The 134,208-nt window shown below is 47.8% G+C and overlaps 5 protein-coding genes and 1 long non-coding RNA gene across 12 annotated transcripts; 3 read left to right on the top strand and 3 right to left on the bottom strand.

Moving 5' to 3' along the window:
* The first annotated feature begins 17,773 nt into the window (after positions 1-17,773).
* Positions 17,774-20,182, top strand: LOC119086470. Its single transcript, XR_005089755.1, has 2 exons — positions 17,774-18,065; positions 19,979-20,182. It is a non-coding gene; the product is annotated as an uncharacterized LOC119086470 (long non-coding RNA).
* A 17,887-nt stretch (positions 20,183-38,069) lies between these two features.
* On the bottom strand, positions 38,070-62,427 carry Gckr (glucokinase regulator). 3 transcript variants are annotated; one of them, XM_037198099.1, is made up of 20 exons: positions 61,345-62,427; positions 60,725-60,880; positions 60,265-60,333; positions 59,150-59,218; positions 58,706-58,779; positions 58,295-58,361; positions 58,017-58,070; positions 56,540-56,634; positions 53,089-53,194; positions 51,408-51,526; positions 50,887-50,985; positions 50,629-50,726; positions 50,231-50,307; positions 49,795-49,891; positions 49,142-49,239; positions 48,971-49,054; positions 40,178-40,327; positions 40,002-40,051; positions 38,859-38,993; positions 38,070-38,470 (listed from the first exon to the last, which is right to left on the bottom strand). In XM_037198099.1, exons 1-20 carry the CDS (start codon positions 61,402-61,404, stop codon positions 38,467-38,469), a joined length of 1,761 nt encoding a protein of 586 aa, XP_037053994.1. In that variant the 5' UTR covers positions 61,405-62,427; the 3' UTR covers positions 38,070-38,466. The 3 variants fall into 3 exon arrangements, with proteins under 3 accessions (XP_037053994.1, XP_028730739.1, XP_028730735.1); XM_028874906.2 differs by lacking the exon at positions 40,002-40,051 and having other exon boundaries at positions 49,205-49,239; positions 61,345-62,426; XM_028874902.2 differs by lacking the exon at positions 40,002-40,051 and having other exon boundaries at positions 61,345-62,424.
* Positions 62,428-63,341: 914 nt separating this feature from the next.
* On the top strand, positions 63,342-66,746 carry Fndc4 (fibronectin type III domain containing 4). Its single transcript, XM_028874924.2, has 7 exons — positions 63,342-63,442; positions 63,621-63,765; positions 63,862-63,977; positions 64,147-64,351; positions 64,795-64,884; positions 65,159-65,283; positions 65,471-66,746. The coding sequence occupies exons 2-7, from the start codon at positions 63,645-63,647 to the stop codon at positions 65,504-65,506; spliced, it is 693 nt and encodes a 230-aa protein (XP_028730757.1). The 5' UTR covers positions 63,342-63,442; positions 63,621-63,644; the 3' UTR covers positions 65,507-66,746.
* A 1,133-nt stretch (positions 66,747-67,879) lies between these two features.
* Positions 67,880-107,568, top strand: Ift172 (intraflagellar transport 172). 2 transcript variants are annotated; one of them, XM_028874858.2, is made up of 49 exons: positions 67,880-68,028; positions 72,744-72,887; positions 73,084-73,196; positions 73,602-73,641; positions 73,907-73,972; positions 74,148-74,227; positions 74,417-74,504; positions 75,531-75,745; positions 76,844-76,967; positions 77,684-77,779; positions 78,719-78,880; positions 79,228-79,281; positions 79,471-79,574; positions 79,920-80,005; positions 83,817-83,929; positions 84,659-84,826; positions 88,588-88,724; positions 88,956-89,063; positions 91,262-91,346; positions 91,586-91,678; positions 92,463-92,540; positions 92,742-92,990; positions 93,167-93,245; positions 93,479-93,599; positions 93,774-93,918; positions 94,708-94,797; positions 95,322-95,419; positions 95,513-95,648; positions 95,724-95,840; positions 96,161-96,303; positions 97,360-97,453; positions 97,569-97,633; positions 98,001-98,181; positions 98,401-98,510; positions 98,676-98,805; positions 101,109-101,207; positions 101,398-101,507; positions 101,622-101,685; positions 101,867-101,953; positions 102,165-102,281; positions 103,007-103,117; positions 103,247-103,366; positions 104,265-104,360; positions 104,557-104,616; positions 104,704-104,802; positions 105,046-105,199; positions 105,672-105,763; positions 107,208-107,338; positions 107,477-107,568. In XM_028874858.2, the coding sequence occupies exons 1-48, from the start codon at positions 67,990-67,992 to the stop codon at positions 107,295-107,297; spliced, it is 5,250 nt and encodes a 1,749-aa protein (XP_028730691.1). In that variant the 5' UTR covers positions 67,880-67,989; the 3' UTR covers positions 107,298-107,338; positions 107,477-107,568. The 2 variants fall into 2 exon arrangements, with proteins under 2 accessions (XP_028730691.1, XP_028730683.1); XM_028874850.2 differs by lacking the exon at positions 107,477-107,568 and having other exon boundaries at positions 107,208-107,350.
* Positions 107,428-108,952, bottom strand: Krtcap3 (keratinocyte associated protein 3). Of its 3 annotated transcripts, none has more exons than XM_037198106.1 (7): positions 108,830-108,952; positions 108,542-108,726; positions 108,400-108,459; positions 108,083-108,289; positions 107,846-107,980; positions 107,631-107,743; positions 107,428-107,556 (listed from the first exon to the last, which is right to left on the bottom strand). In XM_037198106.1, exons 1-6 carry the CDS (start codon positions 108,855-108,857, stop codon positions 107,636-107,638), a joined length of 723 nt encoding a protein of 240 aa, XP_037054001.1. In that variant the 5' UTR covers positions 108,858-108,952; the 3' UTR covers positions 107,428-107,556; positions 107,631-107,635. The 3 variants fall into 3 exon arrangements, with proteins under 3 accessions (XP_037054001.1, XP_028730725.1, XP_037054000.1); XM_028874892.2 differs by having other exon boundaries at positions 107,428-107,532; positions 108,830-108,951; XM_037198105.1 differs by having other exon boundaries at positions 107,428-107,743.
* Positions 108,953-109,049: 97 nt separating this feature from the next.
* Positions 109,050-119,600, bottom strand: Nrbp1 (nuclear receptor binding protein 1). 2 transcript variants are annotated; one of them, XM_028874872.2, is made up of 19 exons: positions 119,513-119,600; positions 116,550-116,778; positions 116,254-116,376; positions 115,981-116,082; positions 115,342-115,431; positions 115,106-115,146; positions 114,654-114,748; positions 114,157-114,180; positions 113,119-113,202; positions 112,870-112,928; positions 112,653-112,751; positions 111,000-111,132; positions 110,684-110,789; positions 110,541-110,591; positions 110,317-110,452; positions 110,107-110,160; positions 109,948-110,011; positions 109,727-109,782; positions 109,050-109,617 (listed from the first exon to the last, which is right to left on the bottom strand). In XM_028874872.2, exons 2-19 carry the CDS (start codon positions 116,757-116,759, stop codon positions 109,513-109,515), a joined length of 1,632 nt encoding a protein of 543 aa, XP_028730705.1. In that variant the 5' UTR covers positions 116,760-116,778; positions 119,513-119,600; the 3' UTR covers positions 109,050-109,512. The 2 variants fall into 2 exon arrangements, with proteins under 2 accessions (XP_028730705.1, XP_028730712.1); XM_028874879.2 differs by lacking the exon at positions 114,157-114,180.
* Between the last annotated feature and the right edge of the window lie 14,608 nt (positions 119,601-134,208).

Genomic DNA, 134,208 nt, shown 5'->3' with positions numbered 1-134,208 from the left:
TCTGATCTCAAAGGGACTGTAGTGAGTTCTCTCAGAATGACTGCGGTGGAGTCTGGAAGAAGATCTGTAGAGCCTGGACTCTGAGGGAGGGTGGTGGACTCTCCCGGAAGAATTATGCCTTTTCCTGCCAGAGGGACTGAAAGGGGTTCTCTCAGAGAGACTACCATGGCTCCTTTCTGAAGGACTGCACCGTGTCCTCTGGAGGGGACTGAGATGGCACCTTTTTGAGGGACTGTGTCCTCTTCTCTCTCGTCCTCTTCTCTCTCGAGGACTAAGAGACCGCCTAGAGGGACTCCGAGGGCGTCTCCCAGGACTGGTTCGGCTCCTCCCTGAGGGACTGCGACCTACCCCTTAAAGAGACTGTAAAGGCTCCAGTCAGAGATACTTTGAAGGGTTCTCACAGAGGGACTACTATCCTGTCTCTGGGAGGGACTGCAATGACTCCTCTCAGAGAGATGTCTAAGCATTCTGTCAGAGGGACTGCTATGCCTTCTCTGAGGAGGACTGCGGTATCTCCTCTCAGAGAGACTTTCATGAATTCTCTCCAAAAGGATGCGATTGGTCCTTTCAAAAGGCTTATTATGGAGGTCCCTCTCCCTGAAGAAGCCATGTTGTTCTTCCTTGGGTGTGTGTGTCTCTTTAAAGTGACTCTGCAGGGATCTCTTCAAATGAGAGTCAGGTTCCATTCTCTCTTGGGCCTGACAATTGGCTCCTACTTGAGAACAGTGCTTAGACTCCAGACAGGAGATTTCATCATCACCACAGTTGTTCTTTGCTCTGCCGTTGACATTTTCAACTATACTCAAAGGTTGGATGACTGAAGTAACTTGGAAAGTGGCATCTCTTTCAGAAAGTATGGTCTCCAATTGCAAAGGTCTGGGTTGGAGAGAGCTCACTTGTTTTGGCTGTTGAGTTTGTCTACATTGGTCACCTGTTCCCTGCAATCTGTCCTCTTGCTTAGGGTTCACACCTGCTGACCTTTGCTGGGCAACTGGTGTGCTGGCTCCTTTGCCATCCCCTGCTAAACAATACTTCTTGGGTTTTTGTTTGGGGTGCAAGTATTGGGTTGACCACAAATTGTCTGGCCTTGTCCTGTCCGCAGGCTTCTGTCCAGTATAAGCCACAATTCTATGTGCTATTTGGAATGCCTGCCTTAGGCCCTGGAAAAGCAGATGGTAGAACTTGGGCTGAGAGGATTTCTTAGGTTGTGTCTTCGAAGAAGCAGTGCTTGTTTGAATGGTTTCAACACTCTTGCTTCTTGATGGACACATTATTCTAAAAGGACTCTCTTCTGGGGTTCCACTATTCTTGTAGAGCTCTGTGTTTTGTGTTTTAAGTCCCTTGATGGTTTCCTTCATTGGATATTTGAAGCCAAAGGTCTTTTTGAGGCTTGATTTCGACCATTTTTCTTCCTGATTACTTTCAAAGCCACTCTCGGATACAGAGTGAACCTGACAGAACTCACGGTGCTCAGAGACTTCGGCATCTGTCTTGCCGACTACACCATGGCTTCCCCGTTGCTTTTTTCTAATGTGCACTTGTACAGAAGCCAGAGCCTGGGAAGATCGGGCCTGGAAATCTCTTGGAGTGGTTGGACTCTTGGAAGCTGGAGGATAGATTTTAGTTTTCCTTCGTGATGGTGATGTAGTGCTCTTCCATGTATCTGCTCTTTTTCTTCCATGATGCTTTGAGACTTGAGGTCTTTTCCCAGTTCTCAGTCTAAAGCCAAGATGCAGCCGAATCTCACCATGGCCTTCAGGGGTGCTTAAAAGGTGGATCTGTGGGTAGATGAGAAGATATGGACCAAAAGCAGACTGTAACTTATGACAGCAAGTAATTCCTGAACATCGGCCACACTGCAAGCAGACGGGATATTTCAGGACAAGACCTGATGAGAAAGGAGGAGGGACATTGTGGGGTACTTGACTCTCTAAGAGTTTTGCTGCTATTTTTAGCTGTAGATCTTTTAGCAGATGGAGCTGTTCTGAGATATCCCTCTTGGCCTGGGAAAGACAACTTGCTTTGAGGAAATGGTGAGAGTCAGAAGTCCTTGTTTGTGAATCACTCTGTGAGTCTTGACTCTGATCACTGGAAACAGGGTCTTCCCTATTGTAAAGTATCTTGAGAGAAGACTCCGGCTTCATTAAGGCAGGAAACTGGGCCCTTGTACACGAGACAGACAGGTTCTGAGTGACTTCCTGGAATATATCACTGAGTTTTGAGTTTGTTTTCTTTATTCCCAATCTAGTACCGGAGTATTGCTGTATTATGGAAGATGTGGATCCACGTGTCCACATCTTTAAGGGCATTCTTTTCTCGTGACCATGGCATAAAATATGTCTCTGAATATAGTTTCTGACCACTGAAGTCTGTGAAATCGTCCTAGGACCCCTCTCTAGTGGGCTCTGGGAAAATGCCATCAGTTCAGCTGGAACCCCAAATAAACTCTGAATAAATTGACAGATATCCATTGTGGCTCCTTCTGTTAAAAACGGCTGAGAACAAAGCTTCCTTTCCATAGTGGTTCCCAGGACATTTCCCAGCATCAGCATATTGGAGAGATATTTCCTAGGGAGTCGCTGCCTACAGACATGACTTTCCCAGACATTCTGTTGTCTACCCAGGAAAGAACGGATAGAATTTCTTCGAGCCCCTAATCCTGCCTGAAACTCCGAGGGTAGTAATCTCAGTGGATATGGAGAATAGCTCTGGAATGAATTCCCAAATTCCTCCATTTGCTTCTTTTCAGTTGCTTCCTTGGATAGGACATCCACTTCCCAGATGTCAGGATATAGGGTTCCCACAGTGTTCCCAATATCAGAGGGAAGAACCAAGGGAAGGGCTGATGAACGGAACATAATAGTGTCTGTATAGGACTCTGGAGACGGCAAAATACCAACAGCCAAGTTCTTCATAGCCAAGGCTCTTGATACCTCCGGCATTCCAGAACCATAAAGGGGTCCTAACTTAGTTGTTTTGACAGAACTTGAAATAAGTGGGATTGAAGGGCTGGGTATGAACCTAGAGAAGTAATTCTGTGCTTGTAACTTTTCTGATGTCATTTCTGAGTCTCTATCCTCACACACCTGTCTTTGATTCAAATCTTCAATTTCCATCACTTTAGGAGATTCTGTTCTGATCCCTAGAGATTTTTCAGCCTGAAGCCTTTGCTCGTGAGTTAATACTGGAGGTTCCTCAAGTGGAGATGTTTGTTGTAAGATTAATTCTGCAAAATTCTCTTGAATATTTGCCCTTGGAGTTCGTTCCATAGGTTTTACCATGTCTTGAAGATGTGGTCTTGGGAGTAAATTCAAACCATCCGTTACTTTAATGCTAGATTTTGTGGCAGCTCCTATTGGTTCCATAGCCTGAGGATTTGGTCCTGGAGCCAGCTCTTCAGATTTTACAATCAGAAGCAGTGGTTTGGGAACCAATATAGTCTTTATAACTTGAAAGCCTGACAACTGTATTGTTTCTAAAATTTGATGTGTTGGTGCTGAGATTAATTTCTTTGATTGAACATTTTGTAACCAAAGGCTTGAAGCAAATTCTGACATAATCACATCGTGCAGTTTGGGAGTCAAATCAGCATGTTTTGAACCTTGAGAAGCTGGCTCTGGTATCATCACAGACTCTATAACTTGAAACGGCGGTCCAGGGATAACTTCCACAGATTCGGAAACCTTGGGGAGAGCAGCTGACTGAGAAACATGAAGCCGTGTCTTTGCGGATTCTGTCACTTGACCTAGCTGCTTTGGACTGATCGTTATAAAGTTTATCATTTGATCCAGTGATTCTATTGGAGTTATGTTTAAAGTTCCCATGCCTGCACCCTGGGCCTTTGTTTGCCTACTTGCTAGCTCCCCTGGTCGCCATGACTCAAAAGTGAGCTCCTCACAGTCTGTATCTTCCACAACTTGACTGGTTTGCTGGGTTGACAACTCTAACGATTCTTCTATTTGCAGCCAAGGCTTAGAGGTCAAACTTACAGATTCAGGAATCTGAGGTCCATGCCCTGGTGTTATCCCTGAAACAGAATCTGGAACGTGATACGATGGCCTTGGTGGCGATGCTACAGATTGTTCCCTTTGGGCTCTTTTCCCAGAGATCAACACCACAGGTCCTAAGTCTTGAGGACACGGCCTTGGAGATTTTTCTACATGTACAGGCTCTCTATTTACTGGCTTTGAAGTCACACTAAAAAATTCTTTCCCCGGTCTTACCTCACAAGTTAGCATCCTTACTTCTGCAACATGATGCTTGAGGTCCTGGGTCATTCTATCAGATCCTGTGGCTTGTTCTGTTGGTAAATCCTTGTAATCTTTAAATTGGGGCCACAAACAAGACAGCAACTGCAGAGTTTCTGGGCTCCAGTAGCTTTTCTGTGGGGTTAGTTGTAAGGACTTTGAATCTGGATCACTTAGTGTTGGAATCAGATCAACAGATTCTGGTCCTTGAAAATCTAGCTGCTGAGGCATCCCTAATGATTCTATGTCTTGATCTGTTGGTTTGGGGGTCAACCTCATAGATTTCTCTGTTGTTTCTGGGCTTTTATGTCCCAACCCTTTTGTCATTTCTGAAGACCCCGCATCTTGAGAAACTGGTAGGGAAATAAAATCCACCAATTTAGAGACTTGGTACCTCATCTTCTCAGCACAGTCCGCTAATTGGTGCCCTGGTATATATATCACTTGAGAGGATTCTATGATTTGATCACGTGTTTGGGAATTTTGGTTCCCAGGTGTCACATTTTGAAGGAATGGTCTTCGTGATGACCCCACAGAGGTTCCAGTTTGTGGCAGAGACACCGATGACAATTTCACATGGTTTACACTTTGCCACTTCGGCTCTGAAGTAAATTCCATTGATTTCATGCATTGTTGCTGTGATTCCGGAATCAAATTTGAAAATTTGACACTAGACAGTGCTGGTCCTGCTAAGAAGTTCCCCGTGAACTCTGGTGTTGATACCATTGATTCCTTATTTAAAGGAAACTGTTGGCAATCCATGCTTTGCTGTTGGGAGCCTAGTCTCAGCTGCATAGACTCTCTTTCATGAACACATGGCTTCGGTGCAAAGGAAGTCTTAGTACGTTGAGAACAGTGGCATGGAGCAAACTCTAAAGGGTTCACACTTGGAGTCGGTGAGCCTGGTTTCAACTTCACAGATTTAACTTTTTGAAAACAAGGTTCTGGTGAAAATTCCTTACTTCTCAAGTCCTGCAGACTGCAGCCAGGTGTCACTTTTACAGAATTTGTCAAACAAAGCAATGGCTGTTTGCTCATCTCTGGAGACATTCTATCTTCAGGCAGTGGGGTTGGTGAAACTCCCACAGATTTCACACCATTTGACGGAGGCCTCAAAGTAAATTTGGGTTCTGTAGTTTCCTGCCACGACCCAAGTTGATCCTTCAAAAATGGGATCTCTGGAAACTTTGCCCCTACCATTAAGTGAGATGACCCTGGAGTTGATTCAAGCTTCAAATCTTGCATGTGTCGTCCTTGGTTAACTATTATAGGCATATCTCTTTGAATTCCTGTCCCTGAGTTTAACTCAGAAAACGTCATATCTTGAAGTTTTGGAGCTTGTAAATGTGGCCCAGGGTTGTATCCGGTAGAATTTACAGACTGTGACTCTTGTCTTTCAGTACAGGAAGAAGAATCCACATCTTGCCAATGTGTTTTGGTATTGCCCCAAACAGAACTTACACACATAATTTGTGGTGCTGGAAATGTTGTACCAGGATTCATACCAAGAAAAAGTGGGTCAAGACTACACCTATTATTAGAATGTCCACACTGAGGGTTTGGCCCTGGAGTGTGTGAGGATAGATTCACACCTTGATAATGTGATTTAGGATTGCGCCCTGTAGAACCTACACACTGAATGTGTGGCCTTAGAATTGATGCCCATTGATTCACACCTTGCAAATGTGCTTCAGGATGGCACTCAGTGGAATTCACACATGGAGGACTTGACCCTGGGGTGCATGCAGATGAATTTCCACACTGAGGACTTGGGCCTGGGTTGCATACAGAATTCACACACTGAGGAGTTGGCCCTGGGTTACATACAGATGAATTCACACACTGAGGACTTGGGCCTGGGGTGCATACAGAAGAATTCACACACTGAGGACTTCGTCTTAGGGTCCATGCAGAAGAATTCACACACTGAGGACTTGGCCCTGGGGTGCATACAGAAGAACTCATACACTGAGGACTTGGCCCTGGGGTGCATGCAGAATTCACACACTGAGGACTTGGTCCTGGGGTGCATGCAGAATTCACACACTGAGGACTTGGTCCTGGGGTGCATGCAGAATTCACACACTGAGGACTTGGTCCTGGGGTGCATGCAGAATTCACACACTGAGGACTTGGCCCTGGGGTGCATACAGAAGAATTCATACACTGAGGACTTGGCCCTGGGGTACATACAGAAGAATTTACATCTTGCCAGTTTGGCTCATGGATGCATCCAGTAGAATCTACACATTGTAATTTTGGTCCTAAAATGCATGCAGAAGAACTCATTCCATGCAAATGTGGCCCAGGATTGCACACAGACTTTGTACATTGAGGGTCTGGCTCTGGAATGTATGCAGAGGAATTCATATCTTGTAAATATGGCCCAGATTTACACCCAATGGAGTTTATATATTGAGAATTTGCATTAGGAGTGCATGCAGAATTCACATCTTCCAAGTGCTGCCCCAGGCAGAACACCTTAGATTTTATACCTTGAAGGTCTGGACCAGGGTGCAACTCAGACAATTCTATATTTTGTGTTCTGGTGTTGGATGCCATAACATTTTTACTGTGAATCTCTGGTCCTGTACTCGGGTCACAGGATGCCCTACCTTGCAGTCTAGGCTTATGTTTGAATTCTGGATATGGCTCATCTGGCAGTTTGGTTTCTGTGAGCCCCTCAAAAGGTTTTATATCTTGCAAATATGGCCCAGGGTTGATGTCTAAAGACTGAGGACTTATTCCCAGGCCCAACTCAGAGGACATCACATCTTGCAACTGTTGCTCTGAATTGAATTCCATAGATTTCAGGTCTTGAAGCTTTGTACATAATTCTGATGACTTGATATGTTGCAAGTGTGGCTCATCCCTGAACGCTATTTGTTTTATTTTTTGAAGTTGTTGCTTTTGACTTAATTTGTGAGACTTCCGATCTCGCTTCTGGCTTCTGGCATTGAGTTCAGAAGGCACCACTCTATAAACCTTCGAGTCTGAGGCCTGCTTAGAGAATCCCACAAACTGTGATTCAGCACCATGATTGATCCCTGTATCCTTTACTGTCTGGACATATGTGGGCTCAGACATCACACCTTTCAACTTTGATCCACAGTTGACCGACTCAGGTTTCATACCTTGAAGATGTAATTCTGGTGTTAACATAGTTAATTTCCTGTCCTGTAAATGAGCGGTTTCCAACTGCAAAGGTTCCCTGTCAAGTGCCTTACTGAATATCCATTTTAAAGATTTTACATCTTGCCACAGTGGCTGATACACAAAGCCTATGGGTTTCTCTTTTTGAAGTTTGTCCTCTGAAATCACTTCGGAAGACTTCAGACCCTGTGAGCATAGGCCAGGACTGACCTCCATAGATCTTCCATATTGATGCTTTGTCCCCAGAACTGACTGAGAATATTTCTCATCTTGTAACTGAGGGCCTGAGTTTAACTTCCCAGATTCCCCATTTGGGGGCTTGGACTCCACTGTCACACCTTGTAACTTTGGGCCTTGATTAAACTCTACAGACTCCTTAGCTGGGAGCCTTTGCCCTTGAGCCAACTCAGACGGCTTTTTATTTTGTGTCTGTGGTCCAGAATTGAGGTCCACCGCTGTCACACCTTGGGGTTTTATCTGTGTTACCACCTCAGAAGATTTTATACTTGTAACCTGTTGTCCCATAGAGTTCACACCTTGAAGTTTCATACCCATGATCAGCTCAGGATATTTCAAATCTTTCACAGGGGGGCCTGAGTCCAGCTCTACAGATTTTGTACCTAAGAACATCTTCCTCGGTGTGAAATCATGTTTCTTACCTTGTAACTTTGAACTTGGTTTGATTTCTACGGATTTCATTCCATGAGCCCTCTTCCCTGTAATGACTTCAGATGTCATACCTTGTAAGTGTAGTCCAGGACCAAAGTCCACAGACATGACATCATAGACCTTTATACCCATGATTGTCCTTGAAGATTTCAGATCTTGTAACTGCGGGCCTGATTCCCAGTCTTCCATTTCCATTTCTTGAGGCTTTGTCCTCAGAAATGAGTTAGATTTCGTATCTTGCCACTGTGGCCCAGGTTTACAGCCTAGTTTGACAGGTCGAGTTTTGGTACCCGTAACTAACTCAGTACATGGTTTACCTTTCAGCTGTGAGCTGAGACTTAACTTAGGACATTTCATATTTGGGGACTCTGCTTCAGGTGTCAAGTCAGAACAGTTTGCAGGTTGCCACTGGGGCCCAGAGCTGTTCTCAGATTTCATGCCTCGAGGCTTTGTCTGAAGTGCCAACTCAGAAGATTTTCCACATTTCAACTCTACATTGTTTTGTGATTGTGGCATTTGGCTTATTGCTCCATATTTCACTTCTGAGGACTGTGACTCTTGTTTCAACACTGAAGGTGTCACAGATTGAGGCTGTGTTCCTGAGGATGACCCTAAGGGATTCACTTCTTGAGACTGTATCCCAGGGTTCAATCGAAGAGAGCTCCTGTCTTCTAAGCAAAACCTGGGTTTGAATGTCAATTTTATATTATTGATCTTTGACCTTAAGGTTGGGTCACATGCTTTCGTATTTCTAAACTGTTTCTCAGATTTAAAATCAGTAGTTTTGGACCTCTGAGACTGATGTTCCTGGGTTGACCCTGAAGGTTGTTTACCTTGTGACTTCGGCCTTGTAGTCAACTCATCGGATGTCTTCACATCTAGTTGTATTGAGGGTTTTAACTCTTTAGCTGTGACATCTTGAGGTGGTAACCTAAGATTCAGTGTAGGTTTATTAACTTGACAGTCAGCCAGTGGTATCCAAAGAACAGATTTTGTATTTTCAAGCAGTGGTCCCTGATGTAAGGCCACACTTTTCCCACACTGAGACTGTAGCTCTGAGGTTGATGTGATGTTTTCCCCTTCTTGTAGCTCTGGTCCTGGGGACAACTCAGAGGTCTTCACACACTGTACTTGTGGCCCAAGGTTAAAATCCATGGATTTTTTCCCTTGAGGTTTTGGCCCTAGAGCCATCTCTGATGTCTTCCCACCTTCCAGTTGTATGGATGGTTTCCGTTCTGTAGATTTGACATCTGGATATGGTGACCCACTATTTAATCTTAAAAATGTCACACCGTGGAATTCAGGTCCTGGTATCCACTGGATGGATCTTACACTTTCTACCTGTGTCTCTTTGTTTAGCTGACCAGTTTTGATCCCTTGAGGCTGAGGCTCAGAAGTTAAGTTAAAAGTTTTGGTTTTCTGCAGCCCTAGTGCTAACGGAGAGGTTTTTATTTGCTGTAACTGTGACTCATGATGAGACTCTCCAGATTTTTCTCCTTTAATTTTTGACCTGACAGTCAAATCAGATGACCTCACACCTCTCCGTTGTGTAGATGGCTTCAATTCTGTAGGGCTGGCACTTTGAGACTGTAACCTAAAGTTTGACCCTATACATTTCTCCCTTTGAAACTCAGATACTGGTATCCACTGCACAGATTTTGTACTTGCACTTTGTGGTTCTGTATTTAGTGCCACAGTTCTCGCATCCTGAAGCGGTGGCTCTAACATTGGCTCCAAGGCTTTCACTTGGTACACCTGTGATTCTGGAGTCAATGGACAAGGTTTCATACTTAGTGCCTGTGGCCCATATTGGACCTCTTGAGCTTTTACATTATGAACAACTGGTTCAGGAGCCAATTCAAATGAGGGTGCATCTTTACATTGTAGTTTAGAAGTGAGCTCTATGGGTTTTCTACCTGCAGGTTTGGGTTCCTGATCTGACCCCAGAGACAACATGTCTTCTGTCTCCAACTGTTTGTTCAGTTGGTCGAACACCCCACCTTTCCACTCTGCTGAGCTCATATGGTCATCCTGTCCAGGCTCAAGGGTTAAATCCATGGGTGCCCTCCCTTGATACTGTTGTGTGGAGACTAAATCCATGAATCTTACTCCTTGGATCCCTTGTATTTTGGCTTTCTTCACAGGTTTTAGACTTTGCTGCTTCAGACATGAGACAATCACACGTTTGCTATCTTGTGTTTGTGGCCGTGAAGTCAGTTCCTTGGGTTTTACATTGTGTTGATGAGACTCTTGCAACACCTCCATAGGCTTATCTTGAAACAGCATCCCTGGTGCAAAAGTCCCGGGACTCTCCCCTTGCTTCTTTGGTTCAACCAACCCCACAGTTTTCAATTCCTGAATTCTTGAACCTGGGATCAACTTCACAGATTTCATACCATCTGACTGGGAACTACTTGGGGATATCACTGTAGATTTTATCCTCTCTAGACATTGTCCTAGAGTTAAAACTGCAGATTTCCTGTCTTCTAACTGTGGTCCTGAAGGTGGTAACTCAGATTTTAAACCTTTCAAGGTGGAGCCCGGAGGCAGCTCTTCACGTTCCTTATCTCCTGCTTGTATCCCCAGGGTTGCCAGCATAGATATGATTTTCCCCAGCTCTGACTTTGACCTCAACTCCATAGATTTGACATCTTTCAAATGTGGCCCAGACCTTAACTCTCCTTGCTTTGAGGCTGTGATCTTCTCTGCAGGTTTTATATGTCCCAAATGCTGTCTCTGGATCAATGTAGAAGATTCTACACCTTGTGCCTGTGCTCTTCTGATCAACCCAGAATGATCTGCACTTGCTAAGTGTTTCCCAGGAGTCAATTTCTTTGATTCTGCATTTGGTATCTGTGGTTCAGACGCTAGTTGATAAGACATTTTGCTTTCAAAGTTTGGTACTAGATTCCTTGTGACATATTTTATATCTTTAAAGTGTGGCTCTTGTACTATTAACTCTGGCTTCATCCCTTGCCTCTCTGGCTGTGTGGTCAACTCAAACATTTTTACACACTCTAACTGTGGCCCTGAGTTTAACTCTGAAGTTTTCACACCTTGAGGTTGAGTCCCTGGAATTACATCAAAAAATTGGACATCTTGCAGCCATGGCCCTGAGTTAAAACTCACCTGCCTTGTATTTTGTAGGCCTGGAGTCACCTTTGCTGATTTGGGATCATGTATCCCTAACTCTGGAGCCATAGGACTCATACCATGAGACAATGATCCTGGGGTTTGCTCCCCAAATTTGACTCTTTGATATTTCCACCTAGAAGCCAACTCAGAAAATTTGGTATCGTGGTGCCACAGTCCTGGATTGACCTGCTTAGCTGTCACTCTTGGATGTTGCAGTTCAGAGGCTGGGATTGGGCGTTTCATGCTGCAAAACTCTGATACTTCCGGAGGCAACACAAGCTTCTTATCTTCAACCTGTGTCTCTTGGCTTAATGGCAAAAACGATTCTGGCATCAATCCCTGAGGCTTCCTATCTTGAGGCTGAACTCCTGGCATGAACTGTGCACATTTGAAACCTTGGTGCTTGACCTCTGGGATCGCATCAGAGAATCTCACATGATGCAAGCATGGTCTTACGTTTATGTCTACCAAATTCCCAGGTTGTGGTTGTGGTTGTTGCTGTGGTTCTCGAAGCTTTGGCCCAAGGTTAAAATCTGATGATCTGGTTTCTGGCCCCAGAGAACATGGTATTTCATCATGAGATTTCACACCATAATGTGGGGGGCCTGACATGAAATTTACTGGGTTTTCCCCTTGAAGAAGTAGTCCTTGATATAACATTGGAAACTGGACAGTTTGCAATTTTGGCCCTGGAATCAACTTCGATTTGACACTTAGCTGCTGTGGGCCTAGATTTAAATCCACAGATTTCACATTTGGGGACTGTGTCCCCTCAATCTGTTCCTTCAGTGATAAACTTTGTAGACGTGGCTCTAGTTTTGTCTTTTCAGGATCTACCTCTCCTGCAGATGAAGGTTGTATTACATTTACAGAGTTCTCATTTTGCAACTGTGATTCTCTATCCACTTGCCTAGACTTTACTTCGTGGAGCTGTGCCTTTGGGATCACATCTTTAATATGTTTTTTGGGTCCTGCCGTTAGTCCTGCAGGTTCTACAACTTGTACAGGTGGTTCGGTGATTACTTCTGCAGACTTCAAATTCTGGGCAAAGGACTCTGATTTCTCACCTTGCACTCCTGGTTCTAGACTAAACTCCAGAGATCTCACTTCTGAATATAGGTCTATGATGGTTCCCTGGGTATCATCAGCTTTAGAGAATGTCAACCTGAAGGTCTCTGTGTCTTCACCTTCTGGTTTCAGAGTTCGTTCTGATGGGTTAGTAACTTCTGAACCCGGTTCTAGAGTCACCTGAACAAACTTCACATCTGGGGGCTGTGGCTCTGGGGCCATCACTCCTGAGCTCATAGTTTGCACTTCTGAATCTAGTAGCAAATCCAGAGTATCTTTAATTGCACTTCCTGATTCTGGAGTCTCTTCCATCTCTTTTACAACTTGGGTCCCAGGTTCAAGAGTCTCTTGGAGTGGTGGTAAGCTCACCTCCACAGATTCTGAGGTCTGGCTCAATGGTGCTGGACTCATCCCTAATGATGATTGTGGCAACGGAGCAGATTCTTCCACCTGCCGGCAAGGTTCAGAGGTCACCCTTGCTTCTGAGGCTGGATGCTGTAGGGTCAGTCCTTCAGGTTCTAGGAAATGATAACTTGGTTTGGGGGTCGCTTCTAAAGATTTTGTTGCATAAAAGTGTGTGCTTGGGATCAGTTCACCAACTTCCATAATCTCCACCTGTGCCTCAGGAAGTAGACTCCTACCTTCTACAAATGGAGTCTTTGTATCCTCAAGCAATGGTACAGGGGCTATCTTATCAGAGCCGGTGCTTTGCGAACATGGTCCTGCCGCCAAGTTCACAGATTTTATATCTTCAAGTGATGGTCTTGGAGTCAACTCCACCATTTTTATATCTCCTTGTATCTCCTGTGATAGGGCTGAAAGAGCTTCTTCCATACCTTGAGACTGAGGATTGGAAATCAAATGCACTGATACATTACTGTGCAACTGTGGACAAGGAGTCAGCTCATCAGACTTTTTATTTTGGAGTTGTGGTTCAACTGTCAGTTGGCCAGATTTCACATCTTGAAACTGAGACTCAGGGGCCGATGGCACAGATGTCTCACTTTGCAGTTGTGGTATGGGGATTAATTCCTCATATTGCATATTCTGCTGATGCAGTTCTGGGGCCAAATCTATACATACCACTGTTGAGGTTGGTGGTCCATATTTTTCCATTTCTGGGACTAAATCTGTGGTTATGTCCACAGATTTCATACTTTGCAATCTTGGATCTGGCATTAGTAGCTCAGATTTTACACTCGGTAGTTCTGGGGGTGAGTCCACTGAATCCCTAACCTTAGGCTGTGGGATTGTGCTCCCCCCCAAATATTCCATTTCCTGACGCAGTGGTGTGACTGGCCCTACTTCAGCTTCTGGAACTTGATGCTTTTGGCCCCTTCCTATAGGTACTGCACCTTGATCTGGTGGTGCTGGGATTGTTCTCGTGGATTCCATTCTTTGATGATGTGGCTGTGGTGTCTCCATAGGATCCTTCACTTGTGGCCAGTTCAACCCCATAGTTTCTGTCATGTTGTGACTTTGCCTTGGGCTCACCTCTGAACAGTTTAAGTCTTGGTGCCATGGGGTGAACTCCAAAGGGTCTGTGACCTGATGAGACAGTCCTGGAGTCAGTGACACACACTCTGTGCCTCGAGATTGTGGCATAGTCCCCACGGAGACTCCAACTTGACCCTGTAACCCAGAAGGCAATTCCAGAGACTCTTTGAATTGAGGTTCTACAATTTGTAGTGGTGTGATCATTCCTGTCAGAGATGCCTGGACTAGCGGGGTCACCTTTAGAGCATGCAGGGACTGACCTGACGGTAGTAGGTCATCAGTCATTTCTGGTGGTTCCAGGACTTTAGATGGTGGTTGTGGAGGTACGCTTCTAGATTCTACAGTTCCTACTGGGACAGCAGTAGTCGGAACATCTGGTTGAGCTGACACTGGGGTCAAATTTTCAGCTGGAGGCTGTGAGCCTCGGATCAAAGCCCTAGATTTAGTAATGTTTGGCTGTCCTAGTGGAATCATCTGCATGAAATCCATGACTTGTTTTGCCATTGGAGACACTTTTGTATCTTCAGTGGCTTCAGGCAGTGCACTTGAGCTAATTTCCATTGCATTTTGATGTATTGGACTGGGAGTAATCCTGATGTGTTTTGTGGCTTGATTCTGTGACCCCAAGGTCATGGTCAGTGTTCCCATGTCTTTATGTTGAGGCTGGGGAATCATTTCCACAGCTTCCACAACTGTCTGCTGTGGCCCTAGACTTACACTTCCTATGTTATGCAATGTATCCATCTTCCGTGATTCCATGACTTGGTATTGTGGCTTTGGGGCTATTCCTACTGGTTCTATGCCATGTGGACTTAATTTGTCAATCATCCTCATGGAATCTGTGACATGAAACAATGCCACAGGAGTTACCTTCATGTCATCTGTGACTTGACTCAGTCTTGAGGCCATGCTCTTTAATTCCGTGGTTTGATGCTGATGATGGGTTACTTCTATTGGTTCAATTACTTGATCCAATGGCTGAGGAGTTATACTCACTGTTTCTGCTTGATTTGGTGGCTGTGGGGAAAACCCCACAGAGTCCATCACCTCCGACTGTGGTTCTGGGATTATTCCCATTAAGTCCATAACCTGAAGCAATGCCAGTGGAGTGACCTTTATGCTGTCAGTGGCTGAAGGTGGTATCTTGGATGTCAGCTCCACATTAGTTAGTTGTGCCTTTTGTGTCTGTAACCTTTTTTCTGGAAGACCTATGACCCTCTGCTCTTTATTCAGCTCTAACACATGCTTTGAATCCTTTTTCACTAAAGCTTGTTCTTCCTGAATTATGTTAACCCCTAAACTTCTGGGAGATGGAGTGCCTGTTGATATAACTAAAGGATTATGTCTAAGTTCTTGGCGGTCATCCTGGGGTTGTGACTGCCTGTTTGAGGGAAATGGCTGTGAAATGATTGCTTCCGTCCTATGGACTTCCGAATTCACCCCAGTGTTCATGTGGAGATGAAATGATGGAGGATCTGGAGATGTGTTGGTATTTTCCTCAGCACTCTGAGGAATGAGTGTAGGTAACCGAGTTTTCGGGAGCTCTTCTTCAGGGACTCCTTGTACATCCATCAAATGATTGAGTATGTTCCAGGATTTCTTCACAGGCAGAGGCACCACTTCTTGCTGCAAAGTAGAAACCTTCTGAGACATATGTCCTTCCAGTTGTCCTCTGATCAAAGGAGAGAGCTGGAGTGGAGCCCATACCAGGGGTCCTGGACTCTCATCCAAATCAGAATCTGGCCCATGATTTGATTGAAAATGAGTCTTTCCCTTATCTTTTGTTTTCTCTTGCTCACAAGGATCTAAGGATTCTAAAAATAGAGCTAATGAAGGAAGTTTGAGCTTGTAAGGGAGGAAGAACTGCCAAATTCGGAGAAAGAGCTGATTTCTCAGGATCTGTCAGCCGAGAAGTAGGCAGGGGTGTGCCAGGGCTCCTGGGCATAGATGGTTCCTTCTGGGAGGAAACAGGTCCACTATCGCTCTGCAATTGCCAAGCTGTTCCTTCATGAAACATTGGAAGATAAGACAGGCTCGAGCTGTTGTTGGATGATGCAGAGGACATGCTGTAGTCAGTAGAAGGCTTTCCCTTTTTACAGTAACAGCTGGGTGGGACAGCCTCCTGAAGCACAACGTCAGAGACGGAGGAAGAAGTCACATCTCGGGATTCTGAAACATTCAGCTCCATAAGCGTTGATCTGAGAAACAAAGAGAAATGTTTTCATTTTCTTTGGAATCAGGAGGGAAATTAGAGAGAAGGAAGGGAGCGGCTATTTCAAATCCAACATATTTCTGGTCTAAGGGAGGATGAGGGAAAAGAGGGGTTGCATTCACAAACATCAATTATTTATGTAAAGAATTCCTCCACCAAGAGCAAAGGAGAAGAGTCCGTCAGTAGAGTACATGCTATACCAATAGAGAAGCTGAGTTCCCTCCCTAGAGCCCACAGGAAAAGAAAAGAACACAGTGCCCCAGTGCCGGGCAAGCAGAGACAAGTAGATGCCCTGGGCCTCACTGGACAGCCAAGAATAATCAGTGAGTCCCCGGAGTGACTCTACCTCACAACACAAGGTGGATGGCTCCCAGAAATGACACCCAAGTTTTACATAAAACACACACACACACCTGTACTTGGCTTGGCCTGAGTTTGATCCCTAAGACTCATATGTTGGAAGGAGAGAACTGACTCCTGTGGCTTGTCCTCTGACTGCCACATACATGATGTGGCACCCATGCACAAAAATACAAATGAATTATGTATATATATATATATATATATATATATATATATATATATATATATATATATATACAGTGAGGCCTAGAGAAATAGCTCAGCATTTAAGAGCAGTGACTGAGTGTCTGCTCTTCCAGGGGACCCAAGTTTGAATTCCAACACCCACATTGTAGGCCACAAACATCTGTAACTGCAGTACCAGGGGATCTTATACCCTCTTCTGCTCTCTGTGGGCACCAGGCATGCACGTGGTGCACATACTTATAAATAAAACATAAAATAAATAAAGCTCACAAAATAGTTCTCCACTGCTCATCAAACTAACTTTTTCCTTTACCTCCTTCCTTTACTCTTTCTTCTCTCTCTCCCCCCCCCACCCGTCCCCTGCCTAGTAACTCTGTTTCCTGACCTTGCATTATCCAGATGTTGGAAGATCTGTCGCAGACTCCTGTCTATTGACCAGAATACATATTCCTGGGTCCAGTTGGTAGGAAGTCCTGAAATACTGGACACAGCAGAGGATGTCAGTGGGATTGAAGTGACATTACAGGAGGAATAAAAGGATAATTTAGGAAGGAGGCAATTGCTCTCAGAGTAATCAAGTCAGAGTGCCAGGTGTTTTATGAAGATGGTGTCACGGGTTGGAATTCTATTCCTGTGGTGAACCCCAATGAATATAACGTTTGGGGGGGGGACAGGGTTTGTTTCAGCTTACAACACCCAGGTCATACTCCATTGCTGATGGAAGTCAGGGTAGGAACTCAGGGCAAGATGGATTCAAGAGGCAGGAGCTGATGCAGAGGCCATGGAGCTGCTTACTGGCTTGCTTTCATGGTTTGCTCACCCTGCCTTCTTTTACCCCCTTAGACCACTAGCTCATGCGTGGTTACCCACAGTGAGCTGGACCTACCCACATCAATCATCAATTACGAAAATCCAGCCAGGCATGGTGGCACATGTCTTTAATCCCAGCACTCTGGAGGCAGAGGCAGATGGATCTCTGAGTTCAAGGCCAGCCTGGTCTACAGAGCGAGTTCCAGGACAGCCAGGGGAAAATGTACCACAGGCTTGCCCACAGGGCAATCTGGGGGGGGGCAATTAAGGTTCCCTCTTCCAAAATGATGGCAGCTTGTATCAAGTTGACAGGAAACTAGTCAGCACGGGTATCTGTCACAGGACAGTCTGTAGACAGACTCAGCTTACCATGTCAGATCAGCTGCACTGACGTTCATCTCTGTTTCTTCCAACTGTGAGACTGTAACAGGAGCAAAGAAACTGTTAGCATAGTGACTGCTGACGTCATCTAACAGAACCCCCTTCATTTAACAATTAGGGGAGCAAAGATGAAGTCACACCCATCGTGAAGCTGAGGAGTGTACAGCACACCTATCGAGGTTTGTTTTGCTTTTTAAGCATACTATCCTGTCTTTATCGTGTCCTAGAAGTGACCCATGAGAAGCCCGGAATGGGAACACAGCACCCGGGGACACAGAGATCCTGATACGTCTTCCCTTCAAAGATGGCCATCCCACATCCACATCCGTGGTAGAGGAGTAAAGGTAATGGACCTCCTGCACCAAACTCTTGGTTGTTCATCTTTGTCCATTCTCCTCTCCCATACTTTGGGCTCTACATGAAGATGTAGGGACAGAGAAGCCCGAGGAAAGGAAACAATGGAGGATGGAGCTGTTTGACTGACTTTGGAAGGAAAGATGTCAGAGAGATGGGCACACCCTCTTTTTCAACTTTCTTCCCCTTCAAGTGGAAAGAGTCCTAAAGCAGGTCCACAGTTGATCAGTCATCAGCATTGAGCTGACCCATAAGGATAGAACCCTTCTGACCTGTGAGTTTCCGGATCTGTTTTAGAGATGTGTTTTGTTGCTTAGGAGCCTAGAGAAACACACAAAGAGAAACCCAGTCAGGTTTACGTCCTGGTTTGGGGATCTTATTGACAACACATCTCATCTTACATAGGGGATAGCGATATGTTTTATCAGTTGTCATCTGCAACCATATCATTAGTTACCATCTCATTTATTTCTTTGTGAATAATGGATTAAATATCCTAAGGGACCAGCAAGATGGCTCTGTGGGCACAGGTGTTTGACACCAATTCTGATGACTCGAGTCCCATCTCTGGAGCCCTCATAGTAAAAGGAGAAAAGCAATTTGCACAAGTTGTGCTCACCTCCACGTGCATGCCATCTGTCCATGCATGCACCCACATGCAAATTAGTAAGTGTTTAAACAAACCTAAGTCCTAGATGATTGTGTGTAGACCTGAGACTCTAGAGGTAAATATGAGTCCTGTGCTCTAGAGACTTGCATTAGTAAGGAAAACAGCCAACTAAACAGGTAAGATGCCATGTGGGAGCCAGCAACATGGCTCAGTGGCTGAAGGCACCTGTTGCCAAGCGTTGGCAACCTATGTTCAATCCCTGTGGCCAGTACGGCAGATGAAAAGAACTGACTTGTTTAAAATAACCCTGGACTTGAATTATAACCTGTTTTTATGCTCAAGTGTATTATTTCTCCTGCAGTTGTACATAAAATGGCTTTACATTCAAAAAAAGGGACAAATGCTATAGAATTGTATTACATGAAATATATAGAATATACAAATTCATAGAGACAGAAAGATTAGACGATATCTCAAGATGGAGAAGAAAGGAATATAGAGCAATGATTTCCTAAGTACAGAATCTCTGTTTTGTGTGATGAAAAAGGCCCATAAATGGACAGTAGTATCAGGACATAATATCATGAATGTAATAAATCAATACAATTTATATAATTAATGAATATCATAAATACAGTTATTGAATCAATACTGCGAATGTAATCAATGAATACCACAAATGTAATTAATATCATGAGTGTAATTAATGAATACCATGAATATAAATAAATAAACAAACAAATAAATAAAAAGAAAGGTCTGCTAATTGCCAAAAGTAACCACAAAAAGAAGTGTAAGGGAGCAATTTACTGGACCAAAAATTAAGACATACCATAAAACAAGTTCATAAGAACAGGAGCAGGCAGGTGGGATTTAAAAACAAAAACGTTCTGAAATAATCAGGAGGCAGAGGCAGAAGGATTTTTCTGCGTCAATAGTGAGTTCCAAGACAGCCAGGGCTATATAGAGAAACCTGTCTCAAAACAAACAAAGAAAAAACCCTAAACCCAGCTCTGAAATAAATTCACTTACATAGGTCAGCTTAATTGAAGAGAGCTCCACATAGTGACAAGAAATGATTCCATAGCTGTGATAAGTGATGTCAACTTGCCAAAATCTAGAATCTTGTGGACCTGTGCCTCCGAGCATGCCCATGGGGAACCGTCTTGATAACCATACCTGGGGCGCCACTGTGGTGGCACCATTCTCTGACTGGGATCCTAGACTGTCAGTGGGGAAAGAGAAGTGAGCTACAGTTTGGACTCATCACTCCTCTCCGCTTCTTTACTGCAGATGCAACGTTGACTCGCTAGCCTAAGCCCCTGCAGCTGTGACCTCCTCTACCACCATGGACCAATGAACCATAACCTTGGGTGATGGTGAGCTGAAGTGAGCCCCCGCCCCAGGCTCTTTTGTTAGGGCATTCTGTCACAGCGACAGAACAGAAACTAAGACAGTGGCAAACAGTGAGAAAAATAAAAGTGGATCATTTCTCAATACGGGATTCAGAGATGGGCTCTAAGTGGGTTGAGAATTTAAATGTTGAGGGGCTGGAGAGACGGTTCAACCGCTAAGAGCAGGAACTACACTTACAGAGGACCCAGGTTCGGTTCCCAGCACCCACATGGTGGCTTGTAACTTTAACTCCAGGTTCAGAGGATCTGATCTCTTATGACCCCTGGAAGTACCAGGCAACATGTGGTGCACATGTACACTTACTTGCAGGCAAAATCCTCATATACATAAAATACAAAAAAAAAATCTCAATTTTTATAAGAGAATTCAAGTGTGGAAAATAATGTGAATTTTTGGTTTGTGCATGTACACGTAGGTACACAAGTGTGCAGGGGTGTGCCTGCTTATGTGGCATGTGCCTGTGGAGGTCAGAGGTTAGCCTCAGGCATCATTCCTCAGGTGCCACCCACCTTGACTTTTGAGACACGGTCTCTCATTGGCCTGGAGCTTGTCAAGATCTGAACTGTCTGGACAGGGATCCCCAAGGATACGCCTGTCTCTACCCCCACGTCAGTGCTGGTGTTACAAGTGTGTGCCACTGAGCACAGATCTCTTACACAATTCTAGGGATGGAAGTCAGGACCGCACGCTTGCAAAGCAAGTACTTTACTGACTGACGGATCTCCTCATCCCTAAAAACTGCTTCAAAGCAGTCTGTTCTTTGACTTAAAAACTAGAAACTCGTGAGAACTGAGAAGCACTGATATGTAAGTGTTAGGACAGCAGAAGCCGAAGAACAGCTGAATTAAGTAGATTCAAAAATGCTGAAAACGGAAGAGGAAGATTCTTGATACTTGGCCCCAAATAAAAGAGTTACCATATCCGCATGAGCAGTAAGGGGAAGAGCTGCCGTGTTCTTAGAAATACAGGGCACGAGAAAACAACAGCATAAATTCTTGAATGTGCTATAAGAAAACAAATGCCTATCTAGACTTGTACTTAGTGGAACTACTCAAAAATGTAAGATAGAAAGCTGGGCGGTGGTGGCGCATGCCTTTAATCCCAGCACTCGGGAGGCAGAGCCAGGCGAATCTCTATGAGTTTGAGGCCAGCCTGGGCTACCAATTGAGTTCCAGGAAAGGCGCAAAGCTACACAGAGAAACCCTGTCTCGAAAAGCAAAAAAAAAAAAAAAAAAAAAAAAAAAAAAAAAAAAAAAAAAAATGTAAGATAGAGTGGAAAAATTTGTCAACAAACATAAACTCAGTACACCTACTGGGCTGGCCTGAACTTACAGAATGATGATGAATCTGAGTGTTTGGAATTTATCCAAAGAATGTATGGAGGTTAATGTGACAGAGACATGTGCCCATCAGCGTTTCCTGCAGCACTATAAATAATAACTGAGTTATGGAACCAAGCTATGTGTGCAGCAATGGAGGAGTGGATGTTAAATGTGTGTGTCTACACAATGGACTTTTTCTGTCACCAAGAACAAGGTTACATAGTTTTCTCAGGAAAAGGGATGCAACTGGAACTCCTATAAAGCAGCTAAGCCAGCCTCAGAAAGACCAACATCAAATGATTCTTCTCCTTTGTGGGTCCTAATTTCATAGAGTACATAACCTCACAGATGTAAACATGCCATGAAAGTAGAAATGACTGGAAGAGTTAAGGACACTGTGGGGAGACAGTGAAGGAGAGTGGGGAGGGAGGGGACTGTGTGCAGTGTGACAGTACCAGATACAGTAGATACACACAGTGAAACGATGTTTAAATAATGCAGGACTGTTTCAGCATAGCACAGTGGTCAACACACTATTCCATACTAATAACACAAAGTGGGGGGTGCCATGGTCATAGCAGTGGTGCAGAAAAACCAAACATGTACTCATGCGGTTTGTTTGTTTTTAAGACACTCAACAAAGTAGAAATACCTGGGAAATTCCCCCAGCATACATTGGGTCCAATATTATCCCCCAACTTGATATGTTGAAATCCTAACCCCCAAGGTAATGGTATTAGTAGATGGGGTGTTTGGGAGGTGGCTATGTCATGAGATGGAAAAACTACAAAACATTGTTGTAGAGAGTAAATAGTAAATAACACATCCTTTGTTCATGATCGGAAGGTTTGATGGTAAAATGGCATTACCAACACAATCTATAGATTCTTTGGGGATGCTGTGTTTGGGCTTGGGACAATGACATTAACTCTTACTCAAGTTTGTCTATGAATTTCAGAGGCGCTATGAGAGCCTATTTCTTAACCTTAGTATATCCTCCTTTGGAGAGTGTGTTTATTTGTGTGTGTGTGTGTGTGTGTGTGTGTGTGTGTGTGTGTGTGTGTGTGTGATAAAGAACAATCTGGTCTTTATTCCAGATTCTTGGTACAGAACTCCAAAAACCCTTGCAATTCCATGAGTATTGTGGCATCTGTTACATTAATGAGATGGAAATTCGGATTTGCTTCTATTTTTAATTGAGGAAGCTGGAACAATCACCATTCTAAAATCTAATTAAGACCTGACCAGTCAATATATTTATGCATAGATGCATAAATCCCAAACAAAATATCAGCAAACTGAATCTAATGAATCTAATTAAAGTATTGGAACCAACATACAAATGTGTTATACGTATCCTAGGAATTCACAGCTGGTTTATTATCTTACATTCTCATGCAACTCAGTACATTGATTGAACGAACAAGAAAAAATATATGACCATCTAAACAGAGGCAGGAAATATACTTAATATTTAGCACCCAGTATAAAGAGATTTAATTTAAAATTTTAGATTTTTTTAAATTAACACCAATTCTTGCTAAAACTTCCTTAACTTGGGAAAGAATATATGAAAAACCACAGAAAACATTATACATAACTGGTGAATTACTGAAAAATGTCCTTGACTTAATATAGAGACAGATGCCCGCAACACATTGCTACTGAATATTGTACCTGAAGTCATAATCATAAATGAAGGCAAGGAGAACCAAGATATAAGGTTGGAAAAGAGGTAATAAAACTGTTGTTATTTACACATGGTATAATTTAGAGAATATTCCTACAGGAGAATAAAGTCAAAGTGATACACTTAGCAGGGTTCTCTAAGCAGCTCAATATGGAAAGATCTGTTGTATTCTTGGGTTTCAGCATCATTTGTATAAAATGGTATTTACAAGGGGTGGTGGTAGTGCACATCTTTAATCCTAGCATTTCGGAGGCAGAGGCAAGTGGATCTCTGTGAGTTCAAGGCCAGCCTTGTCTGCAAAGTGAATTCCAGGGCAGCCAGGGCTACACAGGAAAACCCTATCTTGAAAAGCAAACAAATAAAAAAGAAATTATAATATTATACCAGGCCTGTGGATGTAGTTCAGTGGTGGACTGCTTGCAGAGAGCACGAGACTCTGGATTTGATCCTTAGCAATAAATAAGTAAATAGATATAGAAGATAGATAGATAGATAGATAGATAGATAGATAGATAGATAGATAGATAGAGATAGATAGATGATAGAAAGATAGATATAGATGATGATAATAATAGATAAAAGTAAAATGCCATGCCAAATCACATATTATGTGCCTCTTGATGATTATCATTACCTACTAACTACGTCACCTCTTCCTACCAGAAAACAAATTCTGATAAATCTTAGAACCAACTTCCTCATGGTTCTAGTTCATGTTGAGCTGCTGAAATAGAATACTTGTGATCAGCTCATTTATGAAGGAGAGAGGTTTAGTTGGCTTCATGGTTCTGGATGTCTAAGAGCCTAGTGCTAGCATGTCCTTCCCTTCACCTGAGGATGTCTAAGATCCTAGTGCTAACATGTCCTTAGCTTCACATGAGGATGTCTAAGAGCCTAGAGCTAGCATGTCCTTAGCTTCACCTGAGGTCTTTGTGTAGCTTCAACTCACAGCAGACAGAGGCAGAGGAGCAAGTGGATGTGTGTGGAAGACAAAAGGGGTCCTGAGTCCTGTGGCAGCGAACCCAGTCCTCAGAGAGTGAGGAGCCATGCCTGTGAGACCTTACTCAGTCTAGAAAGAATGGCATTAAACCCGCTTGAAGGTCGCACTTTCCAACCCTGCTGCCCTGGCAAATGCATTTCTGCAGGAGTTCTGGATAAACCTCAACTCACTCACATGAAGTACCAGAGGCAGCAGTGTGCCAACTGACAACATGGAGGGAGGCATTATAATTTTTCCTAATTTCAGAATATTTTATACATGTGAACAATAAAATATAATCATACCTACCCTCCCCACTCCAACTTCCTCCATATATACCCCACAATATATATACCTCCTAACTTCATTTTTTTTTTATAACCCACTAAGTGAAATTAGTATTGCCTATATATGTATGGCTGCACAGCATGGGTATTTGATCAACAAAATGTTGATTGTGAAATCTAGAGAAATGACCCTTTTATCCAATACATGAATGAAACTAATAAAAGGAAAGAGAGACTCTGTAGATTAGAATAAAGAAACATAGTGTTCAATCTCAACATTCAATTTTAAGTTTGGCTAAATAATAATTTATGCCATTAAGTGACTGTGTGACTATTGGAATTTAAATGCTGGTGGGTATGTGAGGTATTAAGGAATTATTCAGATTTTATTGTTACATTTTTAGGTGTAATAATGATACTGTGATTGATTTGTTTTTCTTTTCTTTTTTTTTTTCTTTGTGAAGAGGGGCATTATCTCAAAATATACATACTAAAACATTTACCATGAAATTATTTCTGATTTGCTTCAGAATGATTGAGCGACTGGTCTATGAAGATTCATCAGACCACCTTTAATTTTTTTTTCTTATACTAAGGATTAAATGTAGTGCCTTGTTCAGACTAGGCTCGTTTACCAATTCTGTGTGCCTTTGATTTGCCTGAAATTATCCTTAATAAAAATCAAGGAAAGCCGGGTCGTGGTGGCGCATGCCTTTTAATCTCAGGACTTGGGAGACAGAGGCAGGCAGGTCTCTGTGTGTTTGAGGCCAGCCTGGGCTACAGAGTAAGTTCCAGGAAAAGCACAAAACTACACAGAGAAACCCTGTCTTGAAAAAACAAAAACAAGGGAAAAAAAATGGACCCGAGATGTAGCTCAGTGGTAGAGTGCTTTGCCTAGCATGAGCAATGACCTGAATTTGATCCTTACTAACACACACCTAACACACACACACACACACACACACACACACACACACACACACACACACACACATACTGCACAAATGACTTGAATAGGCAGTTTACAAGAGAGAATTTCCAAATGGCTAATAAACCTGAGACATTGCTCAGTGTTTAGTTATGGGGGTTGCACACGAAATCACAATGCGATAACAACCACTCACTGGAATCACTAAAATAAGAGGTGGATGTGCCAAGTCTGGGCAAGATAGCAGGACTGTGGGGGAGCCAGTCACTCATGGTCTGCTCACATGATCGAAAACTCAGAAGAGGCATGACCAACTAACATTAAACACGCGTACCACGAACTCAAAACAATTCTGCTGGAAATAAAAATCCCACAGCAAAGTGTCACTTGATTTTCTTTGTCTCGTCATATGATTATAAATCTTTCTTTATAAAACAAACTCACTCTACCGTCTGCCTCCCATGCCGTGATGGACAATACCTACAGCACCCTTACCACATTCTTTTTCCCAAAGTTATGTCATCTGAATGTCTCAGTTCAGCTCAAGCTCCTAGACAGCACTTTCTCAGTATCTAGAACATTCTGCCTCAGTGTCTATTCGATAATAGATCCTAAAGCTACCGTTACTACTACTTCCTTCTTTTCTTCTCCTCCTCCTCTTCCTTCTTCTCCTCTGCTTCCTTCTTCTCCTCCTCCTACTCCTTCTCCTTCTCCTCTTCCTTCTCTTCCTCCTCCTCCTCTTCTTGGTTTTTTGAGACAGACTCTCCCTGTGTAGTCCTGACTATAATGGAACACACTATGTAGACCAGGCTGACCTCGAACTCAGAGAGATACTCCTGCACCATGCCCATCCTAAGGCTTCTTGAAGTGAATTAAGAGAAAGGCAAGGTGGGCAGTGGTGGCTCATGCCCTTAATCCCAGCACTTGGAAGGCAGAAGCAGACAGAACTCTTGAGTTCAAGGCCAGCTTGGTATACAGAGTGAGTCAGGAGAGCCAGGGATACACAGAGGAACCTTGTCTCAGAAAACCAAAATAAGGAAGGAAAAATAAAAGAGGAAGCCGTCTATCAATGCTGTCTCAACCCCCCTCTCCCCTCCATCTGGTTCTTCCTAAGGCCCAGAGGATGGGCATTTAGACAAACCTATAGGGTTTCAGCATGGAGAGAGTGAGTTTCCAGAGAGAGTGGCTATCACGTACCTCTGTCTTAGCTGCCACCTGTTTCTGCCTCTGATACCTAGAAAACAGCACCCATATTCCACAAACCAAGAAACCAAGTAGCATAAGGCTGAGATGTGTCGGCAGTGGGAAAGCGAGCCCCCATATTAGGGACATTTCTCAAGCCTATGCCCCTCTCCACTACAGAGTTTCTGTCTCCAGACTGAGATTTCATGACATCACAATAGGCAGTGCCAGGTAAAGCAGTGCACACTCAGGTCCTAGCTGATTCCCTTTCTGTGGCTGACCTTGCTCTGAGCTCTAATAGCCAAAGCTCAGGGGAGAATCCATCTATGAATCTTCTAGGGTCCAGCTAGACAAACTCGTCACTAAGGAAGGAGTGGCGAGGTAAAGTTTCAAAGGTCTTCCAAAATGACTTGTTCTGACTCACATTTTCTTTGGAGCCGGTCACTGTCATAAATTGGGGTTGGGTCTATGGCCATAAATTTCAAACTGCAGGTTAGAACACAGAGTCAAGTGGAATCTAAGAGAGTTGGGATAGTTGAAGTGGGAACTCTCAGGGACTTTAAGGTACCTGGTTTTCTAAGTTCCCAGGTCTCCATATTTCCTAGTTGCTGTTGACCTGACACACACCACACTAAGCAGTGACCTTACAGGATCTATAATCTCACTGCCAAGGTTAGAGTAGTCATGTGTCACCACACCATCTTATCAAGTCAACACAGGGAAAACAATATTGATGTGATGAATTCATGTGATCAAAATTATTCTTTTCATATAGGAACACTAATGAACCACTGACTGGTAGGCACCATTTCAGAAGACAAAGTCTTTCCCCCCCCACACAGTATTTTCTGTCTATAGGGGCAGTACAATTAATATTCTTGGGAAGCCCACTAAAAAAGAAATAGTTAGATAGACAGGCCTGGGGTGGAGACAAGCAGACGCAGGTAGGCCTGCAGCAGCGGCCCGCAGAGGTAGATGGGCCCGGCGGCGGCCGACAGGGACATACAGGCTCGGCGGCAGCCGGCAGAGGCAAACGTCCAGGAAATTTGGGACACCATGAAAAGACCAAACCTAAGAATAATAGGGATAGAAGAAGGAGAAGAATACCAACTCAAAGGCACAGAAAATATATTCAACAAAATCATAGAAGAAAACTTTCCTAACCTAAAGAAAGAAATACCTATGAAGATACAAGAAGCTTACCAAACACCAAATAGGCTGGATCCAAAAAAAAAGTCCTCTCGCCACATAATAATCAAAACACTAAACACACAGAACAAAGAAAAAATATTAAGAGCCGCAAAGGAAAAAGACCAAGTAACATATAAAGGCAAACTCATCAGAATAACACCAGACTTCTCAATAGAGACTATGAAAGCTAGATGATCATGGACAAATCTTATGCAGACACTAAGAGACCACGGATGCCAACCCAGACTATTATACCCAGCAAAACTCTCAATCACCATAGGCGAAGTAAACAAAATATTCCAGGATAAAACCAGATTTAATCAATACCTGTCCACAAACCCAGCCCAACAGAAAGCACTAGAAGGGAAAATCCAACCCAAAGAAGCTAAACATATCCATGAAAAATCAAGCAATAGATAATTCCACACCAACTTACACCACAAAAGGACAACACAACACAACCACAAAAAATAACAGGAATTAACAATCACTGGTCATTAATATCCATCAATATCAACGGTCTCAACTCACCTATAAAAAGACACAGGCTAACAGAATGGATAAGAAAACAGGACCCATCCATCTGCTGTATACAAGAAACACACCTTAACTTCAAAGATAGACATTACCTCCAAGTAAAGGGCTGGGAAAAGGCTTTCCAAGCAAATGGACCTAAGAAACAAGCTGGTGTAGCTATCCTAATATCTAATAAAATAGACTTCAAACTAAAATCAATCAAAAGAGACCAGGATGGACATAACATATTTATCACGGGAAAAATCCACCAAGATGAAGTCTCGATTCTAAACATGTATGCTCCAAATACAAAAGCACCCACATTCATAAAAGAAACACTACTAAAGTTTAAAACACACATCAAACCCCACACATTAGTAGTGGGAGATTTTAACACACCACTCTCACCAAAAGACAGATCTACCAGACTGAAACTTAACAAAGAAATAAAGGACCTAACAGATGTTATGGCTCAAATGGACTTAATAGATATCTACAAAACATTCCATCCTAACACAAAAGAATATTCCTTCTTCTTAGCACCCCATGGAACCTTCTCAAAAATTGACCACATGCTTGGACACAAAACAAATTTCAACAGATACAAAAAAATTGGAATAACCTCCTGTATTTTATCAGACCACCATGCCTTAAAGTTAGACCTCAACAACAACAAAAATTATAGAAAACCCACAAACTCATGGAAACTGAATAATGCCCACCTGAAACATCAATGGGTCAAGGAAGAAAGAAAGAAAGAAATTAAAGATTTCCTAGAATTCAATGAAAATGAAAGTACAACATACCCAAACTTATGGGACACTATGAAAGCAGTGCTAAGAGGAAAATTCATAGCTCTAAATGCACACATAAAGAAGATGGAGCAATCCCACACCAATGAATTAACAGCACAACTGAAAGCTCTAGAGCAAAAAGAAACAAACTCACCCAGGAGAAATAGATGCCAGGAAATAATCAAATTGAGGGCTGAAATGAACGAAATAGAAAACAAGAGAACAATACAAAAAATCAATGAAACAAAAAGTTGGTTCTTTGAAAAAATCAACAAGATACACAAGCCCCTAGCCAAATTAATCAAAAGGCAAAGAGAGAGCACCCAAATTCACAAAACCAGAACTGAAAAGGGAGACATAACAACAGACAACGAGGAAATCCAGAGAATCATCAGATCATACTTCAAAAACCTGTACTCCACAAAAATGGAAAACCAGGAAGAAATGGACAATTTTCTGGATAAATACCACATACCAAAATTAAATCAAGACCAGATAAACCATTTAAATAGACCAATAACCCCTAAAGAAATAGAAACAGTCATCAAAAGTCTCCCAACCAAAAAAAGCCCAGGACCAGATGGTTTCAGTGCAGAATTCTACCAGACTTTCAAAGAAGAACTAATACCAATACTCTTCAAAGTGTTCCACACAATAGAAACAGAAGGAACACTACCAAACTCTTTTTATGAGGCTACAATTACCCTGATACCCAAACCACACAAAGATGCAACAGAGAGAGAACTACAGACCAATCTCCCTCATGAATATTGATGCAAAAATACTCAACAAAATATTGGCAAACTGAATCCAAGAATACATCAAAACAATTATCCCTGTGCTTTATCCAACCTTGGTCTCAACAATTCTCGCTCATATAAACCCTCCTCTTTCTCGCTAATTAGACTCCCAGCGCTCCACCTGGGGCCTAGCCTTAGATTTCTGTATCCAGATTCCTCAGTACTTGGATGGGGTTTCTGGCACAACTGTTAGGGTGTTTGGCCATCCCATCACCAGAGTAGGTCAGTCCCGGCTGTCTCTCGGCCATTGCCAGCAGTCTTTTGTGGGGGTATCTTTGTGCATTTCTGTGGGCCTCTTTAGCACTTTGTTTCTTCCTTTTCTCATGTGGTCTTCATTTACCATGGTCTCCTATTCCTTGTTCTCCCTCTCTGTTCTTGATCCAGGTGGGATCTCCCGCTCTCTTTCCCTCGACCCTCGCCGTTCATTGCTCCCACTCATGTCCAGGCTATTCATGTAGATCTCATCCATTTCTCCGTCATTGGGTGATCCCCATGTCTTTCTTGGGTCCTGTTTTCCAGGTAGCCTCACTGGTGATGTGAGTAGCAGTCCAGTCATCCTTGTTCTACATCTAGTATCCTCCTATGAGTAAGTACATACCATATTTGTCTTTCTGAGTCTGGGTTACCTCACTCAGGATGATTTTTTCTAGATCCATCCATTTGCCTGCAAAACCCATGATGTCATTGTTTTTCTCTGCTGAGTAATATTCCATTGTGTATATGTGCCACAATTTATTTATCCATTCTTCAGTTGAAGGGCATCTAGGTTGTTTCCAGGTTTTGGCTATTACAAACAATGCTGATATAAACATAGCTGAGCAAGTGCTCTTGTGGTATGATTGAGCATTTCTTGGGTATATGCCCAAGAGTGGTATAGCTGGATCTTGGGGGAGATTGATTCCCAATTTTCTAAGAAAGTGCCATATTGATTTCCAAAGTGGTTGTACAAGCTTGCATTCCCACCAGCAGTGGAGGAGAGTTCCCCGAGTTCCACATCCTCTCCAGCATAAAGTGTCCTCAGTGTTTTTGATCTTAGTCATTCTGACAGGCATAAGGTGGTATCTCAGAGTTGTTTTGATTTGCATTTCCCTGATGATTAGGGATGTTGAGCAATTCCTTAAATGTCTTTCAGCTATTTGAGTTTTCTCTGTTGAGAATTCTCTGTTTAGTTCTATAGCCCATTTCTTAATTGGACTGTTGGTCGAGCCAAACAAATGGAAACACATGAACTATGAACCAAAGGCTGAGGGGCCCCCAACTGGATCAGGCCCTCTGAATAGGTGAGACAGTTGATTGGCTTGATCGGTTTGGGAGGCTTCTAGGCAGTGGTACCAGGTCCTGGGCTATGAGATAGCTGTTTGAAACCTGGGACTTATACAGGGACGCTTGGCTCAATCTGGGAGGAGGGGACTGGACCTGCCTGGACTGAGTCTATCAGGTCGATCTCAGTCCTCGAGGGTGGCCTTGATCTGGAGGTGGTGGGAATGGGGGGTGGGCTGGGGGGAAGGGGAGGGGGGCAGGAAGTGAGAGAACAAGGGAATCTATGGCTGTTATGTAGAACTGAATAGTATTGTAAAATAAAATAAAATAAAAAAAAGAAAGAAAGTGAAAAAAACAAACAAACAATTATCCATCACGACCAAGTAGGATTCATCCCAGGGATGCAAGGATGGTTCAACATACGAAAATCAGTCAATGTAATACACCATATAAACAAACTGAAAGAAAAAAACCACATGATCATCTCCTTAGATGCTGAAAAAGCCTTTGACAAAATCCAACACCCCTTCATGATAAAGGTCTTAGAAAGATCAGGAATACAAGGAACATTTCTAAACATAATAAAAGCAATTTATAGCAAGCCAACAGCAAACATCAAATTAAATGGAGAGAAACTCAAAGCGATACCACTGAATTCAGGAACAAGACAAGGCTGTCCACTCTCCCCATATTTATTCAATATAGTACTAGAAGTTCTAGCTAGAGCAATAAGACAACAAAAGGAGATCAAAGGATACAAATTGGCAAGGAAGAAGTCAAACTTTCACTATTTGCAGATGATATGATAGTATACATAAGTGACCCCAAAAACTCTACCAGGGAACTCCTACAGCTGATAAACTCCTTAAGTAAAGTGGCAAGATACAAGATCAACTCAAAAAAATCAGTAGCCCTCCTATACACAAATGATAAAAGGGCTGAGAAAGAAGTCAGAGAAACATCACCCTTTACAATAGCCACAAATAATATAAAATACCTTGGGATAACACTAACTAAACAAGTGAAGGACCTTTTTGATAAGAACTTTAAATCTCTAAAGAAAGAAACTGAAGAAGATATCAGAAAATGGAAGGATCTCCCATGCTCATGGATAGGTAGGATTAACATAGTAAAAATGGCAATCTTACCAAAAGCAATCTACAGATTCAATGCAATCCCCATCAAAATCCCAACACAATTCTTCACAGACTTGGAAAGAAAAATACTCAACTTCATATGGAAAAACAAAAGACCCAGGATAGCTAAAAGAATCCTATACGATAAAGCAACCTTTGGAGGCATCCCCATCCCTGACCTCAAACTCTACTATAGAGCTATAGTAATAAAAACAGCTTGGTACTGGTATAAAAACCAACATATGGACCAATGGAATCGAATTGAAGACCCTGATATTAATCCATGCACATATGAACACCTGCTTTTTGACAAAGGAGCCAAAACTATACAATGGAAAAAAGAAAGTATCTTCAACAAATGGTGCTGGCATAACTGGATGTCAATATGTAAAAGATTACAAATAGATCCATATCTGTCACCATGCACAAAACTCAAGTCCAAGTGGATCAAAGACCTGAACATAAATCCAGTTACGCTAAACTTAATAGAAAAGAAAGTAGGAAGCACTCTTGAACGCATTGGCACCGGAGACCATTTCCTAAATAAAACACCAACAGCACAGACCCTGAGCACAACAATTAATAAATGGGACCTCTCAAAATTGAGAAGCTTCTGCAGGGCAAAAGACACAGTCAATAAGACAAAAAGACAGCCAACAGAATGGGAAAAAAATCTTCACCAACCCCACATCTGACAGAGGATTGATCTCCACAGTATATAAAGAACTCAAGAAACTAGACATCAAAATACTGAACAGTCCAATTAAAAAATGGGCTAAAGAGCTAAACAGAGAATTCACAAAACAAGAATCACAAATGGCTAAAAGACATTTAAAGAAATGCTCAACATCCTTAATCATCAGAGAAATGCAAATCAAAATGACTCTGAGATACCACCTTACACCTGTCAGAATGGCTACAATCAAAAACACCAATGACAGTCAATGTTGGAGAGGATGTGGAGCAAAGGGAATACTCCTCGACTGTTGGTGGGAATGTAAACTTGTACAACCACTGTGGAAATCAGTATGGCAGTTTCTCAGAAAATTAGGAATCGAACTACCTCAAGACCCAGCCATCCCACTCTTGGGCATATACCCAAGGAATGCTGATTCATACCATAAAGATACATGCTCAGCTATGTTCATAGCAGCACTATTTGTAATAGCCAGAACCTGGAAACAACCTAGATGCCCATCAACAGAAGAATGGATGGAAAAAATGTGGTACATATATACAATGGAGTACTACTCGGCAGAGAAAAACAATGAAAGCATGAAATTTGCAGGCAAATGGATGGAACTAGAAAAAATCATCCTGAGTGAGGTAACCCAAACCCAGAAAGACAGTCATGGTATGTACTCACTCATAAGTGGATTCTAGATATAAAATAAAGATCAGACCACAACCCATAGAACCATGGAGGCTATATATATAGCATGGAGGTCCCTAGGACGACTGTGGCTTATAATAAATTTCAGTTTTACTCAATTATTGAAAATAAAATAGCCAAATGAATGGAAACACATGAACTATGAACCAAAGGCTGAGGGGCCCCCAGCTGGATCAGGCCCTTGAATAGGTGAGACAGTTGATTGGCTTGATCTGTTTGGGAGGCAACTAGGCAGTGGGACCAAGTCCTGTGCTCATTGCATGAGTTAGCTGTTTGAAACCTGGAGCTTATGCAGGGACACTTGGCTCAGTCTGGGAGGAAGGGACTGGACCTGCCTGGACTGAATCTACCAGGTTGATCTCAGTCCTCGAGGGTGGCCTTGATCTGGAGGTGGTGGGAATGGGGGGTGGACTGGGGGTAAGGGAAGGGTGTGGGAGGGGGGAGAATAGGGGAACCCGTGGCTGATATGTAGAACTGAATGGAATTGTAAAATAAAATAAAATAAAAATAAAAAAGAAATAGTTAAATAAATATAGTGTGTGTGCTTCATGAAGCACTATGCAATTTCTACAAGGATTTTAATTATAAAGAGCTCTGGCTTGTACATTGAGCACATACTATGTGGCAGGTGCTAGCTGTAGACCAGCCTGGAGTCCTGGTGAAGAATTGGGGACGAGATATCCCTTCGGTTTCCTAAAACATTTATGTGCACTTTAACACGAACCTTTCAAGATTTGTTTTTATTACTATTTTAAATGATGTGAATGTGTGTATGAGTGCAGGTTCCACAGTGAGGTGCTAGAGGGGATCTGCCGTTAACAGATGTTTGTGAACCACACAATATGGGTGCTGGGTACTGAACTCAGTACCTCACCAATGTGCTGCCTCCAGCCCTGACAAGGACCTTTATAGGCCCTGTCATTTAAATATGATGTCAGTGTGTCCCTTAAAGGTTCGTGGGGTGAAATTTCATCCCATGGTGAAGCATCAGGAGAGTCGGAATTTAATTAATTAAAATGTTTATCATTTTATTTATTTCATATTTTCGAGGCAGGTCTCATGTAGCCCTAGTCTAGTCTGGCCTTAAATTTGCTATGTAGCCAAAGCTGGTCTTGATCTTCTGAATCCTACTGCCTCCACCAACCAAATGCTGGGAGAGCACGTGAGCACCACTAGCCCGACTCCAACTATGGTGTTTAAAAGTGGGGCCTTTCAGGGGCGCACAGGCAGAAAATTATGCAAGAGGAGCCCGTGGTTGAAGACTGGTAGCCTCAGAAGCGGGAAGAGGTAAAAATGGAAATCCATACACATAAACTCCCTGTCTCTTGCCATGTGACATCCTCCCTGTTCCACATCTGGACTCTACCAGCAAAAGGTCTGTCACCAGATGTGACCTGTCAACACTGCTTCAACTCAGAGCCAAAATAAAGTTCTTTTCTTGATCAAGTGGCCTGGTATGTCCAGAAAAGATATTCTTTGTGTCTTAAATATTTAACCACCATGCTAGGGATGCCTACAGCTCATTGGTAGTGCAGGTCCCTAGCATGCATGCAGTTGAGTTTAATCCATAGCATTACCTAGAAAAATCGATTAAAACAGTCCGCATGTGCGCAAAAACAAGGCATTCTGTACAAGTGATATAAATACAGTCTCCGTATGTCCATTCGGTCCACTTGCCTAGTGTCTATGGTTGCTTTCATGTCACTGTGTCACAATGAAGTGGCCCTGCTGAAGGAAGAGATGGCAGCATAGTAAACCATATATATGTCTTTATATCTTTCCCCCAGTGCTGAGAGTGTCAAGCCCAGGGCCTCACACATGCTGGCCAAGCATCCTACTATTAAGCTACACCTGCTAAATGCCTTTCTACAAATTATATTTGTTTATTGTTTGTTATGTACAGTGTTCTGCCTGCATGTATGCCTGCAGGCTAGAAGACGGCATCAGATTCCATTATAGATGGTTGTGAGCCACCATGTGGATTGAACTCCGGACCTCTGGAAGAACAGCCAGTGCTCTTAACCTATGAGCCATCTCTCTAGCCTTGTTTGTCTGTTTCTTGTATGTATCTTTGTGATGTGATGTGATGTGATGTGATGTGTGTATTTGTGTGTGTGTGTGTGTGTGTGTGTGTGTGTGTGTGTGTGTGTGTGTGTACTTGCACTGTGGCCTACATGGAAGTCAAGGACAACTTGATAGTCAGCTCTCTTTAGTATATTTTTAGATTTAGCTCTTTCTATGTGTACAAGTGTTTTGTCTGCCTGTATGTGTGTGTACCACACGCCTGCCTGGTGCCAACGGAGGTCAGCACAGGGCATCGGATCCCTGGAACTGGAGTTAGAGATGGTGAGCTGCCGTGTGGGTGCTGGGAACTGAACCTGGGTCCTCTGCAAGAACAGCAAGAGCTCTTGACCACGGATCCAGCTCTCCATGCCTGTGCTCTCTCCTGGGATTCAAACTCAGGTCACTGGCTTGGCAGCGAGCGCCTTTACCTGCTGAGCCATCTCACCAGCCCTGGGTGTCTTCTAGAATGCACTAAACACACTGCTCAGAGTGTTAGGTCAATCGAACACTTATCCTCTTACGGATAATCCAGGGCCTTTAGAATATTTAAATTCATTTAGCCTTCCCACATATGACATGCTATTATAATTGGGAATTCTGCTTTTGTTTCATTTTTTCAAAACAAAGTTTTTCTACATAGCCCTGGCCATCCTGGAACTCACTCTGTAGACCAGGCTGACTTTGAACTCAGTGATCCACCTGCCTCTGCATCCCAAGTGCTGGAATTAAAAGCATGCACCACCACTGCCTGGCAGGAATTCTATTTTTTAATAGACTTTTTATTTCATAGTGCTCATAAAAGCTGTAATAGTAGTAACTAAACCCCATTTACCCTTTCTCCCATATCCTTAGCATCTTTTTTTAAAATTTATTTTATGTGTATAGATATTTTGTCTGCATGAATGTCTGTGTACCACATGTGTGCCCAAGAGAGTCAGAAGAGGGCATCAGATCCCCTGGAACTGGAGTTACAGGCAGTTGTGAGCCACCATGTGGGTGCTGGTACTCAGCCCAGGTCCTCTGCAAGAGCAGCCAGTGATCTTAACCACTGAGCCATCTCCCAAACCCTACTCTTTTTGCTTTGATTGTTGTTGTTGTTGTTTGAGGCAGGGTTTCTCTGTGTAACATCTCTGGCTGTTCTGTAACTCTCTCTGTAGACCAGGCTGGCCTCGAACTCACTGAGATCTGCCTGACTCTGCCTCTCAAGTGCTGGGATTAAAGGCGTGTGCCACCACTGTCCAGCTCTTACAGGCTCCGTGGTTAGGAGCTCTTGTCCTTGCAGAGGACCCAGCTCTTTAACAGATTCAAGACCCATGCTAGCCTGTCTAAACCCAGTTCCACCTAAGTTGTGAAAATAACAACTAGCTGACCGGAAGAATGGTCATGAGTTCCATTTTCAATATATTAGACTTCCAGTGTGTTCAGTATCCAACTGTCGCCTACCCTAAATCCTCCTGGTTTTGATGCAGCAAATGGGTACCCAAGAGATCACGTGCCTTTATCTTCTTCAACCCAATGGTCAGCCCCACCCACCCACCACCCACCCCCATCAACATTTAAGCATCATGGCTGCCTGTTCTAGTTGTTTTCATCTCCTCGGATGTCTGATTTCTCCAGAGTGCTAGCTGTGTGGAGGCTGGTTGTAGACCATATGTCTCTGGATAATTCTTTGGAAGAGAGAGAGTTCTTGACATGTAGCCTCCAATTCACAATCTCCTACTGCATCCTCGAAAATGAAGGGATTACAGTCATGTACTGCCGTGCTTTACCCAATTCTAAGGAATTTCTGAACTATTTTAGCTCTGCCTAGAGCCCAGAATCCCCTAACAAGGACCTAACTCCCTGTTGTTCACTCCACAGAACCACTGTAAGCCTTCAAAACATTCTCAGGTTTTATTTGCCTCATTTTAACCTCATTTGTTCCAAAACTTTCCTTGATTCTTGACTTCCCCTCTAATATCTCAAAATAATTCTAGCAATGAACTCTCTCCATAGGGAGGTCCTGGGTATCTCATAATCGGCTGTTTCTCTGCCACAAGGGGGAGCCAGATCTCTACCGTAAGAGTCTTGGCTGCAGGTACTAAAGACTGACTGCACCTGGGATGAATCCAGGTGCCTTTATTTATCAAAACCCATGGTAGATGAAGTCTAAAGCTGTGCAGACAAGTTTCTAGTGTTCTTTGGATCCCACCACCAAAGGGTCCCCAGCACATCCAGAGTTCCTTTGCTCTTTCTTCAAACACAGGGAGAGGGTGCAGTCAAAGCCCTCTGCTCACTGGTCTCTAAGTAGATGTGTCATTCATTCTAGTCAGAAGGAATTTGTCTCATTGGGATTGTCTTTCTCTAGTGAATAGTACCTTCTCTCTTGCCCGAAATTACCTGGTGCCCCCATTTTCCTTGTTTGTGATAACTGACTTTTTGCAAGGTTAGTTTCCAAAGCAAGACATTTAGTTTTATTTCTGAGATCAGAAGATGCCAGTAAAAGTGGAAATGATCCGGCTGAGAGCGGGACTCTTCCCCGATCCTGGGTTGTTAGTGCTCCCCCCACCCCACTTCCCGAAACTGGATTTGTCCCACCACCACGCGTATTGTTGGCACAAGTCCTCGTGGGAGTGGACCACGGCTCTGCCCCTTCGAGGTCCCAGAATCATCAATTCAGTGCACTACAGGATGTCGGGTCTCCAAGGGCTCGGGTGGTGCGTTTCCGACCCGGCCCAGAGAGGGCGCTCCTGACAGCCTCGCAGACGGAAGGAGCTGCAGCCAGGCGTGCCTTAGCCTCGGCGATGGAGCACCGGAGGAGCAGACTCAGCAAGGCTGTAGGGATCACCTGTGGGAAGGGGCAGGGCGAGCTGGAGAAAAGGTTATGTGAGAAAGACCCTGGGAGAGGCAGAGAATTGGGCACAGGAGGTAAGGTGGGTGCAGGAATAGGAAGCTGTTACCAAGACTAGAAAGAAGTCCTGTGCAAAAGCCTCTCAGTCCTTCTTGATGCCCCTCCAAAACAGAAGCCCCTTTGTTGGTATCTTTTTTTGCCTCTGTAGTTTCTGTCACAGTCACTCCTCCCACCCCACCCCTACCCCCATCCACCTACCCTCCAAATGGGAGCTCTATGTGGCACAGATCTCTGAGCTGTGTAAATCCAGTGTCACACCAAGTTCCATAGATGTTTAAGATCCTCAGAAAGTTTTGGTTGAATGGCCGGCAAGGGGGAAGGATACCTTTTCCTTCTCGTGGGCAACCTGGACATGGCTGGAGATGGGAGCAGCCCGGACATCATCTGACAGTGGTTGGGGAAAATGGATTGCTTGGAGGAGGCTCTCGATGCAGCAAGCCTTGGACTGTCCAGAGAACCGCTGCAGAAGAAGTAAGGTCCGTGTCCGGGCAGATGCCAAGGAGAATTGAGAACAGTGTCACAGGAGAAGGAAGGGATTTGAGAAGGTGGGTAGGGTGGGAGGGTGAGGGTAGGGGTGTTGGGCTCCTGAGGATTGGCAGAAGACGCCGGAGAATTTGTCCCCTCTGACAATCCCATAATCACGAGGTATAACGAAAAACTGAGTTAAAGGAGTTGGTGGTGGACCATGGCTGGCCCATGAGGAGTGGGAAATTGGTGAGATTTACAGCTGCGATCCAAGGGTAGCAACCTTCCAGGCCACCCATCATGTTCTCCGGTCAGCATCTATTGGCTCTCCTTTCTGGCATTGGCCCCTTTCTTTTCCTGGATAACTGTTGGTCCCCATTCTGAGGCCGCAATCAAGCTCATCTCCCATCCCGCCCCACCTGCGTCTGGGAAGTACACAGAGCAGATGAGCAGGGAGCCATTTCTCGCTGGAGGACAGCGATTGGTTCAAAGTTGTGCACATGACCCAAGACAAGCCAATAAGGGCCCTCCACCAGGCACTGGTTGGAGTCGCAAGGAACAGAAAGACTCCTTCCCAATGATTGTCAGGATGTTAGACTAGCACTAATTGTGGCCCCTAAGGAAGAGAATGGACCCGAGATTGAGAACAACTCAGAGGAGAAACAGAGCTAGAGACCGAAGTTTCTAGGTCCGGTCACAAGAGCATTCATCTGTCCTGGAACTGTTCAGTTCCACGGAAACTCACTGGCTTTGGCTTAGAGCAACACGAGTTTGTTTGTTAGTTCTTTTCTGAGACAGGGTTTCTCTGTGTAGCCCTGGTTGTCCTGGAACTCGCCGTGTAGCCCAGGCTGGCCTCGAACTCACAGAGATCCGCCCGCCTCTGCCTCCCGAGTGCTGGGATTAAAGGCGTGTGCCACCGCTGCTTGGGTAGAGTTGGGTTTCTATTGCATCCTTGAAACTTAAAGAATGTCGCCTGGTAGTTACAGGTTTCACTCTTATGTACCTTTGTGCGCATGCGATACAGACAGGAGGATATGCCCGAGAAAGATACACCTGTGGAAAAACTAGCTCTTAACCCTATACCCCTCTCCAACCTTGCAAACAAACAAACAACAACAACAAAAAAAAAAACACCTTATGTGGCAATCAAGGTTGGGGGCCCTCGCATTAAGCTCCCACCTGCAACATGGCCAGCGCCCTCCAAAAGAGCTTGGAATTGGCGATGCGGAGGTCCAGCATGTGGTTCTGTAGGATCTTCCCCAGCAACACGTGAGCCCCGGTACTCACTGTATTCAACACCCACTTGGTGCTGAGCTCACGCTGGAACTTCTAAAATGCAAGCACATGGGAACGCTGGAAGTTAAGAGGCTGGGAGAGCAGCAGGGTGAGAGAGCCATAGGATAACACAGAAAACCCATGCTAAGAGACCAGACACCGAGACGCAGATCCTTTGTTTGACGAGAACAAGCTCTAACAATCTTCTTTCCTTTTTATTCTAGGATCTTGAGGACTAAAGTCAACCTGTCAGCTCCACTTGCCCCAGGACAGATAACTTCCTGGAATGCTGGGGGCTGTTGTTCACGTCTGATAACAAGCCAAGTGTTTCCAGTAAACAAAATTGGTTGCCCCAACTACACAAGATGTGCTTGATCACAAGGTAGGCAGGAGGTACATGGGCAGGACGTACTCAGGATGTATGCTTGCCCCTGATTGGATGAAGGCACCATACTCTGGGAATCCCGGGTATGGACCTGGCCAGTGTCCATCTTTCTTGTCGATATTTATTAAAGTTTGCTTTTAATAAGGCAGTTGTGAATTTGGCCTTTCTTCTCTCAATTTTCATGTGTAACATTCCACTTTATTTTTAGAAGGATTTATTTACATGTATTTGTTAACATGTATGGGTGTTTTGCTGGCATGTGTGTCTGTGTACCACATGTGTTCAGTGAACTAGGAGGCCAGCAGGGGGCATCTGGAACTGGAGTTACTGACCATTATTAGCTGCTGTGTGGGTGCTGCGAATTGAACCTGGGTCCTCTGGAAGAGCAGCCGGTGCTCTTTGAAAGAGATCCAACAGCGGGGCTTCCTCCAGAACCCCCATTAGGCACAAACCACACCCAAACATCTTTTTTCACAGAGAGATTCTTTTTTTTTGGGGGGGGGGAGGTTGAGACAGAGTTTCTCTGTGTAGCTTTGGTGCCTGTTCTGGGTCTTGCTCTGTACACCAGGCTGGCCTCGAACTCACAGAGATCCGCCTGCCTCTGCTTCCCGAGTGCTGGGATCAAAGGCGTGCACCACCACCGCCCAACCTGAGAGATTCTTTATTAAGTGTGGTGGGGGGTTGGTAAAGTGGCTGCTTTCTGACTCAGACAGAAACCAGCAGCAAATGACCTTGCAGGTGTCCTTTTTAAGAAGAGGAAAAGGGGGTCTGGAGAGATGGCTCAGAGGTTAAGAGCACTGGCTGCTCTTCCAGAGGTCCTGAGTTCAATTCCCAGCAACCACATGGTGGCTCACAACCATCTGTAATGAGATCTGGTGCCCTCTTCTGGCCTGCAGGTGTATATGCAGACAAAACACTGTATACATAATAAATAAATAAATAAATAAATAAATAAATAAATAAATAAATAAATAGGAGGAAAAGGGGAGGTCTGTGTTAGAATGGGCTAGGAGGTAGTGGGATATTTTGATTGGGCATGTTAATTAGGTGAACCCAAGAGAGCTTTTGATCACTGGACTTTGGTACTCATCCTCAGGGAGTCTGGCATAGGAAAATGTCCAAATAAAGAAAAGGCCTTCCTGGTTTTGCTTTAGGACTGTAATCTAACAGTTTTTAGCAAGGCAGAGGGAATGGGGGAGAAGGGCAAGGCCTGCTGGAGCCAAATGCTCGAGTAGGCTGGTGTCCCTTCACTCTGAACTGCTAGGGTATCTCTCCAGCCTCCAGATTCTTTATTTGACCCTTGAAGGATCCCTAAATCCATAGATGCCATAAATGTAGGAGGAGCTAAGTACTGGGACTTAGCCATAGTCTCACTAAGGCAGTGTCTAATTCTGCTCCAGGGTCTCTGTCCTTGTGGCCGTATGAGACTGTCACACAAACCCTTGGAAGAGCGTGTACTAGAAACTTTTGTGTTCACTTTTTAAAGATGTCCTGTTTGTCGTTATTGCGTGAATGATGGGGGTTGAAAGCAAGCTGAGCAGGCCAGTGATCAGCAAGCAAGCTGAGCAGGCCAGTGAGCAGGCCAGTGATCAGCAAGCAAGCTGAGCAGGCCATGAGAGCAGGCCAGTGTGCAGCGAGCAAGCTGAGCAGGCCAGTGAGCAGGCCAGTGAGCAGCGAGCAAGCTGAGCAGGCCAGTGAGCAGGCCAGTGTGCAGCGAGCAAGCTGAGCAGGCCAGTGAGCAGGCCAGTGAGCAGCGAGCAAGCTGAGCAGGCCATGAGAGCAGGCCAGTGAGCAGCGCCTCTGTGGCTTCTGTTTCTGCTTTAGCTTTGCCCTGATGTCCCTCAGCGATGGCGGTGTTTGACCTGAGAGTTACGAGATAGGATAAAGCCTTCTCTTCCCATGTTACTTTTGGTCGTGGTGTTTTATACCATGCTATATACCATTTAGGACACTGCCTGTGGGAAAGAAGCCAGTTAAATCTGAGTTATATTATTAGCCATGTATGCCATTAAGTATCACTAACAAAGTTGTTTTAAAATTTACATGATTGACTTTAAAGCTCAAATGGAAAAAATAAACCTGCAATTATAGCTAGGAAAGTCCTTAATATTTAATAAGGGAGGGATAATACTTACACATATTAAACATGCCACAAATCCTCTATCATTAAGCTCATGGTACCAGTGCATCATCAGATGGGCCAGTGGAACAACTAGAAAATCCAGAATGCTTCTAACATTGCAAAAATGCATGCAAACTCACTGTATTGTTATTGGACCAGGGCACATGGAACATCCTGCATCACTCAAGAGCAGCTGGACTTAACAATTAAACTGAGACAGTTGGTGTGGTAGTTTGGACGAGAAGGACCCCAATAGGCTCATATTTGAATGCTTCTCCCACAGTTACTTTGAGGTTTCAAAAGCCCACGACATTCCCAGTTAACACTCTGTGTTTCCTGGTTGGTGTCTCAAGATGTAAGCTCTCAGCCACTGCTCCAGCGCCATGCCCGCCTGCCTGCTGCCCTGCTCCCTGTTCTGATGGCCACGGACTCACCCTCTGAAACTGGAAGCGGGGCCTCCAATTAAATGCTTTCTCTTATAAGTCGCCTTGGTCATGGTGTTTAGTCACAGCAACAGAAAAGTAACTAAGACAATTAGGTAATTGCTTGGAAAGATATAAATGAGTTCATGCCTTACTGCTTCCACAAGAATAAACAAAAGTCCTAAGAACTGCAAGAAGAAACACAGAGGTACCATACCAGCCCGGGTGTGGGAGGAGCTTCCTGGGCTCCAAGCCCCACATGGTAATAGTGAGATTGACAAATTCAACCTTGGAAAAACTGAAGCAGACTCTTTGCAGACTACAGCCAAGAGAAAATATTTACAACATGTATCAGAAATAGAACACTAATGGCTTTATAAAGAACTCAAGGCCAAGGGAGTCAGAAAAGTTTTAAAAGCCTGTTAGAAAAAAAGAAGCAAAGGCTGGTCCCAGTGGTGGACCTCTGTAATCCCAGCACGCTGGAAGCAGGCAGGGAGGGATTATCATGGACTTGAGGCAAGATGATTTACATAAGGGGGTCTCAGGACCCCCTGAGTTCAGTTACACAGGACAACTGAAAAACGGGGTAAGAGAGCAAAAGAGAGCGGGGAGCGGGTGGAGGAGAATAAAGGGGAGCAGAGGGAAGATGCTCCACCTCTGACGTCCTAGAGATACGGGCAGGGGTGTGGCTCCGTTGCAGAGCACTGGCCTAGCATGTGTGAGGCCCTGGGTACCATCCCACTACTTTAAAATGTCAATAAATAATACGTAAAAAATGAAAATTACACAGAAATTGAATGAAGCCAGACAGAACTCTCTGGGAGGCTGTATGGAGCCAGCATTAATATAAACTCCAGCTGCTAAAAGCGAGCGGTAGAAAGGCAATGGAATAAAAGCTCACGACCTCCAACAAAATTCTATTTGTATGTAACCTTTGACAAATATCTGACGTTTCTAGGCATTTATCTCAAAGACACGCTTAGATGCGTGCACAATCATTGCTTCGTTATTGGCAATAGCAAAATGTTGAAAACAAGCTGATGCCCCAAATAAGGGATCGGTCAGGTCAATTATCATACGTGTACATACTCAGCTATAAGTGAAGAAGAGATCTGTACACTGCCGCTGAGTAACATTCAGAAAAGTTAAGCAAAGCACATGACATGTAAAATGTATGTCACCCTTTGCCCAGAAATAAGGGTGTGTGTTTTTTTTTTTTTAATTTTGGTTTGTTTTCCATTTTGTTTTTTCAAAAAGAAACATGCAAAGTATGTTTAAATATGGCTATGAATAGGCCTGAGGAAGCCATCTTGAACAAACTTTCATTCTGAGGATTAAAATGAAAAACAAGTATTAAGAGAATATAGTAAGGGAAGCCAGGCATGGTGCACACCTTTAATCCCAGTGCTCAGGAGGCAGAGGCAGGCAGAGTTCTGTGAGTTCGAAGCCAGCCTGGTCTACAAAGTGAGTTCCAGGACAGCCGAGGCTGTTACACAGAGAGACCCTGTCTCAGAAAATGAGAGAGACAGAGACTGAGAGAGATACACATACACAGAGAGAGACAGAGACAGAGAGACTGAGAGAGACACACACACACAGAGACAGAGAGGCAGAGTGCTAAGGGGCTGTGGAGATGACCCATATGAAGAGCACTTGTTACTCTTGCTTTGGATTGAGCTCTATTCCCAGCACCCACACTGAGAAGTTCACGGTCTCCTGTAACTTCGGTTCCAGGAGATCTGATGCCCTCTTCTGTCCCATGGCATTGCACACACATGGCGTACATACAGACAAGCAGGCACAGACACATACGTATGAAAAAAAAAAGAAAATAGAATATATTAAAATACATCCAAGTCATGCATGGTGGTGGATGTCTATCATCCCAGTAGTCAGGAGGTTGAGGGAGGAGGGTCATGAGTTCAAGACCAGTCTAGGATATATAATGAGTTCTAGTCTAGCTTTGGCTACATTGAAAGCCTGTCTTTAAAAAAATCTAAACATTTAACAACAGCAGAAAATTCATGAGTCCATAATGACATTAAACAATTACAGATGGGGTGGGGCATGAACAGGAAGTTCCTTGGAGAAGGAAGCCAATTAATGAATATAGATAAGAGGAAGAGCTAGAAATAGAAAATCACCAGTTGAGAGTCACCACGGGAATAACTGAGTCAAGGAGAAATCAGCAGCAGATGCGAGCGCAGTGGGTAAGGACAGCTGGGTGACAGGATGCAAAGCAACAGAGCAGCCATCGCCGCCACTGAATAAGTCACCACAGCCTCGCCAAGGAAGAGACAGATGCCAGCTCCTGATGTGACATTCTAGTCTCCTCCAAGAGAAAAAGAAAAAACAAAAACAAAAACAAAACATAAACCTGAATGTGATGAAGAAACAATACAGAAGTTGTTTGTACATCATGGAAATGTGAGGTACATTCTGGAAACAGATTTGCCTAGACTTCTAAAAATAGCAACGTCAATGAGAGACAAGAAAGAAAAAAAAACAAAACAAAAGACTAAAGACTGCTAAGGGAAGGCAGAGAGACCTACTGATTAAAGTCAGTAGATTATCCTTGATCGGATTCCAGATCTGGAGAATAACAACTTCCCAGGGATATCTCAGGAAATCTGAATTTAGGTAATGGTATCAGATTAACTGTCATTCCCAGAGTAGGTAATTATATCATACTTAGAGGAGCAAATGTCCTTGCCCGGAATAGATGTATTCTGAAGTGATTGATGTGAAGTTTTGGGTTTTTTGTTTTGTTTTGTTTTGGTTTGTTTTTTTGGGGGGGACAGGGTGTAACTCAGGGTGACCTCAAACCTCTTATGTAGCTGGGGATGGCCTTGAACTCTTCCTGATTCTGCTTTTGCCCCCCAAACGCTAGGGTTACAGGTGTGTGCCACTCTGCCTGGCACACTGTGAAGTATAAGATGGCTTCGCTTATCTTTCAGATGAGCTAGGGAAAAGAAATGGATGAAGTAGATGTGGCGAAGTGTTGGTGAGTAGAGCAAAATGTTTCAAATTAAAAATGAAGACCAGCCAGGTGGCGCACACCTTTGATGCCAGCACTTGGGAGGCAGAGGCAGGCAGATCTCTGTAGTTCGAGGCCAGCCTGGTCTATAGAGTGAGATCCAGGACAGGCAACAAAACTACACAGAGAAACCCTGTCTCGACAAAAAAAAAAGGGGGCGGGCTGGAGAGATGGCTCATCAGTTAAGAGCACTGACTGCTCTTCCAGGGGACCCAGGTTCAACTCCCAGTACCCACATGGCAGCTAACAACTCTCTGTAACTCCAAGATCTCACACAGACATACATTCAGGCAAAACACCAATGCACATAAAATAAAAATAAATTATTTTTTAAAAAGTGAAGACCGGGCTGGAGAGATGGCTCAGTGGTTAAGAACACTGATTTTTCTTCCGGAGGTCCTGAGTTCAATTCCCAGCAACCACATGGTGGCTCACAACCATCTGTAATGAGATCTGGTGCACTCTTCTGACCTGCAAACATACATGCAGACAGAATACTGTATACATAATAAATAAATCTTAAAAAAAAAAAGTGAAGACCATTACACTATCAAAAATATTCCTACAACCAAAGGTCAGCAAGTGCTGGGTTTTGTCAATTTGACACACACTAGAGTCACCCAGGAAGATGAGACCTCAAATGAGGAACTGCCGCCATCAGACTGGCCCGTGGGCATGTCTATATGGCATTTTCCTGGTTGATGACTGATGGGGGAGGGCCCAGCCCACTCTGGTGAGTGGTGCCACCCCTGGGCAAGTGGTTGTGGGTTGTATGGGAAAGCAGGCTGAGGGCTGGTGGGGTTGCCCAGTGGGTAGAGGTGCCTGCTGACAACCTAAGTTCCATCCCCTGGATCCACAAGGTAGAAGAAGGGAGTCAGTTCCTTCTCTCTCTCTCTCTCTCTCTCTCTCTCTCTCTCTCACACACACACACACACACACACACACACACACACACACACACACACAAATAGTAAAATGTAATAGAAAATTTAAGAAGAAAGAAAACTGAGCAAGCCAGGACGCAGTTTTCCCCCATGGCCCCGCCTCTGCTCCTGCTTCCTGTCTGAGCTCCTGCCCTGACTCCCCGCAATGATAGACTGTGCCATATAAGATGAAAGTCTTAACCTTCCCAAGTTGCCTTCAGTCAGTGTTTTATCATAGCAACCACAAGCAAAGAACAATAAAGTCCCAATGGAAACCTTTTCTTCAGACAATTCCATATAAAGAGAAGAAGCCAGCACCAAGTGAAAGATTGGAAACCACAAGGAAAAAAAACAAAACTAATAGATCTGAATAAGACAAACTTTAAATAAAATGTCACTACATTAGGAGCAGAAATAGCCAGGGGGTAGTGGTGCACACCTTTAATCCTAGCACTTAAGTAGCGGAAGCAGGCAGATCTCTGTGAGTTCAAGGCCAGCCTGGTCTACAGAGCTGGACTACAGAGTTCCTGGACAGCTAGGGCTACACAGAGAAACCCTGTCTCAAAAAACAAAAACCGTCCGCCGGGCGTGGTGGCGCACGCCTTTAATCCCAGCACTTGGGAGGCAGAGGCAGGCGGATCTATGTGAGTTCGAGGCCAGCCTGGGCTACCAAGTGAGCTCCAGGAAAGGCGCAAAGCTACACAGAGAAACCCTGTCTCGAAAAAACCAAAAAAAAAAAAAAAAAATCAAAAACCAAAAACCAAAAGAGGAGGAGGAGGAGGAAGAGAAGAAGAAGAAGAAGAAGAAGAAGAAGAAGAAGAAGAAGAAGAAGAAGAAGAAGAAGAAGAAGAAGAAGAAGAAAAGGGGCTGGAGAGATGGCGAAACTGAACACACATGCCTTAGGAGATTGCTGTAAGAACTGAGATAATATATATGAATATTCATTAGGCTATAATTTGTATTTGTATTAAGCATCATGATTGTGTAAGTGTGAAGAAGAATATAAGAATGTACAGTTATTCAGAGAAGACGTCTTCAAAAACAGGCAATGTTGGAGGAGAATGTGAACATGGGAAGCATGCCAAGAAGAAGGGATACGACACAGGAACACCATTTAGAACAAAAGACTAAGGGGAGTGGATTTCCCACTAAGGAGAGACAGTTATGTAAGAACTCTGGGTTCAGTGAGGCTGTGTGCTGGCTCTGTCCCGTCAAGTCTGGAAGTAGTTTGAATAATGATGAAAGATCATAACCCAGCACTTCTTCTGGACCCTGGTTCTGTCCCATGAAGGGTAGGCAGATTGACTGTAAGAAAAGTCAGGCCCAGAGATACAAGTTTTCTTTCTTGGGACACACAGCAGAGCTGGATTGACACCCAGATTTCCCGGTGTCCGCTCCAAGCCAAACTGCTCAGTATTCCCACGATTCCTCTCTGGGTGTCTCCTGAATTGTCATTTCCACTGCACAAGGACTCCATCGGGGTCACATTTGCGTTATGTCCCACATAGTGTGCCGTGCAAAAGAAACGCTTTTCTGGTGGTGGTAATGACCTCAACATCAACAATTAACCTGTCCCAGAGAACAAATGTGCCTGTGGTGAATGGTGGCCTGTCTGGCCCTTTCTGTACACTCCTAGAAAGGACCGAACCCTGTTGCCTTGGCAACTCTGTTTAGAGACCTGATCATTTGAGAATTTGCCCGGCTTGGGGAGGAAAGAAGACAAACAGGTATGGGGCCTCTTTGCCATCTAGCCTTGGGGGTTTTCTGGACCCCGCTCCTGCTGGCATTGCGGTCTCATCCCCACCTACCTGGATGTAGGTCCCTTCATAATCAAAGAAAAGAAGCGGCCACGTGATGCTGATGATGGAGGGAAAGAGCCTCTTTAGAGGGGCCTGAGGAGGAAGAGATAAACGGGTGGTGTGCTCCAGAAGGCCTGGCTGGACCACTCCCAGATCTTTTCCCCATTGCTGGACACTCACTGGCCAGGACTGCCCCACAGTGCTGTGCACCAGGGCCTGGATGTTCGTGGTCTTCTCTCTCACCTGCTCCACCAACGCCTGGACCTCTGTGAGGTTATCTGCATGGGACAGGAGGCACCTGAGTTAAAAGGCCGGGCTAGGAAGCTGTTCTTCCTGCCACCCTGGGGACCTGCCGGGACGCTCACTCTGTCCCTATGTGTTGGGTAGTTTTGTGTCAACCTGACCCAAGCCAGAATCATGTGGGAAAAGGGAACTTCTGTTGAGAAAATGTTCCCACCAGATTGCCCTGTGGGAAAGTCTGTGGCCCATTTTCTTGATTATTGATGGGCCCAGCTCCCTATGGACGGTGCTAACCCTAGGCTGGTGGTCCTGAGTGCCATAAGAAAGCAGACTGGGCAAGTTATGAGGAGCAAGACAGAAAGTAGCGTTCGTCCATGGCTTCTGCTCTGGTTCCCGCCCTGAAGTCCCTCGGTGATAGACTTATAAACTGTAAGGTTAAAAAAAGAAAAAGGAAAAAACCCTTCCCTACCCAAGCTGCTTTTGGTCACGGTGTTTTGAGACGATCTCCTCTGATGAGGCACCCTGAGACTCAAAACGGCAGCTCCTCTAAACCCCGCTGCTTCCAACCCCATGATTCCCATCTTCCCTCTCACCATCCAGGGTGAAAATGAAGACCACAGTGTCAATTTCCACGAGGGATGGCAAGATGGAAGTCAGGAAGTCATCCTGGGAGAAGGTGAACTGGGGACCCTGGGACAGAAGAAGATAGGCGAGTTCCTCCCAGCAGGACACTCAAGAGCACAGACTTGACTGAGGGGGACCTTAGGGGACATCTAATACAGCCCTTCTGACTTCACTTGGAAAAAAAATCAGTGTTCAAAATGTTAGCATTTTACCAAAGGTGAACGAAAGCCAAGTGTTGGAGGGTCAATCCAGAGCCTTCCGTACGCACTGCTTTGAGGTTCAGTGGCCTCTGACCTACATTGACTGTTTATCCCCTCATCCTCCCTCACCCCCAGGCTCCACTCCCCCACTAGCCTCTGAACACCAGTGAGTCCCAAAACTTCCCAAGGCCTGTCCTCTTCCAACCTGGTTGGTGAGCTCTGCCTTCTGGTTAAACATGCCATTGTGATCACCAATGAGAAAGCCACGGACGTCTTGGAAATCTGGGACGTTTAAGATCAGAGAGAAAAGAATGGCGGGCTTTAGAAGATAGGACTGAGGCTCTGCTGTAGGGGCTGTCATGGGGTTGGAAAGTGGGACATGGGGTGAGCCGTAATCTGGGGGGGAAGCTATAGTCCAAGCACTGAGGGGCGAGCCGAGAGGTCAAGGGCGAGGTGGAATTTGGTGCTTCAAATGGAAAAAGCATTTGATTGACATGCCTCTTTATGGAGGGCACTGGAGAACCTCGGGGTCTGCAGGAAAACGCTTTGATAGGGGACCAATTGGCTGGGATACTTGGAAAGAGCATCAGGACTAGGGCCTACCAGCACCAAAGGTGTGGATGCACTCCACTCCATCCATGATGGCAATGATGCCGAGGGTCTGCCAGCCAACTAGGTACACTCGGCCTTTCTTCTCCAGGCTGAGAGTGAGTCAGAGGCCAGGACACACATGATCACCATGAACAACCCAAGAGGAAACACCCAAGGCCTTCCAGCACATGGACCCATCACTCTTGTTAACCCATCCCGCAGACCGTGCCCTGCCCTCAAGATGTCCCCTACGGACACACAGCCACACACCTGGTGCTGACTTGTTTCATCAGGGTGGCAATTTTGGAATTCTGACTGTAGGTCACCTGATGAGCCCGCTCAAATGTCCTCAGGATTTCCAGAAGGCATCTGGAAGAAAATTCATTAGCTCCCAAAGAGGGCCTGGTATCCCCCCAAAAAGACCTAGGTATCCCTACCCACACCTAAGGGAAGACACAATTCCCATTTTTCAAAGAAGTTTTGCTAGTCCCTGATGGAGGGAAGCGGGGGGGGGGGGGGAGAAGGAGGGAGAAAGAGCCCCTTTGATAAGAGCAGAAAGGGTCCTATTTAAAAAGAGGGCTGAAGTGGGAAAAACAAAAGCCAAGAAGAGGGTGGGCTTGAGCATTCTGAAGCTGGGCCAGAGACTCTGGTAAGGGAAAGATGTCAAAGCAGAGCGGCCTCTAGCCTGCATGCATCTTGGAAGCTAGCCTCTGGATTCTGAACCTCCCACCTCCTCCCCCACGTCACCACTGCATGGATCTGATCCCCCAACTTGTCTGTTTCCTCCATACCTTTGAGAGACCGCAACGCCCTGGTCCACAGTCTTATGGGCCGCGAGAAGTAGAGTTTCCAGCAGGATCTTGGTGGCGCTCCCACCTTTCATCCGGGAGGAGCCACTGAGGCCCTCGGGCTAAGGAGGCAAAGATACTAAGAGGAACTGGAAGAAAGAGAACAACCCAGGAGTCTACCAGTTCAACAGTTCACGACCCCTGAGCACGGAGTGGTGTCTGTGACCACCGACATGGAATGTGATTGGTGACTCCCGGGCGTGAGTGTGGTTGGTGGTCCCCACAGGATGTGCACTCTCATCAGTGACCCCCGGGCCCATCTTTTCCTGGTGGCCTTGACTGTTTTATGAGAACCGGTGCTGGAGCGTGCTTAACGGGAGGAGACCAGAAGAGAAGGGCCACCTCTGGCGGTCTCTATGGTGGATCCAAGACTCAGGAGGAAGCCACAGTGAGTGTGTCTCTGGGTCCAGCGTTTTCAGAGAGTACTCTTCTTTCTGAGAACCTTCCCCACCCTGTTTTATGGCAGTTTGCCATTCTTCAGTGCCAAGTTCCCCATGCTTTGTACAGACACATGGAGCAGGCACTCGGGTGATTTGTAACACTGCACATCACAGAGATCACAGCAGAGGGAACGGTGTGGCCAGTGATTAAGAGCAGAAGACTGGGGTTGGGGACTGAGCTCAGTGGTAGATCAAGAGGAAGGTCTCAGGGGTGCCCACCACTGACAAAGGGAGGTAGGGAGCAAAAGTTTTAGTTAAGAAAAAAGTCAGGGGCTGGAGAGAAGGCTCAGTGGTTAAGAGCATTGACTGCTCTTCCAGGGGACCCGAGTTCAATTCCCAGCACCCACATGGCAGCTCACAACTGTTTGTAGCTATAGTTCCAGGAGACCCCAACACCCGTAGCAAAAATACCAATGCACACAAAGAGGTAAAAATAAACAAATTTTAAAAAAGAAGAAGAAAAAAGAAAAAAGCCAGGCGATGGGCGGTGGTGGTGCACACCTTTAATCCCAGCACCTGGGAGGCAGAGGCAGGTGAATCTCTGTGAGTTTGAGGCCAGCCTGATCTACAGAGCGAGATCCAGGACAGCCAGAGCTACACAGAGAAATCCCATCTGGAAAAACAAAACAAAACAAAACAAAACAAACAAAAGAATGAAACTGCATGCAGGTTTTTAAAGCCATATTTGACATTTGAAACTGTAAAAGAGACTGAATGAGACTTAACAGTGGTTGGTTAGTGAAGGCTGCTGTCTATGCATAGATGGCAAAGGGCTCTTCTCGACTGTTCTAGACTCTACATTATCCTAGCTCTTCTAGATTGTTCTAGACTCTAAACTGTTCTAGACTCTCTAAACTGTTCTAGCTCTTCTAGACTGTTGGACTCTCTAAAATGTTCTAGCTCTTCTAGACTGTTCTAAACCCTCTAAACTGTTCTAGCTTTTCTAGGCTGTTCTAGACCCTAGAAGTACCTACTGATTACTGATAAGTAGGGTTGAAATAAAGATTTTTTAAAAAGCATTTTGAGGTAAAGAGAAAATAGGACTTCGTTGAAACCATGTGCATTGACGTGAAATGCCTTGGGGATTTATGAACAGGGACTATAAGATCAAAGGTCCCCAGTAAGTAGCAAGCAATTCCCACATGCCTGAAGAGGTGCATAAAGGAAAGAAAGTTGGGCCCTACCCCAATGGCAGGATTGAGCACAAAAGCTTCCTTTTTCTCTTGCATCTTCTGCATCCGCTCAGCTACTTGCCGGAATGTCGATCTCCAGTCTTCAATGGGGTCATTTCTGAGGTCCAGAAAAACACGTAAGAAAAAAGACTTCCTGTGAGACTCTGAAGGAAAGGCCTCAGCTAGTAGTGAGGATCAGTGAGAGAGTGGGGTCAGAGGTCAACTACTTCACAGGGAAATATGCTTTGGAGCATTTGGGGTGGTGTGTCCCTGAACCCCAAGGATTGGGTTAACAACAACAACCAAAAGCCAGCAACAAAACCAACATTCAAGTTTCAAGTTCTAGCTGGAAGCCAAATTCAAAACTACCACCTTGGGCTGGAGAGATGGCTCAGTGCTAAGAGCACTGTCTGCTCTTCCAGAGGACCTGGGTTCAATTCTCAGCATCCACATGGTGGCTCACAACCATCTGTAATGAGATTTGGTGCCCTCTTCTAGCCTGTAGCCATACATGCAGGCAGAACACTGTATTCACAATAAATAAATCAATCTTAAAAAAAATTACCACCTCATATTCCATCCTAGACTCCTTTGAGACCCTTCCCTTTCTTGGAAATACATCTAAAAATCTCATCCAAGGAATGAACCCTTACTACCTGAGGGAGATTGTTGGTCCCTAACGAGGTATGAAGTTATGCTGTTAACTGCAGCATCTGTTGGTGAATATTCTACAATCGATGAATCAGGAACGAAGCAATGCATTAATGAGACAAGAGAGCTGGTGCAGTCTATGTGCTTAGCTACAAACTGGAATGTCAAAAAAATTAGGGTCTTCTGAAGTGGGAGATAATTTGTGAATTCATCAGTGTGCCAGGACCTTAAAGACTACTGAGCTACCCCTGCACATGACATCCCTAACTGTCCCTTATCATCACATCCCCGACAAGATTTCATAATTTTTTAACTATTTCTTTTACTCTTTGTGTGTGTGTATGTGGTGTGTGTGTTCATGTGTGTGTGTGTGTGTGTGTGTGTATGCACATGTGTGCAGCTCCATATGCACTTGTGTGTGGAGGTCAGAGGCCAACCCCAGCTATCTTCTCTTAATTACTCTCCATCTTATTTTTTGAGATACTAAACCTAGACTGACTGGCCAGCACGCCCAGGAATCCTCCTGCCTCTGCTTCCCCAGCACTGGGATTACAGGCCCACATCAGCCCCTTCTTGAACTCTTTTTTGGTTTTTCGAGACAGGGTTTCTCTGTGTAGCTTTGGAGCCTGTCCTAGAACTCACTCTGTAGACCAGGCTGGTCTTGAACTCACAGAGATCTGCCTGCCTCTGCTTCCCTAGACCCAAGGAGGGAACAGACAAAGCACCAACATTGTGCAGTAAAAATTAGGATTCCCAGACTTCGCTGAACATCAATACCCACTGCTGTGGGATGTTCCGTATGTCCTGTGGGAGCCCGTTCTTGGGTTCCTCGTGGCTTTACCCAGCAGGTCCGCATAGAGGATGATCAGGACCACAGGCTGAGTGTAGGTGTCTGAGATGGTCTGCACTTGGCTGTGCTGGGGGATGGTATGTATGTCAAGTTGCTCTGATTGGTCAATAAATAAAACCTGATCGGGGCCAGGCAGTGGTGGCGCACGCCTTTAATCCCAGCACTCGGGAGGCAGAGCCAGGCAGATCTCTGTGAGTTCGAGGCCAGCCTGGGCTACCAAGTGAGTTCCAGGAAAGGCACAAAGCTACACAGAGAAACCCTGTTTTGAAAAACAAAACAAAACAAAAGCCTAATTGGCCTGTGGCTAGGCAGGAAGTATAGGCGGGACTAACAGAGAGGAGAAATAAAAGAACAGGAAGGCAGGAGTCACTGTCAGCCGCCACCCTGACAAACAGCATGTGAAGTACCAGTAAGCCACGAGCCACGTGGCAAGGTATAGATTTATGGAAATGGATTAATTTAAGCTATAAGAACAGTTAGTAAGAAGCCTGCCACAGCCATACAGTTTGTAAGCAAAATAAGTCTCTGTGTTTACTTGGTTGGGTCTGAGCGGCTGTGGGACTGGCGGGTGACAAAGATTTGTCCTGACTGTGGGCAAGGCAGGAAAACTCTAGCTACAAACCCCCCCCCGGGGGGGGAGGGGCTCTGTTTCGCAGTAACCATCCAGTTCTGGATACCACATCTCCCCTGAGGTTGGCCTCAGCAGGCGTGCACAGAGCCCTAAACTGTATTTTTATAGAGCTTCCGAGACAGTTCTGAAGATGAGCCAAGACAGGGAGCCACCGCTTTAAGGAACAACTGGAAGGTCTCCACGCCTACATTGTTTGAAATTCTTCATTTCACTTAGTCACAGGGCCTGAAATTAGCACCCGCTGCTGCAGATATATTTTGGGTGAAGAAGCGTCCTCCACGAAAAGGATCAGGGTTAAGAGTATCACAGATTCATTTACACCTTAGTATGAGTTACACTACAAGCCTGGAATCTGGGACTTGGAGGAGAACTTCCAAAAGAACCAGGCTCTCTCACTGCAGTCCCTCATGGACAGGAAGCCCTCAGTGCCATAGGGTTCCCCCAACGTGGCTCTGCATTAGAATCGCCAAGGATGCTTTAACAAAATAGACATTTCATGGCCTTACCCCAAATCGATAAAGAACGATACCTGCACAGTATTAGCCAGCGACATGGAGTGTTAGATCAGAACAAGTGGCCATTTGGATGGGGCAGCTTGGGCTACATAGCAAGACCTTGTCCCTCTCCTCCCAAGAAGGTGTGGTTCCGTAGCACAGGGCTTCAAGAGGGAGGAGGGGCAGATGTGAGCAGCCCAAGAGGAGCCAAAGGGCTCTTGGGATAATGAAAGAAAGAGCAAGAAAGGAGATGGAAAGAGGAGTGGGTGGCCACTTGGGACCCCTGCTACTCTGAGAAGACGCTTGGGGGTCACCCCAGATAAAAGCATAGACCTTTGGGGTATACCCTTTCCTGATCCTGCTTTTTCCTTCTAGTTCTTATCTTTTTACTTCCCTTCCTGCTTTGAATTTGTTTTATGTACCTTTTGTTTTTGTTTGCTTGTTTTTTTCGATACATGAGTTTCTCTGTGTAGCCCTGGCTGTCCTGGAACTGTCCTGGCTGTCCTCTGTAAACCAGGCCGGCCTCGAGCTCACAGATCCGCCGGCCTCTGCCTCCCGAGTGCTGGGATTAAAGGTGTGCGCCACCACCACCTGGTTTATGTGGCTTTTGTAAACTGCCTTCCACCCTTCCTGAAACAAGGAGGGACCACTGGAAATGAAGCGACCAATAAAAACTTCAGAAGCTTCGGGGCCAGCCCCTATTTACTTTGACAATCTGAGGCTTGGCAAGCAAGACTGTAGATCCATCTGCCGCCTCCCGCCGATCATACTGTGGACTTTGACATGTCCCTTTCCCGGGCTCCCCCAAGGCCCAGCCAGTCCCAACGGAAGCCTCACCTGGCCATGCTCACCGGGTTGAAGCCAACCAGGACTGGCAAGAAGACGGCTGTGTTATCCATGCAGAAGTCCATCTGGCCTGCCACAAAGGGGGCCTGGCGGGAGCAAGAGAGGAAGACACATTAAAGAGGCCACTCCATCTTTCCCAAGGTCCGCATGGCACCTGCCCCGGCACGCTTGCTAGAAGTACAGATGCCGCAGCCAAGTTAAGACTTGAGCCCAAATTTTATGTAGGGGAGCCTACTTCTTACAAGGACCCCAAAAGTAGCAGATCTACTTTTTCTTTCTTCCTTTCTTTCTTTCTTTCTTTCTTTTTCTTTCTTTCTTTCTTTCTTTCTTTCTTTCTTTCTTCCTTCCTTTCTTTCTTTCTTTCTTTCTTTCTCTCTTTCTTTTTTTTTTTTGTTTTTGTTGTTTTTTTTTGGTTTTGGTTTTGTTTTTCGAGACAAGGTTTCTCTGTGTAGCTTTGGTACCTGTCCTGGATCTGGCTCTGTAGACCAGGCTGGCCTCGAACTCACAGAGATCTGCCTGGCTCTGCCTCCCGAGTGCTGGGGTTAAAGGTATGCACCACCACTGCCCGGCCAGATCTACTTTTTCTCTGAGCTATGATTTCCTTGTATAGTTGATGCTGGCCTTGAACACACAGCCAACCTTCTGCCTCTTTCTCCTGAGTGCTTGGATTACAGGCAAGAGTCACCCAGCTAGCGCTGCATGTTTCTTATGTTCCTTCTCGGAAATCCTCCAAATGATGAAGCTGGGAAAGTGCCGATCACAATTGTCACTGAAATGACCTCCTTGAGGCCAATGGCCTCCTCTTCCTCATCATACAGCTGCTGAGATCTAATGCTCTGCACCCTGAACTCTTAGAATCAAAACTGTTGTGGGGTTGACAGGAAACCTCATCCCGTGGTTCTCATACAAACATCCTGAGAATCTTGTTAAAACGCAGACTGACCCGCTGGAGCCTGAGATCCAGTGTTCCTAACCAGTCCCCATGGATGCTGATGTTGCCGGTGGGGATGGACGCCAGGGGCCAGACTCTTCTGTGAAGAGCCAGAGATTAATTCTGCAGCCTTTGTGGGCCCTGTGATCTCTGTCCAACAACTTAAGCCTAGCACAAAAGAGGCCATGAAGTCTAAGTAAACACTAAGACTGCACGCCAGTAAAATGGTCCACAAGTTCAAGCAGCTAGCTGGCTACACGGACTGCTGGCATAGCTTGCTGACCCCTGGACTAGTCGGTCCATCTTGGCTGGTGATGAATCAATGCACAGTTATTCTGAGATGGAATTGCCTCCCCCTCTTTTCATATCCATGAAAAAAAAAAAAAAAACAGATCGAAGTTGGTGAAAATTAAAATAAAATTCCTTGTGTTGGTTTTCTATTTCCTAGCACCCGGCCCATCAATCCACCTTGCGTGCCGTTCTAGCCCCACCCCTTCCTCTTGTCAAATGGTCCCATCAGCCCGTCCTCACACTTACAGAGAGTCCCACAGAAATGCCTATGACAATCACTCTCTTCTTCCCAGCAGCCACCTAGGAATGGAGGAGGTGTGAGTTAGGGTGCCCTGGAGCAGGGCGGTCTCCTGGAGGAGGAGGGTTGGTCAGGGTGATAGGGAGGTCACCAGGGTACACATCTACTGTATGAGAAAATCAGGACCAGAGTAGGGGCCAGGCCTTGGCTGGGGTTGGCGCTTTTCTAGCCCTATGAAAAGGGACCTACAGGTGTCTCTAGTTGAGTAGTATTGGAAAACACAGACCTTCTTCAGCTCCTCGATCCCGTGAAGGGCGCTATCTTCTGTTCGTTCCCGAGAGGCCACGACAGACCTAAGGGTGCACACTCAATCAGGTTGTTGGCACTGGCTAAGAAGCAGAACCTATAGTTTATTAGGAAAGGGCACATTGAAAGAACGGAATGGGGGGAAGCTGTCATTGAATGGGCACCTCCTGTTTAGCATGGACCAAGGTAGATACACCACAGAGTTTTTAAAAACAAAACAAAACTCAAATACCTACAAGGCCAGGTAGGCAATAAAAGTCTGTGAAGGACCAGATAGAAGACTATGCAGAATGGTGGAGACTGAGGTTCAATATAATCTTTGACTAAAGTCATTCAAATTCAGTTTCAAAAAAAAAAGTTCGGGCCACATGCACAGGTCAAGGTAACTTACCTGTCACCTCCTGCAATGAGGTATGTGTACAGAGGCTTTTGTCCAAGTCCTTTCATCAACTGGTTGAAAGAGACCTGTCCAGGAGGAAAGGGTACGAAGAGGGACCAATAAAAATGATGTCATGTGGATTCTCAATTTCTAGAGGATTGAGGATGCAGAATGGTCTTTTAGACCAATAGTTAACCCTAACTTCTTTGTCATCTCCCACTTAAAGATGCAACTTGGGGATGATCGGTTAGCGATGCTTGAGGTGGCGGAGGGTTAACAAGAGGAAGGTATCACTCTAGTGGGGTCAGAAACATCAGACTCTCTCCTGGGCTCCTATCCTTTGGAAAGGAGGTGGGGAGAGAATGTGTCTATTGAGAGAATTTACCTCTGGCGAGCTTTGTGGTTCTGGGTGACACCCCAGAAGGAAGAGAGAAAACAGGGAATGAGCATACTCACAGACATGAGGAATGCCATCCGGCCAGAGGTTCCTCCCCCACTCAGCACGACCAGGCCTCCATCGGGCTCCTGGGGAAGGAGAGAAACCCGGGTCACCAGGGTCCAGCTCGGGGGAGAAGCATACTTGTTTTTTTCCTTTGTCAGCCATGGAGGAAGACTTAGAACTACTTATTCTTCCCGTCATCATAAAATTGAGTAGAACATAGGCTGTGTGGGGTAGCAAACAAGAACAATGATTTGGAGAAAGAAATCCTCCTGGCTGTCCTCCCTGACTAAGCTATTCATTAAAATTCCTACTTATTCCAGCAGGGACTTGGGAGCAGCTTTGTCAATTAAATACAAATAAATACTCAAAGCAGAAGCAGCCAGCAATTATCAGCTGGGTACATGCAAGCAAGCTACTGGGATCCCCCTTTCTTTGTTTCTTTGGTCTGGAAAGAGAAAAAAAAAAAAAGACAATAATACCAACTTCACAGGTTTCTGTGAAGGTAGTGAGTGTGAAGGTTCATGGCTGGGGCCAGAGAGATGGCTCAGCGACTGAGACACTGGCTGCCCTTCGAGAGGAACCAGGTTTGATTGTCCACACCCACATGGCAGCTCACAACCATGTGTAAATCCAGATCCAACACCTTTTTCTGCTCTCCGTGGGGACTAAGTACTCACATAGTACACAGACATACACGCAGGCAAAACAACCATACATGCTAAAAATAATAATAATTTTTAAAAGAAAATGTTAAGTTGGGCAGTGGTAGTGCATGTCTTTAATCCCAGCACTCGGGAGGCAGAGGCAATCAGATCTCTGTGAGTTCGAGGCCAGCCTGAGCTACTGAGTGAGTTCCAGAACAGCCAGAGCTACACAGAGAAACTCTGTCTTGAAAAACCAAACCAAAACAAACAAAACAAAATTAGAAAATGTACTGCTGATGATAGAGTATTATTTATCTAGTAATTATCATAAGTATTATGATGACCAAGATAACAATAAATATCCAAAGGGAAGAGCAAGTTAATAAAGAGTTGAGATTTATAAAAATGAGAGCTGGAGACCCAAGAAAGAAGGACATTATAGGGAACAAACATGTTTGGATGAGAAGCAGGTGGAGAGCTCGCACCTTCAAGACTTCCTGGACTTTCCCAGCTACTTGCAACATGGTGCTCAGAACAGCCTCGCTGTACAGCCGCTGTAGAGAGTGGACAGGAATCAGTAGGAAGAAACAGAGGATAGGAGGAGGCATTGGGATGGCTCATTGGGTAAGGGGATTGCCGCCAAGCTTGATGATCTGAGTTCGATCCCTGGAACCCTCATGATGAAAGAACAGACTGATTCCCAAAAGTTGTCCTCTGACCTCCATACATTTCCCCATGGAATAAATCTCCCCACCATATACATAAATACACGGGAAAAGGGGGGGGGGATGAGGAGAAAAGCGAAGAAACGGAGGATGGTGGATTGGGATGGAGGAGAGGGCTCAGGATTTCCAAAATCAGGAGTCATAGTCTGGGAGGGTAGAGGTTGAGATGTGGTTGGCTTGGCATCTCTTCTGCAGTGTCCGAGGCTTGACTCTGGGTCACCTGGTAGGTGGGCATGATCTGCCCCTCCTCCTGGAAGATCTCAGCATCACACTGCCCCAGCAGTTGAACGATTTTCTCTGCATCTGCTTTGTCCAAGTTCCGGGTCAGTGGGTTGGACTTCTCTGTGATTGGCACAGCTGCTTCATACCCTGACAACTAGACAGAAGGGGGACAAGGGCAGGAACAGGAAGCCAAAGTCTGTTTTCTGCCTGCTGGACTGGAGGTGGGAGTGGAAGCAGGCACACACACACACACACACACACACACACACACACACACACACACAGAGTCATATATCAAGAACTTAGTCTTCATGTGATGTTCTGAGTCTATTAGGGACGGAGGATCACAAGGGAAGACAAGGAGAAAGAATGCCTATGATGGGTGTGTGCCTTCCATCCCAGCATTTGGAACATGGCAGCCGGGGGATCAGGAGTTCAAGGCTTTCCTCAGATAGGCAGCACGTTTGAGGCCAGCCTGGGCTAGACCCTGTCTCAAAAGCCAAAAGAAGAAGAGGAGGAAGAAGAGGCAGGAAACAGAAGCTTAGGACTGAGGCTAGTCCAAATTTAAAACTATTCAAGGAATCAGGGTAGAGGGCTGAAATTGAGAAAGGTCCTCACCTCCCATTCGCCAGGCTCAGGGGTCTCGATCACATGCTGATATCGTTTTGTGCCTGGCATGGTCCCACACTGCGGACACACTGTCCTGCCTGCCTCTGCAGTCACACAAACTCCCCTGGTGACAATAACTTTGCTTCCAGCTGGCAGGGTCTTATCTGAGAGCCATGGAGATGATTAACCCTGTGTCTCTAAGGCCTGCCCCCTACACCCCTCTCTTCCCCACCCTTTCCTGTCCCTAGCTTCCCAGCCCTCCATGGGTGCGCCTGAGGGTGTTCTTCGAAACAGCCTCTGTCTCCACAGCCTCTGCTTTGCTCTCGAAGAAGAGGAGAGGGTCATTGCTCTTGCCCTTCAGGCACAGTGCCCTCTGGAAGGCTGGGAGCCTGGATATGCAGAACAACACCCAGGCCAGAAAGAATCCCTGATCAAGAGAGCTCCGGGGCCCAAATGCCTCTGAAGGCCAGAGATCAGGGTCAGAGGAGTCGGAGGACCTGGGCCATGGCTTGATCACGTGTCAGCCTGCAGTCTTTCCCTGCCCCACTGGCCCATTTTATCCTCTCCTCTCAGAAAGAAAAGCATCAGAAGCTGCTGGGCCCCGGGTGTACCTACACCGAACTGGATATCACAGAGGAAAAGTCACAGAAATAGAAATACCGTCAGAAGAATGAGGGCCGAAGAGGAACCTGCCCTAAATACAGCCAGTATCTTTCTCCCGTAGATGGTAGGTGTCGCTGGATCCCCGGACACTTAGAAGTCATGGTTGACAGCCTGGCTTTTAGACGAGAAAACAGGCTCAGAGAAGTGGTCTGTTATTTCATATCACACAGATTTCATACTCAACTAAAATATGGAATCATTTAAGGACTTCCATGTTCCCTGAATGAATTTTGCAACAACTATCAAGTTGGTGCAAATTAATAACACTCTTCCTTCCATACAGTAGCGGAAGGTTTCTAAAGAACCTTGTCCAGTGTGTTCCATTTGACAGTCTAACAAACTGTTCGAGGTTCCTATGCTTCACAGGTGGGAAACCTGAGGCGCAGGTTAATGGATTTCTCTAAAACAAATGAGTTACACACACACACACACACACACACACACACACACACACACACGAGAGAGAGAGAGAGAGAGAGAGAGAGAGAGAGAGAGAGAGAGAGAGAGAGAGATGCTTTTTAATTGCTCCTATCCTCCCAGCATTCTTTCGAAGTCGTCTCCAGCTCTTATAAAGCCAGGCACACAGAAGATGATCAGTAAATATTTGCTGAATAAATGAAAGAATGAATGAAAAAGAGAACGGAATCAAATCAGATCATGAATGGGAAAGAGACTTAAAAGGCTGACGCAGTCTCCAAGAGACTGTTAAAACAATTATCATCTCCACCTCTCGGTCTCCTCTCCTCTTAGCCCCCCTCCTGCATTCGGAGATGGAATGCCTCCTCCCAACTTGGCTAATTTCATGCCGGGAAGGAGGGGCTCTCTCAGGTGCCCAAGACCCTGGCACCTGCGCCTGTCCGGGTACCCTAGTCTGTTCATCTACTAGGGCAGGGAGGATGAAGGGATAGGGGCCCTGCAGGCCGCCATTGGGAGGGTCGTGGGAGGAGCCCCGGGAGAACCGGGCTGTGGGGAGGGGGGGGGGGAGGATGACGGCGGCAAGAACCCCGGCGGGGCGGGGCGGGCCCGCGCGTCCCAGCCGGGCTGCAGCGGAGCGCGCGGGGCCAGCTCTGCAGAAGGCGGCGGCTGGCTGGGCTGGCTGGCTGGCTGGCCCGGACGATCACATCCCGCTGCAGGGGGCCAGATTCGGCCGCCGCACTGTCCTCTGCACCGGGGACGCAGGCCAGCTGCCAGGCCTCGCCGCCGGCAACGCCCCCTGCTCCGAGACAGACGTCGCGCGCGCGGCCCTTGGGAACGCTGGGGGCCCCGCAGACCCGCGGCCCGCGGCCACTCCGCCTCTGCCCTCTCTGCCCGCAGCTCGGCTGGCGCTGCCCGCCTCGGCGGGCCCGCGTCGGGATGGGGTAGGGCCAGCGCCAGTTCGGCGATGGGCCGGCCCCTGGGCACCGAACAGCCCCCCGAGGCCTGACGGACCACGAGGAGCCGGGAGGTGGGTGTGGGCTGATCCGACTGCGCGGGTGGGGGCTGGGGTGGGCACCGGGGTTATGCGGAGGCGGGAAAGCCGCGGGGCAAGTGGGCTGTGGGCTGTGGGCAGCCTGGGAGAGCTGCTGCCTCCCGCTTGCGTTCTGGGGCCAGCTCCTGACCCCCTCAACTCGTGCCTCCTCCAGGATCCCCGCCTGGATGTCAAGCGGATGCCTCCGGGCCCCTCGGCGAACTCGGTGGAAACCATGGCTTCTTTGATGCCCCTTTCCCCATATCTGAGTCCCACGGTCCTCCTGCTGGTCAGCTGTGACCTGGGCTTTGTACGAGCAGGTGAGTCAAGAGGACGGCCGCAGTGGGGGTCCGTCAGAGCTAGTGTGGAGGTGAAACCTCTTAACCTGTCAACACCCTGGCACCCCCCCCCCCCAGACCGACCTCCCTCTCCTGTGAATGTGACGGTCACTCACCTCAGAGCCAACTCGGCCACTGTGTCCTGGGACGTCCCAGAAGGCAACATCGTCATTGGCTACTCCATTTCCCAGCAAGTATGAATCACCCTGTTTCCCCAACCTGTGCCCTTGGATCTCTGAACATCCCTCCAATCACCTCCACACTACTCCTTTGGAGGGCTTGGATGTTACGAAGTCCCCGAGTTCAGCCTGATGGTCAGGGACTGGGGCTAGGTTGCTCTCCTTTCTCTTCATCTCCTTGCAGCGGCAGAATGGCCCTGGGCAGCGTGTGATCAGGGAGGTGAACACCACCACCAGGGCCTGCGCTCTGTGGGGCCTGGCTGAAGACAGTGACTATACGGTGCAGGTCAGGAGCATCGGCCTCCGGGGAGAGAGTCCCCCTGGGCCCCGGGTGCACTTCCGTACTCTCAAGGGTTCTGACAGGCTGCCCTCCAACAGCTCCAGCCCAGGTGAGAGCCTGTGTTAGTAGATTCTTTCTACCTGGCTTTTAACCTCTGGTTTATTTGCTCACAACAGTCTAGCTCAGATGACTAGAATGATTTAATTCTTTCCACTGCCAGGGAAGGGAAGAAAAACAGGTGGGCAGGGGACCAGCTATAGAGACGCTGCTAATGAATCTTTTGGGGGGGGGAGGGGGGAAGGGCTTTTAAAAAGCTTCCTTTCACCCAAACTCAAATCGCATCCGCCACAGCCTGCACGAGCAAGTTCTGTGATCACCCTTTGATGTCTAAACACTGCCCACCAAGGGCTTCTTCCGGAGAGGGCCCACCCCACAACTCCAGGTTCAGTGCGAGATGGATCCCGCTGACTCTAACCCCCAACGTCTCCCTTCTGTATGTAACGGAGCCCTCCAGGGGGTCCTTTGTAACCCGGAGCACGGCTCTCTTCTTAGGTGACATTACGGTGGAGGGTCTGGATGGAGAGCGGCCACTGCAGACAGGGGAAGTGGTCATCATTGTGGTGGTGTTGCTCATGTGGGCTGGTGAGTCCTGGATGGGGAACCGGGGACTTGGGTCTGTGATGGTGGGAAGTGGTGAAGGTTGTCTGTCTGTCAGGAGAAAAGGGAGAGAAAGGGAGTGGGGGTGGAGGGCCAGAGGTGGGAGGTAATCAGGACAGGTTTGCAAGGCCAGGGTTGCACAGGCCCCAGGGATTGAAGGATTTTCTAGGAGTTGTGTGACTACCTCTGGCCCCTCCAGGCTGTGAATGGAGAGGTCAAGATCCCCGCAACGGCTCAGATGGTCTTGTTTGTGTTTCAGCTGTAATTGGGCTGTTCTGCCGTCAGTACGACATCATCAAGGACAACGACTCCAACAACAACCCCAAGGAGAAGGGGAAGGGGCCTGAACAGAGTCCTCAGGGAAGGCCAGTGGGAACAAGACAGGTGATGTGGGGAACCAGTGGGGGTGAGAAGAGTGATCTGGGGGCCAAGGAGTACTCAGTGAAAGGCAGAACAGGCAGAAGAGAGGGGTGGGGTGGGAAAGGGATGTCCGGGAGGGAGGAGTCCAGAAGGCAGGTGTGGCACCTTTCCTTTTCTGGAATTCGAGATTTTGGGTGATTTTCTTTCACAGAAAAAGTCTCCATCCATCAACACCATCGACGTTTGAGTGAACTGGGTGAACGAAGAACCAGAACCAGAAGAGAGATGCACTAATAAATAATGTGGGGGGTGGGGGTGGGGGTCAGGGAAAGCCTAAGACGGTGATCTGCTTGAGACTCCCACAAGGCAATGCACTCCCAGAATCCCTGGCTGGTACCCATCCTCTTTCTACTGTGAGCAGGGCCAGAAGGTAGGTCTGTTAGAATCTGTACCCCTGGACCTGGGAGTGGATATCAATGAAACATCTTCTATCCCCCCAGGTCCAGGGGAGAGTCATTTATTCAACCCTATCCCACTAGGTCCCAAATAGGGGCCCATCTCACGTGCATCAGGACTCTTGGCATCCACTAGCTGCCCCTACAGCCTGCCTCTGGGCCTGAGCGAGGGGTGTTTCTGTCTGTATTGCCCTCCTCCAGGGAGGAAGAGGAACCATCTGGGCCTAGAGGCAGATGTCACACTATACTACTCCAATGTCTTCCACGGAGCCTCAGGTGCTCCCCCTCACCTGGCAGCCCCTCCAGCTGCGGGTGATCTCACCCCTGGGACATTTTTCCAATAAAGGTTCTTGGACAAACTGGAACTGGCTGTAAGGTATACTGTATGGTATGCTGAAGACGTCTCTACACCCCGTCCGCTCTCCAAGGGCCCCTCACGCCACCACCAACTTAAGGAACAGACTCATAAGATGTTTGTCTCAGTGTTTCCGTCTAAGATGGGCGGAGAAAAGACGAGGAGGAAAGGGTACAGAAAGCTAGACGCCTCCTTTCTTTGGCTCTGTCGAACGGGGGAAGGCGATGAGAAGACACAGAAGTTTTTTGCACCAGTGGAAACCAGGCCATGTCACATAAAAGGGCCAGTAGATTTTTTTTTTTAATCTTTGTCCAGGACCTTGCGCGTACTAAGCAAATGCTCCACCACTGAGTTATATAACTAACCCCCTCCCCATCCTTTTTATCCCACCGTTCACTCTGGGAAGATGGTCAGAAGGAAGGAGCAGTGTCTTGGGGGCCTAACAAGAGCAGCTACCACGGATTGTCCTTTGGTGCCATGTACTCTCACCCTGTGCACACCAGTGCCTCTTTGTTTTCTCTTTCATCTGTGTCTCTGTTCACTCAAACTTAATAATAATTGTAATCCATAAAGGAGTTTATATTTATACTCTGTAACATATCCAGAGGATTCTAGAAATAAAAACAAAGGGGTTTGGATGCCCCTATGGAAAAAAAAATAAAATCTGGGTTCTGGGACCTATTTGTGTTACCTGTGAAAAATTTTGGCAACTGCCCTCTACCCGTTCTTAATTTTTTCCAGCGGGAGGTAGTGATGGAGAGAGAAATATTCGTTGCCGTTGGCAACCGCTGTGCATGCAAGGCTTTGGGACCCAGCTTCTGTCTGGAAAGCACATGCTATGCTTTTAGGGGGGTATAGGTCTTGCCAACCTGGGACCGTTTAGAGAAGGCCCACGGGTAGCTCCTTTTCTGCATGTCATTCGCTCTCTCTAATACGTCGCAAGAAATTAGAAGGAAAATTCTTGAAAGGATCCCAGTCAAACAAAATAAAGAGGACAGTATCTTTTCTTAACCAATCCTCAACCCCTAGCTCTAAGCTAGGAGGTCAGCCAAGCTGTCTGTCCCCTGCACTGACCCATAAAGACACCTGGATTTCAGTAAGCAGCCGTGAACTCACCGTTTACCCATTGACCACACAGGGTGCCTTGCCTTTCCCTAGCCAGTGCTTCCAACACAGCCCTCAAACCCCGGATCATTTCCGGAGACTGTCTTACAGGGTCGAGAAGCTGAACACGGAGACAATGGGTTAAGAAGACTTGAATCGTCTTACGGGAATGAGAAGGTTATCGGCTCTGGGTTGAATCCCGGTTCCACCGTTTACTAGCTGTTTTAACTTCGGCCCGTGACCCGTCCTGTTGTGTAAAACGCGACTGTCCCTCTGCCCACTTCAAAGAGGTATCTCCTTGAGCATTCACCGTTACCCATCGGCACTGAGTGTGGCCCCGGGCAAGTCACAGAACTTTTGGCGGGGGCGGGCGGAGGTTGCAGTTCCGCGAATTGGCTTTCACCCGCTTTGCTCTGCTCCAGAGTTCAAGCCGCTAGAAGCGCACTTGGCTGGGTGCAGCGGTGAGAAACACCAGGGTTAAAGTGATGCCGGAGCAGGGGGGGGGGGGGGGGGGCGGGGAGAGGAAGACTTGTGGGTGGGGCTTTGCCTGGGGTTTGCATGCCGCTACGGGATTGGTCGAGGAGAGGCTGCGACCACCCCACCCCCTCCTGTGGCCCCGCCCTAGGACTCGCCGCGCTTGCGCACGTGCCCGCTCGCGCCGTCGCGGAAACCCGCGACGTGACCTCATGACGTGCGTCGCGCCACGTCGCCTGTGCGTCAGCGGCCCGCGCCGCCGCCGCCGCCGCCGCTTGGCGGGTTGTCCGGGTAACCGCGGGAGTTGTCTCGGTCAGCGAGGCTCCGAGAGCCGTGTGCGTCATGCAGTTGAAGCACCTGAGGACCCTGCTGAGCCCTCAGGTGAGGAATCGCGTGCCTCTCCCCCCACGCCCCGGCCGCCGGGCGTTCCAAAAAAAAAAAAAAAAAAGTGGGGGAGCAGAAGTTTATGCGGAGTGCCTACTGTGTGCAGGAGGTTGCAAAAGCGCTTCCAGTAGGCGACAGGCATCGCTCAAGACTTTGCATCACGTACATGAGTTGAGTGTCAGGCCCCAAGCTTAGGCTCTAAGGGATGGAGTTGCGTCACAGGCAATGAGGGAGAGGCGCACATACAGGCAACGATCCTAAGTCTGCACGGGATGAAGTAAGCGCAAGGCTTTAACCTTCGTTTGGATGGTGAAAGTGTATCTCAGATTCAGGAGAGGCTGGGCACTAGGGGAGGAGCCCAGGAACATAAAGGAAGTCTAGGTTTGGCAGTGAAGGGAACCGAGTTCAGGTGTAGCGCTGATTTGTCCAAATGGTATCCTCTGGCTTGAAGCCTCATCTTACCTGGTCTTTCTATCACTAGCTTCTTCGTTTGGGAAAGAAAAGCCGTCATGAGAGCAACTCTAAGAGGCTTAGGAGAGAGTTAAATGACGTTTTACACACACACACACACACACACACACACACACACACACACACACACACCATAAGCTGGTTTGGTGGCGCTGAAGGCCAGAAATCCCAGCAGTTGGGAAGTGGAGGCAGGAGGATCAGGAGTGCAAGGTCATCCTTGGCAACATAGAGAGTTTAAGGCCAGCCTGGGCTGCGTGAGATTCTTTATCTTGAAAAAAGAAAAAAACAATAATTGGACCAGTGAGATGGCCAGTGGATAAAGGCACTTACCACTCAGCCTGACTGCCTGAGTTTGATCCCTGAGACCCACATGGTGGAAAGAACCAACTCATGCAAGTCGTCCACTGACAGCCACACACATACCCCACCTCCACGCACAACAAATAAATGTAAGGAAAAAAAGTTTTTTAACTTTCTCTTTTTTTATTGACTCTTTGTGTCTTTCACATCATGGATCCCGATCACACCCATCTCCTGTCCCCTCACATCCGCCCTTTACCCTGCAACCTAACCCCCCCCCAAATAAAACAAGATAAAATGTAAGGTAAAAAAGAAAAAGGAAGAAAGGGAAAATCTTGTCATGGAAGCTGCAGTGTGACACAGTGAGTCACACAGCAAACCCCTTCGTCCATACATCTTGTCGTGCGGGCGTTCATGGCAAAGAATCGTTAGTCTGGTTCGAGGCCCCTGGTCTCTGCTACACTATCGACACCAGGTCCTCACTGGGGCTCTTCCTGGGCATCCCCTTGCTGCCCTGTGGGTGGAGATGTAAGGAAAAAGTTTTAGAGAGCATTATAAACTGAAACGCTGTGTGGAGACTGATAGACCACAGGGAAAGGCATCAAAACGGAAAAGACAGGCTAACACTGCAAAATAAGGTTGGCTGTGGGTGAGATGGGTCTTCATAAGCAGGAGACACTGAATTCAGATCGCCAGCATCCGCTTGAACACCAGGCACACCTGTAATCTCAGTTCCGGGGAGGCAGAGTCAGGTAGGTCCCGAGAGCTCATTGACCAGCCAGCCTAGCCAGATTTATGAGCTCCAGGTTCCGTGAGAGACCCTGTCTCAAAAAATAAGGTGGGGTGCAGTTAAGGAAGACACTTGATCCTGACCTCTGGCCTCTACGTGCACACACAGACAGGCACATAGAACCCCCAACATCCACACACCTACATACGGAAAGGGTATGCTATTTGCAGAGGACGTTGCGTAGTGGTAGAGCATATGCTTGGCATGTATGAGACCCTGCATTCTTCCCTAGCCCTACAAAAGGAAATCCCTTACCTGATCGTGGTGCCGTATGCCTGTAATCTCAGAATTTGTGAGGCTGAGGACGGAAGGAGGCTTGATGTGTGCTCAAAGCCAGCCTGACTACATAGCAAGACGGTCTTTTAAAAAATAAAAATAATGTGTGGCTTTTAGAGTCTCCTTGAGAAGTCAGGTGTAGTACTACCTCAACTTGATGTAGTCCACGCTTTGTTGATGCCCATGGGAGGCCTGCCCCTTTCTGAACAGAAACAGGAGCAGAGGATGGGGCGTGGGGTGGGGAGAAGTAGGAGGAGGGGATGGGAGAAGTGGGGGGGAAACTGCAGTCAGGATGTAAAGTAAATGAAAGTAAATAAAGTAAATTTAATTAATAAAAAAGTTAAAAAAAAAAAAAACCAGGCATGATGCCTCATGCTTTGAGGCAGGCAGATCTCTGTGAGTTCAATCCCAGTGTGGTCTCACAAATTGAGTTCCAGGAGTACATAGAGAGCCCATGTCTCAAAAAAAAAAATAATAATAATAATAATGATAATGACAACAATAAATAAAAGCATATGGTAGAATTAAGTTATTGATACATAGACCACAACAGCATAATTAAAGACATTACAGTTATAGCTTTTGGAATCAAGCATACATGGATTCAAATATTCCATCTTGTCATCAAAAAACTGTATATGTAATTTACTTTTTTAAATTTTCAGTGCCTCAGTTTCCCCATATGTAAAATGGGAATAATAATAGCTTCTACCTCAGAGATATGAGGTCAGGAACTTACTGGGTAACAAGCACTTATGGCAATGTCTGTCCCACTTCCTGTTCCACTCAGCTGTCAAGACAGACAGACACTTATTGCAGAGAAAGGAGAATCCATCGATTATGGGACTCGGGGATGTTTGCAGGGTGTGTGGAGAGTAGAAGTCAGTTAGAAGGAAGGAGAGTTGTAGGGCATGGAGCCCTGGCTCCGGGGTGGAACAATAAAAAGTTGTACTCCTTGCTCGGTAAACTGGTGCTGTCATCGGTAATTTCAAAATACCCTAATGGAAAAATTGGAACTAGAACCCCTTGGTCCCTAAAAAAAAGATGATGTCATGGTGCAGCTGGGCCAGATGCCCAGGATGGACTCAGCCACGAAGGAGGGTGATCAGCCAAAGTTGGTGAAGCGCCTGCACCCCCTTCTAACCTACGGTAGTGAGCGGTTGGATCACGACCGTGGTGATGGTGCAGCTGGCTCTTTGTCGGGCTGTGGTTTGAGGATTTTGGTGCAGTGACCCCTTCCCCTTCTGGCTCTGGGAGCCTTTGGGTTAGATGTAGGAAGTAAAAGTGTTTTAAGCCAGACCTCCAGTAGCCCCAAATGGTTAATCGAACATTTGGAGCAGGAGCTAAATTTTATCTAAGGAACAAAACCCTTTAGTGGTGGAGCCTTAGAGGATCACAGCTGGTAAGTGAGGGACAAGCAGGAAGAATAATTCACTGTGGTTGATCTTCTTTTTATTTATTTATTTATTTATTTATTTTTGGTTTTTCGAGACAGGGTTTCTCGGTGTAGTTTTGTGCCTTTCTTGGAACTCACTCAGTAGACCAGGCTGGCCTCGAACTCACAGAGATCCGCCTGCCTCTGCCTCCCGAGTGCTGGGATTAAAGGCGTGTGCCACCATGCCCGGTTCTTGGTTTTACTTTTTTTTTAAGGACAACATCTCATATAGCCCGGCTGGCTTCAAACTTGCTGTGTAGCTGAAGAGGATTTTAAACATCTGATCCTCCTGCCTCTACCTCCCAGGCCTGGGCCGCCATACCTGTCATTCCCACATTCCTTTCATTTCTTAACTTACTCTTCTGAGGTGCCAAGGATCAAACTTGGGGACTCTGAGTGCAAGGCAAACACTCCATCAACTGGGCCGTATCTCAGCTTGTGCAATGGTCACTTTTAACTGGAGACTTTGATAGAGCGTCCAGTTATCAGGGTCCACTGTCTCTCCTGTTCCTGCCCAGTAAATCCAGATCATTAGCTTGCCTCCAAAGACCCTTCCTGAGCTAGCCCAGTCTCTGCTTCCTGCCCTACCTCCTCTCTCGTCTGCAAAGCTTCAGCTTCCTTAAATTGCTGGTCCTCGGCCAGAGCTTGACTCTGTTCATGCTACTCATTATATCTGAAGTAATTTACCATTCACTGGCATCCATTCTTCAAAGTTTAATTTTGACCATTTAAGCATAAAATTGTCCCGAGCTTCTCTAAATTATTCCTGCACTCAGGACATATTATTCTTATGGGGCATTTCCAATTTTGTAGCATCCAATTAGGTCCTGGGGCTGGATCTGTGCTTCGTCTTTGTCTCTCTGTCAGCTCCTGGCCAAGTGCCTTTCTGAGTAAAGTGCTTGAAAACGTTAATTGAATGAGTAGCTATAAAGACTAAACTTTATCAGAATAATTGATTTTTTTTTCCAGTAGCAGCCCTGAAAGATGAGGGAACAAGCAGGCCATTGCTTTTGGAACAGTTGATGCATTATTTATACCATGAGTCTCAAAGCACTTTAGGGACTGAGGAGAGGCCTTGGTAGGGACAGTGTTTGTTTGCCTTGAATGAAACCCTGGGTCCTGTCCCCCCAGCATGGCATAAACTAGACGTGATGGTACATGTGTTGAATCCTAGCACTCAGGAGGTAGAGACAGGAGAATCAGAAGTTCAAGTCATCCATGCCATAGAGTGAATTTGAAGCCAATCCGGGCCACACGAGGCTCTGGAAACTACTGTTCTTACAGTTCAAGTGTCCAAGCACTTTGTCGGATTTTGTTTAGTTTTGAGAGAAGCACTGTGACGGTAGATGTAGAGCAAAGCCACACTAAGACTGAGGAGCCTGGAGATGCTTTGCGCACCGTAGACCAGCACCTGTCTACCCTGCCCCTTTGCCTCTGCAGGATGGAGCTGCGAAGGTGACGTGTATGGCCTGGTCCCAGAACAATGCTAAATTCGCTGTCTGCACGGTGGACCGCGTGGTACTGCTGTATGATGAACATGGGGAGCGGAGAGACAAGTTCTCCACCAAACCAGCCGACATGAAGGTAGAGTGAACTCATGTGGACTCTAACATGTTACCCTAGAAAACTTGGTAATCTGCCTTCTAGCCGTAGACATGGGAAATGGTCTACGCTTTTCCTCAGTATAAACCTCCTGGTCTTTTGGGACAGGTGTGTGTTTGTTTGTTTGTTTGTTTGTTTCCCTTTCATTTATACTCATTATTTTTGTTTTTACCCCTAGTACGGCAGGAAGAGCTACATGGTAAAAGGCATGGCTTTCTCTCCTGATTCCACTAAAATTGCCATAGGACAGACTGACAACATCATCTATGTCTACAAGATTGGAGAAGATTGGTGAGGATGGGTGGGAGGTGGGTGTGGCCCACAGAAGAAGAGGTGGGCATGAGAAACGCTTTGCTGGGATAGGGGTGGGGTCAGGCGTGGAAAGCAGGAACGCCCTAGAGCCTGATGCTGTGGTGGCCATCCTGTGCCTGCCCGTATGTCCTGCAGTCCCGCCTCGGGAAGGACGAGTGTAAGGCCAGCGGAAGGTCCCGAGAGCCAGTGCGACACTGTGTCTTTGATGTAGCCCCAGGGCTTCTTGGGCACCCACTCACATCTCCATCAGACCTCCCACAGAGGGACAGGAAGCGCTAGTCGGCCAGGAAAGGTTTCCGGTCTTGCCGCCTTTCATCCCCATCACGTCGGGCAGTTTATCTGCGGACGTGATTTTCAAGTATGCGTCCTTGTCTTTGTTTACAGGGGTGACAAGAAGGTGATCTGCAACAAGTTCATCCAGACGGTAAAGTTCGCCGATGCGCAAACACCTGCTTATCTGCTTGGAAATGTCACCGGGCTTGCGCCTGCCAGTGTCCAGCCCTGATTTGACCTGCTGAGGGCTGGTGTGGACTGGCTGCTCATTGTCACCTACCGAGGAGCCTTGTCGTGTCCCCTCCTGGCCTGCTCCCCCTGGAGAAGACTGGGGTGGCGGTGTGTGGTGGGTGTCGGGTTGTTGTGCGTGTGCGAATCCACACAGGCAGGGTTACCTTTCATCCTTTCTCCTATAGAGCGCCGTCACTTGTCTGCAGTGGCCTGCAGAGTACATTATTGTCTTTGGACTGGCCGAAGGCAAGGTAAAGGAGGGGAAGGAACCCCAGAGTAGGTGTGAGGTGGGGATAATGGTCCTGGGGAGGTGGGGGAGAATATGGTTTCTCTTTGTCCCTGGAGCTCAAGTGTGGCCTTCATCTCAGTGCCCGGGCGGAATTGAAAGTAGCCTAGCCAGACTTCTGCATATTCTTGATGTTTCAGGTTCGCTTAGCAAACACTAAAACTAACAAGTCGTCTACCATCTACGGGACAGACTCTTACGTGGTGGCGTTGACAACCAAGTGAGTGGAAAAAATAAGACTGGGAAATGTCGGGGAAAACTGCATTTGACGGAAAGGGGACTTTCACGGTGGGTATGTGTATATGTGTGTGTGTGTGTGTGTGTGTGTGTGTGTGTGTGTGTGTGTGTGTGTATGTGTGTGTGTGTGAGTCTCTCCCTCTGTGTCCACCTCTCCGCCTTTGCCCTTCAGTTGCTCTGGGAAAGGGATCCTCTCGGGCCACGCAGACGGCACCATCGTCAGGTATTTCTTCGATGATGAAGGCTCTGGAGAGTCACAGGTATGCACCACGCATACTCTGGGGTGGGGTGGACATTCCAGGGTCTGTCTCCTCCAGGGTCGGGGGGAGGCCGAGGTATTGGGGGAGGAGGCTGGGAGAGTGCGATCTTGGAGAGAAGCATTTGGGTGCCGCCACAGAGATCTGCGTTCAGGAGGCTAGAGCTCACTATTTATAGGGAGGAGTGGGTGGAAGGGACCTTGAGAGAGGGGGAGAAAGACTGAGGGGGACAAAAAGTGAAAATTATTTCCACTTATGTAAATACATACATATACACAAATGTGTGTGTATATATATATGTGTGTGTGTGTGTGTGTTTACGTAACACACATACATCCAAGTACCTGGGGGAGAGAAGTTAACAGGCCAGCAAGCTAGCTCAGCAGGTAAAGGTGCCCCATGCCAAACCTGTCAGGACCCACGCAGTGCAAGGACAGACGTGACTTCTGCAAGTTATCCTGTGCCCTCCAACCCCGTGCACACAAGCACAGATGTGCACACACATGCAGATGCACACACACAAACACATACAAATCAATAAAATATGAAGGAGGTAACTATTTTCTTGGAAAAAGAAAAGATAGACATAAAGAGAAGTGTGGATGTTTTGCTCTGTATAATTCAGTACTGTTGAATCGTTTACATTGTGAGTTAACTGTGTAACTAATTACATTTAGCCCTTTTTGAAGCCGTGTGCTCTCTTGGGCCTAGACAGTGTAGGCTACTGTGTGTGGTCTCCCTTTGGGTGGCTTTACTAGTACATACCAGAGATCTCCAACACTCACACCACTGTGAGTACAAGGCCAACAAGTATATACATATGGCACGTGTGTGCTCATGACCCGAAGGATAATTTGTGAAGTCTTCAGAATTAGCGTGTGTTGGTCAGTGTGGGGAAATGTTGGCAGGAAGATTTTTTTTTTTTTTTTCTCTGCAGGGTGGGATGGTCAAGAGTGTGTGGATCAGCTGCCAAGTTGAGGCATTTCTAGGGTGGCATCCACAAAGTACAATTGAAACGTTCTGTCTCAGGGGAAGCTGGTTAGCCATCCATGCCCACCCTATGCCTTGGCCTGGGCAACCAACAGCATCGTGGCTGCGGGCTGTGATCGGAGGATCGTGGCCTATGGGAAGGAAGGCCACGTGCTGCAGACTTTCGACTACAGCCGTGACCCTCAGGAGCGGGAATTCACCACAGCCGCAGCAAGTCCTGGAGGCCAGTCTGTCGTGCTGGGCAGTTATGACAGGTAGGTCCCCCAGCCAGCTGTACCGTCTTTCTCTGTGGACTCTCTGTGCTGGCCGAGTTGTCCTGGACTGCAGCGGGAGCGTGGACAGGAGCCTCGTCTGTTGAAAGGGACTCTCAGCTTGTCGTCCGCTGGCATGCTGGCGGCTTCAGAATGCACTGAGCTGCCGCAGCCTGGGACTCCACAGCAGAATCCATCACGTCCCCTGCGTCCCCACTTCAGACTGGAGTTCACCCCGCTGTGCCATAGGTGTTGCTTCTGTTTTGAGGGGTTCTTGAGAAGAACTCTGCGTAGCCATCTTTTTCTCTTGGGTGCCTGCGATGGCCTCTGGCATGAGACGTACAGCCACTGTTTGGTGAATGAATAAAGAACGAAACACCAGCTAAGCAGCTGGGGTCAGGTCCCCTCTTCTCTGTCTGTCTGTCTGTCTGTCTGTCTTTGTGGCCTTTCAGTCCCGTGTGTCCCCTTACGTGCCTCTCTTCTTCAGCTGCTACCCTTTGTTTTTCCCTCTTCCCTCTCCTGGCAGTCTGTTTGTCTCCCCTGTCCTGCTGTCCTGCCTTCTCTTCTTCTGGCCTTTGTTGTTGTCTTTGATTTTTGAGACGGGGTCTCATTCTGTGGCCCATCTAGCCTGGAACTCACTCGGTAGACCAGGCTGGCCTCGAACTTGCAGTGATCCTCCTGCCTCTGCCTCCCAAGTTACAGGTGTGCCCCACCGCACCTGGCACCCATCTTTTTTTTTTAATTAATTTATTTATTTATTATGCATACAGTGTTCTTGCATGCATGCCTGCAGGCCAGAAGAGGGCACCAGACCTCATTACAGATGGTTGTAAACCATTATGTGGTTGCTGGGAATTGAACTTAGGACCTCTGCAAGAACAGCCAGTGCTCTTAACCTCTGAGCCAGCTCTCCAGCCTGGCCCCCATCTTCTTGCCCCGTCTCCCTTTGACTTCCTTGACTTCCTCAGCTCCCTCTGCACCGTTTTTACCCTCCCTGCTGGGCTGCCTTGCTGACCCCTTCTTTTGCGCCTGCTTCCCTTCCTTACGGAGTGAGATGGTTCCCTTTCATTACTAGCTCATTTTCACTCTTTACCTTTCCAGACTGCGGGTGTTCAACTGGAGTCCTCGAAGAAGCATCTGGGAAGAGGCCAAGCCCAAGGAGATTGCCAACTTATACACCGTCACTGCCTTGGCCTGGAAACGGGACGGCTCACGACTCTGTGCGGTGAGTTCTTCTTGCTCCTTTCTGTATTGGTGATTGTCTCCACACCAGACTCAAATGCTCCCTGTGCCAAAGCACCACTGTGACATGAGAGATGCTCCAGCTGCCTTGTGACTTCAACCCAAAAATCTGCTGTTAAAGGCAGGAAAGAGAAACTTACACTTTCCTGGAGACCCCAAGGGACACACTTGTCCAGGGGACCCTGATTTCTCCCTCGTTATCCAATCCACTTGCGATGCCTGTCAGTCCTCTTCTGATAGGTCCACAGCCTGGCCACTCTGGTGCTGGCCGCTCGTCTAGACGGTGACCCCAAAGACTGAGGTCCTGAGGGTGTATCTAGACACCGTCCCCGAGGACTGAGGTCCTGAGGGTGTATCTAGACACCGTCCCCGAGGACTGAGGTCCTGAGGGTGTATCTAGACACCGTCCCCGAGGACTGAGGTCCTGAGGGTGTATCTAGACACCGTCCCCGAGGACTGAGGTCCTGAGGGTGTATCTAGATACCGTCCCCGAGGACTGAGGTCCTGAGGGTGTATCTAGACACCGTCCCCGAGGACTGAGGTCCTGGGGGTGTATCTAGACACCGTCCCCGAGGACTGAGGTCCTGAGGGTGTATCTAGACACCGTCCCCGAGGACTGAGGTCCTGGGGGTGTATCTAGACACCGTCCGTGCCAGCACACCCATGCGTTGCCTTCCACGCTGTCCCTTCCTCTCTCAGGGCACACTCTGTGGCGGGGTGGAGCAGTTTGACTGTTGCCTGCGAAGGAGCATTTACAAGAACAAGTTCGAGCTGACGTATGTGGGACCCAGCCAGGTGAGCAGCCGATGGCCCATCATGCCGAGATCGCCCATAGCTCATCCGTCCTCGTGACATTTCCCCACCTGCTGGCCACAGCCACAGTCACATTCAACCTTCATCGCTCTGGCAGAGCTGGCGTAGGGGACAGAATGTGTCAGGGCGACTTCCTGGCAACTCCCCTGCTGTAGAGCTGTTCTGTCCTGTTGTAAGGAAAGGCTTAAGCACCAGGCTCAAAAGTGCAGGGACTGGCACCTTTATCTTCCTGGTGTAAAGCAGTCTGTCTCCCCAGCGCTGCCCACTAGAGGAGTTGATGAACAGGATCACGAGCTACCATAAAGCTCCAGAACTGTCCTCTTAGAGACACGGTTTCACTCTCCCTCTGTCCTTCCCTGCATTTATTATTGCTTTGTTCCTTTACCTTTCCATTCTCTCCAGAAACATTTATCCTTTCCCTGCTGTTGTTAGTGCTGCTAAGGACTGAGAATACAAAGGTGATTTATCTGGAAGACACTGTACCAGGGCCAGAGATGTGGCTCTTATTATTCTTGCAGAGGATGTGAGTTCAGTCCCCAGCACCTATGTTAAGTGGTTCACAACAATCACTTGTAACTTCAGCCCTAGGGGATCCAACACCCTCTCTGCACTCACCTTTGTACACACCTACATACATAATTAAAAATCTTAGAAAGAAAGAAAGGAAGGAAGGAAGGAAGGAAGGAAGGAAGGAAGGAAGGAAGGAAGGAAGGAAGGAAGAAAGAAAAATAGATAAATAGATAGATAGATAGATATTGTCGTCTGGCATGTGGCCAGTGAGTTTGAGGCCAGCCTGGACTACATAGCAAGTTCCAGGCCAACCAGGGCTACATGTCTCAAAAATAAATAAATAAGTAAATTCAGAAGTAGGAGAGGAAGAAAAATAAAGAAAAATCTAATCTCGGCCTTGTCCCTTACCAGGTGATAGTGAAGAACCTATCTTCAGGGACCAGGGTGGTGCTCAAGTCCCACTATGGCTATGAGGTGGAGGAGGTGAAGATCCTGGGAAAGGAACGGTACTTGGTAGCTCACACGTCAGACACGCTGCTGCTCGGAGACTTGAACACTAACCGCCTCAGCGAGGTAGGAACCGAGAATGGCGAGGTGGGTAATGGGATGTCTTGGCTTGCTAATTCTAGAGACACAGGGCCCCAAGAAGTAGGATCCCCAAAGGAGACCATTCTGATGCTGGTGACCTCGTTTTAATAGTGAGAGGTGTGGAATCCTGGCGTATAAATTTCCGTAGTTGGACTGTGTTTTGCCGCCGTCTCTCAGAATTGTGGGGACCAGGGCAAGAATCTGATGAGCGCATCTTTTGTGTAATGTCAAAGCCTCCGGGCACGCCGCCCCTTCCTCCCTACTGACATCCTTCCAGCCTTGTCCTGGGTCGTTGTCCACACTGTCTCTGACATTTTCTCCTCACTCTGCAGATAGCCTGGCAGGGATCTGGTGGCAATGAGAAATACTTCTTTGAAAATGAGAATGTGAGTAGAGCTCGGTTCCCCGCCACCATTTCATGAGCCCATTCCAGCTCCTAGTCAGAGGGGTGAGCGGCAGGGGATGGGGAGGCTGCAGGCAAAGGGTGGGGACGAAGCAGGAGGTGAGAGAAGCCGCCTTGACCCCAGTATCCCTTCCACCATTTTTCTCCACGCCTCCTTCCTCTTCCTCCCCAGGTTTGCATGATCTTCAATGCTGGCGAGCTGACCCTGGTAGAATATGGGAGTAATGACTCCTTGGGTTCTGTACGCACTGAATTCATGAACCCTCACCTCATCAGGTAACCTCACAGGGGTCTCTGAACCCTTGAAATCCAGAAGGATTCCTTTTTTTTTTTTTTTTTGGTTTTTCGAGACAGGGTTTCTCTGTGTAGCTTTGCGCCTTTCCTGGAGCTCACTTGGTAGCCCAGGCTGGCCTCGAACTCACAGAGATCCGCCTGGCTCTGCCTCCCGAGTGCTGGGATTAAAGGCGTGCTCCACCAACGCCCGGCTCAGAAGGATTCCTTTTGAGCTTCTGAACTGTGTGCCCCCAGATCAGTCTAAAAATGTTATCCCACGTGGTACTTCAGAACCATCAAGAAGACCCTAGGCTGAGCCCATTTTACCTCACCTTGTTCTTGTCGCAGCGTCCGTATCAATGAGAGGTGCCAGCGAGGAATGGAAGATAATAAGAAATTGGCTTATCTTGTTGATATTAAGACTATTGCTATAGGTAAGATGCTCTTATCACTTTACTATGGAAACAGATACCTGTATTGCACTTCGGTATCATGGGATCATAGTCACTGACAAGTCCAGGAGTCTGAAAGGTACCAGGTGAACACATAACCTCATTTTTACAGCCGTTATAGGAAATATTTAATTCCCTGTGGGTATGCCTTTTCTAGCTATGGATATATAAATGCACAGGCCTATCAGATAGGCCTGTATATTTAATTTCCATCTTCTCTAGTAATATATCTTAGGGTCAGAAAGTTGTGAACAGTAGAGAAGAATTAACAGCAAATTTAGGAATTTTCCTGTTTAGATGCCATCAAATCATAGACTCTTTAGAACTGGGAGGGCTGTATTTTTTATGTTTATATCCTTTATTATTAGTAACTAGTCACAATAGAAACTTAATTTGCATTTCACAAGTGTTTCATTTATAAATATTAACTTTGTAATTTGTATCACCAAATGTTCTAAGCATGGAAGGAAGGATGGAGAATAGCTTAGCGTCCTCCAGAAAGTGTAGAGACGAGCGTGCACAGCTGTGTGAATGGGACTCTGGCGCCAGCTACCCAGGCTGTACTTGCTACAGTGTGAGCTTACCGAAGTTAGTCTTTCTTAGTTTCTTCACCCACGGAGAGGGAGCGAAGACAGTGCCTGCGTCAGAGGGGAGCACTTAGACCTCTGCCTGCCACACAGTCATTTAATACACAAGCTGCTGATCATCATGGCATATCGTTAATCCGTGATTACCCATGCCTAGTTCTGTTGAATCCTAACATGTTGTTGCATTTACATTGAGTCTTTTCCCTCATCTCTTACTCATGGGCATTTAGAGTGTTAATTTTTGTTTCTTTTTGGTTGCTTTGTTTTATTTTTTCAAGACAGGGTTTCTCTATGTAGCCCTGGCTGTCCTGGAACTCACTCTGTAGACTAAGCTGCCTTTGAACTCAGAGATCCACTTCCCTTTGTTTCCCAAGTGCTGGGACAAAAGGTTTGTGCTACCACACCCTGCTGAGTGTTAATTTTTTTTTTAAGGTTTATTTATTTTATGTGTATGGATATTTTGCCTGCATGCATGTCTGTGCACCATGTACATGCCTTATGCCTTTGGAGGTCAAAAGAGGGCATTGGGATCCCTTGACTTATAGACGAGTGTGAGCTGCCATGTGGGTGCTGGGAATTGAACCTGGGCCCTCTGGAAGAGCAGTCAGTACTTTTAACCACTGAGCCATCTCTCTAACTCCTAGTTGTTTGGGTGTTTTCGTTGTTTGTTTTGTTTTGTTTTTTATTCACAGCAATGCTGCTTGCTGAGGTCTATGCTTAGGGTAGAATTGCTGAATCAGCTTAGGGTAGAATTGCTGAATCACAGAGGGGCTGTGTCTTTAACCTCACTAAGTGTTTCCCATGGCTCTCCAGAGAGGTTCATCAACCTCAGTTCCTCTCCCAGTTAGAATTCCTCTTCTTCCACATCCTCTCCAGGACCTGAAATGCCTGGTGTGTGTGAAATGCTATTGCATTTATTATTAATCACTTGGATTTCTCCTTCTGTGACCTGCCTGTTCTTATCCCATATGCATTGTGAAAGCCAAGTGTTTTGTTGAAGATAGAAAATTTTTACGTATGTATGTAGCCTCTGATGGGTACTTACATTGTAGATTTTTTTTTCCCTCAGTCTGTGTGGCTTGACTTTTCTCTCTCTTAGGTGTCTTTAGTATTGAGACATTTAAAGAATGGATTATACTTATTTATGTCATGGAACTGGTTTGGGGACATGCATGCCATGGCACTCAAGTGGGAGTCAAAAGACAACCTGAGGTGCAGTGGGTCCTTCCCTTCCACCAGGTGGCTCTAAGGGATCAAGCTTTAAAAATTAATTTAGGGGCTAATGAGATGACTTAGCATCTAAAGGTACTTGCCACCAAGCCTGATGACTTGACGTCAGTTCCTTCAATAGGGAACTGACTCCTGTACGTTGTCTTCTGACGTCCACATGTGCTCCTTGCAAAATAAAAACAAATAAATAAAAATGCAACTAATAGATTTTTAGTTTAAAAAAATTAGGGTAGAGCTTGGTGGTAGACTGTATGGCAGGCCTGCGTTCAATCACCAGATCTACCAAAATAATAGTAAGAATAATTGCTGATTTTTTTGTTGTTGTTGTTGTTTTTTGTTTTTTTTCGAGACAGGGTTTCTCTGTGTAGCTTTGCGCCTTTCCTGGGACTCACTTGGTAGCCCAGGCTGGCCTCGAACTCACAGAGATCCGCCTGGCTCTGCCTCCCGAGTGCTGGGATTAAAGGCGCGCGCCACCACCGCCCGGCTGAATAATTGCTGATTTTTGAGGTCTCATCTAACAACTTTTTCCCTTCCTCCCTCCTGTATTTTAACATTCTTAAATTTTGCTTTCCACCTGGAATTTATTTTTGTGTGTGGTGTGGGTAGGGTTTTTAACATTATTTTCTCCATCTGTTTAGCCGTTCACTGAAAGCCCACTAATTTGTTAGGCCATCCTGTCATAAACCAAGCTCTCCTACACATATGGGCCTCTTCTTAAGATAGTTTCATGTTTCATGAATATTACATTTCACACTGAGCTCAGAAATGCAGGTATCTGCAGTGGGAATGATATGTAGGCCAAGAGGCCTAAGCTTCCGGTGGCCATGGTAAACTGTGAGACTTCCGACAAGTCCATTCCCTCCTCAGGGGTCATTTTCAGTATATGTAAAATGACATAGTTCTTCAATTTTCTGAGTCACCAGTCCTTTTTAATGTAGTGAAAAGTATAGGCATTTTCCAGAAAAAAAATGCATGTATATCAAATTTTGCATACATTTCAGTGTTCCCAGGAATCCTTGTAGCTCAAACATGGCTTGCTCTGGATTGGTTTTGGTTGCTGTTTTCTTTCTCGGTGTTTGGAGGCAGGGTCCCAAGTTGCCCAGATTGGCTTTACCCTTGAGTACTGAGGTTATAGATAGGAGTCACCATGCCTGCTGTCATGATTAACATGTCTCCAAGTTACCAGCCTGTGTACCGGCTGGTCTCCGTGGGCCATCTTCCTGACCCAGCCTTTCCGAACTGTGCTCGAACTCTGGGCGGGAGCCACTCGGCTGCACTGAGCCTGGCTTTCCTCGAGGCTCCCTTCTGCTGTTCACTCTGAACCCACTGGTGCCGTCTCGGCTTGTGCACTCCATTGCTCAGGGGACCCCTTGGAGCCAGTATGACGTCACCGAGGTCACTTCATTCATCAGCTTTCTCTGGTACCCAGTGACACACTCACCCTTTTTTACTTGTTTTTTTCAAGACAGGGTCAAACTAGGTAGTGGGAGCTGGCCGACATAGAGGGGCCTGGCCGCCAGCTCCCTCTTTCGGCCTCCGATTTCTGAGGGCTGGGGTTACTGCAATGTACCACGTCTCCATGAGATCTTTTAGTTGCCTACAAAGTCATAGTAAAACATCTATAATTCTAGACAATGTCTAGTTCCTTGACAGGGTTTCTCTGTGTAGCCTTAGCTGTTCTTGGCTGTCCTGGAACTCTCTCTATAGACCAGGCTGGCCTTGAACTCACAGAGATCCACCTGCCTCTGCCTCCCGAGTGCTGGGATTAAAGGCGTGCGCCACCATGCTTGGCGAAACCCAGTTTTTTAAGCATCCTAGAAATATTGTGCAGTATTTATCATTTGCAGTCCCCACTGGTACCCCTGGACTGATAAAATGTTCTTAAAGCCCAACGTGATTGTAAGGCCAGCATTCTCCGGACAGCTGCAGCCCTGGACATGGCTGGGGTCCCCCTAATTCCCCTGTCTCCTGTGCAGTGGATCTGATTGGCGGCTACAACATTGGTACGATCAATCACGAGAGCCGTGTGGATTGGCTGGAACTTAACGAGACTGGACACAAGCTTCTCTTCAGGGACCGCAAACTTCGTGTGAGAGGGGTTTCCTTCGGCCTGGGCTGGTCCACAAAGGGCATGAAAGAAACTGTTGCCAGGGGCTGAGGAGCCATGCAGGGCATAAGTCCCATGTGCCATCAGCATAGCAGAAGGGACAGAGAATCGTCTGTACGCTGTCACAGCCTGTCCTAGGTACCCTGAAGGAGATTGTCTTCTGATGGGGACAGAGTCAGGAAGGGTGTTCCAGAGGTGGTTCTCTGACTGTGCACCAGTCTGTCCTCCTGAAGCTGCGGCCCCCTCCTCAGGTCTGGCTGGCCTCTGCCCAGTCCCACTCCACCAGTGCGCCTCAGCCACACTTAGCTGAAGGTGTGGAGGCTGGCTTGAGAAGTCCCTCCTTGTACTTCCGTATTCTCTTCTCAGTATGGCCTCACCAGAGTTCAGCCTCTCGTGTGATTGGTCGTTTCGGTGAGAGCCACACTGCAGACCGTCGGCTCATTTAGTTTAATTTGGGAGCCTTGCCTGTTAATCTGGCCCAGGGTTACTCTAAGAACAAAAGTCCGACCTTCACCTAATCACACCTTGAATGTAGGTGTTAGCTTGTTCGGTCATCTCCTACTTGACCAGAGTCAGGATATACCAACTTAGCATCAACTCCAGGGGCTGGCAACTCAGTACATCACTGACTGGTGGTCGTGTACCATGGGGACATGGGCAGAATCGGAGGACATCACCACGGCCCCTAACTGTGCTGTCTCCCTCCTCCAGCTGCATCTCTATGATATTGAAAGCTGCTCTAAGACAATGATCCTCAACTTCTGCTCCTACGTGCAGTGGGTTCCCGGGAGTGATGTGCTCGTAGCTCAGAACCGCAATAGCTTGTGTGTATGGTACAACATTGAGGCACCTGAGAGAGTCACCATGTCCTCCATCAGGGTATGTTGACACCAGCAGACCCCAGACGTGTTCATTAATTAGTTAGAGCCCCGAGGAGAAGTCTGTGAAGGCTGCTTGATTTTCTCCACCCACCCCCCATAATCTCCCCGATGAAACGGGCAAGCAGAGCTTTCGCTCCCTCCCCATACTGGCTTCAGATTGTCCTTGCCTGGGTGTCCTGACCTTGTATCACGTTCCTGGAGATGAGCCCACCTGGGTTCCCGTGGCCCTGGGACTGTGTGGAGTCACCAAAGGGAGTTCTTTCTAGTCTAGAAGAGAGACCCCAGTGGGAGGGATGGTTCCATGCCATCATCCTTGAGCTGGCTCGCTGTTATAGGCCATTCAGAATCTCTCCTTTCTCAAATTACACATGAAACACTCTCCACTGACCCGTCACACACACACACACACACACACACACACACACACACCATCCAAAATCTGTTTGAGATATCCTGGAACCCTTAACAGGCGCTTGAAGGCTCAAGGTAGCCAGCATGTAAGCTTCTCTCCCCAACAAATTATATAAGGACCTTCAAAGTCTTTGACTCTGATTACCTCCCTTTTTCTTTAGTGGTCCAGTATTTTAATTCTACCTTTAGATCTTTTTAATTTTATTTACTTATTTATTTACTTATTTACTTATTTATTTATTTATTTATTTATTTATTTATTTATTTATTTATTTTGGTTTTTCAAGACAGGGTTTCTCTGTGTAGCTTTGGAGTCTGTCCTGGATCTCACTTGGTAGCCCAGGCTGGCCTCGAACTCACAGAGATCTGCGTGGCTCTGCCTCCCGAGTGCCGGGATTAAAGGCGAGGGCCGCCACCGCCGCCGCCACCACCACCCAGCTACCTTTAGATTTTTTTTTTTTTTAAGATTTATTCTTTTTTTTTTAAGATTTATTTATTTATTATGTATAGTGTTCTGCTTGCATGTATTTCTTCAGGCCAGAAGAGGGCAGCAGATCTCATTACAGATGGTTGTGAGCCACCATGTGGTTGCTAGGATTGAACTCAGGACCTCTGGAAGAACAGCCAGTGCTCTTAACCTCTGAGCCGTCTCTCCAGCCCTACCTTTAGATTTTTAAATTACATTTGTTTATTTTATATGTGTGTATATGCACATATTCACAAATACCATGGCATATATGTGGAGGTCAGGGGACAACTTGTGGAGGTCGGCTCTCTCCTTCACCATGCGGGTCCTGGGATTGAATACAGGCCAGTGAGCGCCTCTGCCTGTCGAACCTTCTCTCTAGCTCTTAGTTCTGACTGTTGCTGCTGTGCTGTGCTGGGATCAAACCCAGCATGCTTCAGGCACGCTATACAGGTATTTACCACTGCACTGTAAACTACATGCAGTGGGTTTCCAGGGTTAGGCCTTTAGTTTTGATGGGTTTTTGGTTTGTTTTTTTTTTTGTTTGTTTGTTTGTTTGTTTGTTTTGGTTTTTGGTTTTGGGGGGCTCTTTTTAGAAAATATTTATTTTATGTTATGTGTATGTTTGTTTTGCCTACATTTATCTGTGCACCACATGCAAGCCTGGTGCCTGTGGAGACTGGAAGAGAGTGTCAGGTTCCCTGTAACTAGAGTTACAGATAGTTATAAGCTGCCATGTGGGTGCTGGGAGCCAAACCCAAGTCCTCTGAAAGAGTTAACCACTGAGCCATCTCTCCAACTTGAAAGTCATGCTAGTCTTGAACTTTCTATAGTCCTGCCTTTACCTCCTAAGTGCCTGAGGGCTGGCATTACAGACCTGTGCCATCATGCCTGGCTAGTAAGGGTTTTTTTTCTCCCAAAATAGTCACCATTCATTTTCATTTTCTCATTCTTTCTCTCCCTTCTCCCTGAATGACCTGGAACTTGTAATATAGCCCAAGCTGGCCTTGAATTTATGCTCTAGCCTCTGCCTCCCTGAGTGCTGGTACACAAGCATGGGCCACCACACATGGCTCATGACGTCATCATCTTATGGGTGGAGTTTAGACTTGCCACCAGGATATTTCTCTCGTTCTCTGCCTGCAATGTTGGTCTCCCTTCAGGAATTACTTTTCTTCCTGGAGAATATCATTTAGAAATTCCTGCGGTGAAAGTCCTTGAGTGGAAGATTATAATCTCTCAGTTTTTGATGATCTGAAAGTGGTTTTGTTTAGCTTTTGTTCCAAAAACACTTTTGGACTCAGTACCTGACTGACTGCTAACTCTTCTTAGCTTTTTGTAACATGTTATCCCGATAACTAATTTGCCTGTTGCGAGCACCTGAGTGCAGGTGCCTGCTGAGGCCAGAAGAGGGCACCAGATCCCCGGGGCTGGAGTTACAGGCTGCTGGGAGCTGCCTCATGTGGGCGCTGGGAGCCAAGCCCAGGTCCTCTGCCAGAGCCGTCGGCTGTAGCCCTTTGTTTCTAAAACCTGCTTTTCTTAGATGTTGGGACACTTGACTACTAATTTTTTCTATGTAGTGTTTTTCTTCCTTGTGATGGGGTCTTGCTATGTAGCACAGACTGGCCTCAAATTCCTGGGCTCAGTCCTCCTGCCCTCGCCTCCTGAGAGACAGGGGCTGTGGGCACAGGCCAGCTCATCAGGTTAGGGGTGTGAGGTTTGGTTTGTTCCAGTGGATGGCTAGCAATTGAGCCTATGCATTAGAAGTCAGTTCTCTAGTACTGAGCGGTACCCCAGCCTTTATATATGGATTGAAATGTTATTCCGTTCAGCATATGTTGCGTTTCCTGTAATTGCGAACGCGCTTATCTTTCCTCAGTCTTGGGAACTTCTCAGCCACTCTCTCAGAACACGGTTGCCCTTCTCCCAGGAATTCTAACTAAGCATATGCTACATGTCTTGTTCTGTCTCGTTTGCCTTTTCAGCTTCTTCTCTGTTCCTCCCTCTTGCCCCCTGAACATTCTGGATAACGTCTTCAGATCTCTCCCTCCCCTCATCTGTCCACTCTTCCCTCTCTGCTACTTAAGCCACCACTGGGGTTTTTACCTCAGAGTTAAATTTGGGCAGAGACCTTGTCCGTGTTCAGTGTCACATGTAATTTCATTACAGTGCATTATCTATAACTGCTATTTTTAGAGATCTAAACTTGCCGGGCGGTGGTGGCACATGCCTTTAATCCCAGCACTTGGGAGGCAGAGTCAGGTGAATCTCTGTGAGTTCAAGGCCAGTCTGGTCTACAGAGTGAGTTCCAGGACAGCTAGGGCTACAGAGAAACCCTGTCTCAAAAAACCAAAAAAAAAAAAAGGGAGACCTGATGGTACACACTTAAATCCCAGAGCTGGAGAGGCAGAGACAGGCAGACCCCAGGGCCCAGCTTACTTGGTAAATCCCAGGGCCAAGCTGAGATCCTGGCTCATGAAAGAAAAGGTGGACACCTGAGCTTGTCTTCTGGCCTTCTCGCGTGTTACAGGCACAATCACATGTCTACATGCAGACACACAAGTACAGACATTAGAGGTACACACACACACACACACACACACACACACACACACACACACACACACACCTTAGTCTGTAGTACCGCTGAAGAACTGGAGGCCGCTCTTTATTGGTGTCCCTCCAGGCATCGGAGCTGACCTCTGTTAACTTTATTGCCACAGCTCGGGCATTTTTATCAGCCTGAGAGAAACAGCGATAAGAAACAAGGCCACTGTAATTCCCTGGGTGTGAACCCTGGGTTAGGTGGGAGCAGGCCAGCTCTGCAGCTGGCTGGTCGGAAGCACTGACCTGGCACTGGGCGGTGGGGGGGTCCCGTGCAGGGTGATGTTGTAGGCCTGGAGCGAGGCGGAGGGAAGACAGAGGTAATGGTGACCGAAGGCGTGACCACAGTTGCCTACACCCTGGACGAGGGCCTTATTGAGTTTGGAACAGCCATCGATGACGGCAACTACACCCGGTGAGAGGCTGCTCACAACCAGTGTGGCGGGGAGCAGTGTGGGTCCAGGGACACCTGCAGTGACCCCCTAGCTGCCATAGCTCTGAGGGGCCCTGCAGTCGTGGGAGGAGCCTAGACAAAACGGACAAACACTTCTGGCCTTTCTCCTCCCTCCTCCCACCCCAGCTCCAGTGTTCCTCGGCTTCTCCAGATCCTCCTTCACGCCTGTACTCTGCTTCCCTCCCTCTCCAGGGCGACAGCCTTCTTGGAGACCCTGGAGATGACTCCAGAAACAGAGGCAATGTGGAAAACCCTGAGCAAACTGGCCCTGGAGGCCAGGCAGCTCCACACTGCCGAGAGGTGAGAGCCATGGGGAACTGAGATGCCGGCAACTAGGGGGCCCGTGAGTGGTCACCTCCGGGCTGCTCCTGTCCTGTGTGGAGGCACTGCTTCTCCACACACACACACACACACACCGCCAACAGTCTGAGCCCTCCCTGCTGCACTTACTCCAAACCCCCTCCCATCCTAAATTTGAGGAATCATCTTTTAAAAAATAGTTTTCAATTTTGTGTATAAGAATGTCACTGGGTGGGTATGTGCGCAGGTGCCTGCCCAGGTCAGAAGAGAGTGTCCAGTCCCCTGGAGCTGGAGTTTCAGGCAGTTGGGAACCACCGTGCTGGAGGTGCTGGGACTCAAACTCCAGTTTCTACAAGAGCAGTGCACACTCCTAACTGCAGAGCCATCCCTCTGCCTCCGAATATGCCCCAATATTTTTGCTCCCCCTTCTTTGTAAGCTTCTCCCTTAAGAGTTTGTTTCTTATTTGCACTGTTGCTGTTTACATATTTGCTTTCTTCTGTTTTATGATGTGGAGAACCCAGCCAGGAATATATGCTTATCAGACAAGCACTCTGCCACGGAGCAGCGTTCCCAGCCCAAGAGATTTTTCTTCAAGTTTTTAATTTTTTAAGACTTGGTTATTTTTAACTGGGTGTGTATTGGTCGCTTTACTGTTATTGTGATAAGACACCGTAACCAAGGCAGCCTATAAAAGAAAGCACAGAATGGGCTTACAGGTCCGTGGGGTTAGAGTCTAGGATGGTTCATGGAAAGCATTGTGGTCTGGACAGCTGAGAGTCATGTCTTGGAACCAGCAAACAGGCAGCATTGGAGACGGCAGCAAGCTTTTGAAACTTCAGAGCCCACCCCTAGTGACACACCTACTCCTTGTTAGGCCACACCTCCCGATCCTTCCCAAACAGTTCCACCAACTGGGGACCAAGTCTTCAAACATCTGAGCCTGCGGGAAGCATTCTCATCCAGACCACCACAATGTGTCTGTGTGTGTGTCTGTATGTCCACATAAGTGTGGTTCCTGCAGAGGCCAGAGGTGTAGGGTCCCCTGGAGCTAGAGCTCCAGGCAGTCATGAGTCTCCTTATGTAGGTACTGGGAACTGAACTCAGGTCCTCTGTAAGAGCAGTACACACTCTTAACCACCAAGCCTTCTCTCCAGCTTGCCCAGGAGTTTTTAATATGCCTTCTCTGTCTGTCCTGGGTGTGGTACAGAGGTAACAGACAGAGTTGGGACCTCAGATTCCTTGAGTTCAAACCTTGGTTTAGCTTTCCAAATGTATAAAATTAGGGAGGTTACTCACCCTTTCCAACCCTGGGCTTTGATTTTCTCCATAAAAAATGGGGCACTGATGATCGTATTTCCCACACAGTATTACAAAGCAGAGTGATAGTGGTAGTGGTGGTGAAGAAGTGAGGGGATCTGTGCAGAAGGCTCAGGATGAAAGTGCTTAGTAAACATCAGCTGCTCCTGGGAAGCATCCTTGAGCTTTTTCATCTATACCCTCCTCCCTTGGCCCAATGTAGACCATCAGCAAGTCCTAAGGACTCCATCTTAGCCACGTACCTACCTGTGTATATATCTATGTATGTATGCTCTGTCTGTCTATCTATCTATCTATCTATCTACATATCTACCCATCCATCTATCAATATATCTATCTATCTACTTTTTACTTTTTAAGGTGATCGATGGGCAAAACGTAACTATTTAAAAGGCAATCTGACAGGCACATCATGTACAACAGCAATCGCTTCCTGATTCCCCAGTCATAGACTTTGGACCAGTTTTATAGCACCAGATGTGAATTCCCTCTTGTGGGGCAGGCCTGAACTCCAACGACAAAGTTCTTGGTTACCCCCTAACAGACTTGCCACTTTGTAGCCCTGAGCATATTTTTGCCTGGCCAGTGACTAGCTGCTGCTTGTAGTCAGGTCCCAGGCAATTTCACTGGCCTCCTCAGCCACTGATGACAGTATCACCACAGTCGTTTTACTTCTCATTCTCTCCTCCTCTGTCCATTTGCTAGTTAGTATCTGTCTCCACAGGAATGGAAAATCCCAAGAGTAAGGCTTTCATCTCCTTGTTCCTCTTGGGCTCACTGTGACCGCAGTGCGGGGCACACACACACATGTGTTGAACTAGTGACTTAATGACGGCCCTGTAGTAATGTAACTCTTGGTATTATTGCCTCCGTGCCATAGGTGCTTTTCTGCTCTGGGTCACGTGGCGAAAGCTCGATTTCTGCATGAGACCAATGAGATCGCAGATCAGGTGTCCCGGGAATATGCAAGTATCATCCTCTTGATCATTCGGTCTCACAGGCGGAGGCTTCTGTTAGTTTTAGTTCGTGATCCCTCGTTTTCCAGCCTCTCTAGCGTCTGCCCTGCCCATCCTCATCCCTAAAGTTGGACCACTTTAGAATTGGCTGTGAAGCCTCAGGCTGCTGAGTCCCTTAAAGATCTGTCAGCCTCCTGGCCCCCCTGTGTCCGCCTGCGCTGAATGACCAAACCTCCTTTTCCCCGTAGGGTGGAGAAGGAACCGACTTCTATCAGGTCCGAGCACGGCTAGCCATGCTGGAAAAGAACTACAAACTGGCAGAGATGATCTTCTTGGAACAGGTAATGGGCGAAGAGGGACAGGATGGAGGAGGGGCTCTTGGGAGGGGAGAGAAAAAGAAAGATGGTCTTCTAAAAGTTTGGGGCGGGCGTTCACCCCACGCCTTCCTTAGGTTCCTTCTCTGTGTTGGTTCTAGGCAAACATTCGCCTTTGGTCTTTAATTTCTTCTTCCTCCCCAAACAGTGTCTCAGCTCCTGTCTACTCCAGAACCTGCCTTTGCAACGTTTTATTTTATTTGTTTGTTTGTTTATAAGTCTTTGCAGTTCTTGTGCACAGGGTAGATCCAAGTTTTTTTGGGTTTTTTGGTGGTTTTTTTGTTTGTTTGTTTCTTGAGACAGGGTTTCTCTGTGTAGTTTTGGTGCCTGTCCTGGAGCTCACTCTGTAGATCAGGCTGGCCTCGAACTCACAGAGATCCACCTGGCTCTGCCTCCCGAGTGCTGGGATTAAAGGCGTGCACCACCGCCACCCATCAGATCCAAGTTTTTGTGGAGCCCAAAATTTACACAGTCTGAGGAGCCTTCTTTAAGATAAATTGCCTTGGCTACCTGTGCAAACAAGGAGCCCAGAATCTTAAGCTTCTTGTAGTTTATAGTAAATCCATCCCTGGAGCCTGGTGCACCTGGAGCCAGGTGGTTGAGCATGGGATTAACATGTGCAGGGTACTCAGTTCAGTTTTCAGTGCACACACACAGAACATGTTCGCGCCTGGCATCTTGGTCATGCTGAGCAGGACTTGCTGAGCCTCTGCCTTCCCGGTGCCCCCTTTCTTCCATGTGGTGCCCTTAGAATGCTGTTGAGGAGGCCATGGACATGTACCAGGAGCTGCACCGTTGGGACGAGTGTATCGCTGTGGCTGAGGCCAAGGTATTGTTTCTGTCTTCTCTTCACAGTTTGGTGTCGCCAATTTGAGAAATCTTTCTCAAGTTGGAAGCCACAGGGTCTGGAATGGGGTTGGGGCTGGCTGATATGGTGAGGAATTAACATATTGGTGCCACGGGAGGAGCCACACTGTCACCCAGGAGCAGGAGAGACATGGCATTCCCAGCTCCCTCTATGCACGCCCAGGGACACCCGGCCCTGGAGAAGCTGCGCAGGGATTACTATCAGTGGTTAATGGACACACAACAAGAGGAACGGGCAGGCGAACTGCAGGAGAGTCAAGGGGATGGGCTGGCAGCCATCAGCCTCTACCTCAAAGCGGGGCTCCCTGCCAAAGCTGCGCGCCTGGTGCTGACCCGCGAGGAGCTTCTGGCCAACACGGAGCTGGTAGAACACATCACCACGGCCCTCATCAAGGGGGAGCTCTACGAGAGGGTATGTGGACCACCTTTTCTTGGCCCCTGTCTCCAGAACCTGAACCCCTCTCCCCGCCAAGGAGACTTGAGGACACATAGCTCTCCCTGACTGCCAGCATCCTTCTCGGGGAAGCCGACTCCTGACTCTTTGTGTTCAGTGGGTCTCTCTCACTGTAGTCTTACGTGTGTTGACAGGCAGGTGATCTCTTCGAGAAGATTCGAAACCCACAGCGGGCCCTTGAGTGCTACTGTAAAGGCAATGCATTCATGAAAGGTACTAGCTGCTTCTCGGCTGTCTCTCCAGTGTACACTCCTGCCCATCCAGCACCCCAGCATCTCCTTGGGGACATCCATTCCCGTTGACTGGCTTCAGTTCTTCTGCATTCCTCCACCCCCCCACCTCACCCCCACCCCCACCCCCGTTCGTCCATACTTCATCTCCCTGTCCTGTTGCCCTGGGTCCCGTCCCTGGAATTCTGAGCCAAGTGCCTCTTGTATCCCTGGTAGCGGTGGAGCTGGCTCGACTGGCCTTCCCGGTGGAGGTTGTGAGGCTGGAGGAGGCCTGGGGGGACTACTTGGTGCAGCAGAAGCAGCTGGATGCGGCCATCAATCACTACATTGAAGCCAGGTATGGTGGCACAGGGCACAGGGATTTGGGCATGAGGGGAGAAACTGGTGAAGGAGGCTGCCGCAGCCTAAAGGGAGAGACCTCCAAATGCGGGCTCGAATGTGCTTAGGGCCCCCACTCCTTTCCTCCTCCTCATTCCTTACACATATTGAATGTCCTGCCTGACTCTGCCAGGTGCTCCATTAAAGCCATTGAGGCCGCTCTGGGTGCCCGCCAGTGGAAGAAGGCAATTTACATATTAGACCTCCAGGACCGGAACACGGCGTCTAAATACTACCCTCGTGTGGCCCAGCACTACGCATCTCTGCAGGAGTACGAGGTGAGAAGTCCCTTTCCGCAGCATTGAAGCGATGCAGTGCAGGGTAGTAAGGACGTCCCCTAGAACAAGATGGGGGGCAGCTCACCGCGCCGTCCTTGCTGGGCTCAGACAACGTCACTATGAATGAGGAGGCCCACTTCTCGACCGTCATCCCAGCATGACCCAGACGCTGCCTCGTTCCCCAGACAGAGTGAGCTGCAGCTCTCTTCCTGTGCCAGCTCAAGTGATGCTTCATGAACGACTTCAGCATAGCTAGTGTAGATTGTCCCGCAGGGCGGAAATGTGAATAGGTGGCTCAGTGGTCAGGAGCACTTGCTGTGACACTGTGAGAACCTATGTTCGGACACCAGCACTCGTGCGGTCCTGCACATGCCTGGAGCCCAGAGCTGCAGAGGGTGAAGATAAGGATTCCCTGCCTGGGGCTTGCTGGCCACCAGCCTAGCGAAACATCACACGGTCCAGCTTCAGAGAGAGACCCTACCTCAAAGAAACAAGGCAGAGGGGGCTAGAATAACACTCTCTCCTTGTTTCATGTTTGTGTGTGTACGTAACACATGCACATACACCATACACATGCATCACACGCACATACACGCACATACACCACACATGTGCATCACACACACACACACACACACACACACACACACGCATGATTGTCTCTGCCCTGCTTTGATCTAGCCTTTCTCCTAGAGACACGTTCTCCTTGCACTCACCTTTTCTTCGGTATTACCACAAAGCGGTGTGCCAGGCTGCCCGCTATCCCAGTTGACGTCCTTTCAATTTTAGATTGCTGAGGAGCTCTACACCAAAGGAGACCGGACCAAAGACGCTATAGACATGTACACGCAGGCTGGCCGCTGGGAGCAAGCCCACAAGGTAGAGAATGAGCAGTGTCCGTGAGGACAGAACTCTGCGTTAGTGGCCATGTTGCCTCGCTCCCTGGTCTCCAATCCCCCTCCTTTACTGGTTCGCTGAAGGCTAAGAAAGATTGCTAAAATACAGCATGGACAACCTGGATCCCTAGCAATGGGGGAAACATCAGAGCTCCCTGTCCCTTAGCCTGCAGTTCTAACGACGGCTGATGGACCGGGGAGCCAGGCACTCGGAACTCTCACTCCACAGCCCCTGGTCCCTCCATAACTGGCCTCTCCCTACATCGCAGAGCTCCGTAGAGCAAGTGGACGTGTAGTGACGCAGCGGGGGCTACATATCCCAGTCTCTGGTGCCTCAGCAGAGTATAGCTCTTCACGGGCTCCTGGTGGGCCTGGCGTGGCCTGAACTGACCAGTAGAGTGGCAGTAACTAGGTGCCAGTGAGCGTTGGGGGAGAACTCGGAGCTCAAGAGCGGGTGAGCCTCCCTGAGGCCTGGCACCTGAAGCCCCCTGGCTTCCATGTTCACAGCTGGCAATGAAGTGCATGCGGCCGGAAGATGTGTCGGTGCTGTACATCACGCAGGCCCAGGAGATGGAGAAGCAGGGCAAGTACCGGGAGGCTGAAAGGTGAGGAGCGTGGAGGAGGCACGGGTCCTCCCAGAAGCAGCAGCGACAGCAGGGATCTAGCTGTTGGAGGCTCCAGCTGCATCCCGTCCTCAGGCTGTACGTGACGGTGGAGGAGCCCGATCTTGCCATCACCATGTTCAAAAAGCACAAGTTGTATGACGACATGATCCGCCTGGTAGGGAAGCACCACCCAGATCTGCTCAGTGACACACACCTCCACCTGGGCAAGGTGAGCCCTTCCAGCCCCGCCCATCCTCCCAGCCAGTCCCCATCGCCCCTTCCATCCTGACGAACTCCCCTACAGGAGCTGGAGGCCGAAGGCCGGCTGCAGGAGGCCGAGTATCACTACCTTGAGGCCCAGGAGTGGAAGGCCACTGTGAACATGTACCGGTCCAGTGGGCTGTGGGAGGAGGCCTACCGGGTAAGGAGTCCGCGCATCCCTCTTTCCTGTTCTCACATGACTGGTTTTGACTAATGTCACAGAGACCCGAGTGTTGTTGTCAGAAGCACAGCCACGCCTGTATATACGACACTTTCCTTATAATTGTAAGGGCTCCTGGCTTTCCTGGAGCCCACCCCCTGTCCCTAAACACTGTGACCTACGTTAAGAGACCTGAAACCTGGCCCTCTCCGGTGCCGATTTGAAGCGGGATCCTGGTCCTCATGGCCGCTGAGGCAGGAGGCCAGAGACAACAGGGGCAGCCCTGCAGTGGGCTGTGCTCCGGCAACTTTGCTCTACAGGTGGCCAAAGCCCACGGAGGAGCCAACGCCCACAAACACGTGGCCTACCTGTGGGCGAAGAGCCTGGGAGGAGAGGCTGCGGTCAGACTGCTTAACAAGCTGGGGCTTCTGGAGGCCGCCATCGACCATGCCGCAGACAACTGGTGGGTCTCGGAGGAGGCCTCCTCTCCCTTGGCTCCAGCCCACACTGTACAGAGAAAGAAATCTGACATGCCACTGAAAAACAATTCCAAAGGCTGAGGCAAATGTAAAGACGTGAGCCAGGCATGGCGGTACCATGTGTCATCCTGCCACTCAGGGGTGGAGGCAGAAGGATCAGGGGTTCAAGACCAGCTTCAATACACAGTGAGTTTGAGCCAGCCTACACTATATGATACCATGTTTCAACAAAAACGAACAAAAAAGAGTGAAAAATTGGCTAGGCATAATAATGCAGACTTTTAGTCCCACTACTTGGGAGACCGAGGCAAGTAGATCTCGGTGAGTTCAAGGCTGGCCTGATGGACATAGTGAGTCTCAGGCCAGCCAAGGTTACATAGTGAAACCCTGTCGAGAGGGGAGAGAGAGAGAGAGGTATCTTTGGAAGGGAGGTGTTTTATCAGTGGTTCTAAAGAGAAGGGTGAGGCAGGAACAGCATGAAAAGCTAGAACTATACTAAGTAACATTTCTGGGTCACCAGAGTGTAATTCTGTTAAATGAAAAATGTGTATTCTTCTCTTTTATCTGTTTAGACAATTTCATAAACACATACAATGCACTGTAGTCATTCCCTCCCCCTCGCCCTGCCTTATCATCCCACCTCTGCCGGCTCCCAGCTAGTCTGTCTCCCTCCTACTGGGATGTCTTTGTCTGTCTGTCTGTGACCCACTGTGTTAAATTAGGGTTGCCTGTATGAACGTGGGAGGGGGTCATCTGCCGCAGCACACACAGCTGATCAGAGCAGATAGATAGCTGCATTTCTTAACAAATGTCCCTAGCCGGGAGCAGAGTCCCAGGCTGGGACTCAGTAGTGCTCAGGAGGAGAGGGGGGGGGGCCCGGGGCTGCGGGAGCCCTCCTGCTGGCCTCAGCAAAGCACGGGATTGACCGGTCACTCTGTCACTTCTGTTACCTTTACACCTGCCCTTTCTTCCCCCATGCTTGTCTCCATTTCTCTGGCCTTCTGTAAGCATTCCGTACAAACTATCTACATCTATTTCAGCTCCTTTGAATTTGCCTTTGAACTCTCTCGGCTGGCCCTCAAGCACAAAACCCCGGAGATTCATCTCAGATACGCCATGTACCTGGAGGACGAGGTAGGCATGTCATTTTGTTCCCCCGTACCCCTAACCACCGTGACCCTCTCAATCCTGTCTGGTGGCCTGTGATACCAGGCGCCTCCTCACCCTGTGTGACGGTCTCTCTGTCCAGGGCAAATTTGAAGAGGCTGAAGCTGAGTTCATCAGAGCTGGCAAACCCAAAGAGGCAGTCCTCATGTGAGTTTCCTCACCCCTTTTCTTTTTCTGTTTACTTCTGGGTCTGGAAATGCATGCAGCACCCAAGGGTGGGGGTCAGAAGACAACTTGTAGGCGTTGGTTTTCTCCTCCTACCATGCGGGTCCCAGGATTTGAACTCGGGTCCACCCGTTTTTGTGGCAAGCACCTTTATCCACTAAGCCATCTCCCGAGCCCCGCCCGCACTGCAGAATCTTTATCCTGCCCTGGGATAGGGTAAAGACACTGCCCCAGGATCTCTCACGGTCATCTTTACTTTCAAACCTTACAAGTTATACAACTGCCTGTCTCTCACTGTTGAGGCTTCAGTCCTGTGCTCAACGTCTCCCATGTCCCCCATCTCGGGCAGGTTTGTCCACAACCAGGATTGGGAGGCAGCTCAGCGTGTGGCTGAGGCCCATGACCCTGACAGTGTTGCTGAGGTACTTGTAGGTCAGGCCCGGGGGGCCCTGGAGGAGAAGGACTTCCAGAAGGCCGAAGGGTTGCTGCTTCGGGCCCAGAGACCAGGCCTGGCTCTCAATTATTATAAGGTGAGTCACTCTGTTTGGGCCACAAAGGGAAGATGGGACGGGGAGAGGCCACAGATCCACAGACCCTGGTGCTGAAGAAAGTGGGAGAGAGAAAGGACAGGCAGGAGAAGAGAAAGGAGGAGTCTAAGAAGTCAGGACCCAGGACCCAGGGACCCGCGTAGCAGTAGGAAGCCTCAGAGCCTCCAGCTCTGCCCTTCTGACACCTGCAAACCCGAGCAGGAGGCTGGACTCTGGAGCGACGCTCTGCGCATCTGCAAGGACTATGTGCCTGGCCAGCTAGAGGCCCTCCAGGAAGAGTACGAGCGGGAAGCCACCAAGAAGGGGGGAAGGTAAGAAGCCACGTGTCCTGGCAGGACCTGGTGGGGATGGCACACAAGGCATGCACGCATACAAGGCATGCACGCACACAAGGCATGCACGCACACAAGGCATGCACACACTGGCCCACACTCCCCCTCCCTAGTCCTGACCATTAAACACTCCTCACCCCACAGAGGCGTGGAGGGACTTGTGGAGCAAGCGCGGCAGTGGGAACAGGCTGGAGAGTATAGCCGTGCCGTGGACTGCTACCTCAAAGTTCGAGAGGCAGGCAGCAGCGGCCTCATGGAGAAGTGCTGGATGAAGGTGAGGCTGCAGACATTCCCACTCAGCGGCCTTCCCAGGCATTCACCTTGACCCTCCTGTTACTTTATTTCAAGTAACAGACGTCTACCGGGTGCCTGCTGTGCATACTAGAGCCACAACATCTGAGGACCATGAGAGATGTAAGACAGACACCCCGGTCAGCCAGAAGTTAGGGGACTTAATCATACCAATCGGAGTAAAGACTGAGGGGTATGAAGTGGAGTTCAGAGACACCTGAGCTCTCTGTGGGCTGCAGCAGTCCAGAGTTCTCTGAGGAAGGAAGGAGGACTTGAATGGGAGCCAGAAGGGCAGCTCCAGGCCCAGGGGCTTAGCTGAAGGCCGTGCCAAGAGCACGGTTCCTCCTTCAGCACACTGAGCCAGCCAGTACTCTTCCCCAAGCCAAAGACAAACCATTAGTCAGAGGAACAAAACTGATAGGCATGTGTATCTGCCCGAGATAAGAAACTGGCTCACACAGCTATCGAAGTGGCAGGTCCCAAGGTCTGCATGGAGACTGGCAAGCAGGAAGGCCAGGAGAGAAAGTGCTGTAGTTCCTGTCTGAAGATTGGCAGGAAGAAGTCAGCATTTCAGTTCCAGAGTGAGGGCAGGAAAAAGCTAGTGTACCCACTTCAGACAACATTTGGGCAGGGAGAGTTTTCCTTTACTCAGGGTAAAGTAAGCTTTTTGTCCAATCCAAGCTTTCAGTTGATTGGATGAATCCCATCTACATTAGGAAGGCCATTCTGCTTTACAATTTAAATGTTAACCTCATGTAAGTACAGAAACACCCAAAGTACTGTTTGAACAATGCCTACATCCCGTGTATTTCAGTCCTCACACAAAACCACCTGATAAGCCAACCCCGTTTACTATCTTTGTGATAAGGCATGCGTGTGTAGTTGAGATGGTGTACCCTGGGTACAGGGAAATACAGGATTGGGAGCCCCGAGGGGCTGAGGGGGTAACTGGCTCTCTAAATTAAATATTGTCGTGTTGATGCGCATGTAAGATGTCCTGAGTTCTGGGGTCATTGAATAGGTCCCAGAAGGTGGAATAAAGGAAGTCAAGGGGCTGATGTTTGGTTGTGAGGTGTGAGCAGACGCTAATCAAGCACTAAGCACCTGCTACCTTTTACGCTGTTCACTAAAGTCTGTGCAGGGCTGTACCTTCAGGTTGGTCACGGGATGGCTGTCTGGATCGGGAGAAAGCATGCTTTACACCTTGCTTAAAGGATTTGGCAGGCCAGGAGAGGGCAGGGGAAAGTCTAGACGGTATCTAAGTTGGATCACGTGGAAATTAAAGTAAGTGTGGATGTTGGCACCCCAGTGGAAACAGAGTTAAACAGAGCTGTCAATCATCCAGCCCAGCACTGTCCTGGGACACTATACAAGCTACAAATGTGTCGTTGCAGTTTTTAATAACTGTTTTTGAATATGGTTTAAAAAGAGAATTAAAAATAGTTGAGCCGGGCGGTGGTGGCGCACACCTTTAATCCCAGCACTCGGGAGGCAGAGCCAGGCGGATCTCTGTGAGTTCGAGGCCAGCCTGGGCTACAGAGTGAGTTCCAGGAAAGGCGCAAAGGTACACAGAGAAACCCTGTCTCAAAAAACCAAAAAAAAAAAAAAAATTAGTTGGAATATTCTAAACTGAGCATTTAAATATTGACACTTCCGGACTGGAGAGGTGGCTCAGTGGTTAAGAGCAGTTGCTGTTCTTCCAGAGGACCCGGGTTGTGTTCCCATCACCCACATGGCAGCTCACAACCATCTGGAACTCCAGTTTCAGAGAATCCAACACCCTCTTCTAGCCTCCATGGGCACCAGACACAGAAAAAAATGCAGGCAAAATACCCATACACATACCATAAAAATAAGCCAACTCTTTAAAATATTGACATTTCAACGTAATAATCGTTGAAGTTAATATTACTGGTATTTGCCACTCTTTTTTAGTACTGTTTTCAAAATCCAGTGAACATGAACAATCTGAGGCTCACAAACAGTCGCAGCGTGCCCTGCAATTCTCATTTGGGTTTTCTCTACCCTGTGCTAAGATCCTGGCTGTGGCAAAGACAATGCAGTGAGCTCCTAGAGCAAATGAAGTGTGCAGAGTTGCCGTGACCGAGCGGAACACAAGACAGGTTCCCTGGTGGTCAGTCAGAGGGCCTCGGGCCAGGCGTAGCCGGGAGGGTGGACATGAGGAAGGGTCACAAGGAAGCGGGAAGCTGGGGGAGGAAACCACGAAGGCCAAGAAGCCCTAGTGGACTGTCCTCCACCATCTCCACCTCCTGTTCAACCACCCAGGCGGCTGAGCTGTCCATCAAGTTCCTGCCCCCGCAGCGCAGTCTGGAAGTCGTTCGGGCCGTAGGTCCCCAGCTGATTGGCATTGGAAAGCACAGCGCTGTGAGTAGGGTGCTGGGAGCAACAATCCCACGTACCCGGGTGGGATGGTGGCGGCACCCCCACCTGGGTAGTGCGGACCCTCCGGCAGGTGCGGCGGTGGCGGTGTTCTGGGGAGAGGGTTCACCAAGTGGGAGGCCGTCGGGTCAGACGGAAAGACAGACAGTGAAATACGCTGATTCCCACTGTGCAGGCTGCGGAACTCTACCTGAACCTGGACCTTGTCAAAGAAGCCATCGATGCTTTCATTGAGGGGGAAGAGTGGAACAAGGCCAAACGCGTGGCCAAAGAGTTAGACCCCCGGTAACTGCCAGAGTCTGTCTCTTTAGTGCCTTTGTAAACACGGGGGGACGTTCTTAGAGGGAGGCTGTGGTGTCACAGGCCCCTGGGGTTAGCTATCTCTGTACATCTTCCCAGGTATGAAGACTATGTGGACCAGCACTATAAAGAATTCCTCAAGAACCAGGGCAAAGTGGATTCGGTAAGGCTCTCAGTGCCAGGAGGCAGAAGACAGGGAGAAGCCACAAGAGCTAGCTAGGTGGTTGAGCTCTTGCCTAGCATGTATGAGGCCCTGGGTTCCGTCCCCAGCGCCACCAAAACAAGAGTAAAAGCCAGACTCCTGAAGAGGCGCTAGAGATCCTCCCTCTTTGATTGCTCCACAGCTGGTGGGCGTGGACGTCGTAGCCGCTTTGGACCTGTACGTGGAGCAGGGTCAGTGGGACAAGTGCATTGAAACAGCTACCAAGCAGGTACAGCTGCCTCCCCCCCCATCTCCTCTTGAATCCACCTGCTTCTGAGCATCCCACCCTTAACCCCACCCATGCCCAATCTGCAGAGGCCCTACTGAGCACAGGAGGGGTCTTGATACTGTGGTCACGGTCGCACGTGCCCTTTCCCTCCTAAACCAACCCATGGACGCTTGTCACTGCCTGCCCATGCTGTCCCTCCACTCCCAAACAGAACTACAAGATTCTGCACAAGTATGTGGCTTTGTATGCGACTCATCTGATCCGAGAAGGTGGCTATACCCAGGCACTGGCCCTCTATGTGCAACATGGAGCCCCTGCTAACCCACAGGTACCCGCCTTCTGGGATGAATGTTTCCCCTAAGGATTTTTTTTTTTCTTTTTCTTTTCTTTCTTTTTGGTTTTTTGAGACAGGGTTTCTCTGTGTAGCTTTGCACCTTTCCTGGAACTCACTCTGTAGCCCAGGCTGGCCTTGAACTCACAGAGATCCACCTGGCTCTGCCTCCCGAGTGCTGGGATTAAAGGCGTGCGCCACCACCGCCTGGCCCCCTAAGGATTTCATTCTTCATCCTCTAAAGCAGCCACCCCTTCAGTTGTCTCCAAGAATCCTGTGCTGAAATGCAGACTCTCTGGAGGATTTACCCTTTGAAGAAACCCAAGCAGTTGTCCATGTCCTTAGTAAACATACATGGACCTGTCTGTCCAAGAGGAATCATGGACACCCTTCAAGGGTCTTTACTGACTTCCTCTAGAACTGACACTGTTCTGTGGAGAATCAGGGTCGTGGCTGTACTCAGATTTATATATTTGCCCACACTCACTGAACACCAGCTAATATGACGAGGTTTTTTGTTGTGAGTTTTGTCTGTTTTCTGAATCAGGACCTTCTGCAGGCCAGGCCAGCCTGGAACTCACTGTGGAGCCTAGATAACCTTGAAATCCTGGTCCTCCTGCCAAAATGTGTTCTTTTTCTTACGCCTCTTCTTCCCCCATCAGTCTCTTAGCTCCTACACACACAGCTCCCTCACTCGGGTCTCCTTCCCCCTCGACCTCTAGAACTTCAACATTTACAAAAGGATCTTCACTGACATGGTTAGCTCTCCTGGGACCAACAATGCCGAGGCCTACCATAGCTGGGCTGACCTTCGGGATGTCCTCTTCAACCTGGTAAGCAAGGGTCAATAAGAAGTCCCTTCTGTCCTGGTCTCCCTAGTGGACACAGACCTTTCCCTTATCAGTGCAAACGGCCAGCAGTGACCACCCCACAACCCTCCTGTGCCCCCCCCCCCTTTCTAGTGTGAAAACCTGGTGAAGTCCAGTGAAGCAAACTCGGCCGCTCATGAGGAGTTTGAGGTGATGCTGCTGATTGCTCATTACTACGCGACACGATCTGCAGCCCAGAGCATCAAACAGCTGGTAAGATGCAACCAGAGCGATCCAGTGCGGAGCCCCAGTCACAGGATGCACTACCTTCAGACCTAGGAGGCCATACAGACCTTAGGCTCCTCGACTGCCACGTTTCCTTTGCGCGTCTCTTTCTAATCTGTCCTTACCACTTGCTGAGATGAGGTTTCTTCCTATACTGTGCCCACAGTTCTACCAGTCTCATTACGTTGAAACACTCACATAGGATAGATTTTTTTTTTTCTTTTAAGATTTATTATGTATACAGTGTCCTGCCTGCATGCCAGAAGAGGGCACCAGATCTCATTACAGATGGTTGTGAGCCACCATGTGGTTGCTGGGAATTGAACTCAGGACCTCTGGAAGAGCAATGAGTGCCCTTAACCGCTGAGCCACCTCTCCAGCCCAGATAGGATAGTTTTTTTTGTTTTTTTTTTAGATTTATTTATTATGTATACAGTGCTCTGTCTGCATGTATCCCTACAGGCCAGAAGAGGGCGCCAGATCTCATTACAGATGGTTGTGAGCCACCATGTGGTTGCTGGGAATTGAACTCAGGACCTCTGGAGGAGCAGTCAGTGCTCTTAACCTGAGCCATCTCTCCAGCCCCGATAGGATAGTTTTTAATGTGCCTCCTGAAAGTACACTTTTGACTAATTTGGTTATAACTGTGCATACATTTCATGTACTTGGTCAACTCCCAGAAGTAAAAGAGCCCTGTACATAACCTGAGTGGGTTATGTTATACTGATGGAAAGAACGAAGGCCGGAACAGCCTGAGATCTAGAGGGGTTCAGAGCTGCTTGCTGGTTTTCCCGCTCCATGGCTGTCCTGGTTACAGGCTCACTGGTCTGGTAGCTCCGTCACCACAGGACCAGGATCGTAAACTCTGCCTTTCTTTAATCCACAGGAAACTGTAGCTGCCAGGCTTTCTGTTTCGCTCCTGCGCCACACCCAGCTATTACCTGCGGACAAGGCCTTTTACGAAGCGGGCACGGCTGCCAAGGTGAGCCCGGACGAGGGGAGGGCGGGGCCGGAGAAATGAGGAAGTCAGAGGTGGAGGATGGAGGCCGCCCTGAGCAGAGCTGAGCAAAGCTGAGCAAGGGGCTGACGCTGAGGACAGTCAGCCTCCTCCTGGAGCAGCCCCCCGACCCCCAGGGAAGTACTCAACCTCAAACCCATGTGCAACTTTTCTCTTCTAGGAAGTTGGCTGGGAAAATATGGCTTTCATTTTCCTCAACCGATTTTTGGATCTGACTGACGTAAGTAGGAGAACTGTCCAGAGCTCGGGATGCTCTGCCTGTCACGGGCTGTGCCTGTCCATCTCCTGGTTGACTGTTCTGTCACAGGCCATCGAAGAGGGGACTCTGGACGCCCTTGACCACTCGGACTTCCAGGACACAGACATCCCCTTTGAGGTGCCCCTGCCGGCCAAGCAGCATGTACCGGTAAGGTGTCACCAGGGGGCTGGCACTGAGAAGGGAGCATGGCTTCGGGTTGCTAACTGTCAGTGACCTCAGCCTTCACTGTCGCTCAGGGAGAGTAGAGGCAGTGACAATGTCCTTCAGATCCAGGGTGGGCTACTTATAGCTAAAGCCGACGTGTGGCGGAGGCTCAGGAAGGCCGTCCTCGCCACCGCCCCAAGCCCCCCGGCCCCATGGGAAGCTGGTGCTACCGAGTCTCTTTCCCAGGAGGCCCAGCGAGAAGAGGTCCGAGACTGGGTGCTCACAGTCTCGATGGATCAGCGGCTGGAACAGGTTCTGCCCCGGGATGAGCGCGGGGTCTATGAGGCCTCCCTAGTAGCAGCGAGCACTGGAGTGCGAGCACTGCCCTGCCTCATTACAGGTACCGAAGCCCACATCACCCCCCATCCCACAGCAAGCAGAAAGGAGGGAAAAGCAGCAGTATCAAAAATGTATTTCAGCCAGGCGGTGGTGGCGCACGCCTTTGATCCCAGCATTCGGGAGGCAGAGGCAGGTGGATCTCTGTGAGTTCGAGGCCAGCCAGGAAATGTTACACAGAGAAACCCTGAAAATGCACTTCAGTGACAGGACCATCCATCCACCCATCCCACTCTACTCCCAGGCCGCTGTTCACCCTTCCCATTCCCTTGAAAACTCCAGCACCTTTTTTTTTTTAATCTGATTTTCAAAACAGGGTTTCTCTGTGTTAACAGGCCTAGCTGTCCTGGCTCTCCCTCTGTAGACCAGGCTGGCTTCAAACTCACAGAGATCTGCCTGCCTCTGCCTCCCGAGTGCGGGGATTAAAGGCGTGCGCCACTGTGGCCTGGCTCCCATCATCTTATCTTCCACCACAGGTTACCCCATTCTGAGGAACAAAATTGAATTTAAGCGGCCAGGGAAGGCTGCTAACAAAGACAACTGGAACAAGTTTCTTATGGCCATCAAGGTTAGACAGGGAGCCGGTCGTAAGGACGAGGGCAAAGAGAGCAGTGGGGAGTGGGGGGCAGGGTGAGGAGTGGGGGGGGGTGAGGAGTGGGGGGGAGGGTGAGGAGTGGGGTGCAGGGTGGGGAGTGGGGGGCAGGGTGAGGAGTGGGGGAGGGTGAGGAGTGGGGGGAGGGTGGGGGAGTGGGGGCAGGGTGAGGAGTGGGGGCAGGGTGAGGAGTGGGGGGCAGGGTGAGGAGTGGGGGGCAGGGTGAGGAGTGGGGGGCAGGGTGAGGAGTGGGGTGCAGGGTGAGGAGTGGGGTGCAGGGTGGGGGAGTGGGGTGCAGGGTGAGGAGTGGGGGGGTGGGGAGTGGGGGCAGGGTGGGGAGTGGGGTGCAGGGTGAGGAGTGGGGTGCAGGGTGAGGAGTGGGGTGCAGGGTGAGGAGTGGGGTGCAGGGTGAGGAGTGGGGTGCAGGGTGGGGGAGTGGGGTGCAGGGTGAGGAGTGGGGGGGGTGGGGGAGTGGGTGCAGGGTGGGAGTGGGTGCAGGGTGAGGAGTGGGGTGCAGGGTGGGGAGTGGAGTGCAGGGTGAGGAGTGGGGTGCAGGGTGAGGAGTGGGGGGGGTGGGGGAGTGGGGTGCAGGGTGAGGAGTGGGGGGGGTGGGGGAGTGGGGGCAGGGTGGGGAGTGGGGGGAGGGTGGGGGAGTGGGGTGCAGGGTGAGGAGTGGGGTGCAGGGTGGGGAGTGGAGTGCAGGGTGAGGAGTGGGGTGCAGGGTGAGGAGTGGGGTGCAGGGTGAGGAGTGGGGTGCAGGGTGGGGAGTGGGGGCAGGGTGAGGGAGTGGGGGGCAGGGTGAGGGAGTGGGGGGCAGGGTGAGGAGTGGGGGGCAGGGTGAGAAGTGGGGTGCAGGGTGAGGAGTGGGTGCAGGGTGAGGAGTGGGGGGGAGGGTGAGGAGTGGGGTGCAGGGTGAGGAGTGGGGTGCAGGGTGAGGAGTGGGGTGCAGGGTGAGGAGTGGGGTGCAGGGTGGGGAGTGGGGGCAGGGTGAGGGAGTGGGGGGCAGGGTGAGGGAGTGGGGGCAGGGTGAGTGGGGGGCAGGGTGAGGAGTGGGGGGCAGGGGAGTGGGGTGCAGGGTGAGGAGTGGGGTGCAGGGTGGGGAGTGGGGGCAGGGTGAGGGAGTGAGGGCAGGGTGAGGGAGTGGGGGCAGGGTGAGTGGGGGCAGGGTGAGGAGTGGGGTGCAGGGTGGGAGAGTGGGGTGCAGGGTGAGGAGTGGGGTGCAGGGTGAGGAGTGGGGTGCAGGGTGGGGAGTGGGTGCAGGGTGGGGAGTGGGGTGCAGGGTGGGAGGGTGGGTGCAGGGTGAGGGAGTGGGTGCAGGGTGGCGGCACCCCAAGCAGGACTGTCCACAAGGTGGCACAGAGCCTGCTCCTCATGACCCGCGGAGCCCGCGGCCCCTAGCTGGCTCTCCCTTTGCTCACAGACCTCCCACAGCCCAGTGTGCCAGGACGTGCTCAAATTCATCAGCCAGTGGTGTGGCGGGCTCCCCAGCACCAGCTTTTCTTTTCAGTGACTGGGGCGGCGGCATTGAGCTCTGCCCCTCATTAAAGTTCTGTAAGTAGTGGAGACTGCTGTATTCTTTGATCTACATCTCCCCAGCACAGCTGGGCGACCCTTACTCTGAAAGTGATTGTAATCAGGCAGAAGACAAAAACAAGTTCTTTTATTACAATTATTTCTATCACCCTGCAGTCAGGGCCCCTTGTAGTAGAAAACACCTGTCTGTGGATTGCGCCTCAGAAGAGCACCTGCCCAATAAAGAAAGAACCGACCTGAATCAGAGCAATCAACGTAGCAGAAAACTGGCCCCGGGGCCAAGAATGCGTCCCACCCCAGGGCCTCTTACCTGTCCTAAACCCAGGTTCTCTGAGAAGCCTGGAAATCCTGATGACGATGGAGTAGCTTCACGTTTTCCTGCTTCCTACACTCAGGAGGTTCGAGCTCTGTCAGCTCCTCCAGCTGCAGCAGAGGGTGGACTCAGTACCTGGGCCTTCAGTGGCACACAGCTCCGATCTGCACAGCCAGGCTCCGGAACCAACCCTTCCTGTTCCTCTTCCTTACCTGTCCCTGCAACCCTTCCTTCCTGCAGGGCCCGATTCCCCGTAGGGTGAGTGCGGCCACACAACAATAACCAGAAAGAGCAGCCTCGGCTGCGGACATGAACAGAGAGGGGATCCAGAGAGCCAGGGCTGTGTCCTACAACCACAAAGGAACGGAGGGCTAGGCTTGGAATGGGGCAGGAGAGCACACGGGGCAAAGGTGAGGACCACCCAAGTTTGGGAACAAGAATACGCTCACGTAAATTCTGGTGGGATCAAAGGGGCAGTCGGTGTGTCCAGGCCCCTGGTCCAGAGGAATGGACGGATCCAGCAGTCCCGGATGGCAGTCAGCAATAAGGCGGCGGCCACCATTGGCAATCGTGAGCGACACGGCAAGGAGGAGGCCCATGGAGCAGGCAGCAGACAAAAGCAGGTTCACTAGGGCCAGCGCCAGAAGGGCCCAGTGCTAGCGGGGTAGAAGACGCGGGTGAACAGCCCGGTTACGTTCGTTTCCCAGGGACTTAGACACGGGTTTCTCTAGTTGAGGCAGAGCTGAGGCACCTCCACCCGTCTCACCAGTCGTGGGCGAAGAAGGTTCCTGGATGCCAAGAGGGCCACAAGTCCCACGGAAACGCTCTGCGGAAGCAACAGGCCGATGGTTCGCTGTCTCTCTGCGCCCATTCCCCCGCCTGCCGGTCCCTCCGCCCGCCACGCTCACCAGCAGCCCCGAACCCACGGAGATGACATTGGCCGTGGTGTATTCCGGCGTGACCGCGCCACGGGGGTTGGCCACATGCCGCAGGACAGTGCCATGCAGCACAGCTCCCACCAGAAGGTTCACGTGGCCCACCAGGAGCAGCGCGAGGCCCACGCGCATCAGCCGCCTGGGCCCGCGGGCGGCGTCTGAAAAGTAGGGGGAGGGGCGGGCATTAGCCGTGCGGGGCGGGGCCGCGGCGGGCGCGTGGGTCGCCGAGGCGCTACAGGTGGGCTAAGCCGTGCAACTTACCGAAGACGCAGAGGCGGCAGCACCTCATCGTGGGCCGCTCTGCCCCCGCCACCACCCGGCCGCCCTACCTGGACCCGGCCGCCGACCTGGAGTCCAGCTTCCGCGCCGCCGCAAGGCAGCTCCACCTGAGCCCGCCCCGCCCCCGCCGAGGCCCCGCCCCCGCCGAGGCCCCGCCCCACCCGGGCAGCGGTGCCACCCAATGAGCCGCCAAACACCAAGCGACGCTTTTAGCAAAAAGTAGACTTTATTACAGCAGCAACTGAGGCGATTCGAATGGCCCCCGGGGCCACCCCCGCAGCACCACCTCTCTGTCCCGCCCATCCGCCCCAGCGGGATCGTAGAAGTCGGCTCCCCCAGTGCCCGTGGGCCTCCTGTCCACACAGGCAGGGCAGGGGCCAGCAGGTCAGCCACGCGCCCCAGCTATGAGGTGGCTGCCGAGAAGGCCCGGGCCCACGTCTGTGCAAAACAAGTAAACAAAGTGCAGAGGGGAGGAGAGGGGAGGGCAGGATGGTGCTCAACCAGGGCGCCCCAAGCCCTGCAGAGGGGAGGAGGGCGGGGCAGGATGGTGCTCAACCAGGGCGCCCCACGCCCTCCTGAAGAAGAGGGGAGACGGGGCTTCACAGGTAATACTGACTGGGGAGGAGGACGGGGCAGCCACACTCGGGGTCTGGCTCAAGAGAGCTCTATGAGGAGACGGTGACAGCGGCTGGGTTGAGGGTGCTGTTCCTGGCAAAATTGAACTTGTTGAGGGTCTCCTCGAGCAGCGAGGTCAGGCGGCTCTGATCGGCCTGAGGAAGAAGCTCGGTGAGACAGGGCTGAGAGCGCGGGCAGGCAGGGAGGGAGGGAGGGCAGCCAGGGAGGGAGGGCGGGCGGAGGGAGGGCAGGAGCCTCACTCACCTCACTAATGAAGCCCAGCTGCACCAGCTCAGCCGCCAGGTCGGGGATGTTCTCATCTGCCGGAAGAGAGCAGGGGTGAGGAGCGCGGGACGGGGTCCCCGGGAGCCCCCTCAGACCACCCATTTCAGGAGCTGGACAGTCATGCTGTGAATCTCTCTCCCTCCCTGACGCGTCCCCTCAAAGGGCAGGACCTCCCTCCTCCAAAAGAAAGGGGACCTCACTTGGCATCAGGTCACAGCTCAGGTGCCGGTTCAGCTTGTCCTCCAGCTTCAGCAGAAGTGTTAGCTAGAGAGCAGGACCATCGGGAATGAGGCTCCTCTTCCCCTCTCGGCCCCCACAGCCCCCCGCGGCCCCCACAGCCCCCCGCGGCCCCGACTCACGTGGTGTCTGACCCCCTCCTCCACTGACTCGATGTTGCACTGCATCAGCACCACCTGGAACAGAAGAGAGGTGGCCACTAGACAGCAGGCAGCAGGAAACAGCAGCACCTGGAAGCCTTTCCGGCCACAGAAGAACGTGGCGGCCGGGCAGAAACGCACCCCAGAGGACAGTGCCCCCACGGCCACAGACACAGTCACCCAGAGTCCCACCTTGCGTGTCTCCACCTCAGCTGGCTCAGGAGTGGGGGTTTTGACCGACGGGGGCACAACTGGTGACGTCACCTCCTCCTGCTGTGGCTGCTGAGGCCGAGGTAGGCCAAAGGCTGTCAGAGGGTAGATCCCATTCCTGGGGGAGACAAAGACATGAGTCACACAAACATGAAGTCTCGGGGCACCTGCCCTGCTTCCTCACACAATCCACCGCCTCCTCTCACCTGACATCTTCAAGGAATTTGTCCAACTCCAGGGCCGGTGACTGAGAGTACCTGGAAGGAGGAAAGGGCATGAGCATCCCACAGAGCCTCAGAGGGAGAGTGGGCAATCTATCCGCTTCAGACCCTCTCAGCTGGTGACTCACAAAGTCTGCACTGAGTCTCGTCCTGGCCCAGCAGGGATTTCAGCTAGGACAGCACTGGTATCCATGTTTTTGGTGATCTCCTCCAGAGCGTTCTCTGGGATCATGTCTGTGGGTGTAATGGGGTGGAACGTTATACAAAGACAGAATTGCTTCACTCAAGGCTTAGAGGCACAGGAGCAGTAATGAATCCCTTTGTAATAGAATAAAGACGCCATGCCAGGGATGGAAGCCCCAGGTTGGAAGAAAATCCTAGTAATCTCTGTTTAGCATGGATTCAGTCCCAGTACCAATTTCTAGTGGGGTCCAGGGGACTCACGTTGGTGTCCCACAATACAGTGAGCAGCGAGCAGTTTGAGTGAGGGCACTTCAAACAGTGCTGGGTGGAACAGGAGCTCTCTGGCTGTCGGTCTTCGGGCAGGCTCAGATTGCAGGCACTTCTGAATAAACTCCTGTAAGAGAACAAGAAACTGCAACAGGCATCCGGCAAGCCTCTTACACCCTGTAACTTTCATTAGACCTAGTAAGAGGTCTTGTACATACCTGGAAGTCAACACTGTTGGGGAAACATTGACATATTTCCTGAAAGGATGTTAAATATATATATAGTAATGAAAAAAATTATCATTCGCTGTCTTTCTGGTTTGTTTTTCATTTCAGACTTTTATTTTTTGGGGACATGGTCTCATTAAGTGGCTTAAGCTGGCCTGGAACTCACTATATAGCCCAGGTTGGCTTTAAACTCACAATTCTCCTGCCTCAGCCTTTGAAGTGCTGGGGTTACAGGCATGAGCCACCATGCCTGGCTTGGTTATTACTTTTCTACTCTCCAAGCACAATACTTCTTCTTTAATGTTGAGACTTGGTATTTCATATATATATATATAGTTTTGTTTTATTATATTAGCTCATTCATGGCCAACTTTTTTTAGAACTTTGCCAAATTTAGTCTTTCCCTTCCCAAACTTAGCAAACTAGTAAACTCAGTAATAGTCACCACGTTTTTTGTTTCACTAGACCTATTATCACAACCTCCTTGACCCACTCAATTCCTGAATTCATCTAAGCTTCCTTAACCACTGAGCCATCTCTCCAGCCCTTTTCCCATGCTCTCTCTAGCCATTCTACCTCCTTTTCTGCCTTTGATCAAATCGCATGGCAACATGCTTTCTTACTTTCAGTTTTAAAGGCCAACAAAGTCACAGACCTGATCTCTTACCCAACTATCCCATCCTAATGTGAACTGGAACCTGATCCCACTCTATTAACTTTTTGACTAGACTGATGCTTCTTCCTTGCTCCCCATTACTGTCTCGGTTAACTGTTCCTTCCTGGTTTTTTGTTTGTTTGGTTGGTTGGTTTTGTTTTGGTTTTTGGAGACAGGGTTTCTCTGTGTGTAGTTCTGGTTGTCCTGGAACTCCTTTTATTCCCAGGCTGGCCTCAAACTCACAGAGATCCGCCTGCCTCTGCATCCCAAGTGCTGGGATTAAAGGTGTGCGCCACCACCGCCTGGCTGTTGTTTTGTTTCTGAGGCAGGCTGTAACGTAGCCCAGGCTGGCCTTGAACTCCTGATCCTCCTATCTCCACCTCCCAAGTGCTGGAATTAAAAAGTAACTGTTCTTGTTCAGACTGTCCTGTCTCACTATAGTTAATCTACCTACTGATTCATAATTCCTTCATCCTTTAAATCTTAGCTCATTAAATATAAAATCCAAAATGACTGGTTTGATATTTAAATTTACTTTAGAATGCCAAGATTATTGTGTATAGCAACTGACCGAGGTAACCATCAAATCAGCTCACCCCTATGTAGATATACTTAACTAGGAAACACTTTTTATCCTCAATACTACCTATCGGAACCCCTTCATAGGAAAATCGTACAGTTGAATCTTTTCTACTGTGATTCTCTTCTTTTTCTGAAAGCACTTGAAAATCAGCTGAGGACAGAATTGACCCCACTGACTCTTACCCTCTGTAGTGAGTCTTCCAGGAGCTGGATGGCGCTGCTGATGGCTTCTTGTGGCACATATGAGGACTCTCCATTGCCCTGAATCTCCAGCACAGCCATCTGCAGGGAGGAGGAACCCAAAGGGAGCATGAGGTCTAAGAAACAAACCCACCCGTGTTCCCACAATCCCCCCCAGCACTTCCCTTCTGTGTCTTTTCCCTTCCCTCAAGTCTCTCACCTCCAGTGCACACATGCCAAAGGAGTAGATGTCCACCGCTGTTGTCACATTAGTGACTTCTAGAGAAAAAAAAAAAAAACAAACATGTCTGTGTAAGAAGTGGCCGGCATATTAAAATGTATACAAGTACAGAGAGATGAAGTTTTGGTTGTAATATCCCTGTATCTCTGGGGCGGCTCTACCAGGGAGGGAGTGCTGGAGAGGCACAATCTGAGGGACTGTGATTTTGTTTTTAAGAGGGGTCCTCACCTCCATACTCGGGCGCAAAGAAGTGCAGGTTCTTCTGCTCTTCCCGGCACGTCTTCACGTGATTGTTGATGGTGTCAGGAGCCACTAGGAGAGGGAGAACCCACAATCTGACCGCCACCAAAGCATGGTCTTACTCGAGAGAGGCTGCAAAAGCCAGGTTTCTCCTCAAGTGTCCTTTCTAATACTCCACGGACACAAACCTACCACTCCCCAATTCTGAGCCATAGACTACATACGAACACCACCTATGTCCCTCTCTGCAGCCCAAGGCCCCTAACTCGGGAACAACAAAGTCTACACACTGTACAGACAAACACTGAGGCTTCAGGCTCATCAAGGAACACAGTCAAAAGACAAGCTTTCATTTATGACCTGCTCATCTTTCCAAAGTCCCATCTATCAAATTCATAGGCTTATGAAAATGCTAGGTTTTATCTGATTTATCCGCCTTGCAATGAACATAAAACACAGGCAGCCCTTCCTACTATGGGACAACTGGAGACCTCAGGAACCTGGATAAAGGCAAAGCAGCATTAACATACAACCAAGGAGCTAGCCTCTTCCTTTCCCGTCTGTGTTGACTGAAACTCAAAAAAATACCTCAAAAGTGAACCAATACCCTGAAATCAATTTCACTTTTAATCCACCAAAAACGTCAGACTCTTGTCCAAAACCTTTTCCTCAACATCACCTACCACAGGACTGAACGAGGAACCAGGGCCAGGCTGGACTCACTCTGATCGTAACAATGACTACATGTCACAGAGAATCTAGGAGCACAGTATGATTTAGGGAGCCAGCGGATGATGGGGGGAGTCTGACTAAGAGGAAGTGCCCAGCCAGGCAGAATCCACGGGAAACAAGCAGGTCACAAAGGGACAAGCAGGTGGCGGGCTGGCGGGGCAGAAGCTTGGCAGGCAGAACTAGGCAGGGGAGCGGGGAACAGGCCTTGCTCCCACGACTGCATGCACTGGGCAGCCGCAGAGGGAGCAGCAGGAGCACAAACAGAGCCCCAAGTGGGGCAGAGGGAGCTCTCACCATTAGCAAAAATCCTATGAAAGACTGTTGGGAACAGAGCAGCCCGTAAGCGGGAGGGAGGAAAACAGAGAAAAGTTGTGAGCGATGGAGCAGCCAAGCCCCAGACAAATGGTAACCACACACAGACACGGCACACGGAAATGTCACTGCACACAGATACACGGCAAATGGAAGCACTCACAGCAGGCACAGTCTGGAACCTCTTTGGTAGGGTTTGGCCCAAAGGGCTCAAGTCAGACCTCAGAGCCATCTCTTGCTCTTTCCCAGCCTCCTATCAATTTCTCTGCATTAGTCAAGTTTCTCACCAAGAAGTACAAGATTGTACACCCTACCCCATTTCCACTCATTGGTCTCTCCCTATGAATTCTCTCTACTAAAAGCCTCTCTTATCACCAGCCCACACCTCAAAATTCGCTGGTCTCCCATGCCTTTTACCTTACCCCCATGGTTCCCAAATTCCCGAGGCTCCCCTGCCCAGAATCTCTCCCTCCCCTCACCAGAGCCAATCTTGATGAGTCCGTTGTGCTGGATGAAGATGGTGTCACAGGTCAGGTTCCCATGGATGATGGGAGGGTCACAGGAGTGCAGGTAGCTGTGGGGGCACTGGGCTGTTAGAGGGGCCACTAGGAAATTAAGGGCAGGGGGAACCCAAGGGTTAAGAGGAGCAAGGGCCAGGTCTCCTCCTGGACACCATAATGATAATCCCTGTACTCTGAATCTCTATTATGCCAGGTGACTTAATTAGGATAAGCACTAGGAGAATGAGGCAGGGTCACTGCAGTGATTAGGACATTAGGAGGACCCCATAAGGGGGAAGCTAATCTTGTCAGCACGTGACTCAAAGAAATTGGGGAGAGGCAAAATAGAAAAGCAGAGTAGTGCCTTGCAGTCTGTTTAAGGAAATCAATCAGGAGATACTGGGGGAAAAAACTAGCCAGATATTACCTACCTTAGGGCAGACAGAATCTGTGTGCACCAGCGTTTCCAAGCCTGGAAAGGAGTTTGGTCCAGGGATCAGCAGGTGATATTCTCTCCCCCTTGCTTCTCCCCTCTCTACCCGCCCTCCTCCAGGGCCTTCTCACTAGATTGCCCTAGCTGTCCTGAAACTCTGCAGATCACATTGGCCTTGAACTCAAGACCGACTGCCTCTGCTGCCACTAAACTATGGCTGGCCTCGCTCCGTACCTTTTCATTCATGGTCTTGTGGTTCTTTTTGGTCTTCTTCAGAAACTGTTTAAGGCTTCCAGATGACATGTATTCTGTGATGAAAATCACCTAGGGAAGCAAAGCACTTCCTGTTATGGCTTCAATCTAGACATTATCTCTCACCTGGTGACATTTACACCACATACATGTTAAACTGTGTTTGTTCAACTTTCCTTTTCTTTTAATAATTTATTTTTATTTTGTGTGCATTGGTGTTTTGTATATCTGTGTGAGGGTCCCCTGGAACTGGAGTTACAGATAGTTGTGAGCTGCCATGTGGGCGCTGGGAATTGAACCCGGGTCCTCTGGAAGAGCAGTCAGTGCTCTTAATCATTGAGCCATCTCTCCAGTTCCCACCTTTCCTTTTCTTTAATATCACTCTGTTAGGCTCAAGAGCACAAAGAAAACACAGAAGCAAGCATCTGTTCACTCATTTCCCCCATCTGGAGCTGGGAAAGGCTACAGGAAGCACATGAAGCCCTGCTCTCCCCACCACAGCTGTAGATTTCTAGTTCTTGTCTCAAAATCACCTCTGTTTCAACCTCTGAATGTAAAAAGGACAGTAAATGCAGTTTGCTGTCTGGCAGAGTTCAGGAAATACTAGGCAAAAAATCTTACCCTGGCCTTGTTCTCTTTAACATCAGCCCAATACTTGTGAAACTTAACAATGTTAAGATGTTCCAACTGAATCAGATTATCAAACACTGCACGGACCTTTTCCTGGCAAGGGAGACGGAGAAAACAGTTCACAAATCACTGTAATAATATGAAAGCCATTCCCTACCCCCTCCCCATAGATGATCCAACCACGAAGTTCTCCTCCCAGTCATTTTCCCACCAACAATAGCTGTTTAAATACTGGTTCTAATGCCCCCAGGCCTCATCACCTACCTCCTGCAGTTTGTAGTTCTTGCGTTCAGAGAACTGTACCTCATTCCACACAACCTCCACACCCTCCTCCGTATCCATGGCCAGGTATGCACTGTCAATACCTGGCACATTACGCTGATTCACCTGAGAAGCAATTCAAGAGGAATGAAGAAGTCACCTCCCGAACCTGCCATTGCGGTATTCCACATGACCAGCTTCCAGCTCCACCCTACTCAGCCTGTCTGCTCCTCTGGACAGCTACTCTAGTCCTCACTTGTACAGCTGACTCTCCCCAGAACTCCATCTCCACCACTCACCTCTTCTCTCCTCTTCTGCCAGCGTCCACAGGGTGACTCTTCCAAGATCTCAGACTCATCTTCGCTTTCTTCTTCCTCCTCGGGGGAAGCAGCTGAGGTCGTGGAGGTCACAGGAGGTGACACTGAAGTCAGGCCAGGAGCTGAAGAAGAGGATTCTACCTTTGGGTCTGAGCCACTGCTGACTACTGTTTGGGACTCCCCTTCCGACATGCTGGAATGAACACTCAGCCTGCGTGGGTTGGGCAAACACAGGAGAAGACAGAGGTCAAAAACACATCTATAAAACTTTAACAGTCTTGCCACACAGTGGTGGCGCACGCCTTTAATCCCAGCAGAGAGGCAGAGCCAGGTGGATCTCTGTGAGTTCGAGGACAGAATGGTCTACAGAGCAAGTTCCAGGATAGACAAGGCTACACTGAGAAACCCTGTCTCCAAAAACAAAACAAAAAAAAAAGAATAGTCTTAATTAACTTTGTCTTCAGATTAAAAAATACATCTCCCTTGTTTCCTTTAAATCTAAAATCACAATTACTCCTACCTAATACTGAATCGTGAATGACTCTCCTGCTTCTGGAGAAGAGGAGTTAGTTACCTCAGCTGAAGACCACCCAGAGATGCCAAACACAAGGCTAATGATAACCCACTTTGGTCAAACCAAAACACACAATCAAATCGGGTTCCCCCCATTCCTTCTCAGCAAATAGTGATGCAATTAATACAGTCCCCATTGACTCTCCATATGTGCCTCTATTTTCACTGTGCTCAAAGACTGGGGTGCACAGGCATTACTCAGAACAGATGACTCCAGACTCCAAAATGTTCCACTGAGACAGCTCTATGGGTCTACACCATCCGTGGCCAACTACCTGAAATGTCTAACTGATGGATTCTACTAGAACCAACAGTGACATTAGCCATCCTTCCCACACAGGCTGAAGCTGCCTTTGGGCCAGGTGACTGGCAAGAGTGACCTCCATCCCTAATGGCCTCACCTTCCTTATGATGTGTGACTGTGGCAAATGGGTATTGTTTAACAGCATTTCTTTTCATTTACTCACTGAAATCTTTAGTAACATTTGTAGGTTAGTAGGTCACACACTGGGTGGGTGCTTGAGATACATCAGTGAATTAAATGAAATGCCTGCACTTAATTAGCACAAATTGGAAGGGAAAAAAAGATCAAAGACCTTAAGTTTCCAACTTTCCTTTCATTCACATTGCTCAAAGGCTGGGACTTTGCCATTCTCTGAAGCACTGCATCTGATATCCTTCAAGTACAAATAATTCAAGCTATAGCTTTCATGGGAAAAGTGTTCAACAGTAACATTTCTACAGGCACAGAGTTGCTTGAAGAAAATCCTAAATTTTTCATTAATCCATGCAAAAAGTAAAAGGACCACCAAACAAAGGCTGAAAAGCAACTGCAACATGCGCATGCTTAGGCTCAAGGGAGTGCTGTCTAGCAGGAAGGTGATACCCCGAAAGTAAACTTGCACTCCAAAGTAAAGTTCCGAATACCAGAAACCTGCAATCAACACCAATCCGACCATACACTTCTCTCCCCAATCTATACTGTTTTCCCCAAATCGAGAGATAAACAACATTCCAGTAAACTCAAAGAGCAACACCGCACCCCAGGGGGAAAAAATCTGGTAGAATATTTCCCTGAGTTAATTTCTAAGAAAAGTCCTTGCCTACCCTAGAAATTCTCCTTAGTCTGCCAAGAAAGTTATGTGCACGTCTTAGTCGTCTAACAGAAAAGATGAGTTAGGCTAAGGAAATAGCAGTCTGTTTCAATTAGTTCCTCGAGGAGCTACGTTCACGCGATGTGCCTAAAATCTGAACCGCTAAATTAAACTTCTAGCGAGATTACAACAGAAGATACGAGTAGAATGTCAATACAAGAAGCTGTGGCCTGTGGAATCCAAAACTACGGGACCAAGGACACAGCCACTTCAGTTAGGTCACTCGAAGAGAAGACTGTCATCAGTTAGAGACAAATGTCCCGGAAGGCACACGCTTGTGTCTTCCCTCCCCAGTCCCGTCCCGGTAGGTAAAATGAGAGCAGCGTCTAAAGATCTGAAAGCACTCGCACTCGGGATGCAGAAACTTCTGCATCACTGGGGGTTCTGCCTCGGGGCTGCGGGCAGGTTGACCAGGGATCACACGTGGAAAGGCTCCCTGACATGGGTGAGGGCCATCTCCCCGCAGCCTCTAGCTGCCCCGAGGGCGCAGAGCAGCACGTTCACCCCAGGGCATCGTCTGTGATCTTGCAAAGTTGCTTGCCCGGCTTCCTTTATTAGTTGAGAGTCCACTTGCACGTCACCCCACATAGCTGGCAGCCGCAGGCCGCTCTGAGGTCAGCACTAGTGCACAGTCGGAAAGGAAGCGAGCTCAGGGACACGAGGCCCCGAGCATCTCAACACTCCAACAGGTCGCCCGGGCAGAATCGGAAAGGAAGCGGCGGCGGCGGGCGCCGAGTGCCCCACCAGACAGCAGCCCGAGCACCGCAGCCACCTCATCAAAGGCCGGCCCGCCGCGCCGTCAGGCCGCAGGCCACGCCCCGCGCTCGGCGCGCCGCCCCGCGAGCAGGCCGGGCCCGGACGCCGCGCTTCCTTCCGCAGGCCCTCCGGCCCGGGCCCCCGCCCCGCCCCCGCCCGCGCCGCCGGCCCCGCCTCTCGCGGCCGGAGTTCCAAGAGAACGCCGGGCCCCCCGACCCGCGCCCGCAGAATTCCGGGCCGCCGCGGCCACGCCGGAGACACCGAGGAGGGCGGGCGGCGCCCTGGGGGCCAAGGTGGCCCCCGTCAGCCGCGCCGGCCCGGGCCGGGCCGGGCCTGACCCCGAGGGAGCAGGGCCGCCCGACAGCACCCGCCGGCCGGGTCCCGCCGGCGCCGCGGGCTCGGGGCGATCCCGTCGCCCCTCCGCGAGCCCCTCCCTCCAGGGCCTCCTTCTCCGGCGCTCACCTCCCGACTCCGCGCCCGCAGCCTGCGCTTCAGCTCCAGCTCGGGTTCCGGGGCCTCCGATCGCCAGCGACTCCCTCACAGCTGCGCTCCGCAGCGCAACCGAACTGCGGGCCCCGCCCTCGCGGCGTCCCGACCAACAGATGGGCGGTGCCGCACCGCCGCCAGGTTTCCATTGGACAGGCCGGCGGGGGGCGGTTCCCGCAGACGGGCGCTCTCCGGGCAGCCTCCTGCCGGGTCTCCTCCCCTTGCGGGGCTCCGGCAGACGGCTTGCCAGCCTTGTCTCCTCGGCTCTCGGTCCACCCTCCGCCCTGCCGAGGTGCCCCGAGTAATTCTGCCGGACGAAGGCAAGGCCTTCTCCTTCTCTCTTCTTTGAAAGCGCCATGACAGTCCTAAGCCTCCGGAAAGACAAAAGGAACGAGAGACGCAGCCTCGATCCCAGGGACGAACCCGCCCACATTTCCCGTTTGGGAAGGAGACAGTGCTCCCGGGGACCAGTGTCTCAGAAAGCTTTTTGTTGTTGTTTTTAATCGCTTAACGTGAAAATTAATAGTTGCTGATTTGCATAACACCGTTTACCCAAACACACCCGATTTGACCCTCATAAAGAAGAACTCATTGAAATTATCCAGTGATAGTTAACGCGAGCGAAAATGACACACAAAAAAGTTGTCCAAATTTAAGTTGATGAGAGCCCAGTGGAAAATCTGAAGTGAGAAGATTCATCAAAACTGCCCCTGGAAAGGTGCTTGGAAAGGATTTAGATTGGCTGCGAGTTAGTGTTAAGAAAGTACAATAGACTGGGTAAGCCGTTCATCTTGGAAGACTATCGGCAGAATGTAAGGGATGGAAATTCATCCTGCCATTATACATGTATTATCAGGGGAGAAGGAGCAATCATCTGACCTGAGAATGTCATAATCACCAATTTCACCTGCCTTAAACGTACTAATTAATCCTTCACGGATTCATTTGGAAATCCTGTAGAAACTCATTTTCTCATCTCTTCATTTTAAAAGACTTGGTTTTTTGTTGGTTAGTTGATTGGTTTGGTTTGTTTGTTTTTCAAGACAGTGTTTCTTTGTGTAGCTCTGGTTGTCCTGGATCTCACTCTGTAGACCAGGCTGGCCTCGAACTCACAGAGATCAGTCTGGCTCTGCCTCCCGAGTGCTGGAATTAAAGGCCTGCACCCCACCCTCCAAGTCCAGCGAAAAGACTTGTTTTAAAAGCTAAGTTTTCTCTGGGCGGTAGTGGTAGCAGAGCAAAGGAAACACTCCTCCACTGGTGGTGGGAGTGCAAACTTGTACAACCACTGTGGAAATCAGTATGGCGGTTTCTCAGAAAATTGGGAATCGATCTACCTCAAGACCCAGCCATACCACTCTTGGGCATATACCCAAGGAATGCTCAATCACACCACAAAGATACATGCGCAACTATGTTCATAGCAGCAATATTCACAATAGCCAGAACCTGGAAACAACCTTGATGCCCGTCAACTGAAAAACGGATTAAGAAAATGTGGTACATATACACAATGGAGTACTACTCAGCAGGGAAAAACAATGAAAGCATGAAATTTGCAGGCAAATGGATGGAACTAGAAAATATCATCCTGAGTGAGGAAACCCAGACCCAGAAGGACAAACATGGTATGTACTCACTCATAAGTAGATTCTAGATATAAAGCAAAGGACAATCAGACTGCAACCCACAGCTCCAGGGAGGCTACCTAGCAGAGGGGACCCTAGGATGACTGTGGCTGATAATAAGTTTTGGTTTTACTCAATCACTGGGCAAGCTTTAGTGAAACATTTCCCTATTAGGATAAGAATATGTACTGTATCAAGCTGATTATAGAAAAAAATTAAATAAAATAATAATAAAAAAACCCTAAATTTCCTCTGGGCAGTGGTGTGGTAGTTCACGCTTTTAATCCCAGCACTCAGAAGGCAGAGAGATCTGCCAGGACAGCTAGGGCTACACAGATAAACCCTGTCTTGACAAACAAAAACAAAACCCGAAAAAAAAACTACATTTTCAACAGGCATGTAAGGTGAATCTCTCTGAGTTTGAGGCTGATCAGAGCTACACAGTAAGACCCTGTCTCAAAAACCAAGCTTTTTTTCCCCACCCAGCATAGTGGTATATACCTATAATCCCATCATTCAGTAGGCTAATGTCAAGAGTTCAAGGTCAGCCAGGGCGATAATGAGACCCTCTCTCAAAATAAAATTCTGATGTGTATTAGCAAACTTCTTTTGGATTAAAAGATGCATGTACCTAAAATGTAGAGCACACAATTTCAAAGTTTGTTTTAGTATCAAGGGGAAGGATGCTCATCCTCTGCGGATTAACCTTTTCTCCTTGTGGGCACCAAGGCAATTGGAACTCCTGAACCGTGGCGAGCATTCATTAAATATCTGTTCATGCTACTTTAGTTCCCCATTATTTTATGTCAGCACTATCGGCCTTTGCATTTCAACTAGCTATTTCAAATATGCAGAGCACATCTTCCGGCCACCTCATTTTCAATCCTTCTCTCATTCATGCTTAAAATGGTCAACTCCTGCCTACATTTATACCACTTCATTTATGTTTCCTGCTTACAAAAGTAATAAATACATCCTGCTTATAAAAGTAAGAAGTGCTTACTGTAAAAACTCAGAATTGCCATGGAGAGTGGGCTCAGCAGTCAGGAGCACTTCCTGCTCTTGCAGATAACCCTAGTTTGGGTGCCAGCACCCACATGGCAACACACAATTGCCTGTAACTCCAGGTTGAGAAAAATCTGGCGCCCTCTTTTGGCCTCCACAGGTACCACGACGCCCTGGGGCAGGAGGAAGTCTTACCTTCTGAGTTCTCTCTCCAGTCCCTACACAATACTTTCTAATAAAACCTTTTTAAAAAACTTTATCAAGGGGCTGGAGAGATGGCTCAGAGGTTAAGAGCACTGCTTGCTCTTCCAAAGGTCCTGAGTTCAATTTCCAGCAACCACATGGTGGCTCACAACCATCTATAATGAGATCTGGTGCCCTCTTCTGGCCTGCAGGGACACATGCAAACAGAACACTGTATACATAATAAATAAATAAATCTTAAAAAAAAAAAAAAAAAACTTTATCAATAAAGTATTACACTTCCCAAGTATATCCATATTTAATTAATAACTACCATCGGACAGTGGAGTGATTTCCAACATTAGCTATTATAAATATTAGTTTGCAGGTAATATTCTGTTGTATCTTGCCTATTCATGAAATTGATTATTTTGGGGAAAATACAGGTATTGCATTGATACGTTAGATTTTTATATAGACGCTTTATTAAGGCTGTTCATTCTGCCGGGCGGTGGTGGCGCACGCCTTTTATCCCAGCACTCGGGAGGCAGAGGCAGGCGGATCTCTGTGAGTTCGAGGCCAGCCAGGTCTACAGAGTGAGATCCAGGACAGGCTCCAAAGCTACACAGAGAAACCCTGTCTGGAAAACAAAAAACAAAACCAAAAAAACAAATGAATACTTTTCTGAGTGATTAAAGGTTGCAGAGTGGCTCAGAGATAAAGTGTTTATCTAGCATGCTCAAGACCATGGGTTGCATTCCCAGCACAAAAGGAAAAACGTTACATGTTTGTTTGTTTCTCTTTCTTCTTTAGACAAGAGTCTCACTGTGTAGTTCTGGCTGGCTCAGTTGTTACTATGTAGACCAGGCTGACCTGGGACCCAGTGATCTGCCTGCCTATTCCTCCCAAGAGCTAGGATGAAACATGTATGTCACCATGCCAAGGGACAGGCTTAAACTTAACATTATCACACTTCAGTCTCCCAACTGCTGGCATAACAGCCCACTCCAGCCTCAGCTTGATGTTTTGATATATGTATATATTGATCACCATAATCAAGGCATCTGGCACCTTATATAGTCTTTGTGTGTGTGTGTGTGTGTGTGAGAGAGAGAGAGAGAGAGAGAGACAGAGACAGAGACAGAGAGACAGAAAGAGAGAGAGAGAGAGAGAGTTCTTAAAATCCACTCCTATTGGGTGGGTAGGGAGACTGAGAACTTCTGGGAGGAGTTGGAGGAGAGGAAAGAATATGTTCAAAATATATGAAAATGCTTAAATAACCAAATATGACAAAACAAAATATAAGGTGAAGCAGAAACTATCATATTGAAGTTGGACACAGCAACCTAACAGGAGGAAAAGAACCCCAAGAGCAAGCACAGGAGTCAGAGACCCACTCATTCTCACAGTCAGGAGTCCCATAAAAATACTAAGCTGATAGCTATAATATCTATGCAAAGGACCTGGTGCAGACCCATGTAAGGCCTGTACTTTCTGCTTCAGTCCCTGTAAGCTCATATGCACCTTGCTTAGTTGATTCAGAAAGGCCTTATTCTCTGGATATCCTCCGTTCCCTCTGACTCTTAAAATCTCCTCAGGATTCCCTGAGTTCTTTTTTTTTTTTTTTTTCTTCGAGACAGGGTTTCTCTGTTTAGCTCTGGAGCCTGTCCTGGATCTCACTCTGTAGACCAGGCTGGACTCGAACTCAAAAAGATTCGCCTGCCTCTGCCTCCCGAGTGCTGGGATTAAAGGCTTGTGCCACCACCACCCAGCTGATTCTGTGAGTTCTAAGGGGAGGGGTTTCATGGAGATCTCTCATTTTTACTCTCTCTACTGTGGGTTACCATATGTTGCCAGAGGAAGCCTCTCAGATGATGACTGAATAAGGCACTGATCTATGACTATAGCAGAATATTATTAGGAGTGGAATGATTTCACTGATACTTTTTTTTTTTTACCAGTAGCATTTGGGTTTACTCTGGGTTATCTAGTCTCTGGTCCTTTTTGTTTTTGCTTTTCTTTCTTTTTGTTTTTGTTTTTGTTTTTCGAGACAGGGTTTCTCTATGAGATCTGCCTGCCTCTGCCTCCCGAGTGCTGGGATTAAAGGCGTGTGCCACCACCGCCTGGCTTGTTTTTGTTTTTCAAGACAAGAGTTTCTCTTTGTAGCCCTGGCTGTCTTAGAACTCTGGAACTCACTCTGTAGACCAGATTGGCCTCAAACTTAGAGATCAGTCTGCCTCTGCCTCCTGAGTGCTGGGTTTAAAGGCATGTACCACCATGCTTGGTAAGTCTGGTTCTTGATTACACATGCAGTGTTGGGTGTGGGTTCCTTTTTTTTTTTTTTTTTTTTTTTTTCCTAAAGGTTTATTTATTATGTATACAGTGTTCTGTCTGCATGTGTCCCTGCAGACCAGAAGAGGGCACCAGATCTCATTAAAGATGGTTGTGAGCCACCATGTGGTTTTTGGGAACTGAACTCAGGACCTCTGGAAGAGCAGACAGTGCTCTTAACCTCTGAGCCATCTCTCCAGTCCAGTGTGGGTTCCTTCTTGTGGAGGGGGTCTTAGGTCAAACCAGACATTGGTTGGCTATTCCCACTAGCATATTTTGCAGGCAGGATGGATTGTAGGTCAAGGGTTTTGTGGCTGGGTTGTTGTGCACATTTCTCTGCAGAGCATATTCCCACACCAAAGGGACTAGAATATGTAGGGGGTGAAGGCTCCATGTAGGCACCTGTTGGACTTCTCCATATTCAATGAGTGATGTGGGTGTTGTCCTCAACAATGGTGCCCCAACTGTCAGTTTGCAGAGAGCAATCCTTTGTCTTAGCAACAGCCTGGATTGTTTGGGGATTTCCATAGGACCCCCTAGGTCAACAACTCAATTGAATGCAACCCAGTCCCAATACTGGAAGCCTTGCCTGTCAACAAAAGTTGGACGGTTGAGACTCCATATCCCACATTACTAGGAGTCCTCATTGGGATCACCTCATAGATTACAGGCAGTTTTCCCTGCACTAGGTTTCCACACTGCTCCCCCAAGCCCCCATTTCCAGCCATCTCTGCCTGCACTCTCTCCCTCCACCTCATCTACCTTCAACCTGATCCCCCCTCCAATCCCCACCAGTTCCCAGTCTGCTCATAAAAATCTATTCTGTTTCCGCCTCTTAGGGAGGTCCATGTGCCCCTCCTCAAAAACAAACAAACCCTTCCTCTTTACCTAACATGTCTGGGTCTACAGATTGTAGTTTGGTTATCATTTACTTAACGGCTAATATTCACTTACAAATGAATACATACCATACCATATTTGTCTTTCTGGATCTGGGTTACCTCATTCAGGATGATTTTTTTTCTAGTTCCATCCATTTGCCTGCAAATTTCATGATGTCATTTTTTTTTTAACAATTGAGTAATACTCCATTGTGTAAATGTATCACATTTTCTTTATCCATTCTTCTGCTGAGGGACTTTTAGGTTGTTTCCAGTTTCTGGCTATTATGAATAAAATCACAATGAATATGGTTGAGCAAGTGTCTTTGTGGTAGGATGGAGTGTCTTTTGTGCATATGTCCAAGAATGGTATAGCTGGATCCTGAGGTAGATCAATTCCCAACTTTCTGGGGAACTTTCATACTATTTTCCATAGTGGCTGTACAAGTTTGCACTCCCACCAGCAATGGAGGAGTGTCCCCCTTGCTCCATGTCCTGGCCAACACGAGTGTCCCTTGTTAACCATTATAACACACTTAAGATGGACTCTCAAAGTAGTTTTGATTTGCATTTTTCTGATGGCTAAGGATGTTAAACATTTTTTATTTGTTTTTGTTTTTTGTTTTTGAGACAAGACTTCTTTGTGTAGCCCTGGCTGTCCTGGACTAGCTCTGTGGACCAGGCTAGCCTCGAACTCACAGAGATCTGCCTGCCTCTGCCTCACTTGTGCCACCACCGCCCAGTGAACACATTTTTTTTAAGTGTTTCTTATCCATTTGAGTTCTTCTATTGAGAATTCTCTGTTTAGATCTGTACTCCATTTTTAAATTAGATTTTTTTAAATATCTAGTTTCTTGAGTTCTTTATATATTTTGGATATAAGTCCTCTATGATGTGAGTTGGTTAAAAAAATCCTTTTCCATTCTGTAGGCTGCCTCTTTGTCCAGTTGATGACGTCCTTTGCCTTCTAGAAACTTCCATGAGGTCCCATTTGTTAACTGTTGATCTTAGAGCCTGTGCTAATGGTGTTCTGTTCAGGAAGTCTTCTCCTGTGCCAATTAGTTCAAGGCTGCTCCCCACTTTCTCTTCCATCAGGTTCAATGTGTCTGGTTTTATGTTAAGGTCTTTGATCCACTTGGACTTGAGTTTTGTGCAGGGTGATAAGTATGAATCTATTTGCATTCTTCTTCATGCCGACATCCAGTTTGACCAGCACCATTTGTTGTGGATGCAGTCTTTTTTCCAGTGTGTTATTTCTGGCTTCTTCATAAAAAATCAGGTATTCATATGTGTGTGGATTTATGTCAGGGTCTTCAGATCGATTCCAATGATCAGTGTGTCTGTTTTTATGCCAATACCATGAGGTTTTTATTACTATAGCTCTGTACTACAACTTGAAATCAGGGATGGTGAGACCTCCTAAAGTTCTTTTATTGTTCAGGATTGTTTTAGCTATTCTGTTTTTTATGGATATGATAAGATAAAAAGGGAGGTTATGGAATCTACTTTTAAAAAAGGAACTACTTGTTTTAAATAAGATAAGTAATGAAAATTTTTTGGTCTGACTTTATCAGATGTTACTGGACTGGACATTTTTAATATATATAAAATGGAGTTTTTATCTGAATCTGTCAAATGTTAATGGACTAGACATCGTTAATGTAATCTTGACTGTGTATATTGTATATACTTACTGGATATAATTGTTCTTGTATTAGTTATAAGCTCTTTTAAATTTTAGACAAAAAGAGAGGAAATGTGGTATTGTATTCCCCCAAATATTGTGCATGCTAATAAACTTATCTGGGGTCAGAGACAGAGCGGCCACAATATTAAACATAAAGGATAGGCAGTGGTAGCACATGCCTTTAATCCTAGCATTCCAGAGGCAGAAATCCATGTGTTCTAGGATTCAGACAGGCACAAACTCATCAGGACTATGAGGGACCTTTAAGAAGTGACTAGGGGGCTGGGGATATAACTCAGCAGAGCGCTTTCCCAGCATACACAAAGCCCTAGGTTCGATCCCTAGCAGCACATAAAGCAGGCATGTGGGTGCGCTCACGTAACCCCAGCATGTGAGACATGGAAACAGGAGGGTCAGGAGTTCAAGCTCATCCTTAGCTACACAGCAAGTGCTAGGCCAGCCTGAGATACAGGAGCCTCTGGCTCAAAGCACCACCTTGCCCCACCCATGCCAACAAAAGAAATCAATTAGAAGGCGTGAACGAAGATCTAAAATTCAAAACAAGTGTAAGTGGGGGCTAGAGAGCTGGCGTGGCAGGTGAGAGTATATTACTGCTCTACCACATCAGATGACTCACAGACACCTGTAACCTCAGCCCCAGAGGGATCCGACGCCTCTGGTCTCCGTGGGTGCCTGCACTCTTCTACACATACCTCATACACAGACACACATATATACATGCTGTGGAGTAATCCTGTTCACTGTGAAAATGTGTTGCTCTCACTGTTAATAAGAAGCTGGCGGGCGGTGGTGGCGCACGCCTTTAATCCCGGCACTTGGGAGGCAGAGGCAGGTGGATCTCTGTGAGTTCGAGGCCAGCCTGGTCTCCAAAGTGAGTTCCAGGAAAGGTGCAAAGCTACACAGAGAAACCCTGTCTCGAAAACACCAAAAAAAAAAAAAAAATCGAATTTTAAGCCGGGCGTTGGTGGCGCACGCCTTTAATCCCAGCACTCGGGAGGCAGAGCCAGGCGGATCTCTGTGAGTTCGAGGCCAGCCTGGGCTACCAAGTGAGTCCCAGGAAAGGCACAAAGCTACACAGAGAAACCCTGTCTCGAAAAACCAAAAAAAAAAAAAAAAAGAAGAAGAAGCTGGTTGGCCAATAGCTAGGCAGGATGTTCGGGGCAGAGAGAATGCTGGGAAGAAGAAGAGCAGAGTCTGAAGAGTCTCGAGCCAGACTCGGAAGAAGCAACGTGGAAGTTCATAGATGAGGCAAATGAGCCTCTGAGCAGCACGTAGTTGAATAGAAATGGATTAATTTAAGTTGTAAGAGCTGGCTGGAGACAAGCCTATGCTATCGGCCAAGCATTTATAATTAATAAGTCTCTGTGCGGTTATTTAGGAGTGACTGCCAGGACACAGAAAAACTCTGCCTACACATACACATAGTTAAAAATCTTTTTTAAAAAAGAGTGGCTTTTCTTTTTAAAATTATGAGTATAGAGGCTGATAAACTACATTAGCAAATATAGATCATACACATGGGAAAAACAAGTTCTTTTTTGTTTTGAGACAGTGTCTCATTATTTAGCCCTGACTGGCCTTGAAGTCACAGAGATCTGCCTGCCTCAGCCTCCTGAATGCTGGGATTAAAGGTGTGGACCACCATGCCAGACTTGAAAGCAAGTTCTTACAAAAAGTAAACACAGGGTTAACATATGATCTAGGGATTTTTACTCTAGTATGCACCTCAAACAACTTGAAAGCAGGAACTCAAACTGTACACCACTAGCATTATTCATAATGGTCCAAAGTATAAATATCCCAAATGACCATTGAAAGGTGAGTAGGTAGGGCGAGGGAGATGGCCCATGGGTAAAGCATTTGCACACAAGTGTGAGGACAACAGTTCAGATCCCAAGAATCTATGTGAATACTGGCAGATGTAGTGATCCACCTGCCATCCCAGAGCTCTGGAGATGGAGACAGGAGCTCCCCAAAGCAAGCTGGCTAGGTAGACTAGCCAAATGGGTGAGCTCTAGGCCCAAGTGAGAGACCCCGCCTCAAAATACAGGTGGAGAGTGATTAAGGAAGACTCCCTACATCAACCTCTGGCCTTCACATGTACACACACATGCACGTACATCTACACATACAAGTGTACCTATATACATGCAAACACACATGCATGCACACTATACATGTGCAAAATTCTTTTTAAATAACTAGACAGACAAAATGTGGTATTAATGGATAAAGGGAGCCAAGCATGAAAGTTGATACTTGTAATCATAGCACTTCGGAGGCTGAGGCAGAAATATCATTACAAGAGAGAGGCCACATAGTGAACTGAAGGCCATCCTGGGCCACATCCCAAGACTCTCAAAACTAAACAAAAAAGATAAACAAATATGTGTAAGTAGATGTGTGAACACATGACAAGGGAGGAAGGAAGGGAGGGAGAGGGGGAGAGGGAGAGAGAGAGACCACATTAGAATGTTATTCAGCCTAGCCTGGTGGTGGTGGTGGTGGTGGTGGTGGTGGTGGTGGTGGTGCACACCTTTAATCCCAGCCAGCCTGGTCTACAGAATGAGTTCCAGGACAGCCAGAGCTGTTACACAGAGAAACCTTGTTTTGAAAAACAAACAAAGCTGGGTGGTGGTGGCGCATGCCTTTAAGCCCAGCACTCGGGAGGCAGAGCCAGGTGGATCTCTGTGAGTTCGAGGCCAGCCTGGTCTACAGAGTGAGTTCCAGGAAAGGCGCAAAGCTACACAGAGAAACCCTGTTTCGAAAAACAAAACAAAACAAAACAAAAAACCAACCAAACAAACAAAAAAAACCCGCAAATAAATAAATTAAAAATTTCAGCCTTAAAAAAGGAATGAAATTCTGGAGGTATATGTTAAGTGAGATTAGGCAGAGGTGGAAGGATAAATTCTATAAAATTCCACTTACATGAGGAACCCAGAGTTGTTAAATTCTTCACAGAGACTGAAAATACACTGAACTGGGAAAGTAGTTTAATGGTAGAGTATTTGCCCAGTATCCATGAAGCAATGCCCTGGGCTTGGTCCCTAGCACTACAAAAAGAGAAAAGAGAAGCCAAAATTACATAGAAACCACAGTGGTGGTAGTAGGGTTATTTGGTTTTTGTTGGTGGTAGTTTTTTTTTTTTTTTTGTTTTGTTTTGTTTTGTTTTGTTTTGTTTTGTTTTGTTTTGGTTGGTTGGGTTTTTTTGGTATTTTTTTTAAGATTTATTTTTTTATTTTTTTTCCTTTTTTTAAAAAATTTTACAATACTATTCAGTTCTACATGATAGCCACAGATTCCCTTGTTCTCTCCCTTCCTGCTCCCCTTCCCTTCATGAGTAAGATTGATTGATTGATTGATTGATTTATTATACAGTGTAATGTCTGCATGTATCCTTGCAGGCCAGAAGAGGGCACCAGATATCCTTCTCCTTACAGATAGTTGTGAGTCACTATGTGGTTGCTGGGAATTGAACTCAGGACCTCTGGAAGAACAACCAGTGTTCTTAACCGCTGAGCCATCTCTCCAGCCCATTTTTTTTTTTTTTTTTTTTTTTTTTTTGGTTTTTTGAGACAGACTTTCTCTGTGTAACTGCCCTGGCTGTCCTGGATCTCGCTCTGTAGACCAGGCTGGCCTCAGAGATCTGCCTGCCTCTGCCTGGCTAGTAGGAATAGTTTTAACGTGGGAGAAACAAAGTTCTGAGTAGAGAATTCAGTTTGAGATGATGAATACATTAAGATGGATGACAGTGATGGCCAATTACGTTGTAAGATGTACCTTTAGTTTCTGAACTGTGTGCTCAAAATGGCTAAGATGTACATTATGCTATGTGAACTTTACCACAGTAATTTTTTTTTTTTTTTTTTTTTTTTTTCAGAAAAGAGTGAGTTGAGCCTGCAGGACGGCTCAGCAGGCTAAGGCTTTTGCCATCAAGTGTGATGACCTGAGCTCCCTCCAGGCCACAGCTGTTTAGTGAAGGGAAAGAACTGACTCCCTTACATTGTCCTTTGACTTCCACACTTGTGATGCACGCGCGCAGCAAACACACACACACACACATACACACACACACACACACACACAAATGTAATTTAAAAAAATTGTAAAGAATAAATCGAAACTGCAACTGTAAATAATCATAACATTGGAGGTGTTCACTAGGTAGTTAAAACTTGCTTCTATCTTTCTAAAAATGAGGTTAGAAATGCTAAATAAGCCTAGAGTTTATTATTTGTGGTGTGTGCACACCTGTACCGAAGCCAAGGAAGATGTCAGGTGTCCTCCTCTATTGCTCCCTGCCTTATCCCTTTGAGATGGGGTCTCCCCCTGAAGCAGGAGTTCACTCTTTTCCAGCTAGACGAGCAGCCAGGAAGCACTAATGATCCTCCTGTCTCTTCCCAGCCCTGGTGCTGGAGATAAGGTCCACGTGACCTCACGTGGCTTTTTAGGTGGATTCTGGGAATCGGAACTCAAGCCCTTCTCACAGAGCCGTCTCCCCAGCCCCCTTTCTGTTTTGAGGTTCATGTACCCCAGCTGGCTTGAAACTTAGGTGTGCGGCTGAGGGTGACCTTGAACTTCCAATCCTCTTGCTTCCAGCTCCAGAGTGCTAGGATCGCAAACATTTACCAACCACCATGGGGTGCTGAAGATCAAACCCTGGGCTTGAGCATGCTAGGCAAGCACTCCACCAATCCCTAGCCCTTTCTGTTGCTTGTCTGTGGAGAAAGAATCTCACTCTATAGCTCGTGATGGTCTATAATTCACTATGTAGCCCAGGCTGGCCTCAAACTCATGATGATCCCCCTGCCTCAGCCTCCCTAGTGCTGGGATTACAGGTGTGAGTTACCATGCCCAGTTTTTAGATTTTATAATAAATATTTATAGTAGGTTTAAATGTCAAGACATTAAGGACAATGACTACCATACAGAAACCCAAAGCTCCAGCTGGCAAAGGAAAGCGAATGGGGAGTTTAGGAAACATCGATCCACTCCAACAGAAAGCAAGAAATGGGAAGGGAGGAAAAGCAAAAATAAAAAACTATAAGGAGAAAAAAGCCAGTAAGACGGCAGGAATGGGCTGGAATAGGCCAGTAATCAACACAAACATTCAGACACCCATTTTGCTTAGTAAAAGAAAGAAATTTTCAGTTTGGATTTTCTAAAAGTCCAGTTGCACATTGGATAATAACTTCTAAAATATGATTCAGTCTGGTGGTACACACCTATAGTCTTAGCCCTTGGCAGGAGGGTCATGAGTTGAGAACCAGCATGATTTAAAATGAACAAATAAAACTATAGTAATTAAAAATATGATCCAGTTAAGTTAAAAATACAGCAGTGGCAAGGCAGCCAGGAGATGGGCATCCGCAGCAGTGGTGGGAAAGCCATCTTGGCAGATGGCACAGGATTCCAGCTGACAGCTTTCCTATCACTGCTGTTATTACTTCATACTGAAATAGAGCCAGAGCTGGCACGGTGTCTCAGCGGCGATGAGCACTTATAGCATAAGCCTAGAACCTGAATTCATCCCCTGGAACCCACATCAAAAGCCAGGTACAATCCCAGCACTCCTGTGATGAAATGGAATGTGGAGACTGGAGGATTGCCTGGAAGGTCAAGACCCTGCCTCAACAAAGTGACAGAAAGAGCAAACTCCTGAAAGTGCCCCTCACCCTAATAATAATACATGAAGTTAAATAAATGTGTAAAACGTAGGGCCATGCTATTGGTTTGCGAGGTCATTTGTTACTGTGACCGTGAGCCTCCCTTTTAAGATATTTTGCCCTAGTGGTGAGCACAAATAGCAACAGGACTTTTCTAAGAAACATACCATGGACCTGGTCCTCTTGGGTCAGGCCATCAGACTCAGTAAAAGAGCCCTCCATTCTCAGTAGTGAGCGTGGTAAAGGAGCGCTCTTACCAGGGATTTTCATGGGTTCTCCTAAAGAGTGGTAACTGTATCCCCTCTGGACATTACTCTCATTTTTCCTCTATTCTTGCTCTAGACCACTGCTCTGTCCTGGGCCTTCACATCCCTTCTTCCAAGCTCTTCACATGCCTCATCTAATGGACATACATTGCTTTCTTTTGTAGGTGGAGTACGAGAGATTGAATTTGGGGGGGGGTGCATATTTTAATCACACACACTCCACCACGGAGCTCCCACCTTCTTATTCTCAAGGATACAACCTTTGTCCAGCTTCTTCAGCTTAACAAGACACAGTAGCCATTAGAAGTGGCCGAGTGGATTCCTAATATTGCAGGCTCTCCTCCCCCCCCCCCCCCAGCAATCTTCAAACTGTGCCATACCTTAAAATCCTAATGCCAACGGCAGGCAAAGGTATTGAAAGATCTTTTCCTTTTTCTGCTTACTTCCACTCAGGAATGTCTTCAGAAGAAGTGTACTTGTCCTTGGGGGGAAGAAACACTCACCTCCTGCAATGCCGTATCAGGAGTCTCCATCAATAGCCAGAATTTGCAGGGTCCGCCTTTAAGTGATACAGCCTGTGAGACGGCAGGGGTTTGGGCCTTTCTGGCTTCCTGAAGGAAGAAGCAGGAGGACGAGGTTCATACCCTCTCAGTGTGGTCCCAGTTTTGTGATCTCCTGTGAGCAAACCCTTGGACAAAACATCCATAGGTCACCTAAGAAACAAATACGGATTTTACACAATACTTCCATGTCCATTCTTATTTGGGAGGGAGAAAATTATCTTTTCTTCTTTCAGGGGCACAGTCTTGCTACAGGTATCTTTTCTACTACTAATCAATAGAAAAGCCTCAGCATTTCAAGGTAACACATTTGAATTTTGATAAGTGGTCATTTTATGTTTTCTTTAGGACAAATGTACCTCATGCATGAATGTGTAGAGGACCCATTTTAGCAGTGATTGCATTGAGTAAAATCAGACCACATCAAGATGGATGGCCCACCTT

This window comes from Peromyscus leucopus, chromosome 22, assembly GCF_004664715.2.
Source record: "Peromyscus leucopus breed LL Stock chromosome 22, UCI_PerLeu_2.1, whole genome shotgun sequence".
Lineage (NCBI taxonomy): Eukaryota > Metazoa > Chordata > Mammalia > Rodentia > Cricetidae > Peromyscus > Peromyscus leucopus.
Note: the sequence above shows the minus strand (reverse complement) of the source record. Positions and strands in the feature narration are given on the sequence as shown.

What these genes read in the sequence shown, in the direction of transcription:
- Krtcap3 (XM_037198105.1), bottom strand. Translation starts at nt 108,857, where the DNA reads ATGAGGTGCTGCCGCCTCTGCGTCTTCG. An exon ending in CTGCCGCCTCTGCGTCTTCG is followed by an intron (nt 108,727 to 108,829) that starts GTAAGTTGCACG and finishes CCTACTTTTCAG; the next exon opens with ACGCCGCCCGCGGGCCCAGG. An exon ending in AGGAAGGGTTGCAGGGACAG is followed by an intron (nt 107,744 to 107,845) that starts GTAAGGAAGAGG and finishes CCTCTGCTGCAG; the next exon opens with CTGGAGGAGCTGACAGAGCT.
- Ift172 (XM_028874858.2), top strand. Translation starts at nt 67,990, where the DNA reads ATGCAGTTGAAGCACCTGAGGACCCTGCTGAGCCCTCAG. An exon ending in GAGCCCCTGCTAACCCACAG is followed by an intron (nt 102,282 to 103,006) that starts GTACCCGCCTTC and finishes CTCGACCTCTAG; the next exon opens with AACTTCAACATTTACAAAAG. An exon ending in AGTTTCTTATGGCCATCAAG is followed by an intron (nt 105,764 to 107,207) that starts GTTAGACAGGGA and finishes CTTTGCTCACAG; the next exon opens with ACCTCCCACAGCCCAGTGTG.
- Nrbp1 (XM_028874872.2), bottom strand. Translation starts at nt 116,759, where the DNA reads ATGTCGGAAGGGGAGTCCCAAACAGTAGTCAGCAGTGGCTCAGACCCA. An exon ending in AAATTCCTTGAAGATGTCAG is followed by an intron (nt 110,453 to 110,540) that starts GTGAGAGGAGGC and finishes TGTCTCCCCCAG; the next exon opens with GAATGGGATCTACCCTCTGA. An exon ending in CTGAGGTGGAGACACGCAAG is followed by an intron (nt 110,161 to 110,316) that starts GTGGGACTCTGG and finishes CTTCTGTTCCAG; the next exon opens with GTGGTGCTGATGCAGTGCAA.
- Gckr (XM_028874902.2), bottom strand. Translation starts at nt 61,404, where the DNA reads ATGCCAGGCACAAAACGATATCAGCATGTGATCGAGACCCCTGAGCCT. An exon ending in AGATCATGCCCACCTACCAG is followed by an intron (nt 60,334 to 60,724) that starts GTGACCCAGAGT and finishes CACTCTCTACAG; the next exon opens with CGGCTGTACAGCGAGGCTGT. An exon ending in GGATCGAGGAGCTGAAGAAG is followed by an intron (nt 58,071 to 58,294) that starts GTCTGTGTTTTC and finishes CTCCATTCCTAG; the next exon opens with GTGGCTGCTGGGAAGAAGAG.
- Fndc4 (XM_028874924.2), top strand. Translation starts at nt 63,645, where the DNA reads ATGCCTCCGGGCCCCTCGGCGAACTCGGTGGAAACCATGGCTTCTTTG. An exon ending in CCTGGGCTTTGTACGAGCAG is followed by an intron (nt 63,766 to 63,861) that starts GTGAGTCAAGAG and finishes CCCCCCCCCCAG; the next exon opens with ACCGACCTCCCTCTCCTGTG. An exon ending in CTCCAACAGCTCCAGCCCAG is followed by an intron (nt 64,352 to 64,794) that starts GTGAGAGCCTGT and finishes CTCTCTTCTTAG; the next exon opens with GTGACATTACGGTGGAGGGT.